The following is a 144,179-nucleotide window of genomic DNA, read 5'->3' as shown; positions in this document are numbered from 1 at the left end:
AAACAAACCACAAAATCTCAGTGGCATAAAGCAAAGAGCATTTATTTTACTCCTGGATCCATTGTTCAAATGGTGCGGCTCTGTTTCCTGTGTCCTTATTCTGGGGTCCAGGCAAAAGAAGCAGCAGCTAACCAAGGGAGGCTCTCCCCATAATAAGAGCAAAAGAGCAGAAATGCAAGAGGGTAAACCTTCCTCCTCAAACACATTCAAGTTCCTGCCTGCCTTACATTTACTCCCATCCCATTGGCCAAAGTAAAGGAGCTGGGAAAGATACTCTGCTTTAGAGAGAGGAAATTGAAGAGCTGCTACTTGTCAGGATGATAGAAATGTGGAAGGAGTGAATAAAGCCTATCTACTCTGAGAAAACAAAGAGGCAACCAGTCCCATTTGCCTTAGAGCCCCGTGAAACCCTAGCAGAGGCAAGGGCAGCCTATAATGTGATGCGGCTGGGGGCACACGGAACATTTGGACCCACAGACTAGACAGAGAGTCTGTGGGAGGATGATAAATATAAAGCTTCTGAATCCATCTACACTTGTCATTTTCAGCTTATTTACAGCGTTTGGCTATGAAAGACAATGATGTGAGGAAAAACCTAAATAACTGAAAAACTGTATACAAAAATGGTTTAGGAAGACAAAATAATTTTCAGTTGAATAGTATGAAAATTTCAGTCTATCATCAATGCATACTCTGAAAGCTCTTTACTGGGGTGAAATATTTTCTAAAATTTGGGGAAAGTACATTTTTGCTCTATAAATCATTTTTGCTCTATAGATCGTTTTTTGAGCGTTCAATGGACCTCACTTTCTCTCTCTTTCCCTTTTTCTTTTGTACACACTCCCCTAAGCATTAGAAAAGGGAAAGGCAGAACTGTTCGTTTCATCCCTCAACAGCATTAATATTTGCTTCTCTTAAGGACCTGCTTCTCTGATCTTCCCATATTTAGTAAAGCAAAGAATAACAGAGTGAGATGCATTAATAACACAGGTTTATGTAGCAAAGCCTGAAGGTGCAAAAGGAAGAAAAATTTGGATACCGTGTAGGCTTTAGAGGACACTTGAAACTTTCTATCTGAAATATTGTGACAGTTTCTTGGAAACATACTCTTGACAGTAGTAAATATTAATTTCCATTGTCTGGGACTTGTGACTTGATCTCTGGTCTGTGTGGCAGGCTTGGGTTTATTCTGGTATCCTCAACTGGCCTAGGATTATGGGGTAAACATTTTTCTTGCCCCTCTCTTGAGCACAGTAGATGGAGGGAGTTGTGCTCTGCTGTATTTCAGTGAAGTACAGGCCTTCCATTTCCCCCTGTCTCAGTAGGAAACCTTGTGGCCATTGTGCTGACACATTGTGCTGTGTCCATCCAGGTGGCTTTCAGAAGCATACTCAAATGAATTTTCCCTACAGTCCAGAGCCAACTCACTCAGCAATATCATTGTAGTGCATATCCAAGCATTTTATATTTTTATCCAGCTTGTCTAGTTGTTCTTAGTAAGAGACCTAGTCTATAATAAAGCACTTTGCTAATACCAGAAGAGGGAACACCATATTATTAATTAACATGTGGAGAAAATATCTTTTTATTTTATTCTTTCAGGAGAAATACATGTTGAATTTTACTGAATTTTGGTTCAGCTTCTAGTGAGATAATTTTAAAATTTTGGCTTTATTGATTGAATTAAGATATGAATAAATTTTCTAATATTAAACCATTCTAGTACTTCTTGATTAGAGTTTATTACTTTTAGCATATGACAGTTCACTTTGCTTAATTTTTATTTAGGGGTTTAAGAATGTATGTTTATAAGGAAATTGCTGCTATAATTTTTAAGTAAAATTACAGTTTAAATAAAATACAGGTTTGATTTCTTCTTGGATGAAAATATGATGAATCCTCTGAGTTTTAAATTTTTAAGTGATTGATTTTTGTTGTTGTTTATACTTTTAGTATTGCATTGGTTTAAATGCATTGTTTTCAATGCATTGTTTTCAGAGAATGTGTCCTATGCCATTTATGTTTTTTGTAATTTGAGCTTCCTTTGTGGCCTGATAAATACTCAATTTTTGTAAATTCTCCATGGTTTTTAAGAAATAAGTTGTCTTGTTTGTAGGGCACAAGTTTAGAAAAATTAATATATTTTATTAATTACATTATCAGATTACCTTCATTATAATTTCTGCCTACTTTATGATGGACTGGAAGCTACATTTATACTGTCTATTACTATTGTGTTTGGGAATTTTTTTTCCCTTCAACTAAGATAGTTTTGATATCATATATTTTGATGTAATATTTTAGTACATATAGATTTCTCAACACACACGTGCGCACGCACACACACATACATACACAGAGTTTCTTGTGAATTTTATTAATATAAAACGACTGGCTTAATTCCACTAAATGCAATTTCCTTGAATTCCTTTCTCCTTGCTAATTGTAATATCACATCTGTTATAAAAATCATATCCATCTATTATATTATTTCTGTTAGGGTGTGTATAAACTTAAACTGATAGCACAATTTTTGCTGGGGAAAGGCTTAATGTATTGACATTTATTGTTATTCCTGAGGTTTTCATTTTATTTAGATTATCTTGTTTTATACTTTCTCATCAGACTTCTTTTCTTTGCTTTCTTTCTTTTACTTTGTTCTCATTCTTTTTATATTTTTCCACAGAATATATTTTCTAAAAATATCCATTCTTTCATAGAACTTTGTTAATATTGCTGTGAAGGAATCAAAACTCCATGTAATTGAAAAACTTTTTTGCCATAATCATTCACACATTATGAAGGATTCAAAATTTGAAAATAACATCATTCACAAATGAGTAGCTGAATCTTTGAAACACCATATCAACCTATTACTTGGCACTTTAGGCTGAAATTTTAGCATCTCATTTTCTATAACACTGAGGCAAATGAAAGCTGATTAGAATAGTCCCATTTTTACTGTCTCCAAATATCATGCCCATATTTCATCAACCAAAATTTAGGATAATTGGGAATATTTAAATATTCCCAGCAAAAGGCTCTGGCAGTTTTACGAAACTTGGGATGAGGAGAGAGCAAGGGGGAAGGGCTAGGAGTGGCAATGTACAGAGTAACTGAGTCAGGCTGGCGGAAAGTGTCTTCAACGCTTCCCCTTCCTACCCCTGATAATGAGGTCCCAGCAGAGGTGCCTGAAGAAGAGCCCACCCAAAGCCTCAGATAAAGAGGCTTGGGAATGAAGGCTTGTGCAGAGAGCACCGCCTGCCAGAGGAGACTGAGTCGTTGACTGCAACCCCCTTCAGAAGCTGCAGAGGGAGGACTGTGTGCCAGATCCGGGGTGGGGAGGGCAGCTGTCTCCAAGCGGCCTTTGGTCAGGCCTGAAACATCACACAGAGTTTTACCCAGGAGCCGGACTCCTCTTATGCTGTAAATCTTCCTCCTGTATTAGGGTTAATTTTCAACTCCTTAAGGGCGTTAAACTTCTTTATTGATTCTTGTCTGTCCCAAAGTCATACAGTGCTCCCTTATCATTCAAAAATCTTATGCTTCTGCTTACCATCTTTAAGACTTTAATTTGATATTGAGTTTTACGTATGGTGTGACTTATAGATATAATTTATTTTCCACGGTTATAACCAATTATTTAACGGCATTTATTGAATTGTCCACATTTTCACTACTGATTAGCAATGCCACTTGTCATATATGAAGTTTGTTTGTGTGTGGTTCTGTTTCTAGGCTTACTGTTTTGTTCCTTTGATCTTTTGTTTGCTTCTGAGCCAACACAGTATTGTCTCAATTATTATTGCTTTGTAATAAGCATTGGTATATAACTAGGCAAATCCTTCTATCCTGTTCTTCTTTTTCAAAACTGTCTGGCCTGTTCATGGCCATTAGCTGATATATCTGCATTTTCAAACCAATTTGTCAAATTGCATAACAAACTTGTGTGGGATTTTGAAAGGAGTTCACATTAAATTTACAGGTTAAGATATGATTATAAACAGCTTTGCTATATAGGAGTCTTTCCTTCAGGTACTTGATTTATCTTTTTAATATCTTCCAGCAAATTGTTCATATTTTCTCCACTAAGGTTATACATTTATATTATTAGGTTTATTCCTCCTTGCTATTTTTTTGTTTTGTTGCTGTTACGAATGCTATCTTTAAAATTATCTTTTCTAGCTGTCTTTTTTTTGGATATATATATATATATATATATCTTCTTATATCCAGCTGCTGTTTTTAATCTTATTAAATCAGATACTTTTCTATACATTTTTTTACAAACACATTTTAAAATAATGACTACTTGATTAGTTTCTCTTTTTTCTTTTCCTTTTCTAACTGTACTGGTCCAGCTTTCTTTATGACATTCAATATGTTGATGATATGAGCATTGTTGTCTCATGTCATTTTAATGTGCATTAACCTGACATTTCACCATCAGGTATAGTAAGTTTCTGCAAGTTTATGATAGGTTCTGTTTATCAGGAAAGAAGTTTTCTTCTATTCCTAATTTCCTATGAATTGTTGTGATAGAAATTATGAATTTTATTATTAATGTTTTTTTCTCCATTTAATGAGATGATCAGATAATTTTTTCCCTTCAATATATTAATGTGATGAACTCTATTAATAGGCTTTCAAATGCTAAAGTATCCTTGCATTCTTGCCTGGGATCAATCCAATTTGATCATGATGTATTATTTTTAAATACACTGTTAATTCAGTTTCCTGATACTACTACAACAGTTTTTGTATCTATGACTTGGGAAAAGACAGATTTTCTTTCTTATTCTGTCCTTCACTGGTTTTCATATTAAATTTTTCTTATTTTAAGCTTTCTGTATATCATGATTTTTAGGTTCTCCTCTTCTTCTGAATTTCTTTTGGGTTACTGGAGTTTTTTAAAAAACTTCTACTGTTGTGATTTTTTTTTTTTTCTCCCACTGACTTGTAAATTCTATTTATCTTGGTTTTTTCTTTGAAAATTATAATAAATATAATATATAGCTCTGATGAACTCTATCTTACTATGTAACTGTCCACTATTTTTTTATATTTTCTTTTTTTGTTCCTGGAGTTAGACATTGATAACATTATTATTTTATTCAGTCCTTTAAGAAAGATTTACCACTTTTTTATTTTTATTTATTTATTTATTTATTTTTTTAAATAAATTTATTTATTTTTTAATTTTTGGCTGCATTAGGTCTTCGTTACTGCACGCGGGCTTTCTGTAGTCGCGGTGAGCAGGGGCTACTCTTTGTCGCAATACACGGACTTCTCATTGCGGTGGCTTCTCTTGTTGCGGAGCACGGGCTCTAGGCACGCAGGCTTTGGTAGTTGTGGCGCACAGGCTTAGTTACTCCGCGGCATGTGGGATCTTCCCGGAACAGGGCTCGAACCCGTGTCCCCTGCATTGGCAGGCAGATTCTCAACCACTGCGCCACCAGGGAAGTCCCCACTTTTTTATTTTTATCAGTTTCTTGATCATCATTCCTTCTCTTATCTGGAATCATTTTCCTTTTTTCTGAAATATAGTTTGGAATTTCCTTTGTTGGAGGAGAATGAACCTATTTTTGGTTGTTGTTCTGAAATGTTTTTATTTTTTCACATTCTTGAATAATAATTCATCTGTGTACATAATTACAGGCTGAAATTAATCTGTATCAGTACTTTGAAACGCTTCTGTTTTCCATTGTTGAGACTGAGAAGTCTGCATTGAGTCTAATTGTTATTTCTTTGTAGGCAATCTTTTTCCTCTGACTGCTTTAAAGATCATCTCTTTGTCTTTGCTGTTCTTTATTTTTACTGTGATAAGTTATGGAAGAATTTTTCTTTATTTATTCTAATTATGTGGATTTGTCTTTCATCAATTATAAAAATTTATTGACTATTATCTCTTCAAATATTGCCCTTTTTTGTCTATTTGTTCCTTTCTTCTGGAACACTATATACATACATATTAAATTTTTTTCTATAACTTCTATTTGTTTACTTTTCACATCTGCCCATAGTTAGAAGCATAATACCTGGTTAATTGCTCAGTTTTCATTTCTTACTACTTCTTCAAGCATTTAAAACACTTTTATATCACCTCACACTAGTAAGAATGGCCATCATTAAAAAATCTACAAACAATAAATGCTGGAGAGGATGTGGAGAAAAGGGAACCCTCTTGCACTGGTGGTGGGAATGTAAATTGATATAGCTACTGTGGAGAACAGTATGGAGATTACTTAAAAAACTAAAAATAGAACTACCATATCACCCAGCAATCCCACTACAGGCATATACCCTGAGAAAACCATAATTCAAAAAGTCACATGTACCGCAACGTTCATTGCAGCACTATTTACAATAGCCAGCACATGAAAACAACCTAAATGTCCAATGACAGATGAATGGATAAAGAAAATGTGGTACATATATATAATGGAATATTACTCAGCCATAAAAAGAAAAGAAACTGAGTTATTTGTAGTGAGGTGGATGGACCTAGAGTCTGTCATACAGAGTGAAGTAAGTCAGAAAGAGAAAAACAAATACTGTATGCTAACACACATATATGGAATCTAGAAAAATGGTACAGATGAACTTATTTGTTGGGCAGGAATAAAGGTGCAGAAGTAGAGAACGGACATGTGGACACAAGGGGGGAAGGGGAAGGTAGGATGAATTGGGAGATTAAGTTTGACATAAATACACTACCATGTGTAAAATAGGCAGCTAGTGGGAACCTGCTGTATGGCACAGGGAACTCAGCTCAGTGTTCTGTGATGACCTAGACGGGTGGGATGGGTGGGGGAGGGCGGTCAAAGAGGGAGGGGATATATGTATACATATAGCTGATTCACTTTATTGTACGGCAGAAACTAAAACAAAATTGTAAAAGCAACTATACCCCAATTTAAAAAAAATTTTTTTAAAAACTGTTTTAACTTTGAGAGTTTTGTAATTATGAGGTGTGAGGTCTTGTTACCCTGACTTTATCTGCTTGACTTTTGAACTTCTGAGAATCCAAGGTTTAATCCACAAATCTGGATTAAATTTATGCCCTTAGGGAGTGTGTTCTGCCAGACACCCAGGGCTCTGCCAACGAGGACCAGTGTGAGTATATTTCTCAGCTTGGCACTTAACCACCCAGGAGGTTTAAAATAAAACCCTAAGACCGCCTGAACCATGCCTGTGTTTACAAATTCTCAAGGGAGATTTCTTTCCTCACTCATAGCTCAAGTGAAGTCAGACACATTTTCTGGTTGTATAGATTTTGCCTCATTTATCATTTTTCAGAAGACACAGCCCTTCAAAGATCACAACCTTGTGCAGGGGTGGGAGGGCAGGACTCAGTTTAACTCTCCACCTGGAATGGTCCCAAGGTCTTATTTCTTCTCCCCCCCCCCTCCTGAATTTAGAACACAATTAGAACACAAACCTCCAGATAACCTAGATCAGAAAATACCCTGAAAGCCACTTTAACTCACCATTGTAAAGCACACAGAACAGTAACCAGCAGATAGAAGGCATTGTATATAAATAGAATTAAGTAAATAAATAGAAAATATCATGTAGGAAATTGCTGATGGTATCAGGAATGTTTAACTTGGAGAAGTTGTGACATTTTGTCAGGATTGGGAAGGAGTAGACAGATCATCTGACAGCTCTCTCTACCTAGTTTCGAATATTTGAAAGGTGAAGAAGTTGAAATAGATTTGTTCTACGTGACTTAAATGAGCAGGATTAAGACTGATCCCTCACTGAATATTACAGCTATTGTTGTCTGGCAGTGGAAAATATAAAGAACTGAAATATTTTCATTTGAGTTACTTTCTTTTTTACAAACTTTAATGGTCACATATGTAAAATTTTACTCATGAAATTGCAAAAAATTAACATTAAATCATAAACCTTTAAAAATAATACTAAGTTTTCAAAACATGGTTATGGGCTCCACAATATTACATAATGTGGAAATGGCATGATTTGTTTAACCATTCCCTTGTTGTAGAGTTAATTTTTGCTCTTAAGAAGAGTACTGTGCAAAACATCATATTCCCTTTTTAAAAGATCACTGACAAATTCCTTAGATAGATTGCTAGAAGTGTTAAAATGTCATGAATAAGTTTTAAAGGCATTTGATATTTGATTCCAATTTGTTTTCTAGAAAGGTTAGACCAATTTACTCTTCCACCAGCAGTGCATGATCATGTTTGTCTCATTTCTGTAATTTCTGGGTGCGTTTACTTCAATTTTAAGAACAGAAACTCATGTTTGCAACCTGTAATACTTAAAGTACAGGTGTTGCTCATAAAATATACACTAGATTTGTGTTGTAACAAGATACTAAGATCGTTGCCAAATTGATGGACATGCATGTGTTATTGTTTTAATAACTTCCCATGTCCTCATTCTGCTGTTTCTGTTGAATTATCCCCTCATTTCTTTTGCCTGGAGGAGACTACTCACAGTTCCAGATGGTATCTGTTTGAAAGCTGTGTGGTTTTTAGATGCCAACTGTAACTGTCTTTTGCAGCAATAGACATAGAATCTAAAAGTAAATCCATTTTAGATTCTTTCTCATATGACATTTTCTCTTCCTAAAATAGCACAAAGTCCTTGATATCTAAGAAATAGTGCTTATTAAAGATCAGAGACTATACTCTTTACAATTGGAATTTTTTTTTTTTTTAAGTTTGAAGGCATTGGGTTACAATTTAAATTTTACTCAAAACACAGATTCTGTTGTTTTGGGTGGTAGGAAAATCTGAAGCTGCATTTGCTAATGTATCTTCAATAAGTTATTTAGAAAAGTAAATAAGTGATCCAGAGTGTTTACTACTATTCCACACTGTACAGAGTATAAAGATATACTATGCAAACTTACCCTGGGCAAAGAGAGCTGTGATATGTGGTCAGATTATCTCATTAGATCAAAAGTGAGTATTCATGAGACTGGCATGACTGAATCAACCTCATTCATTTATATCTTCAAGCAAATGTAAACCAACTCCTTGTATTGCACAGAGTATCTTCACTTAAAAGTCCTCTTTTTAGAGAGAATGAAAAGACATCAGAAGTCAGTCTATAGACAGGGGAGTTGTTTTGAGTGACAGGTACCTTTTCTGTTAACCCTGAAGGAACATTGCCTAGGCAGCCACTGACTCTTCAGACAAGTAAGGGTGGCTTTGACATCATGACCTCTTGACCTCATGGCTAGAACACATTTGGACACACAAGCCATATCCCACTGGAACTCATTTGCTCTTACAGTTGAGTTCAGTAATCAGTATGCTTTTTTCTTTTCTCTACTGCAGTCATCATTTATATTTTAGAAATGCTTCCTTTGAGATCTTTAAAAATTGAATTTCAGGAAAGAAAATATCACAACTGTAAGAAAGCCATACTTGTAGGGAAAAATATCTGTGCCATCTGTCTTTAAATTGATCACCAACTGTTTTTGTTTAGGTGAATGTAGCAATTTATATTTTAAAAGATGGCAAGACAAACAGAAAATACAACTACCACCCACTTTGAAGTTTAATTAATTGAAATATTATCCTTTATGATCTTGCAGAAGTGCCAGCCTAAAGTTTAAGTCCTCTGTTCATCAGCCTCCAAGAATCTATCTCAAGTTACATGGCTGTAGAACTGGGGCTATTACCCACTGTGCTGTGCCCCTGTCCACTCTGCCTCCCCCTTGCCTGGCTTACAATGGCCTGTGATTCCTTGTTCCCTGATATACTTCTCAGAGAGACTACTCTCCTTCTTCTCTCTCCCTTTCATATTCTCTGTTCATCCTGTTCTCCCAACCAGAGAAGTTTCCTATCTTTTTACTATCAATTAAAATGCTTAACTGTCTGACTAATGCCAAGTTACCCATTAACATTTTACGTGATGTGTCCGGAAACATACCTCTCTATTTTGCTTATATCATATAACTTCACCTTTAGAATTATATTCAGGTTGTTTATTTTTGTATACTTTTCATGTTTATTGTTTTGAACTTATCTATTTATTGCTTTATTAAATTTCATAATATCTAGTACAAATATGGATACAATAGGCCTTTAACAAATACTAGTGATCTAGAAATAAATAATTTTAGTTCATTCTAAAATATGTACATTTTGCAATGATCAAACAGTTGAAATGTTATCAAGATAAAAGATTATAGGGCTTCCCTGGTGGCGCAGTGGTTGAGAATCTGCCTGCCAATGCAGGAGACACGGGTTCGAGCCCTGGGCTGGGAAGATCCCACATGCCGCAGAGCAACTAGGCCCGTGAGCCACAATTACTGAGCCTGCACGTCTGGAGCCTGTGCTCCGCAACAAGAGAGGCCACGATAGTGAGAGGCCCGCGCACCGTGATGAAGAGTGGCCCCCACTTGCCGCAACTGGAGAAAGCCCTCGCACAGAAACGAAGACCCAACACAGCCAGAAATATAAAAATAAATAAATAAATAAAAATTAAAAAAAAAAAAAAGAGTTGTAGTCGCTTTTAAAAAAAAAAGATAAAAGATTATAACTGGGATAATAATGACAACAACAAAAAACATAATTTTCTTTCTTGGTTTTTGGCAACATTTGAGGATATTTTTTCAACAAAGACTAAATAAAAGATGGTAATGCACACCCTTTGGGTCTAATTTTTCAAGGGTGGATACATATAAGTGTGGAAGTATAGGTGGGGATGGTAGGTGGTGAAAAGAAGGTTCCTTGCTACCTGTAGTGTTTAATGTATGAGCCTAAGAGAAACACAACAAGCCACACTTCTGTTGGGAAGTAAGTTGACCACATAAGTTGTCTGCAAACTCCTCAAAGACTGAGCCGCTGTTACAGTCAACTAAGGCTGACGATGGCTTCTGAAACCAAAAATAATAATTTTGACTGAACTAAACTGAACTTGCCATTAATGTTGAGGCAATGAATATTTCTCATACCTAGCACATTAATTTGAGTTTTTAAAGATATCTTGCCTGCATTATAAAAAATATTTGAAACTCTTTAAAAGTTAAAGGAAATATAAAAGTAAAAGAATTAAAACAGTGCAAAAAAAAAGACAAAAGCAAATTGATATTTACTACCAGGCATCTGACTATAGATTATTATGGCAGGTAGATATTCTGTTTTACTTTGAGATTTCTGACAGATAAGATACAGAGAAAATCAGATGAGGTGTTATAATTCTAGTGATCTTATAGCAGAAAGCGTGTCCTTTGGGTTATAGTGGCAATCTTTTTCTTATGCTGCATTTAAAGAGAAATTTTCAAGTCAGTTCTTATGTAAGGGAAATTAGGTACTATTTTGATAAATAATTTCATGCTTTGTTCAAATGCTTTTGGAATTTGGAGTTGAGCAATCCTGAATTTGAATCCTGGGTCCTGCTAGTTGTGTAACTGTTACACACATTCTTTAAGTTTGAGTTTTCGCATATGTAAAATAAGAATAATACCAGCACCTATCTTGTAAAATAGTTTTGAATCAATACATAGGATGTAGAAAGTGATAAATAAATGATAGAAATATAACACTCTTATTGTTTCACTGAGGGCTAATTTATAATATAGATGCAGACTAGAGATATTAGAGGATTTGGAAAATGAGCAGGTCCACTACACTTCCTTTGTAATTTCAGATATCCCAAATAATCTTGTGATAAGTGTCGAATCACAGTCAACTTGGGGTCATTTTTATGCTATACTTCAAGTGTTGGTATTTCACATTTCTCATCACAAATACAGCTATGAGAAATCACATTGATATCCTATTGTAAAATTTTAAGAACATAGCTTATTCTTACACAAGATAAGCAAGCAATAAAAGTCTATCAAGAATAAATAATACTTGGAAAACAGAGGTAAGTGAAGTTTTCAGAAGTAAAAAAAATGTATTTGTTAAAATAAAACCAAAATGGATAGTTAAACAGTAAATTAGAAGAGAATTACTTAAATGGAATTTATATCTGAAAAAATATTACAGACTATAGGATAAAGGGAAAACAAATATATTAAAGAGTATTTAAAAGAAATGCATGAAAATGTCTAACTTTCATCTAATTGAAGACCTAGAAAAGATAGATTTGAGAGACTAGAGGAATAACAATGTTCAATGAGGTAATGACTGAAAACATTCCAGAACTATTGAAAAATATGAATCTACAGATCCTGGAAGCAAAAAACAATTAAAGATATACTGTAATTTATAAAAAATAAATGCATACATAGCAAACCATTGTGAAACTGCATAACACCAAAGTGGGAGGGAGTTCTTAAATTAGTTGAAGAGGAAGAACAGATACCTGTGTAAAATCACAGACTCAAACTGTTCAACAGACTCACACAAAACACTGAAGTGTATTCAACATCAATATCCAGGAGACCCCAAACTGTCAGACACCATTTTCAGAATCCCTTTCCCTCACCAGTATGTGGTTGCTTTTAGAGTGTTGAAAACTGAGTATGGGCCAAGTTAGCACAGGAAAGCCACTGTACACACCTTCCATTCTTCAGTTCAATGGCAGTATATAAATTGCAGGTTATTTACAGTGACCAATCTGCATGGAACAGATCCACCATGCTAAAAGCATTCCTAGCTCTGTAATCAGCACATCGAAACCCCTGCATAGCCCTCATGTACTTCTTAGTCAGTAAATTCCACCAGTTAACATTTGCAAGGAGTTCTGCCCAGGGTCAAGCTTGCCTCTGGTGTCCTTGTGGAGCAAGGAATGGCTTCCAGACCCATTGTTATTCTTTCCATTCCAAACTACAGAGGAGTAATAACAATAATAGGGTTACAGCAAACTTTTCAACAGCAACAGTGAAATCTAGAAGAGAGCGGAATAACATCTTCAAATTATTGAGAGAAAATAACTCTCAACTTAGAATTGCATGTTTAGCAAAACCTTTTAGAATGAAAGGAAAATAAAAATATTTACAAGTAAAAAACTGAGTTTACTACCTTCCCAGAGTCCACCATAAAGCAGTATTTAAAGACACACTTCAGAAGAAGTAAGATCATCTTAGATGGTCTGGAATGCAAAAGGCTTGCTGAACTAATAAAATGGTAAGTTTTATTATGTGAAAATTATATAAATTAATATGACATTTTTCAAAAAGCAAAGCAAAGAAAAATGCCTGACAGAAAGATAGACAAAGACTGTTCTAGTATGTTTCCCTTCAAAAAAGTTATATGGAAATATTCACTTGAATCCAGAAGAGGAAAACCCGAGTTTCAGTGGCAGGAAACGGGCATTTTAAAGGAGTTTCAAGACGCTCAGTTAGAGCAGAGCATGGATTATACGGTATGTCGGAAATGAGTATAGAGAGACACAAAGGGGCCCTGTGACTGAGGTCTTGTGGGTTATACCAAGCTGTGTGGATCTTATGCTTTTTATATGCCATCACTGCTTCTAATATCCACTTCCATAATTGTACTTATACCAGATTATGATCATTTACTTACTTATCTTTCCTGCTATAATGTGAAGCCCTCTCTAGAAGTATCTAATTTGCCTTTGTATGATCAAATGCTTAGCGTTCCTGGTAATAATCATTGCTAAAAGCATGCTCATTAAATGACTAAATAGTTAATATTATGTTCCTTTGCCTCCTCACGTAGATTTAAGTACTTTCTTGTTTGTGGCCCCATATAGCCTGTACATACCTCTAATATTACCTGTTATTGTTAAAAAATTTGTCTCTGTTAGACTATTAACCCTTAGAGGGTAGAGTTAGTCTTTTTATCTCCCATTTCTGTCACAAGACACTTCATAAGTGTTAGTTTAGTAAATGAATATAAGTATGCATGTGTCAGTTAACGAAACCAAACACCATAATGGACTGAGGTGTGTGATAAACACCCTCCAAGGAAGAGGATCAGTGGTGTGTTGGAGTTTACCTATACCAGCTCATGAGAATCAACTGATAAATATTCAGGAATTTTGTGAGCTACTTGATATCACACTGGTACCTGGAAATTGGCCATGTTAGAAACAATGTACACCATGGAAATCAGCAAATGCTACAATCACCGCTTTTTTTGTTTATTTTTCCCCCCCAGAAAACCAGTTGTAAAACATTTACCAGCACCCACATTCGGAACCCTAACTCTTAGGTCAGATGTTTATACATGTTATATCCTGGAAGAAAGGAAAATTTTGTAAATAGGCAAGTCAGGATCGAGTTGCTCCACAGCTGTTTTAATCTAGACTCAGATCACTCACCAGACAATAACCTCCCTCACTTCTTTCAGCTAAGCCCAGGATGTGAGGCTTCTGCTTCTAATGTTTTGCAAACTGCATTAGCTTCACTAGATGCCCACCGACCCACCAAGAGATGACTTACTTTCCACTGAACAAGAGGATCAGATGGAGAGGTATCTCTCTTCTTTCTCACATGAATGAATGGATCAGAAAGAATAATCTGTTGGGTCAGCTGTTTGTAGTTCCTTGCAAGTAAATTTTTGTTATTTTTTGGTTAGTCAACACTTCATTTTCATCATTTTTCATGTTTGAAACTCAGTTTCTGAGTAAAGTCATGATCTTACGCTCATGAGTTCAGGATGAACATAGCTCTATAAAACAAAGGAATTGACCTAGGTTTAAGATTTAGTAGAAGAAGAAAACTGTATGCCAGTATAAACGGAAGCCCTGCAATAAATCAAAAGAACATAGTATTAACAATTATATGGTGATAATACAAAATGAACTTAGCCAATTTTGCCAAATGGACCACGGTAAGGATGATAAGGTGTCTAGCTCATTAACTGTTTCACTCAATAATATTGGCACAACTATGAAATGCCAGGCCCTGTGCTAAGTGCATGGGATTCATTAATGTGCAGATCACTAATGTTCCCATCCTTTGTGAAGCTTACAGTCTAGTGGGGAATCTGACAGTGAAACAGACAATCCAAGTATAGTGTGTGGTTAGGTGCTCTGATGGGGCAGCACACAATCACCGGCACAAGATTCCAATGAAAACCAGAGAATGCCAATTCTTCCATGCAATCTCCTAGGAATGTGCCTTTCTTTAACTTCAAGTCATCTCTATTTTAAGAGCATTCATTACATTCTTTTGGTTGGGAGCAGTAGGAACGAATTCTGACTAGCATAAGCAAAAACAGGGAATTTGTTGGAAGATGGACATATCTCACAAAATCAAAAGAAAAATGAAGATGCAAGAAAGGAAGGAAGAAGGTAGATCCAGAAACCCAGTATCAGGAGACTGTAAACATTGTGGTCCAGATTCTCCCTGCCATTTAAAGAACTCAGCTCAACTAACTCCCAGGCTCTCTATTCTTTCTTCTGATTGACCAGTTGTTCTTGTGCCGATCCCAGCCTGTCAATAACCAATGCTGTGGCTGGATCAGCCCTGTGGTTCTTATTATGATTGCAAGATGCCTTTCAGCAATAACCATCAGGAAACTTTGAAAAAAAAAAAAAGGTTTGTTACCCACAGGTCCTGGAAAGCACATGGCACACCTGGGGCCTAATGGTGAGGTTGTTTGGGGGCCGGGGGAGAGAGAGAGAGAGAACAGTCCTGGAGTTCTTCTTTTACTGGAGTCAAGGATGGGGGCCTAGGGTTTCAGGGGTGCACTCTACTCTTTCTTAGTGAATTTAAAGTATAGGAGCTGGAATTTAAAGTTTGGGAAGAGAAAAAACAAGTGGTCCAACTGGTCAGTTATTGAAATCAACAAAAGTCTCTAAAACAAAGGGGTCTCAGTGGGGGAAGGTGACCTGGCTCTTTATCTAGTCCTATGGCTGGCAATGTGTTTATTCTAGAAAGCCATCTTTGAAGTGGGTGCCTCTTTGAAGTGGATGCCTCAGCAATCCAAACTTAACTCAGGCAGTTGTATTAAAAAAAAGGAAAAAAATTAAAAGTCAGGTTTTACAGGGCATTCCAGATGTCTCTGGAATCCATCCTTGGATCAAATAGCTATGGCTATGTTGACAATGATATTTTCCACAGATAAGGGTCCTTAGGAACCCTTACTTCCTGGTGTTAGGGTTGGTTCCCAGAGAAAGGTGGGTTTTATTTAGCCACAGAAGGTGCCAAAAGTACCAATGCTACTAGAAATGCATGTAGCAAAGAGGCAGATAAACCGATAAGCTAGTAGGGGTTGAAGCAGCAGAGTAAAAGTAACGGGCTCCAGGACCAGCACTCTCACTCCTAACTCCCCCAGAAGGATCTATTAATTAGCCACATTCAAGGACTTTGTTACTGAGGCTTTACTTTCTGATGCCATTTTTTTTGGAATCAGGAAGCAGCACAAGCTTGCAGAGTTTACTGTGTCTTCTCCTTAATAGCAGTTGTGTTCTTTAGAACAACTCAGTTCATTCAGTCAATTCTTTTTTTTTTTTTTTTACAGGCTAGTGTAATTCACATCAAAAAAGAATACTTGAAGAGAAGAAAATAATAAAGACAACAACTTTGTGTAAAACACAGGACTCATGTCTGTTAATAGCATTAAACCCAAGTGGACCCTGGGGTGTGAATTCTTTGAATCTGCTGTAAAGACCTTTGCCTGTGCTGTCATTCTAGATAGTGCAGTGGGCGAGCTAGTGACCACTCAGCTAATACCCAGGTCCTTTCCTCTGCATCGTGTTGAGGGTCAGAAAAATTCCTCAGACAATCAGTGGTAGTGTGAAATTTTATCTCTTCTTCCTTTCAGAACTCCTTACTTCCTAATATTCCCTATACTCTTCCAATGGAAGTTGGGTTCTATTCTCCCCATTGTGAAACTGTCCTTACTAATTGCTAAATTTCTTTTGGGTGCAACTCTTCCACAAGGGTCCATTACTAGTTCTCCCCACCTACACCCTGCTCCCTTTTTTTAAATACCATCTCTTTCTAGGCAGTTTTACCTGCAACATTTTATCTTCAACATTTGTAGATTATTTATAAATATTCTCACCTCTGTACTTGTAGTTCAGACATCTCACCTTAGCTCCAAAGAGCCTATTAAATATGCCTTCCTGTTTTTAAGAGCTGCCTTTTGAAGTCATCAGTGGCATAAATTAATAAAAATAAAGAAGAAAACTTCAACCAGTTATTTAAAGATGTTGAAGAAAGAGATATATGGCATCCTAATTTATTTAATATTTCCATTACATAAAAATGTACTAATAACACTTCCCTTAGAATTTAATTCAGCATATCAGACAGATTCTGATATTCTATTCTCTACTAGAACTAATAAAATAAATGAACTCAAAGTACCTTTTGTGAGAAGAGGACAGAGACAAGCCAGAAATTGTGTCTGGATGAGAACACACAGTTTATAAGGCCAAGAAATCTCTGGGCACTTTAACGTGACTGAATAAGACCAGAAGGCACTAACCATAGTGTGGGGTAGAGAGTATCACGCATTTTTGCAATGCTGTAGCTATTTCCATGACTAAGAATACAATGTCTTGGAGTCATCGTGCACTTGGCAGGACAAGTGTGCACTGCATTGCAGTGACTGCCTGATGTAAGCTAAGTGAAAACTTCATAGCAATAGGGTATGTATAAACAATGCAACCAGCTCAGACAACCCATTCACCACCCTGTCTCCCAAAGCTCATAATTTTCTGAGTGGTTCACCTCTGACAAAGCCTGAGGCCACATCTGTGTAATGTCAAGAATGATCTGTGTAGATTTGTAACATTCCATCAAATTATAAGCTATTTTGCCTGTATAACATCAAGCTGAGCGGCATTCATTCATTTTCCCATTCATTTATCACACAAAGATTACTTTTCTTATTTGGATGCTTGATATCATTTAAATATGATCCAGGACTTATTCAGGAATTAAAAACATTCTTTTCTTATACAGCTAAAATGACCAACATGATATTACTGCCCGGCTATAAATAACGGGCATATCAATTATCCTGTTGCCTCCCTCAGGCCAGGTGGATGATAAACTCCTACCCCTTCTCTCCAGTGGAAGCATGTGTTTTGGTATTTACAGTTTATGGTTTATAAAAGACCTAATACACAATGTTCTTCTATTTTTACATCTACAAAAACAGAGCCTAGGAGACCCAGGAGCTATTTAGGATTTTTAGCTCTGCTCGCCACGTGGACTCAAGGACATCTGAGAGGCTAGTCTTCTGTAGGTAAAGCTCAGCACACTGTTGGTGACGCGGCTGCCTACCTAGGCCAGGTGGCTCACTAGGAGGGTGGCTTCTCTCAGCTCAACCACTGCAAAAGTCTCCTTGAGTTATTATGTCACTCTCAACCTCAAAGCCTTCATCCATGGGATGGACTAGTGATTTTCAGCTGGCAACCTACCAGATAACCTGTGTTACTAGTATAACCTGATATTATCATTAGAATCACACAATTTTAGACCTAGAAGGAAGCTTCTGGACTATTAGAGTTCCTCTCCCTTATTTGGATAGGAGGAAGCTGAGGCCAGGCCAGGTGTTGGTGAGTTACAAGGCTATCCCATGAACCAAGGTGAAGTCGTAGGGTTTTATACAGAACAAGGCCATGTAGTTCTTAGGTACATGACTCAGAGTAGTAGACAAAGAATGATAAAGACAGAGCGATGACTTGCACCATAAAAATGCATGAAGACTAAGAATCGTCACAGGCCGAAAGACAGCTCACAGCGATTTGCTGTGCAAGAGGGGTGTCATCTTTGAGCGGAAGGCCTTTCCTGCTCCTGCCCGGACATGATTGGCAGATTTCACCTTGTCGTGAACCAAGACTCTCAGGCCTTTTTTCTGCCATTGCTTTGAGTCATTTCCAAGTTTGATCTAAGGACCCTTCTTTTGGACCCCAGAGAACTTCCATTCAAAAAACTGCAATATACATATGACCAGACACATATGTATATTGATATTCTGTAAATTTCAAATGGCTGAACATTCCTAGCTCTTTATTTCCTAAAAAGTCTTACCTCTTCCCTGCTTCCCCCAGAGATGTTAGCTTTTTAATTTCATGCTGTTGTTATTCATCCATTTGTTTTTTATTTATTCTTACATTCATTCATTCATTCCACATTTATTGAATACTTGCTTTTTATGATGCACATTCCACATCCTGAATGAGATATAAAGATGTATAAGAGATGTTCCTTATTCTGAAGGATTTCATAGTCTCCGGTGTCAGACAGGCCTGTAAACAGATAAATTAAAATACCAGAATACCACAAAAATGATGGAATTGCTACTGGAGCACAGGGGAGGGTGTTGCTTAGTATGCTTGGGGACATTTGAGACAGAACACGAAGGATGAGAAAAGTTGGCCAGACAGAAAGAACAATACTTCCTTGCAAGTAACAGCATGTACAAAAGCACAAAGTTCTAACAGGAACTTGTGATGTTTGGGAAATGATGAACAGTTTCATGTGGGCAGAATAAAGAGATACATCTGCTGTAACCAAGAGGTTTGACTGGATGGATGTTGGAAAAAGAAGCTCCAAGTTTTCTAGCTCAGGAAATAGAATAAATACTGCATATAGTAGAAATGCATTAAACAAGTCTAAGAATATAGCATAGAGTTCAGTTTCGGACATCTGAGACTGTATAAAACCCTGAGGTCACTTGTAGAACAATAATTATTCTGCCTTTCCAGTAGTTAAAAAAAGTTTTCACTAGTATAGATGGTCTTGCTTTGTTCTCAATAATCAGGAAATAAAACAATAGGTAAATATAGTGACAGCTACTAGCTTAAAAAAAAAAAAAGACTTTATTTCCTGCTATTGATAATAATACTGGAAAACTGGACCATATTTCTACGGCACTTATTTAATTAACCCAGGGGGCTTAAATAGAAGTGTGGTCCAGCATTCTGGTATTATCCATTTTTTAATTAATTGAAACAGTAACACAGATAACTTGCAATGCTAGTTACTAAAATAATTGAAATTAGAATGGATACAGATGGATAGGGCCAGAACAAAGTTGTAACGCACATACTGAAAATGAATTAGACTCTCTTGCACTGTTGGTGGGAATGTAAATTGATACAGCCACTATGGAGAACAGTATGGAGGTTCCTTAAAAAACTAAAAATAGAACTACCATATGGCCCAGCAATCCCACTGCTGGGCATATACCCTGAGAAAACCATAATTCAAAGAGTCATGTACCACAATGTTCATTGCAGCACTATTTAGAATAGCCAGGACATGGAAGCAACCTAAGTGTCCATCGACAGATGAATGGATAAAGAAGATGTGGCACATTATACAATGGAATATTAGCCATAAAAAGAAATGGAATCAAGTTATTTGTAGTGAGGTGGATGGACCTAGAGTCTGTCATACAGAGTGAAGTAAGTCATAAAGAGAAAAACAAATACCGTATGCTAACACATATATATGTAATCTAAAAAAAAAAAATGGTTCTGAAGAATCTAGGATCAGGACAGAAATAAAGACAGAGGTAGAGAATGGACTTGAGGACACGGGGAAGGGGAAGGGTAAGCTGGGACGAAGTGAGAGAGTAGCATTGACATATATACACTACCAATGTAAAATAGATAGCTAATGGGAAGCAGCTGCATGGCACAGGGAGCTCAGCTTGGTGCTGTGTGACCACCTAGAGGGGTGGGATAGGGAGGGTGGGAGGGAGATGCAAGAGGGAGGGGATATGGGGATATATGTATACATAAAGCTGATTCACTTTGTTATACAGCAGAAACTAACACACCATTGTAAAGCAATTATACTCCAATAAAGATGTTAAAAAAAATAAATTAGGGCTTCCCTGGTGGCGCAGTGGTTGAGAATCTGCCTGCCAATGCAGGGGACACAGGTTCGAGCCCTGGTCTGGGAAGATCCCACATGCCGCAGAGCAACTGGGCCCATGAGCCACAACTACTGAGCCTGCGCGTCTGGAGCCTGTGCTCCGCAACAAGAGAGGCCACGATAGTGAGAGGTCCGCGCACCGCGATGAAGAGTGGCCCCCACTTGCCACAACTAGAGAAAACCCTCGCACAGAAACGAAGACCCAACACAGCCAAAAATAAATAAACAAATAAATAAAATTATTTTTTAAAAATAAATACATAAATAAATAAATAAATAAATAAATAAATAAATAAATTAGATCATGATGGGGGAGATAAATCCATCATATATATTAAAAAGTTAACTGATTTACATCACCAATTTGGTTTTCTGCTAATTTGGTGTAAATATGTTTGTTTTATGTATGTATCTACATGAAGTAATCTATTATAAAGTACTATGAACTATTGGAATAGAATAATATAACACATTTCTTATATGTTTTCTTTTTTTCCAAACTTTTTATTTTAAAATAGTTTCAAATTATAGGAAAGTTACAAGAAAAATTTGAATAACTTATACTACCACAATATCGCACTCAGTAAGTTTAGCATTGATACAATAGCTTTAACAGATCAACAATTTATATTACCATTTGGACAATTTTCTCATAATGTTTATGTAGTCTTTTTTTTCAGTATAAGACTAGTCTAGGCTCACACATTGCAGGAAGTTGTCACGTTTCTGTATTCTATCATCTGAAATAGTTCACCAGCCTATGAGGTTGATATTTTGGAGACTATGGTCAAGTTATTTCATAGAATATTCCTGAATATTTATTTGTCTGATTTTTTTTCATAGTTAGATACAGGTAGTGCCTTCCTGGCCAGAATGCTACAAAAGTGATGTTGTGTTCTTTTTAGGGTGTCATATCTGGAGTCACATGATATCCACCAACCCCTTCCTGGTGATGTTAATTTTGATCACTGGTCAGTATGTTGCCTGGTTTCTCCACTGTATCCTTACTAACTTCCTCCTTGAAACTGATAAACAGTCTATGGGGTTGAAACAATTCTGCTATTCAACAAACTCATCGAACTTATCCCTAGCCCCTGCCTTCATATCCATCTATTATTCTATATTCTTCATATTCTATCTATTATTCTTGCCCAAATCAATATTTACTATAATGGAGGCAAAATAATTTCACAACTCCAGTGCTCGTTCCACGTGTATTAGTTGTCATTCTACTCTAAGGAAGGGCTTTTACTCTCCTCTATTTATCTGCCTCTAATGTGGACTCATGGATTCCTATTTTATTTGATGATATTACCATCATTATGTATTTGAATAATTAAAATGTCTCAGATTGCCGAAGTGGAGACACTTCAGGCTGTCTTCTGTATTACTTATTTGTGCCCGCATTGTGGGTTTTCTTTGTTTTTTTTTTGTTTTGTTTTGTTTCCTTTCTCATGAGTACTTCCTTAATTTCTGGCACAACAATGGCTTCCAGGCTTATCTTGTACCTTCCTTGCCCCAACTCTGGAATCAGTCATCTTATTTTATCAGCTTTATGGAGCCATTTAAAACATTTTACTTTTTAACATTCAAAACATAAACCAAAGATTTACTCTGGCATTCTGGATCTATTCCTCATTATTGCTTGCTAGGAAAAATATTAAAAATGTTCTCTTTTTAATAAATGTACAGCTCATTTTTAAATATAATCACACTTCTGTGGATTAAAAATATCAACACTAAGAAATCTCTGATAGAACTTGTAAATCAGAGAATATCATGCTGGATTAGAATATTTTCCTTGGCCTCTAGGGCATGTTAACAAGGACTGAGGTGCTAACCACACAATTAAGTATTGCTCAAGTGATGGGAGCAACTGTGGAATCTATGTTTGTCTGCCTGACATCTGTTGCTTGTTTGCTCCGTACATCTATAAGTTCTGGTGATGCAGCGCTTTGCATTCTGCCAAAACTGTCAGCAGTAAAAATTTGCTTTCATGACTAATTTTTAAACAATTTGAAGCACCACCTGTTATTTTTCTTAATATGATCTTTTTATCACGTGATCCAATAATGACTTTCTGCTTCTCAAAATGAAATACTGTATATTCATTGATCAAAAATATCTCAGTTAAGTAACATTAGAATACAAAGATGGGGTAAGTTTGGGAATAGAGTAATAGACCCTGATTCTAAGACAAGTTATTGCACAATGAAATGAAATTGCAATCTGACCCATTTCATTTCTTTAGTGCATTATGCAAGTTATAGAAATCATACTGTAGTACTTTAAGTAATGCAACTTATATAATGTGGGATGCACATCTGAATAAAACCTTACAGCAGACAAAGGAAGAATTTTGAAATTAGTGTTCTTGGGCTTTTCTGTGAGAACTATTTTTCCTTCTAGAAGCTTTTTTATATTTCTGGACCTATGTGAGAGACAGCAAAGACAAAGAATTATCCTATTATTTTTTTTGTTTGTTTTTAGTATTTTAGCCAATATTTCTAAAGGGAAGAATATGGTATGGTATGATATTGTATGATACGATAAATATTTGATAACCTCTGAAGACTTTTTCTAAGATTTTGATGTGGCATCAGCAACTTTGGGGATAGAAGACCCAAAGCTTCTGTTTCATCAGTTGAATTAAAAGTTGAGCAAGGCTTGACTGACTGCATATACAGTGGTTTTCAGCGTTGCCTTCCTGAAGATTACTCCCAACATGTGAGACACTTGTTCTGTGATAGCAGAGGGTATGCCAGCATGCAGTTGTCAGAAAGCATGAGACTGGGAGCCAAATGGGTCTCTATTTGAGTGGTGACCACTTCAAAGTTGTGTGAATTTACAAAGGACACTTATACTGACAGATTTCACTCTACAAATCTATTAAGTGGGTGATGATAATAACCATTTCATAGGAATATGTGAAGTTTAGGCGAGATAAACTAATAAAAGTGTTTTGAATATTTTGAATTGTTCCTTCTTCTTCTTCATGTTAACATTATAGGCTTGTCTTCATCTTCTCTGGATTGTCAATAAATAACTTTGGAAACAATGCACTTGGACAAATACTAAACATATGAAAACCATAATAAAACACCTCTACTGAGAATTTTTATTACATCAAGAACTATCAAAATACTTTTATAAATACTCATTTATTCTTAACAATCCTATAAATTATAACTTACTCCCATTTTGCAAATGAGAAAAATGAAGAATGGAAATGTAAATAATGTGCCATAGGTCTTTAAGTGACAAAGGTGGTGTTTGAACTTAGATCTGCTGGACTTCTGTCTTCAATTTCTGTATTCAATGTTAACTTTGTTATGTGTCTTGCTAATTTTCATTCACAATCAGAAGAAAGATGAGATGTTATAAGAGGAAAGAAATTTCCATGGGCTATAACGAACTGGGAGTGGGACTGGGAGTGCTCATCTGTGAAATTCATTGAAAACAACCAAGAATATCAGCAGAGAACATCACTATTAAAAGTGAAAGGCAAAGGAGAGCCAGAAAGAGAAAATTTGCTTTCTGTTTTTTCAGATGGTAGACTTCATCCAAGAAAGAACTGTGAGAAGAAGTTCTGGAAAATGTTGTTTTTTAAAGATCAACGAGGAAGAGAAGCTTCTTTTTTTTTTTAAATTTTGTAAATTAAAACAAAAGAGACACATCAACCAACAACAAAACCTAGAATCAAACAGGTACGAGTTACTCTGAGAACAAAAGAATCAGAGTACCTGAAATCTAAGGTATGGCTCCTACTAAGGGAATGAATCAAAAAAGGAAATTAAGAGGTTAATTCAGAATTGGCTTAGTTTCACATACTATCTTGTCTTAAAGAACACTTATCGGATCAGACGAGGAAGAGAGACAACATACATGGTCATGGTTGAATTTGCTCGACTTGCTTTTTTCATTTTTATTTCTTATGCTTATAATGTTAATTTACCGATTATATATGTTGGATTTCGCTTCATGGCACACCACACCAAAACTTAACTCCATGAAGCAACAAACATTTATTTGGCTCATGAAATTTTGTTTGGGCTCCACTGGTCTGAGTCTGCAGGTCTTACTCATGTGTCTGCAGTCAGCCCAGGTTGGCTGGCGGTTGGTCTGGGAGGCCTCAGCTGGCATGGCTTGTGTCTTCTCTATGCAGTCTGTCATCCTTGTCTTGACTAGCCATGTGTGCTTGTTCATATGGTCAAGCTCCAATGTGCAACTGCTTGTCAAGCTTCTGCTGCTCGTGTCTCCCTTGCTAATGTCCAAATCAAAGGTGAAAAGATTCCACCTATTTTTTTTTTTTAAACTTTAGTCTTTTTTTTTTAATGTATTTTTTTTAAACACATTGTTTACTTTGTTTATTTATTTATTTATTTTTGGCTGTGTTGGGTCTTCGTCTCTGTGTGAGGGCTTTCTCTAGTTGTGGCAAGCGGGGGCCACTCTTCATCGCGGTGCACCCGCCTCTCACTGTCGCGGCCTCTCTTGTTGCGGAGCACAGGCTCCAGACGCGCAGGCTCAGTAGTTGTGGCGCACGGGCCTAGCTGCTCCGTGGCATGTGGGATCTTCCCAGACCAGGACTCGAACCCGTGTGCCCTGCATTGGCAGGCAGACTCTCAACCACTGTGCCACCAGGGAAGCCCAAGATTCCACCTATTAATGAGAGGACCTGTAAAGTCAAATTGTAAGGACATGGCTTCAGGGAAAGAAAGAGTTTGTGACCATTTTTAGAATTCATCACATTGGTCTACATTTTAATATGAATCATATAAAATTATAAATAAATTATTAATTATAAGTAATTATTCTTTTACATAAATATAGATAATAGTTCCATACTGTTCTAAGTTTTCAGGAACTGAAGCCTCTTTGTACCTATACCTTGTTGTCTATTATAGCATTTAATTAAAGGAAGAGACACTGCATCATGGTAAAGTGAACACAGTTGTTCTGCACTTTCTGTGGGGGATTGGTTCCAGGACCTACCACCCTCCTTCTGCACCCCACCCCCAGTCCACAGATACCAAAATTTGAGGATGCTCAAGTCCCCTATATAAAATGACATAGTATTTGCATATATCTCATGTACATTCTCCTTTACACGTTAAATCATCTCTAGATTACTTATAATACAATGCAAATGCTATTTAAATAGTTGCCAGCATGTGGGCAATTTCAAGTTTTGCTTTTGGAAATTTTCTGGAATTTTTTTTCTGAATATTTTTGATCTGTGTTTGGTTGAATCAAAGGATGTGGAACCTGTGGATATGGAGGGTCAACTGTGTGTTGGTCATCTGTTATTTATTGCAGATGTTCCCTTGTCAGCTGTTCTGGTGCCTGTTAATAGCACCTCACTTTTCCTTTTGGAAGTTGTCCCTCCCTCATCCCAGATTCAAAGGGGTAGAGGGCAAACAATGCATGGATTCCAAACTGTGCTAATTGTCATCTCCTAAAAATCTCAATCTGAAGTGAAGTCACACAAACACAGAAGGCAAGGCCCTAAAAAGACCATCTGAGAGTTTCCATGGCTGAGATCCCCAGAGTTACCCTGGTTCCTATATTTCTTGCAATCTGCATTCAGCATTTCCTTCAAATCTGTGAGTTTGTATCTTTAAAAATGTTCTGCTTTGCATAAATATATATTTAATACATATGTATAATTTACTATATTATATATAAACTATATGTGAAGCAGGACATTTATGAAGATATCAACATATATATCTTAAACAAATATGTATATTTGCTGTATTTTGCCAGAATTTTTTTTTTCAGGCAAAGTAGGCTTAATAATAAATTAATATAACAATTCCAAAACGACTATTATAAATCCTGAATCCCAAAACCTTACTGAGGGCAGTACCTTCTTTCATTTAACAAATATTTACTGAGCACCACCTATGGCGAGGTCCTATTTGATGTGATAGGGATAGATCAGTGAAGACAACAGATAGTAACACCTGTCCTCCTGAAGCTAATGTTCTGACAGGGAATGACAAGGCTGCAATGGCTCTAAGAATTCACAAAATTGTAAATCACTGAGCCCTGAAATCCTCAAAGAAGGCTTCATGGAAGTAAAGGTGAGCTGTGCATTCAATGGTGTGGGATTTAGATAACCAGAAAGAAACACCCAATAGTAATGTATTCTTGGAATTTAATATGCATTTTATGGGTTAAAGTAGTAGTGTTTTAGTTGGTGCTGGTAACAAAAAATCTGAAATCTACATTTAAAAACAATGCAAATAAGGCCAATCGATTTAAATCCTTCAGTGGCTTTCCATTGCTCCCGAAGGATAAGATCACAGGATAAGACCAGGCTCCTCCAAGATCTGGTCCCAGCATATCTATGAAGCTCCTTCTTTACCCTTTCTTCTCCTTGGTCAATAAACTCTAGCCACACTGACCTACTTTCAATTTTCATAGCTTTCAAGTTTCATGCCAGACTTTATGATCACTTTGCCTAAAAGGCCCTTTCCCCATCAGTTCGTTTAACTAACTCCTACTTATCTTCCACTTCTCAATTAACTGACGTTTTCTCAGGGAAGGCTTTTCTAACGCCGTAGTTTAGGTCCCCTGTTATATACTCTCAACATCCTGTATCTTTCCTTCAGATCATTTCATAGAATATAATTAATTAATGATCTGTGTAATTACTGGCTTAATATGTTTCCTCCCTCTTGACTGTAAACATTTTTGAGGACATTCGATATTTGTTAAATAAATTAAGGAATAACATGAAGGTATTGTACCTATTGAGACCCTTTCCTGATCCAGTGACTGTTTACTGCAGGTACTACTCATGTCTGGGAAGAGATGACCCTAGATTTCCTCACAGTTGGATTTGCTAACAATGAACTTTCCAGCAGAGAGTATAACCTCTATTGTCTCCCTTGTCAAGAACAGGTTAGAGACTGAAAGAGAGATTGTTTTTAGGGCACCAGGAGAAAGAGCCAACCTTTGAGAGGAGGAGGGAGTGATGGTGTGATGTAGAGAAAGGTAACACTGTTCTTGCAGAATGATTCCTATTTTTCTTTTCTTTCAGTTAAAAATAAGATAAACTGTTGAAAACAAGGAGGGAATATGAAATAGAGGGTTTTGGGAAAATGTAGGACTGAAATACCCATAAGGCAGTAGGAGAGAGATGGCTTGGGAAAAATAAAAGAGTGGCAGGCACTGAGGCCCTGATAAGCTTGACGGTTGCCCCTTGTGGCGACATACTAACTCTCAGAGGTGTAGGATTTCCTCTAGCTTGCTCAGTAGATGAGAGAAAAAAACCAACAGGTTGATATAAATTGGAGATTTTCCTACGTGAATGTCATGGCTAGGTGCAAGAACCTTCCCTTCCTCCTAATATGTGTTATTTAAATCATAGAAGAAAGTCTAAAATTTAGAAAGCAGAGGAATGAGGGAAGAACACACCTCATCACATGAACACACATACCAGTAGCACTTTAGTATAATTATTTGCGCCCTTCGAATACATGGTTTTATTGTTTATATAACGAAAATCAATAAAAAGGTATATTTTTTTCACATGTAAGATAACCTTTACAATAATAAAACTATGTCTCAGGCATGTGGAAAATTTAGATTTACAATGCTTTAGTGAAAATGATTGGTAGTGCCCCTGATCCCTTGCCTCCTTTTGATAATATGCAGAATGGCCTGTCTTCTTAATCTCATTCCTCTCTTGCAGCCAGTTTGATAATTATCAAGTATGTTTGGCCCAGATATGATCTTGTAAGTAAATGCTTTTAGCACAGTTTTCAAAATTGCTCTGTTGGACTGGGAGAAAAAGCAGAGTAAATATTCTCCATGTTCAAAGCTTACAACGTGCTCATTCAAATATCACCTCTTTGAGAAATGTTTAATTAGAAGAATTATTTTTAAATTATACCGTAAAAAGATAGGAGTCAAAAAATTAGAAAGTTTCCTGTTTTCGTTTTTCACTGTGATCTAACCAGAAGAAAAAGACCAGTGAATATTTGTCGAATAAATAATGAAAAAAGGTAAATATCAACATATATCTACGTATCTGCCGTCCAGAAAGAAGAGTCACAAACAGGCTACCTTTGGTGGTTACAGGCAGTAAAACATACATTTAAAAACATACAAAATTTCAGGGAGGAAGTTTGCCATGCCTTTCTCTAAGTTAACATCCATCTGAGCTCTGATATCAATATTAATGTTTTTGTTACATTTAACCCCAGTTTGGATGAGATTCTTCTGTCCTTCCTGATCTAATCCTTTTCCTCTCACTTGTCTTTCTACCTACCTAAAGCCAGCTACACATCAAATTTAACAGCTCAGGAAGGGGAGACCTGTAGCCCACTTGTTTCTTTGTCCGTACTGTTTCTTTGTCTCGCACCGGGACAAACAACGTTCTCTTATAACAGTTGGTTAGTCACTGATTGTCAACAGGCTCTTTTTTTCTCTCTCTGCCTATCTGCCACGTTTTTGGCTGCTTGGCCTCCTGGCCTGTTGCTCTGCTCCGAGTCACGCCGAGTAGTGGACGCTGGACCTTACTCTCCCGTCCTCCCAGGCTGCCGCATGGGAAGTGCCAACTTCGCGTGGATACCGTAACACCTTTCCCCGCAACTCTCCTCTTCTAGTGGGAAGGAATTTAATTCCCTGCCCCTGTGATCAAACTCCAAGCCCTATCCTATGCCCACACATCCCGAATGTGCCAAATCCCCGGGTTACTTCCACACCAAAAAATCCAGATTAAAAGGGAATGATATAAAAAATTTTAAGCTAGATTTATCTTCTGAATCTGCTTTTATTTAAATTAGCTGGGTACTAATTCATACCAGTGGCATGCTTAAAGATGCAAAACCCATCTGACAGACTATAAGTCACTTACAACTACTTTTCAATTTCAAGGTTATTTCTGGGAACTCCTAAGCCCTTGATTTCACAGACACTCTTTGACTTACATAGAACCTGAAATACAGTTTTACGGGAGGTAGTTTGGATGCTATCCCTTTCCTCCTGTGACTTTAGAAAGAAATTCTTTCCAGGATGTCAAGTTTCGGTGAGGAAGGAGGTTTTTCTGGGTACGGTTTTCTGGGAGCTGCGAGATCATGCTGTCCTCCAGGCGCTGCAGATTCTTCCTGTTTGCAGAGCCAATATTATTCAGTCCTCTCCACCTTCCCTCTGCACTAATAATCAGGCTCATAGTTACTCTCTTGTAACAGGGTATAGCATGGCCGAAGGTGGACTTGGGCTGAGTCAGGTTCTTGAGCTCCAGCCCTTGTTCCTGCCGTGTTCTTCTTATGTCTGTTCAAGGAAAGGATTGAAGGAGCAATGATCGCTATCATCTTCCCTGCCTCAGAAATAAAATGAAAGGGGACTTATCCCAAATTAGCGTTAGACTGCTCAGTGCCTAGTTTTATCTAAAACATGTGAAAGTCAATACGTACTATATATATATATATTTTTAAATTTCAATAGTGTTTTACTTAATCCAATATTTACAAAATATTATATCAATATTTAATCAATACAAAAATTAATGAGATACTTTACATTCTTTTTCTGGGGTAGCAAGTCTTCAAATTCTGTGTGTATTTTATACTTCTAGCACAGCATTAGTGGTTTTCTCAAAATGAAGACAAGAAAAATAAATTTAATAGAATGCATTAAATTATTCATTAATTATGCTTGCCTTTATTTTATTACTCATCACACCACCAGTCTATAAATAGAATCCTGGACATGTGTAACAGTAATTGAATTCAGCCAACTTTGGTGTTTCTCAGATTTTCAAGTTATATGAAAACCGTAGTTTTACAGGTATTTTGCAATTTTGTTGTTATGAAGGTACGTGACACATAGAATATGGGTCTCCATTTTGTACAATTGGCCCAGGCCCCATGAGGGTTAGGGGTGGGACTATTATTTTCTCTCCACCATATGACTAGGTGCAGTGGAGGAGAGCCTCCTTAGGCAGCCATAGACCCCCTCTGTGACAGCACTCATCACTGAGCTTTCTTATTCCTAAATTCTTCCTACATTCCCTCTATTCTCTTCAATCTGTCCCCTTCAATGAAATAAATATTTATTGACTAAATAAATTCATGTGATGTTTTTATTTTGTAATCTATAAGGACTTTCACATATATCATCTAGTTGGCATATAACACACTATGTGAGGCAAATAAGGAAATGGGCTGAGGAAATTTAAGAGACGGGGGTCAAAGTTTAATAGTCACCCAGGCTCCTCATTTTAAGTTTTTGCTCTTTCAACTTCATTTTGTAGCTTCATTTTGGATCAGGAGAAGTGGGAGTTAGGGAAGCTTTTCAGGCAGAGCAAATAACATGAGCAAAGGAGCAGAAAATGGCTGTTTGGTTTGGCTAACGCTCACTGTCTGTGTTCAGAAAAAATAGAAGATGGGAGGAAGAGCAGGGCTGTGGTGATGAGGCCTTGGATGTCAGGTTTGGGATTTTGCATTTTACTCTGAGGATTGAGTGCTGTATATATATTTTCCGAGAAAGTAATTGAAGTAAAGAAACCTTATTTTTATCAGTAAAAATGCTGTTTATTTGCTCTTGAGATTAAGCTGATTTTCATCTTAGTAGGAACAGGAGGAGAGAGAGAAGTCGTTCACTTTGCACTTGCCAATGATAAGCTCCCCAGGCCCACGCCTTCCTTCATTCCCTGTGTGGGAGGAAGCACCTAATCCTGGCCAGCTGGCTCCTCTGTGTGCGCTGGGCAGGAGCGTGACAGGGTTAGACAGGGGGGAGGCATCAGCTCCAACTTTACCACCATTTTTCTGCCAAATGCCCAAACGAAGGAGCCACATCTTTGTACAAAGGACAAAGCATTTCTTTTTTCGATTGATAGATACTACTTCTATGGACTCCTTGTTTTCAAGGCAAAGGAGAATTGTTTGTTTAGATTTTTCTTTTAAATTCTCAACACAGCATCAGAGCCATGCCTTTAAAACATGTGTAAGATCATGTCGTTCCTTTGCTTAAAGCCCTGCCAGGGCTTTCTATTTTGCTTGGAGTGGAAGTGTAAGCCTTTAAAACATCTCAGCCGGCCTTACACAACCTGGCTTCCCATGACCCTTCCAGTCTCTTTTATTTTTCTCTCTCTTGCTCCCTCTTCTCCAGCCACACTGGCCTCTTTACTGGGTCTCTCACTCACCAGACACTCCACTGCCTCAGGACATTTGGTCTTGTTATTCCTTCTACCTAGAACACATTTCCCCCAGATACCTACAGAGTTCACTCCCTCACGTTCTTATGAGCCTGGCTCAAATATCCTCTTCCCAATGAGCCCTCATTAATCACTCTGTTTAAATTGAATCCCCATTCCAGCACATTCTGTCTTCTTTCTAGTTCATTTTCCAACATCCTACTTCCCACCTGGCGTCCAAAATCTTTTCTCTGTATGTTTTTTCTTGGTTTTTCTTCCTTCACTAAACTGTAAGCGCCAAGGGAAGGGATTTTATCAGCTTGTATTCACCCAGACCCACAACAATGCCTAATACGTAAAGGTGCTTGATAAATATTTGTTGAACGAAATAAATGAGATCTTTTATTCTCTGAATATCGTGCATAGCATTTCTTTGGGTCTTTTGGCTTATTAAAATGACCGCTAATCCTCTTATGGATTTCTATGAATCTAGAGGAATTTCTTCATCCCCCTGTGTATTTTGGGTTACAGTGTTAGAAGCTTCATTTTTGTTTTATATTCAGGACTGACAATGTCATCAGGGTTTTAATCAGATGGAACAAAGATGACCTATTTTGTGTAGGTCATAGAATGGGGCTTGGCAAATCCTGGGAACTTGAAAATAAATCTCCATCTGCTGAGTGGGACAGAGGCACCATATGTGGTCAGAAATATTATTACTCAATCTGTCTAGTCTGTCATTTCCACATGTATGCATTTAATTTGTGCTATTACAGTATTGTTTTATGCTTACTGACTGCTAACTTTGGAAATGCTTCAAAGCATGTATGTTTCTCTCTATAAGCATGTTTTAATACTTGAGGGCAAAGGCCCAGGTTACTATGATGTCTAAAATGGTGGTGTGTGCAGAGGCTCAATAAAATATAGGTTAACTCATATTTGTGGTTCAGTGATGACTGTCTTTTAATTCTGAGAGTCAAATAATGCCATAAAAATTATAATCATATTCCACGGGTATCAATTATACCAAGCTCTTCAAGATATACATAAGAACAAATAAATCTTGCATGTTTTTAAAATATCAAGATATGTGGAATCAGAGAATAGAAGAAAAGGAATAAGTGAAAGAATAACTTTCCATTATGTTGCTTCTACGTTTATCTCCAGTTATTTAAACGTTGAGAACATTTTCAGAATGCTAATTAATCTTATCCATCCTGGTGTGTCTTGTTTCCATATAGTGTTATAAAATTAACTGGCATAGTATTCATAAGAACAATTTTAGTGAATCCTTCAGACTCATAGATTCTCCCTATGCTTCACTGACAAAGAGTTTTAGAAGAGGGACAAAGTTGTGTTTGAGAAAGAACCAGTGCTATACACCTTTATTCTATTGCAAGACGGAAGCTAGTCAGCTCTGACCTGGAAAAGAAAGACAAAGAAGCAATGTCCCCTAACCCCAGACTGGAATCTATTGGCTGTCTTAAAGCCTCACCCAGTAGACTCCAAACCCATGTCACTGTTGTGCCATTCACTTCCTCTCTGCCTTGCCTCTTCCCAGTTCCCTGGAATCTCAAGGATTGAGAAAAAACACTGCCTCAGAATATGTTCAAAGTCCCTGAAAACAAAGTCTATTTATTAAGATAACAATGACCTAAGTTTCTTAACCAGAAAAATGGTCCTCAGAATTTTGGGGCATTTCTACAAAGAAACAGTTGACATGAATGGATATCCTTTAGCTACTATCAAATACAATAGGAGCATCTGGGAAGGGATTTTGACAGTTGATACCTATAACATTTTTGCCAAGTTTAGTGGTCTGAAAATATATTCTGCCATAGTATGGCAGTCCTGAGTTCCTAGAAGTAATTTCTTAAAAATATAATGAACGTTTTTGACTCATATACTTTATTGAAGCCTACTGTCATTTTCTTCAAAGATAAAATGTCACTCGCTTGTTTCAAAATTTTCACTAGTACCCATTGGTTTACGTAATCAAGTATAAACATTTTAGCCTTATCATTCCAGTCTCTCCTGAAGCCTCCCCTCCAGGCAACCTGGTCCACTCACTGTTCTCCAAATTCCAATGGAGGCCTCAGGAATTCCTATTTGTCATGCCTTTGCCAACAAAGTTGTCTTTCACTTAACATGGCCTATGTGCCTAGGTCCAGTCAAATCCAGCATCTGTCATAAATGCTCCCCTCCAATTCTGATTTTCTAGACATTTAATTGCCTACAATACTCAGAATCATGAATTTGATGTCAGACTTTATCTCTTACTAGAAGTGAAATCTTGGGCAAGTTCCTGTCTCCCTAAATCCTAATTTCTTCATCCATTGTATGGTGGTAATAATACCAAATTCAGAGTTTTAGTGAAGGCCAAACTTAGTACACTTTAATAAATTATAGAAATATTGAGTATATCATAATTATTGTTTAATACCATGTATTGTTTTAGTTACAATTTTATGTATTGTATTTTATTGTATTTTTTCTCCATCTACATCCTGAATTCTTGAGAATGCTGTATAGTTCTTATACTTTGTCTCCTCAATACGCCTGGCCAAGTACTTTTCTATTCTATATAAACAAAGATATTTGTCAACTAATGGGGTGGATTTGATACAGTGATAAAATGCTTCCAGAGTATCTCACGTTAAATATCTTATTAGTTGGTTAGCAATATGTGAAGATAGCGCTTAATTCTTTGTTGTTGTTAATTACAGGGGACGTGGGGTAATTTAAAACAGAATTGTGACAAAGAGGAGCTAAGTTCTGTATATTAATAAAAAAATTATATATCCCTCCATTTTATCTCTCTGCCTGAAAACCGATGCTGAATTTGATAAAATGTAACCTATTACTCACTGTTTTAGCTTTAAAAGCTAGAACACTGACTTGAATCTCTGACTACGGAATGACTTGTAATTCAACCTATTGGGCTCTGCCTGTGTATCAAAACACAGTGGCTTTAATTAGATCTTTCAAACAGCTGACAAAAGTGGAAAAGCTGGGGATGGGGTAGGGAGAGAGAAAAGATGCTTTGTTTTAGGGACCTATTTTTTTTTTAATCCATTGATCAAAGGACCTCAGTGGCTGCTTCAGAGACTCAAGTCAGTGGAGTCTCCAGGGTTTACTTTAGTCGGTCTCTAGGGTAAACAGGACAGCCTGCAGCAGAGCAAGAAAAATATGTAATGCAGCCAAATAGATTATTTCAAAGTCACCTTTCAGTTATTAATTTGAAGTTGAGCAATCTGTTTTTTCTATATGAGGATACAATTATCACAAGTGTTCATTAAGGCTTCAAAGCATGGTCAAAGGCAACGTGAGATTCATCCAGTATTCCTTCTCCTCTTATCTTTGGTAGCTGCTATTGACTTGTCAGTGATGGCTCACTGTCAAGTGATGGCTTCCAATGAGGGCAAAACTTGTGGGCTTTCCCTAAAAAGAGGGAAAAAAATAAACTTGTTTTTCATGATTCCCAATAGTTCTAAATGCTTTAGAGGATTTAATTGGATTAAGGAGAAGGAATTGTTCAAGTCACTTTAAAAATCAAAGGAACTGTGCAGTTGCTTGAAGAATGAGGGAGAGAAAAACTACTGGATAAAACATGCTGTGTTATTTAGAAAAGTAACTTTTAGCAACTCAGCAACATCTATCAAAAGCTTTAAAAGGTTCATTCTTATTTACTTAGAAATCTTATTCCTGATAATCTTTCTCTTTAAAAAATATTTATTTACTTATTTATTTATTTAGGCTGTGCTGGGTGTTAGTTGTGGCACGCAGGATCTTCGTTGCAGCATGTGGGATCTTTTAGTTGCCGCATGCAGACTTAGTTGGGGCATGCAGACTCTTAGTTGCGGCATGCATGCTGGATCTAGTTCCCTGACCAGGGATCGAACCCGGGCCCCCTGCATTGGGAGTGCAGAGTCTTACCCACTGGACCACCAGGGAAGTTCCTCTGATAATCTTTCAAAAGAAAATAATGTTAAATATGCAGGAATAAAAGCTTTATCCACCAAAATATTAACTGTTGTATAAAATGAACCATAATGCAACAATTAAAATATTACCATTAAAAGCGATATTTGTAATAACATAGGGTAACGTTAAGAGAAAAAAGTCAGACACAAAATTATGTCTATATTGTACAATTAAAGCTATAGAAACAAAGTGACATATAAAATATTATAAAAGAAAATATACCAGAACGCTAAAGGGATTATATCTACGTATAGATAGTATCAAGATACCTCCTTAACTTTTCTTATAATATTTAAGGGAAAATACAATTTAAAAATAAGAGGCTTATTTCTTTTTGTTGAAAATAAGGGAAGAAATCTTCCTCTCTTCCTTTATTCTCAGAGCATTTACTTTAGAAAACTTGTAACTGTAATTTCTCCTCTTTTTGAAATATATGTAAATCCTTTTGGAGACTAGATAGTCCTTTGTCAGCTTTATGAACCAGGAACATTTTCTCTCAAAGATCTGGGGACCGTCTCTTTGAAATGTAAACATCAAACTTTCTGCCCTGTGAGGACACAGTGAGCACAATGAACCTGGAAGTCTATGAACCAGGAAGGGTCCTCACGAGACACCAAACCTGTCCAATCTGTCGGCCGCCTTGATTTTGGACTTCCTAGCCTCCAGAGCTATGAGAAGTAAATGTTTAAGTCTTCCTGCCCCCTCCACCGCCCCCATCACACACAACAGGAAATGTAAACACTGAGGAAGACGGCATCCCTATCTCCCAGTCTCTGTGGATGGGCAGGAGCCTAACTTCAGTGGGCACCTGGCTCCAAGTTGCAAAACTACCTTCTGTCATAAGAACGTGAGAAGTTTGCTTTCCCTCTGGATAGGTCAATTAGCTAACACAGATGGCCACCCCAATTACCAGGTGAATTTAGGATGAACTCTACATGCCAGACGGTGCTGCCCGGTCCTCCCTTTGAGGATTAGTTATTATTACCTTGAAAATAGATGTTCTAGAGTCTGTCATACAGAGTGAAGTAAGTCAGAAAGAGAAAAACAAATACCGTATGCTAACACGTACATATGGAATCTAAAAAAAAAATTGGTTCTGAAGAACCTAGGGGCAGGACAGGAATAAAGACGCAGACGTAGAGAATGGACTTGAGGACACGGGGAGGGGGAAGGGGAAGCTGGGACGAAGTGAGAGAGTGGCATGGACATGTATACACTACCAAATGTAAAATAGATAGCTAGTGGGAAGCAGCCGCATAGCACAGGGAGATCAGCTCGGTGCTTTGTGACGACCTAGAGGGGTGGGATACGGAGGGTGGGAGGCAGACCCAAGAGGGAGGAGATATGGGGATATATGTATATGTATAGCTGATTCACTTTGTTATACAGCAGAAACACACCATTGTAAAGCAATTATACTCCAATAAAGATGTTAAAAAAAAAAGAAAATAGGTGTGCAATGGACTGTATCAGCTTGGCTATATAAGAGGGTAAGACTCCTTTCTGTCTTCGCAATCTCTTAGCCGGTTACCTGTGATGTGCATTATAGTCTGGTTTAACACCTCAAAAATAAAAGTGCTGTCTTTCTCTATTACTTTTTTGGGTTGGGAAAACATAGTGTTTTTAATTATATTTCTCTAAAAATTTCAAATTTTATATAATAAGCATTATTATGAATACAATGGAAAAAATAGTTTATTTTGTAATTAGCTTCTATTTTGTAATTGATTTCTTAATCTTTTTGTTAACAGTTTATAACTACTTTATTAGTTTCTCCTACTCTAAGCTATAAACTCCTTTTAGCTCCAGACTGACTTTTCCAAGTCAAAAGAATTCTTTTGATTGTTCCATGTTCTTCTGAGCTGCATGTTGTAGGGTTTTAAGCTTGAGAAATACATATCTTGCAGCAACTAGGAGCTCCACCGGTCTCCCATGGAGATCAACTTAAAACCTCCTCTGCTTTACAAAGCAACCAGTTTATTGTTAGTCTGGTTAGCCCTTCCCTTGGTCTCTGCTTTCTGGCTTAAAAATATTTCTTTTTTCTTTCTTTCCTCTATTGAGAATCAGAAAACAACAAGAAATGTTTTAGCATGTGTGTCCCAAATATTGTTTTCTATCTACCTATCTATCTATCTATCTATCTGTCTACCTATCTATCTATCTACCTACCATCATCATCCATCATCTATTTATCTATCTTTGTGTTAACAATTGGTTCAGAGTAGAATAAACCAATACGGTGATTATGAACCGATTGTTGTTTACCTGAAGTTCAAATTTAATTGGGCATTCTGTATTTATAATTGTCAAGTATAGCAACCCCACATGTATGGTCATCATAAATATGCTTATTGGAACAGTTTTCCTGAGGATGGTAATTTCTTAACCCAGGTCAGGGTCATTAGCTCAGTATTTTATAGTCTATTATTTAAAATAAGTTAATAGATTAAACACAATTAAGCTAACAGATAATGCTTATATAATTTAAATGAATAGAAAGTGATTTATTTATAAGATAAAAAGATTTTTTCTTATTCTTTAGAGGAAAATTAAGTTAACTTTCTAATTAGGACACTAGAAGATCAAAATCATTTGAAAGACTAAATAAAATAAATCATATTTTGTTTATATCTTTTAAAATTTGTTTTTTCTTTACACATATCTGTTTCTATAAAATTTTGAGTAGAAAATACAAAGGTATTTGCTATATATAAGTGAAATCCCATTACATTTTTCCATTCTACAGTATAACAACATTTGTTCCTACAGTCAAAAGATTAAGTGCCTATTTGCTACTAAGTCCTCTAAACTTCTCTAAATTCTTCTTTCTCTTTCCCTGGCTGCTACCGTTCACAAATATAAGGAGAGACACCTTGAGATGGCTGGTGTCAGTAGCTCATTTCCTCCCCCTTTTGGTAGCTAGCTAGACTCTGGTCTGAGTCAGCCTGATGAAAGAACAAGCTGACAGCAGTGCCTGAGCTCCAGGGCTCCCCCTTTCCAACAAGGCTGTTTTTAATGTCCCATGACATTATTAAAAGAAGCTCCCCTTGTTACACTGTCAACATCAAGTGGCCATTTCCTACCCCTCTTTCTCTATTAGTATGTAGAATAGTAGTATCTGATGAGGTCTTTCTCCTAGAGCCCTTTCTATGATGAGAGAGTCCTGCTCTCCCCTCCTCAGCTTGCCTCTGTGAGCTATGCCGGGCATGCAGGTCAGTGGGATGGAGTGTGCCTTGCTGTTGTTGAGTGTGCCTGACTGTATGTTTCCCCAGGACAACCACTTCACTTTTATACCTCTGGCTGCTAATGTTGTGTGTGTCTGTGCCCCCATTGCATGACATGCACTGCCTGAATTTGGGGGCAGTAACAGTCATGTGATTTAGAACCAGATCTGTCTTTTCATTTAAATAATTATGGAAGTTTTGTTTAATAAGCCATGAACATTTTAGAGTGTAAATTACAGAGTTGGAGAAGAGATACCAGGTGAATGAATATATTTTCAGGTTTTGTAAATTAAATTAGGATGACCTGGGTAAGAGGTGCTTGCTTAGGGCACACAGGCGAAATGCAGTTTAAAGGATGATCTTCACTGATTTATTAATCTTCTCTTTTTTTGAATGGATTAAATACTTTTATGGTATTCAATACCATAAAAGAAGAGCAGACTTATTCCTTGCTCTTCTCCTTCACACAAACAAGTTAATATCCTGAGTACAATTTGGGAAAAAAAACCCCACAAACTTCTTTGTCCTCTTACTAGCAGTTTGAAATTTCTATGTAGTACTCTGTGCCAATTTAAGCCTATAAACCCTCTTTGTCGCTTTTACTGAGATCTATAAGTAAATGATCCTGCTACATATTGGTGCTAATTTCATTTTGCTGTAAAATATTGGGGTAAAAAATAAAGTTTCCCAACAGGTGCCATGTACTATCATTTTTCCTGTTAAGGCATTTTCAATCAAATGTTTAATTTTATAAAAAGTTCTACAGAAGCATTTTGGATCCTCTCACTTGCCTTTGTAGACTCTGCTGTGTATGGTCAGGGCTGGGAGACTACACATCTTAAACTCCTTTGATACTGGCAGGAGATCAGGATGATAAAAGAAAAGAGAAGCTTCTGGCTTCTAGCTCCCACCCAGTGGTAACTGCTGGTGTTGTCGTAATGGTAGTGGAGGTGAGGTGGTTTCAGACTCGACAGTCCAAATGGAAGCTGCACTTTTCTATATGAAATGGTCCTTATTTCACATCCTAGAATCAGCCCTGACAGAGCTTCCAACAGCGCAGCATAAAGTGTGTGCTCCAGGCCAGGAACATTAGCTGCTCCTAATCTCTAGGTATTACATCTTCTTCTTTCTTGCTTCTCTAGTCCCCAACATCAGTTTGTTCTTCCAGAAATGCCAGTACCTTTGTTATCAATTTCCTGTTCTTTTGTGTTTAGATTCCTACCATTGTTTCTGTTTTCCTGACTGGCCCCTGACTGATAAAGTACTGATACGAAGCCACTAGAAATCCTACACTACAAACAGGACATCTGTCTTTGACACCAGAATGAAGAGGCACCTTAAGAATTAGGCTCTTTTTATAGCAAGGTATATGGTTTTACAAAAGAATGATAAAGTACCTTCATGCTTTGGAAATGTAAATAGAAGTGGTTTTAATATTATAAACTCAACGCAGCTTACTGGAATGTATATTTATTTTGAGATTTGTGTTTAAAAAGACAATATTTTCTTCACGCTTAAAAGTTTTGGGCAGAAAATTTTATTACTGAATTCTACCAAACACTTGAAGAAAAATTAATACCAATCCTTCACAAACTCTCCAAAAAATAAAAGGAGGAGGAACACTTCACATCACATTCTATGAGGCCAGTATTACCAATATTACCCTCATACCAAAACAATGTATAAAGATATCACAAAAATTCTGCAGACCGATATCCACTATGAATATAGATACAAAAACCCTCAATGACAAAATACTAGCAAACTGAAGCCAGTAACATATAAAAGGGATTATACACCATGACCAACTAGGACTTATTACAGGACTTCAAGTTTGGTTTAGCATATCAACTCAATCAATGTAGTCCACCATATCAAATGAATAAAAGACAAAAATCACATGATTATTTCAACAGATGCAGAAATAACATTCAGCAAAAGCCAACCCCATTTCATGATAAAAAAAAAAACACTCACCTAACAACAACAAAAAACCCCACTCAACTAAGAAATAAAAGGAAATTTTTTCAAACTGATAATGAAGAACTGTGAAAAGCCTATAGCTAACATCATACTTAATAATGAAAGACTGATGCTTTCCCCCTAAGATTAGAATAAGACAAGGCTGTCCACTCTTGCTGCTTCTATTTAACATTGTTCTGGATATTCTATCCCGGTCAATTGGTGAAGAAAAAGAAATGAAAGACTTCCTGATTAGAATGAAGGAAGTAGAACTATGTCTATTTGCAGATGCTATGATCTTGTATGTAGAAAATCCTAAGGAAACACCCCACCATATACACACAAATATTAGCACTAACAAATGAATTCAGCAAGATTGCCAGACACGGGATCAATATATAAAAATAAATTGTATTTCTATACACTCTTAATGAGCAATCTGAAAATAAAAAGAAACAATTCCATGTACAATAGCATCAGAAAGAATAAAATGATTAAAACTGTAACAAAAAAAGTGCAAAATTCATACACTGGAAACTACAAAACATTATGGAAAGAAATTAAAGAAGATAGAAATAAATGAAAAGATATCACATGTTTGTGGATCAGAAGACTTATAAAGATGGCAGTAGTCTCCATATTGATCTACAGATTGAATATAATCCCTACCCAAAACCCGGCTGCATTCTTCTTTTGCAGAAAGTGATAAGCTGATCCTAAAATTTATATGGGAATGTAAGGAGCCCAGAAACTTACTCTAAAGCTACAGTAATCAAGACAATGTTGTATTTGCATCAAGATAGACACACAGATTAGTGGAATAGAACTGAGAGTCCAGAAATAAATCATTTATTTTTATCAGTTATGCTGGGGAAATTGGGTATCCACATCCATAATAATATAGTTAGAGCCTTGCTTCATATCATATACAAAAATTGACTAAAAATGGATCATAAAACTAAAAGTAAGCTAAAAAGCAACATACTTATAGAAATATAGGAATGAATCTTTATAACCTTGCATTAGGCAATGGTTTTTTAGATATTACACGGAACATGCAAGTGACAAAAGAAAAAACAGATAAATTGGACTTCATTAAAAATTAAGAATTTGTGCTTCAAAGGATGCCATTAAGAAAATTAAAAAAAAAAACCAGAATAATAGAAAATATTTGCAAATCATGTATCTGATAAGGAACTTGTGTCCAGAATATGTAAAAAATTCCTAAAAGTCAACAAGACAACAAAGTTAAACATTGGGAAAGAATTTGAATAGATAGTTCTCCAATGAAGACAAACACATAGCCAATAAGCACACATAAAGATGCTTAACATCAGTCATCATTAGGGAGATGCAAATCAAACACACAGAGATACCACTTCACATTCAGCAGAACAGCTAAAATAAAAAATCCTGACAATATAAAGTGTTACCAAGGGTGTGAAGATACTGGAACCCTCGTACAATGCTAATGAGGTTGTAAACTGGAGAAGCCACTTTGGAAAAATATTTGGTAGCTCCTCAAAATGTTAAACGTAGACTTACCATGTGAGTCAGAAATTCCATACGTAGCTATCTGGTCAAGAGAAATGAAGCATATATTCTCACAAAAACCTGTACCTGAATGTTCTGAGCAGCATTATTTATAATAGCCCACAAACTGAAACAACCCAAAAAGTCTATCAACTAATGAATGGGAAAAAATGTGTTCTAACCATACAGTGGAATATTACTGGGAAACAAAAGAAGTGAAGTACTTACACATGCTACAATGTGAAGGAACCTTGAGCAAATTATGCTAGGTAAAAGAAACCAGTTATAAAAAGCCATATATCATATGATTCCATTTATATGAAATTTCCAGAAAGCCAAATCCATGAAGAAAGTAGATTAGTAGTTGCCATGGGCTTGTGTGGGGTGGGGGAGGGGAAACGGGAGTGTAGGGGGTGAAATGGAGAGTAACTATTATTAGTGCAGGATTTCTTTTTGGGGTGATGAAAATGTCCTACAATCAGATGGTGGTGATGGTTGTATAATTCTGATAATAAACTAAAACCCACTGTATTATGCACATTAAAATCATGAACTTTATGGTTTATGAATTACATCTCAATAAAGCTTTTACAAAAAGCAATTGCTTGGGGAAGACTTCTTGTTCTAGCCAATGTGAAGTAGCCCAATTCTTCCCAGGTCGTTTTTCTTTAAACACACTGGACATAACACAATAAACAAACATCAGAAGTCTCTGAAAGCTGGGATAAAGATGGAAGAGGGACCAGTTACCCCAGGATGTGAGGCATGGCGCGGCATTCAGTTCCTTGGTTTTTCTTTTGGCCTTTCATATAACTCAGACAGGGCACCGGGGAAGCCTGCAACCTGGACCAACAGGCACAGGCAAAACGAACTCCAAGCAAAGCCTATTTGTTCTGGTCAAAGGACCAGAAAAAGGCAGCCTAACAGAACATAAAAGCTTCTTGACAATACCCACTGTACTCCAGCAAAATACCACTACAATACAATACGCTGTCCACCTCACGGACCGCACACCCTCCATGGTTTTGGCAAAGATAAGTGGGGAGCCAAATCTACCTCTTACTCAGTCGAGGAAGGTGGCGACACTCTGGTATTTCTTCCTGGGTAGTAGTGGTAGTGGAGTCCAGCTGGAAGCTGAGCCTCCACCCCACTACGGCATCAATGAAGTAGAATGAGGAGGTGCAAGCTGCGCTAGTCTTTAGTCTGCATACCTGTTGTCTCCAGGGCCAAGTGGAGAGCCAAGTCTCCATCCTTGTCTGGCATCAAGGTGGACAGGTGGTATGCAGTGGGCTGGATGGCACTCTGGTTTCCTCCACTCTGGTGGAGGAAAATGCAAACAAAAACCACAGGGACATGCAAACAAAAACCACAATGAGATATTACTGCCTATTAGAACATTTAAAATAAAAAAATTATAATAATAACAAATATTGGGGAGGGTGAAGAGAAACTGGATTTCGAATACACTGTTTTGGGGAATGTAAAACGGTACATCCACTCTGGAAAATGGTTTTCCGGATTTTACAAAACTAAAAATACACTTAACATACTACCCAGCAATTGTACTCTTTTTGGGCACTTACCCCAGTGAAATGAAAACTTATTTCACACAAAAACCTTTAAATGTTTAGAGCAGTTTATATAGCAAAATACTGAAAACTACTCAATGTCTTTAGGTGGATGTATGGTTGAACGAACTCTGGTACATCCATGCAATGGAATACTACTCAGCAATAAAAAGTAGTGAACTAATGATATACGCAACAAACCAAATGGACCCCCAAGGACATTACGTTTAGTGAAAGAAGTTAATTTCACAACATTTCATTGTATATGATTCCATTCATATAGCATCTTTGAATTGATAAAACTAGAGAGATGGAGAACAGGTTAGTGGTTGCCAGGGCACAAGGATGGGTGTAGTGCAGGAAGGAGAGAGACACAAACACGCAGAGGCAGCAAAGGATGTTCTTTTGTGATGATAGAACAAGCAATTATTTTGATTGTGGTGGTAATTATACAAATTTGTACATGAAAAAAAGTGCATAAAACTACACACTTACACACACACACACAAATGAATGCAGGTTTTAAAACGGTAATATCCTAATGTCAATTTCCTGGTTTTGATTTTATACTAGAGCTTTATAAGATGTCATCATCAGGGGAGGCTGGGTACAAAAGGATGCATGGGGTATTCTTTGTTCTATTTTCTCAACTTCCTATGAGTCTATTATTACTTCAAAATAAAAAGTGTAAAAAACTGTGTTTAGTACATGCCAACTCAATGAAAAGTAGATAATCTGATTTTCTTTGTTGGTGAATATTTTGCTGCTTTTATGTAAGCCTAGAAAGCATAGCCTGCTTAGGCACGATTGTTGATTGGAAAATTTGGTACTCCCTTGCTGAGGGAATAAAGGGCTGACAACATTACCATCCCAAGAAATTAATCTGAACATGCTACTAGGGGAAGAACAGAGTGTGCTAAGGCTGCTCACGGCACTGGCTGCTAGAGCGGAAAAGCTGAAAAGCGAGATTTCGTCACGTGTCTTCAGAGACTTGCACAACCAGTCTTTAGAGAAATTAATTAGTTACTGCGAGAGTCAGTGTTTTCAAACTTTAGATTACATGCCATGTAAAGTCATTGATTCCAAAATGGAGTTTAAGAATTTCTAACAATTACTGTCATTGTGTATTTTGTTTACAAGTGCTTGATTCCTTCTAAGTTCTACTTCCTGCCAATAGCAAATATATATACTAAAAAAATCTGTACTGTGTGTGTTATCATTTTTTCACTTATACATTTAAAGTGTAGTAATTTAAAAATTGTATTCCCTACAGGAAATACACTTTGTGATTTAATACAGGAAGTCTGGATCACAAGCTGAATATTGAGTAAAATAAAACAGATGATTTAAAATTTTTAGTACATCCAGAAATCACCAAAGGTCAGAGAGATGAGTTTTTCCAGTGAAAATGATGGTGAAAAGGTCATAGACCATTCTCTTTACTGCTGAACTAGTACTAGGTAGCTGCCATCTAAAAATAGTAGGATGTACTTAGAGGCATATTTGAAATATGAGCTATAATATCGTGGACCTGCCAAAGGTCTAGTCCTTTATATCTTTCAGTGGATAAAACCCTGAGAATAAATGCATAAACCATCACTGTTCTTGTGGTTAATATTAAAATGAACTGTTCAAACAACCAGAAAATGTCGCACCAACAGAGAAAAAAAATATTAGGTAGGAATGCCCTGTTTGGGGCTTAAAAAGAAACTGACAAGGTGAAAAAGATACAATTATTAAATGATGTTCAATAGTTCTAACACACCAGAAGTATATCCTGGAATGACTGATTGAGACATGAACGTTAACTTTGCTCCTTATTCTAACTGAAAAGCATGGACACTGATAATTTGGCAATTTAATTAATCCTTGCCCATTAATTTTGTATGGATGATTTAGAGTAAAATAACAGTAAAAGTAAATTTTAAACTATATATGAGATTTATTTTTAATGAATGAAAATACACATTGGTGAGTGTATGCAGAGAAACGAATCTATGATGTTGACGTTGATGGGAAGGTCACTTTTTATATCCTGCATGAATCAGCAGCCCTGAAGCAGTGCATCAAAAATACCTCCTTTCAAAGAGTTTGTTTTTTGCTTTTCTTTGTGTATTAGTGGGTTGGAAATAAATGCTGAATTTTGTTGAAAATTAGCAAAAATAATAATTTAGATGCTTATCTTTTAGATACATTTATAAGGAAATGGGAAATGAGTCTGAAAACTTGCTCTTTTACATGTATATGTGCTGGTTTAGACAGAGAAAAATGCTGATCAGATTTTCAATTTAGTAGAATTACTCTTTTTTAAATGGAGAATTAAAAACTTGTAAAAATGGCTAAAATATGGGTTAAAATGATGAATCACTGCTTTGGCTAATGATAAACAGCAGTCCTCAGAGTTGGCTTATTTAGCAAAAACTTGTTAAGATTGAATTCTTTGTGAAAGTGAAATTGTGAAAGCTTTCACTGGGCGTGATAAGACGGCAGCAGAATTAAAGTGTGAGAGTTGTAAAGAGTTGACCTTATCGACAATGAAATGTTGGAAATTTTAATTCTGTGACCTGTGATAAAAGTTAGTCCATATACTGTTATTTTTTTTCCTTCACAAAGGCCCTTCAACTGTTTTTCTCCTAAGACAATAAAAGAGACAGCCTTACAATATTTCATATAACATGTCAACTTTTCAGCTAAAAGATACTTAACAAAATTTCTACCAGCAGTCAATTCAAACACAGAGGAATACTATCTCTTTGGTAGTGATCTTGTATCTTGCCTCAGTGATTATGCTTATAAAGTTTACAAAAGAGTGAAAAAAATGATCTCAATTTGTATGCACATTTTAAGTGCTAAAAATATGGTGACATTATGACAAGAAGAGAAATGACTATACAATGTAAATTCAGGTGGCTCAATTTTAGGAAATAAATAAATTCAGTCCAGTGGTAATTAAATAAGGAAGCAGACAGGAAAACCTATTTTGAAGTTCCTGATAGGAGGTGATTAAAACATTTCATTCTGTTATTGTTAAACACCTAACAAAAATTTTTTGTTAATTTATTCAACAAACATTTTATTGAGCTTACTCTCTGCTGGCACCTTCCTAAGTGCTTGGCAAAGGCAGTGAACAAAGCAAACAAAATTCCTGTTTGTTTAAGGACTGTAAAAATTTTCAAGTTACAACCCCCCCCAAATTAAAGAATTTTAGACAACATCAGAGACCTTTGGGTAGCGATTTCTTTTCTCTGCTCTTAGAGAAAAACTTCCTGGAAATAGTCAAAGAACACCAGTCTAGATGCTGTCTTACTTCTCTCAATATCTAGGTCGTTAATTTGAGAATCAGAAGGGTGCTTGAGTTAGTGTGGAAAAAGTGAGCTGATGGCATTGGGTGACCTTGTGGCACAGATCAGTGTGTGGGAACCTCTTCCTCCCGAGACAGAACCGAATAATCCTGTGGTCAGAAACTTCATGTTCTCAGACCCTGGCCTTTTTTTTTAACTGGACAACAGTGGATCAACACTTGATACTCTTGGTCTCAGATACCTTTTCCTCTGCTCCATGAAATCTACCTCCTTTCCATTCAGACAGAGCTCAGAGAAGTTGATTAAGTTTCACCTTCTTTAGTTATAATAACATTGCATTTCTTTTTCTCTAAGACTGTATTCTATTCTCAGATGAAATCTGGGTGTTACCTATGCTGATCCACTTCATATATACAGTAATTTTCTAAGTTCTTCTAAAAATGGTGTTACTCTTTGATGATGTGCCTATTTTTATTTTTTATTGAAGAAAAATGTCACTTTCAATCTCTGGGGTATCTAGTTTTGCTCTTATGGTCTATTATGTGAAGATACAGATGACTTATTTATGAGATTATCTAGATAAAATTTTAGATTCTGGCAGCAGAGTCACAGGAAAATGACAATAAAAGGACGGTGAAAAGAAGAGAACATCAGTCCATACCTCATCGCCTTCACTTGTCTTTCTTTTTTTTTTTTTTTTTTAAATTAATTAATTTATTTATTTTTGGCTGTGCTGGGTCTTCGTTTCTGTGCGAGGGCTTTCTCTAGTTGTGGCAAGCGGGGGCCACTCTTCATCGCGGTGCGCGGGCCTCTCACTATCGTGGCCTCTCTTGTTGCGGAGCACAGGCTCCAGACGCGCAGGCTCAGTAGTTGTGGCTCACGGGCCCAGTTGCTCCGCGGCATGTGGGATCCTCCCAGACCGGGGCTCGAACCCGTGTGCCCTGCATTGGCAGGCAGACTCTCAACCACTGCGCCACCAGGGAAGCCCCTTCACTTGTCTTTCAAAATCAGAGCTCAAGTTGCACTGATCCTCCATTTATTTTAGTTTCTGGTGGTTACACTCTTAATTCCCTACAAATGGGTCCTTCACTTGCTATGCAAGTCTTCTTGGCTCCCAACTTCGGTAAAGATCTGGTACGCTGGTGAAAACCTCTCCGTTCCTATTTCCAATGGAAATTTCCCTCCCAACCTCTAGTTTTATCTCTTAAATTTCCTACATGCTGGTTCCCAGGACTAGGTTTCTTGATCTAGTATCTTGCTCTTGCTATTTGCCTTCTCTGGACACTTCATTCCTACCCTGGCCCTGGATTCAGTGTCAGGTCTCTGATGCTTTATGAGGAATCTCCATGAAGATGAACACCTGTCTGACTCCTGAGCACATCCACCCTGGAGTCCTTGATATTGTACTTTTCCCAGGCCCTCAGTTTGCCTGGGAAAGCCTAGTGGTTGCTTTTGCTGTGTTGAAAATGTCATGAGTTCATTTAGCTTTGGCTCACTGGGCTACACCACCACCAGTTTCCGTCATTATGAAATGGTGACAAGCCTGGTCTCAGCTCCTCTCTCCTTGCCTGGGATTTCCCAGGAAGAAACTTTATTCTCAATGATTTACCTCCTGAATTTAAACATACAGAGATAGAATATTGTCCCCTTTTACTCCTTTATATAGCTTCCTTTTAAAAATAAGTTTTTCTGGCTTTCATTGCAAATTAACTATTTCACTCTAGGTATCATTAACTCAGAGAATCCTTTACTGGGTTAATTTTAACACAAAAATTTCTTGCAAAGACTGAAATAAAAAATTTTATAGTTCAAGTTGTATAATTTGGTGCTACTCTGAGGCTGAATAGCATTATGTGGAAAAAAATATGCAGATTCCAAATAGCTGGATTAAATTTGTTCAGTGATTTTTATAAAATTACATGAGTAAATAATTTAACTGGAGAATAAAGCCTCAAAAAGAAATTGATGGGACACAACTAATTTTAGAGTGAAATTATAAATTGGAAATAACTGCATGCTCCAAGGGAAATGTGTGCATTTATTCTGGAGTACACATAAGTCATATAGAGTGAATATTTTCTGTGATTCTTTTGAAGATTGAAGAGGTCAGGATTCAATTGCTGCTATAGATGAGAATTGCTTTGGATACTTATTGGGATACTTAATGGTTTTTACCTTTAACATTTTGACTTACATACAAAAGTTATACAATATCAGAGCATAAGCATCAAAAGTTAAATTATTTTCATAAAGTGAGACTTCATGACCTCTTGAATAATATCTCTTGGAAGAACTGAAATCATACATATCATGAATGATGAATTTTGGTTAAGATCACTGGAAGACAAAATTAAGAGAAATTCTCGGTCACCATTAAAATCCAAAAGGAGGGATTTCGGAGAGCTTCCAGATTGGTGACACAGAATGCCTCCACAGGCCACAGAATAAAGGCACAAACATAGAGAATGGACTTGAGGACACGGGGAGGGGGAAGGGTAAGCTGGGACAAAGTGAGAGAGGGGCATGGAAATATATACACTACCAAATATAAAATAGATAGCTAGTGGGAAGCAGCTGCATAGCACAGGGAGGTCAGCTCGGTGCTTTGTGACCATCTAGAGGGGTGGGATAGGGAGGGTGGGAGGGAAACGCAAGAAGGAGGAGATATGGGTATGTATGTATATGTATAGCTGATTCACTTTGTTATAAAGCCGAAACTAACAGACCCTTGTAAAGCAATTATACTCCGATAAAGATGTTAATAAAAAAATTAAGAGAAATTCTCAATGAAAGCAAAATAAACAATTCCATTGTCATGCATAAAACATAATTGAAAAGGAACTATTCACTCTTTGCCTTCCTCTTCTCTTCTTTGGGAAAAGAACCTGAACTAAGAGTCGAAGAGCCACCTATTTATTTCTAAACATTATCTTGGGAAATATTTATTCTATTATCTTGGCTATTTAATTTTTCCTTCTGTAATGAGAAATCACAATGGTTGCCTTGAAGCTTGTTAACAAGTAAACAAGTCAAGGCATATGAATGTGCTTTGCAAACCATCAAGTCCCAGATGCACATGGGTGTACAAGGAGGCAAACCACTGGTGTTTGAATCTGGCTGGGTTCCTGGCCCTATAACCTTGGCAGCCATGCAGACCTCTCCAAGTTTCGGGTTTCTCTCCTCTAGATGAGATTGCTCTGGGTGGTTTCTAAGGTCCTTCCTATTCTAGATTCTTCTCTCATTTCTAGACTCCATCACAGCTTCATATAAGCAGAATATTTTTTTTTCAGAATTTGCCAGTCTTACCTGTTGGATTCATGAGATCATTGTAATGTATGTCAGATTTTAAGTCTTATGATTTTTTTCCCACTGAGACAAAGATTTAAAAATGTTGAGTAGACACTTGTCTTAAAAGTCCTCCCCCAACTTTTTTTTCTTTGCTTTGATTTTTTTGCTTTATGAAGCTCATTTTTTGAAGGAGCATATTTTCTGAGCTATAGTAAAATGAGTAAGTTATGGTTCTAGATTCTGATAAAGGTACCTGTTATTTAAGAAGAAATGTGCAGAATTTGAAGTAAAATCGTACTATATTAGAAATTGTAATATGCCTAAAAATAATTTAACTAATTTAATCATGTAAAAGCAAATTTCAGAGGAGTATTCCTTTTTCAAACAAAACTTAATCGGACTCAATAAGCAGAAAAACGGGCACAAAATGGTGTCAGTACATGAGAAACTAGATGTGTTGGCATACGGCCGGGTGTAGGAATCAGGCAGGCTTGGTCTTTAGACTCTACTATCTAGAGACGTTTTAGGAGAAGCTAGGTTGAACTGTGTACATATTTGAGTTTAGACTTAAAAAAACTCTCAGCTGGAGTTTCACCAGAAAAGGAGGAAAATAAAAATGTTCCTCACGTATACCGATGCCACAGCAAGTGTTTCCCCACCTATTTTACTTGATAGCTTCCAATGACTGAAGAGATTTCATTATCAAGTAGTTGTTTGTCAGCAAGTGTGCCTAAAAATAATTTTAAAAATCTTTGTAGGAAAGCAGATTCTCCTTTTTAGGTCCAGATGTTTTTTCAGGATGACATGGAGTCTGGCTAAATCCTCTATGTAGAGGTAAATCATGTTTTGTGCATGTTAATATCTCGTCATCTTCACTGTCTATGTAAAAATAAATGAAAGTTATGGATAATTTTTGATAAAATGAATTATGCAACATCATTTATATTTGGCTTCGGGCATAAGGGAATATGGAGAACTCGGGCAAGGGTTGTGCACGTGTGTGCACACACGCACACCCACAGAAACTCAAGCACTCTTCTCTGCCTCATTCTTATTCCTTTCTGAGATCAACCTATAATATCAATAACCCTCTATTGAAATAATATAAGATTTCCCCCTCCAAAGTCTGACAGGGAAAACTTCTAATCAAGTGCTTCTGAAATGTTTACAAAGCTCTTAAATCCAGCAATGATGGCATAATAAAGGGTATGTTGTTGGGAAGAAAATGCCCATCCAAAGTAGAAAAACTACTGGTTAAAAATCACGATACATCAAACATGTATTTTCAAGGATAATTTCCATTTAACTCGTAGGTTTTTCCATAAAAATTGTAAAATATTTAAAAAGAGAAAACAAAACATTCAAATAATCTTTGTTTTAGTTTTTCTGTCTTTACAATCAAGGAGTTGGACTAGATGCTAAGTTTTTTTTTTCAGCTCTAATATTCTATGATTTTTGTCAAAATAAGATGTTAAAACGTGTCCCCCTGTTTCATTCAAACGGTTAGAACAAGTGGCATAAAATTGTGATGCCTGACAATATTACCCTTTTAATTTACAGATAACAAAGGCAAGTTCCAGAGAAGTAACATGACTACCCAATGGTGCCCATCCACTGGGGTATGAATCAATGTCACTGCTTACAAATCTCCCTAATCAAATTTTGCTTTGTTTCATTAAGGACTCAAGATTCCCTCCCCACCCTTGGAAATTCTGCTTTAGTAATTATGGGGTGAGGTCAGGAATCTAATTTAAAAAACCATCTTCAATATTCTGACTTGTAATTCAAGTTAGGAACCACAGATCCACATCAGACTACCTGGAATGCAGTGAAGGAGAGGAGCAGCTATGTCACACAGCCCTTGGGCAGGCTCTCCAGTGTTACACAGCAGAATCTTCCTACCAGGTCCATCATTTTATGCCATAGGCTACCACCTCCCCAGTGTTTTCTCCCTTCTAGATGAAAAGCATATTATATGAGTGACATCATTTGATGTCTAGGTTACTTTTCTCTGATAGTCTTCCTATGGAAAAGGATATTCCTGAAAGAAACAAGAATTAAAAGACTGGATCTATAGCCTTTACTTATCATCTGCTCCAACCTCACATTCTAGAAGTTTAATTCTGCTCAACTCCTGGAAGCTCTCCTATTGGTAAGTATGAATCTGTCCATCACCATGCAACAGTCTTGAGCCTTTAAGGCAGTCTGGGATTTGAAAATTAATTACTTTACCTCAAATCATGGTATAATGAAGTGAATTTCTCTAAATTGTTAGAATGTATCACAAGGAGAAGGTTCTTTGAATACTTTTGTCATAAGAATTCCTTAACCTTTTTGCTAGTAAAAGAAAAGCTTAAATAGAATTACTATCTAATAACGTAGCTGGTTTTATATAGAGACAATGGAGAGCAAAGTTGCTTCTAAGATCTTTCACGTAGAATTCCAAGCACCTCAACACTCATATTTCTGTCAGTTCTCAATATAGATACAATATGCTCACTGTTCATGAACTGTGGCCCAAAAAAAGTTTCTGCCCCTTATGCTGCCCATGGATGCCAAAGGTTAGTTTAAGGCTTTTTTAATGTAGTACACTATAAGAAATATAATTCAGCTCTCAATGAAATATCATTCCTGATTTTCTTTGTTAATAAAAAATTGAATTAGTCTCTTATCTACTAATTTTAGGGAAAAGGTTAGAAAAAGGAAAAAGTGAATAACTTACCTCTCAATATGTATGACTCCAAATAAAGTAGCTGAACAAAAATTTACTATAATTTTACCAAAGAGCAGAATTCAGCATAACTGAATTTCTTTTTATATCCTATTTAAGGTATTTTGTTACTGAAGTTGCCAAAATGAATTCATGGTTTAGTCACATCGTTTATAAAGCAGTCTTAGGATGCTGGCTCTGAGGATCAAGTATACAGGGAAAGCTGCAATAGACTGCTGAATGATATATCAAAGCTTCTGTGAACATTTTACATTTGCTTTAGAAGGCTAATCTGTTTAAACCTGTGACACTTTAATTTATTTAAAAGAGTAAACAAGGAGATCAATGGTATTAGTCTATCTTTATATGGGTTAAAGAACTATGAGTTGTCTGTAGAAATCTACTAACATTAGATATATGTATAATTAGTTTTGTATGTAGTTGGGACCAAGGAAGTGGTTAGTTAATATAGGTACCTCAAGAGCCTTAAGTGGATACCTATTAAAAGGTATAAAAAATATAAATAATACTGTATATTTTTAAAAATTTTAAATAAACACAAAGAATATATAGGTATACATGTTATAATTTCAAAGTCAACACTAGCACGTAAGTTTTTCTTATCTAAATACATACTGATACTTCCTATATCAACACATGCACCTACAAAACACACGGCCATGCAAATAACCTTGCTTTCTGCCACTTGCAAGAAAGTTGGAATATACAATATAGTACATTGTTTCAACTTAAATCATATTGGCAAATTAATGAGGATGGCATTAAAAAATTCTGATCTAAAAAATCAAAATACAGGAAGATAATTGTTCCACAGATTAAAAACACTGAAGACTGATGGGAAGTTAAGATTTCAATTGTCCCAGTAATCTTGAAAGACACAGAAGAGACAGAATTGGTTGTAAACACTCAGAATACTCTGTTTGGCAATTGGGATTTTTGTAATCTAGCAATCCAGGCCAGAGACTCAGACCATCGATGCTTCTGATCGCAGAGAAATGGGAAAGTTGTGGACAGTTCTCCGCAAGGCAGGGGGTGCCGATGGAGATCTGGATGCCCACCTGGACGGGAGACGGCGATTTGCTGGTCTAGCAGGTCGGGAAAATCCTTTTCCATGTGAGGATTTCACTGCCATGGATTCCTTAAGACACAAATGAAGACATTCATCTCACTATTCAGGCACAAACAATGAGCTTAATATATTATGGATCCCAACTATAGGATTAATGTATTGTATTACCACGTTTATAAGCAAGAAAAAGCATTGAAAATTTAAGAAGCTATTCCTGGTCTTGAATGTTTTAATCAAAACAATTCACTTTTAATATGAATATGGCATTTGATAATCTTGTAGATCTCCACACTGACAAGTTTTAATACAACTGATTTCTTTTTAGAACTAAATATGAGTTAATGTTATGTTAGAACTCAAAAGTTCATGTTAGATAAAATTGATATGATAGAACTAAAGATTTTTCTTAGTGGAGTGTTAGGATATTTTAGTGTTTTTTTTTTAAAGATAATAATTTAAAGAAGAATTAATTTATGTCCAGTTATTTTATGTCAAGTTATTGACACTTTTAGAGATCATAAGCAAAAGGCACACAAACCACCAAATGATTTGTCTGATGCTATCTTTTCTTTTCCACTAAGAACCACTGTTACTATCTCTACAAAGTTTCAAAATTGTCATTAAAATACTTTAAAATATAACTTCATTCTATTTGCTAAGAAAGAGTTGCGATCTATCTTGGGTATCTTCCGAAGACTGAAAACCTTTCCCTTCTCTTTCTTTCATTTCTTCCTACTTCTCTTTCTTTTTATTTTAATGGAAGAAAAGCATTCTAGGACTCTTGCCATTAAGAAACAGTTAAAAAGTTTTCATGACACATTTTGTACCTTTGATTCTTATTGACCTTTTTAACAAAGCCTGTGCTCTTTCACCTGAGACAGGCAGTAAGGGCAGCCTTTATTTCTATGAGAGTAACCTGCATTTGCTTTTTCTCTCCTTGGAGTCTTATTTTTTTAAACCTGTTCCTGGGGGGGAGGGATGGGGAACTACTCTTAACGATCGACAGCAGAGGACCCTTCCCAAACCTCCAATCAGTACAAAAATGGGAGATATTTAGTAATATTTGTTCATGAGAATTTTGGCTGATTATTGTATATGTGCTTTCATTTCTCATCTGAAGCCACAGGACCTTACAGGTATTTATGGGCTCAACTAAAAAAAACAAAAATAGAAAAGCAGGATAATTATTTGTACTTTGGGCAAACAGGCAAAGTTTCTGATAAACTACATGTAAACTGATACTTTTGTAGGGCTTGAAAGCCTCATAAAAATAATTTCTTACACCAGAAGGAGGCAACCTGCCTCGTTTAAAACAATGGTGCATATACATTGCACTATGTAAAACCAGGATTTTCAAAGCATTGGCTAATTATAACAATATGTCACCTTGTAACTTTTTATAAATTATGCATAAAAGGTGCTGATGGATAGCTCTTCATTGTAAATACAAATCTCCTCAACCTCTTTTTATCCTCTAAGATTATACTCTTTGGCAAGCAAACTGGAATAAAGAAAGGGTAACAGTTTATTTAAATACCCATTTTTTTGGGGGGCGGGCAATTTCCACACAAAGAATTTATACAAATAATAATGATCTTAAAAAAAAAAATAATAATAATGATCTTAAATTTTTTTACGTTATACTATCATTTTTATTTTCATATACTGCCTTTTAGTTCCACAATAAGAGAACTGCACAAGGCACTATTTTAAATGATTTTTTTTCACCCAAACTCATATTCATGTGACTAATCCCCTGAGGAAGAACATGAATCAAATTCTGGGAATGACTGAACCAACCATAGCTAATAACCGAAAAGTGCGAGTTATTTATAAATACTTCCCATATACTTTAAAAAATATAAACACTTTAACAGGATAAGATTCTATAAATGAACAGATGCACATTCAGAATATTTTTTCAAGAAAGAAACACAACAAACATTTGATCTTTTTGAGGTTCTTAAGAATTTAATTTATTACATTGTGTTGTGCCATTTCAGAATTTAAATAAAAGTTATAATGTGCTAAACCCAGACTTAAAAACTATGCTTTTAAAAGTTCATGTTGAGTTACAATTCTAAGGTTTATATTTATTCACAAATGAAGGGTCAAGGAACTAAGAAGATGTCAAAACATGTGCCTACATTCTATTTATATGAATGGGCAACTGACTGAACTCTGAGCCATTGCTAAATATGGATGCAGTTCTACCAAAATATGTTAAATTTCTTTCTCACCTCAGTTACCTCTTTCCGATCTGCTCCTTGCTTCACTTGCTGCGCTCCACACATAGCTGGCTTTTGCTGAAGCTCCTGTTCTATTTGGAACTTTTTAAAATGCTGACTTAATGTGGCTCCACCACTGACATCAGAATTACACTTGGTCCAATTAGCCTGGAAGCATTTAGAATTTTGCAATGTGGACCCCGCTGTTGTCTCATAGGTTTTCAGCAGCTTTTCCACCACACCATAATTTGACCTGGGATCAGCTGACCTTGGTCGGCCAGACAAATTACTTGGTCTCCAGTCATGCTCGTGGAGCATATTCCGGTAACTGCTAGGGCTTATGTGTTCCTGCATTTGTCTGAATAGGCCTGTTGTGGGTTTTTTGGTGGAATTATCATGCACATTTTCCCTGGGAACAGGCATGGGGGCACTGGTTTTCAGAATGTCAGAAACACTGTCACTTTCTGAGATGTTACCTGTGCAAGAAATTAAAGTATCACAGGGCTGAAGATCTTCAGATGGTTCTGAGTAGCTTTGACTTTGCTGTACTGCATGACAATTTCTATTTGTTCTAAATACGATTCTGTTAAATTCATCAGTCTTTGCTGCCAGCTTTTCATTCTTAGTAGTCCTTTCAAAGCCACAACTGAAACTTCTCAGTGGGCCACTGCTCTGTGTCAGCAAGGAGCTACAGACATTGCTTGTGTGAAGATCAGGATGAGATTTAGCAGGGTGATCTGGAATCACCTTTTCATATTTTGGCTTATTGAGAATAGAACAGGTTTTCTGAAACCATGGTGTAGAGGGGCTATTTTTTGCACCAATCCCAGTGTCACATGACCACATGGTAAGTCCAACATTTTCATTACATGAAGGCTTTTTATCTATTTTGGTTTCTGGTGCCAAAGAAGAAAATGTGATACCATCTTTCAAAGTCTTCCCTTCATTTAGACACAGTATAGGCATCTCGTCTTGCCTCCAGAGGAAATGAGGGTTGCAGTTCTTTTCGCCTTGACCTTCTTGGGCCACCCAGCCGTTGTGGTCTGAACTTTCCTTCAAACTTTCATGGGCTTGTGCAGAACATGAGCTGGGAAAATTTCGAGATGTACTTCTTGGAGGAGGAACTGGTGGGGTTTCACTTCTTTGCAGATCAGTTGTATCAATTCCACCTTTTTTCTTAGAATTGTTTTGGAAAACATCAGTACAGCTCAGATTCTTTCTATTTTTCTTTTTCTCTTTTTCTAAATTGGCTGAAGTAATGCACTGGTTGTTGTTGATCATGTGATCTCCATAAGGCATATTAATTACAACTGGTGTTTCCTGGAGAAAAGAATCTGACTTCATCCTAGACAATTATAAAACATGGTATATTAGTGATGACTTTATTTATGATAAGCTCTTAAAAGACACTGGGGCTAAAGCAATGGATTCTGTTATAGGAAAAGGAGTCACAACTTCCTTAAACATTATTTTTATATAAATCCCACAGTACAAAACTTCAAGTCCCTTTTACTGCAGGATGAAGGCCACCTCTCAGTGTTGTATTCAACTCCATATACATAGTCTGACCCAAACTATCTTTTTAACTGTGTCTCTCATTTTTTTCTATTACCTAAAACTTCACCTACACTCAGACTCGACTGTGTGTAGTCTCTTGGGTGCCTGCTATTGGCATTCCCATTTCTATAGGTTTTCTCTTGCCATTTCCTTATATCTGCTTTGCCTACTGAATTCTGATTTATAACATCTTCTGAGCTCAAACTCCTCCCCTTGAATTTGAAATAACATTCTAAGTAGTGTGACAGAAATCTGAATCAAAGCGCAAACAGACATGAGCAATACCAAATGGAAGGTGTTATTTGGGCATGAAAGAAAAGTGATCATCTTTTTCTTTTTTTATGAGTAAAGGACATATAAGCAAAAGAGAGCTGCAGTACAAATAGTGTGGCTATTCAAGGAACAGTGAGTACTTTGGTGTGGATGGAATATAAAAAAGTGGGAAGGATGACGGCAAATAAAAGAGAAATATTAGGTCAAACTGTAATGACTTTGAATTACATACTAAGGATTTTGAGCTTTTCTCGAAAGGCCATAAGTGGCAGTGAGAACTTTATACCAGGTGTGGTTTGTAAAAAAAAATTGGCAAGTAAGAATTATTGAAATAAAAACCTAAATATAGCAAGAATGTGGGTTCACAAATTAACATTAATTAATCATATTGATACATATAATCATATTTATATCTCTTCAACTTTTATTACGAGATAGCTTACAATAAAGGGCAGACAAATACCCATTAGTAGAGAGTAGTAGACAAAAGCTAACTGGAAAAGTGGAAGGCAAAATTATGTAAAAAACATGGCTGGGTAAGAAAATCTATTGTAAGTCAGTACAAAAATTCTCTCTGAGCTTCAAAAAAGCTAAAGAAAAATAAGGGTCCACATTCCTATAGCTTCTAAGAGAAGTATACTGCCCCACTAGGAGATAAATAGTGATCCTAGAACAATCCATCTTTACTTAACTTGTAGAGAATTCCAATTTATTTTTCAATTTGGCTAAAACTTACCCTTATGGTTATAAGGGTGCTTCTGAACTGAAAGAGCATGTTTTACAGCATTGTATAAATATGTATGTGTGTACATATTTACAATATGTTATTCTGAAAATTATGAATGCTTCCATTATATATATAATAAATGTAGAAAAATAAATGGCTCAAAATGTTTCAGTAGAACATCATTATATAATTAAAACACCACATTGTTAAACTTGACATAGTTTAAAGATGTATTTAACTAGATTAACCCAGTATACTCTTCCACTGGCCAAATACTCAAAATAAAAAAGAACTCCATTGGAGTTTACTTGTTAATTTATTATTTATTATAGTTAGTATAACTTCACTAAACACCAAAAAAGTAAAGTACGTCTAAGAGTCAAACTACAAAGAGAACTAGAAGATTTGCTTTAAGAATTAGTGAACAGAGAAACATACAGTTTAAGTTTTTATCTCCTAAGATAACGTATTTTAACAGCATTATTAATTCTCACTAACGAAGTGTTAGATGCTAAAGGAAGTTTGGATTCATTAACTAAAAACAACATTCTTTTTGATTTTCCAACATAAAAATCATCATAGATGTACCAGCCTACCTTCTGTGGTTAGAACGCTTTCGAATTTCCTCTTGAAAGCTGCATAATTCTTCACTAACTTTGGCAAGTTCTTCAAGAGCCTTTATACATATAAACAATAGTATGTTAGCCCTTTGAAATGTAAATATGTCTTTAGAAACAGTCCTAGGCCAATCCTGGCTTACTTACTGTGTTGAGGGCGCCAGAGCAGCTCTTGTTCTCTTCCTCAGAAGTCCTCAGGTCAGGCGGGGTCTCACATTCCTTTTGGTTGTCTGTGGCCATAGAATCCATTAACCCTACTTTTGATTTTTTGATTGTTTTTTGTTCCTTACGCATTTGATTTCTTTCACTGAGTAAGCTCTGCTCTGTTTTACCTTTTTTTCCCAGACCATCCCTGTGATTCATCCCTGTAAATTCACATTGTCTTGAAATGGGACAATTTGGAGAAGATTCCATCATTTCGTCTTGAATGGCCTTTTCACGATCAGGATCAATGATCGCACGTTCACTCATGTTGATTTTCCTCCGAAGCTTTACTTCATGGCAGAGCTGTAAGGAAAACAAAGATAAAGATTTCCCCCTAATCCACTCTCTCAATATTTTTAATACTATGCATACTGTTCTGAGTTTTCTTTGCCATATTACTATATACTACCCCACGGTATTAATGCTTATGCTTCCAAATAACACTTCTGAAGTCTGGATTAGCTGGAACAACTTTGAGGAGCCATAAAGACAACTTTTAGTAGGTCAAAGCATGGATGGTAATTTCTATTCTTCTGAGTAGAAATCAACCCATTCAAAAATGAAACAAACCTGTGTTTATATATAGATAACATGATGATACAGAAGCACTGTTAACAAAATTGGAATGACTCCAATCAATTACTGGCAATGCTCTCTAACTGCTTTCAGAGAGAAGCAAGAGTTTAACTAACATTAAGGTCATATTTTAAAAATATATGATCCTACATGCCAACATTTAACTGTCTAAATAGTTGACAATCTCATATAGTAACTCAGCTAATTGTGTCCCTAAGTAGACATTTTGCAATCAAAATATGTTACTTTTGGAAGTTACATTGGTGAGGGATAGGTAATTCTGAGACTTTTTTTTTTTTTACTTCCAAGGCTACATACATTCAAAAAATGTTTCCTGTCCTAATTAAAACAAATGTGACCCTGTCTTAGGTAATACAATAGAACTCTAAGGCGTTGATCATCTATTAGTCTATGCTAAAGTGGGCCCCAAATTACTTCTTGAGAGTTCAGTTTAACCTGCAGGCTATTACTGGCTTTCTCTTCAGGCTTGTGTTCTGGGAAAGCTTGTCAAATTCCAAAGACAGTCAGAGAACCTATTAAAGCAAATGACTCTACATTTTACAGTCACAACCTATATCTGCACTACATATATTATTCAAAGAATAACAGAGAACTTCTGCTCCCAGATCCTTGCCCCAGCCGTGAGCCCCAGCCGTCCCCCGCCTCTGCAGGAGACCCTCCAGCACTAGCAGCCGAGTGGCTTACAGGGTCTTGGTGCTCTGGCCAGGTGTCAGGCCTGAACCTCTGAGGTGGGAGAGCTGAGTTCAGGGCATTGGTCCACCAGAGACCTCCCGGCTCCACGAAATATCAAACAGCGAAAGCTCTCCCAGAGATCTCCATCTCAACACTAAGACCCAGCTCCACTCAACAACCAGCAAGCTACTGTGCTGGACACTCCATTCCAAACAACTAGCAAGACAGGAACACAACCCCACCCATTAGCAGAGAGGCTGCCTAAAATCATACTAAGTTCACAGACACCCCAAAACACACCACCGGATGTGGTTCTGCCCACCAGAAAGACAAGGTCCAGCATCATCCACCAAAACACAGGCACCAGTCGCCTCCACCAGGAAGCCTACACAACCCACTGAACCAAACTTACCCACTGGGGGCAGACACAATACACAATGCAAACTACGAACCTGCAGCCTGTGAAAAGGAGACTCCAAACACAGTAAATTAAGCAAAATGAGAAGACAGAGAAATACACAGCAGATGAAGGAGCAAGGTAAAAACCCACCACAACAAACAAATGAAGAGGAAAGAGGCAGTCTACCTGAAAAAGAATTCAGAGTAATGATAGTAAAGACGATCCAAAATCTTGGAAATAGAATGGAAAAAATATAAGAAACGTTTAACAAGGGACTAGAAGAAATAAAGAGCAAACAAACAATGATGAACAACACAATAAATGAAATTAAAAATTCTCTATAAGGAACCAATAGCAGAATAACTGAGGCAGAAGAACGGATAAGTGACCTGGAAGGTAAAATAGTGGAGATAATTACCACAGAGCAGAATAAAGAAAAAAGAATGAAAAGAATTGAGGACAGTCTCAGAGACCTCTGAGACAACATTAAACGCACCAACATAAGAATTGTAGAGGCCCCAGAAGAAAAAGAGAAAAAGAAAGGGACTGAGAAAATATTTGAAGAGATTATTTCCTATATTCCTTCCCTAATATAGGAAAGGAAATAGTCAGTCAAGTCCAGGAAGGGCAGAGGGTCCCATACAGGGTAAATCCAAGGAGAAACATGCCAAGACACATATTAATCAAACTATCAAAAAAAATTAAATACAAAGAAAAAATATTAAAAGCAGCAAGGGAAAAACAACAAATAACACACAAGGGAATCCCCATAAGGTTAACAGCTCATCTTTCAGCAGAAACTCTGCAAGCCGGAAGGGAGTGGCAGGACATATTTAAAGTGATAAAAGGGAAAAACCTACAATCAAGATTACCCAGCAACGGGGCTTCCCTGGTGGCACAGTGGTTGAGAATCTGCCTGCCAATGCAGGGGACATGGGTTCGAGCCCTGGTCTGGGAAGATCCCACATGCCACGGAGCAACTGGGCCCATGAGCCACAATTACTGAGCCTGCACGTCTGGAGCCTGTGCTCCGCAACAAGAGAGGCCGCGATGGTGAGAGGCCCACACACCGCGATGAAGAGTGGTCCCCACTTGCCGCAACTAGAGAAAGCCCTCGCACAGAAACGAAGACTCAACACAGTCATAAATAAATAAATAAATAAATAAAAGAACGTGAATTTCTTTAAAAAAAAAAGATTACCCAGCAAGGATGTCATTCAGGTTCCACGGAGAAATTAAAACCTCTACAGACAAGCAAAAGCTAAGAGAATTCAGCACCACCAAACCAGCTTTACAACAAATGCTAAAGGAACTTCTTTAGGCAGGAAACACAAGAGAAGGAAAAGACCTACAATAACAAACCCAAAACAATTAAGAAAATGGTAATAGGAACATACATATCGATAACTACCTTAAATGTAAATGGATTAGATGCTCCCACGAAAAGACATAGAATGGCAGAATGGATACAAAAACAAGACCCGTATATATGCTGTTTACAAGAGACTCACTTTAGACCTAGGGACACATACAGACTGAAAGTGAGGGGATGGAAAAAGATATTCCATGTAAAGGGAAATCAAAAGATAGCTAGAGTGGCAATTCTCATATCAGACAAAATAGACTTTAAAATAAAGACTATTACAAGAGACAAAGAAGGACACTACATAATGATCAAAGGATCAATCCAAGAAGAAGATATAGCAATTGTAAATATTTATGCACCCAAAATAGGAGCACCTCAGTACATAAGGCAAATGTTAACAGCCATAAAAGGGGAAATCGACAGTAACACAATCATAGAAGGGGACTTTAACACCCCACTTTCACCAATGGACAGATCATCCAAAATGAAAATAAATAAGGAAACACAAGCTTTAAATGATACATTAAACAAGATGGACTTAATTGATATTTATAGGACATTCCATCCAAAAACAACAGAATACACTTTCTTCTTAAGTGCTCGAGGAACATTGTCCAGGATAGATCATATCTTGGGTCACAAATCAAGCCTTGGTAAATTCAAGAAAATTGAAATCGTATCAAGTATCTTTTCTGACAACAACACTATGAGCCTAGATATCAATTACAGGAAAAAATTTGGAAAAAATACAAACACAGGGAGGCTAAACAATACACTACTAAATAACCAAGAGATCACTGAAGAAATCAAAGAGAAAATTTTAAAATACCTAGAAACAAATGACAATGAAAACACGATGAAGTTTGTAGCAATACAATCCTACCTCAAGAAACAAGAGAAATCTCAAATAAAAAACCTAACCTTACACCTATAGCAATTAGAGAAAGAAGAACAAAAAAACTCCAAAGTTAGCAGAAGGAAAGAAATCATAAAGGTCAGATCAGAAATAGATGAAAAAGAAATGAAGGAAATGATAGAAAAGATCAATAAAACTAAAAGCTGGTTCTTTGAGAAGACAAACAAAATTGAGAAACCATTAGCCAGACTCATCAAGAAAAAAAGGGGAAGACTCAAATCAATAGAATTAGAAATGAAAAAGGAGAAGTAACAACTGACACTGCAGAAATACAAAGGATCATGAGAGATTACTACAAGCAACTATATGCCAATAAAATGGACAACCTGGAAGAAATGGACAAATTCTTAGAAAAGCACAACCTTCCGAGACTGAACCAGGAAGAAATAGAAAATATAAACAGACCAATCACAAGCACTGAAATTGAAACTGTGATTAAAAATCTTCCAACAAACAAAAGCCCAGGATCAGATGGCTTCACAGGTGAATTCTATCAAACATCTAGAGAAGAGCTAGCACCTATCCTTCTCAAACTCTTCCAAAATATAGCAGAGGGAGGAACACTCCCCAACTCATTCTACGAGGCCACCATCACCCTGATACCAAAACCAGACAAAGATGTCACACAGAAAGAAAACTACAGGTCAATATCACTGATGAAATAGATGCAAAAATCCTCAACAAAATACTAGCAAACAGAATCCAACAGCACATTAAAAGGATCATACACCATGATCAAGTGGGGTTTATCCCAGGAATGCAAGGATTCTTCAATATACACAAATCAATCAATGTGATACATCATATTAACAAACTGAAGAATAAAAGCCATATGATCATCTCAATAGATGTAGAAAAAGCTTTTGACAAAATTCATCACCCATTTATGATAAAAGCCCTGCAGAAAGTAGGCATAGAGGGAACTTTCCTCAACATAATAAAGGCCATATATGACAAACCCACAGCCAACATTGTTCTCAACGGTAAAAAACTGAAACCATTTCCACTAAGATCAGGAACAAAACAAGGTTGCCCACTCTCACTACTATTATTCAACATAGTTTTGGAACTTTTAGCCACAGCAATCAGAGAAGAAAAAAAAAAAAAAAAGGAGTCCAAATCGGAAAAGAAGAGTAAAACTGTCACTGTTTGCAGATGACATGATACTATACATAGGGAGTCCTAAAGATGCTACCAGAAAACTACCAGAGCTAATCAATGAATTTGGTAGTGTAGCTTAATGCACAGAAATCTCTTGCATTCCTACACACTAATGATGAAAAATCTGAAAGAGAAATTAAGGAAACACCCTCATTTACCACTGCAACGAAAAGAATAAAATGCCTAGAAATAAACCTACCTAAGGAGACAAAAGACTTGTATGCAGAAAACTATAAGACACTGATGAAAGAAATTAAAGATGATGCAAATAGATGGAGAGATATACCATGTACTTGGATTGGAACAATCAACATTGTGAAAATGACTATACTACCCAAAGCAATCTACAGATTCAATGCAATCAAACTACTCTCAAACTACCAATGGTATTTTTCACGGAACTAGAACAAAAAATTTCACAATTTGTATGGAAACACAAAAGACCCCGAATAGCCAAAGCAATCTTGAGAAAGAAAAATGGAGCTGGAGGAATCAGGCTCCTGGACTTCACACTATACTACAAAGCTACAGTAATCAAGACAGCATGGCACTGGCACAAAAACAGAAACACAGATCAACGGAACAGGATAGAAAGCCCAGAGGTAAACCCACACACATACGGTCACGTTATGTTTGATAAAGGAGGCAAGAATATACAATGGAGAAAAGACAGCCTCTTCAATAAGTGGTGCTGGGAAAACTGGACAGCTACATGTAAAAGGATGAAATTAGAACACTCCCTAACACCGTACATAAAAATAAACTCAAAATGGATTAAAGACCTAAATGTAAGGCCAGACACTATCAAACTCTTAGAGGAAAACATAGGCAGAACACTCTATGACATAAATCACAGCAAGATCCTTTTTGACCCACCTCCTAGAGAAATGGAAATAAAAACAAAAATAAACAAATGGGACCTAATGAAACTAAAATCTTTTGCACAGCAAAGGAAACCATAAAAGACACGAGAAGACAACCCTCAGAATGGCAGAAAATATTTGCAAACAAAGCAACTAGCAAAGGACTAATCTCCAAAATTTACAAGCAGCTCATGCAGCTCAATATCAAAAAAACAAACAACCCAATCCACAAACGGGCAGAAGACCTAAATAGACATTTCTCCAAAGAAGATACACAGATTGCCAACAAAGACATGAAAGGATGCTCAAAATCACTAATCATTAGAGAAATGCAAATCAAAACTACAATGAGGTTATCACCTCACACCAGTCAGAATGGCCATCATCAAAAAATCTACAAACAATAAATGCTGGAGAGGGTGTGGAGAAAAGGGAACCCTCTTGCACTGTTGGTGGGAATGTAAATTAATTCAGCCACTATGGAGAACAGTATGGAGTCTCCTTAAAAAATTAAAAATAGAAGTATCATACGACCCAGCAATCCCACTACTGCGCATATACCCTGAGAAAACCATAATTCAAAAAGAGTCATGCCCCACAATGTTCATTGCAGCTCTATTTACAATAGCCAGGACATGGAAGCAACCTAAGTGTCCATCAACAGATGAATGGATAAAGAATATGTGGCACATATATACAATGGAATATTACTCAGCCATAAAAGGAAATGAAATTGAGTCTTTTGTAGTGAGGCGGATGGACCAAGAGACTGTCATACAGAGTGAAGTAAGTCAGAAAGAGAAAAACAAATACCGTAGGCTAACAGATATATATGGAATCTAAAAAAAAAAAAAAAATTGTTCTGGAGAACCTAGGGGCAGGACCGGAATAAAGACACAGACGTAGAGAATGGACTTGAGGACACAGGGAGGGGGAAGGGTAAGCTGGGACAAAGTGATAGAGTGGCATGGACATATATACACTACCAAATGTAAAATAGATAGTTAGTGGGAAGCAGCCGCGTAGCATAGGGAGATCAGCTCGGTGCTTTGTGTCCACCTAGAGGGGTGGGATAGGGAGGGTGGGAGGGAGATACAAGAGGGAGGAGATATGGGGATATATGTATACGTATAGCTGATTCACTTTGTTATACAGGAGAAACTAACATACCACTGTGAAGCAATTATACTCCAGTAAAGATGTTAAAAAAAAAAAAAAAGAATAACAGATTTACTGCTGCCCAATATTTACCCAAATCTCAGATGAGTGAAGCACTATAACATAGTTAATGCCTGAAGGATATGCCATGCATTTATGCCCTAAATACTTACAAATCTGTAGTTGGATGAAGTCAGGATAGCATCAAATTGCAGCCATGAATCAACTGTTTTGGCCCCTGTAAAATTATCTGTACTGAACAGTTGTGGCCATTATAATTTTGGCTGACTTTGAGGGACATTATAAGAAGCAACCCTCAAAACACCATGCTAAATCTAAGGATGCTATTGGTAGCACTGTCCTCTTTTAGAGGAGTCATGGGTGGAAACAAAATTGCTTTAGTTGCAAAATCAGGGACGAAAGTACTATTTCTGGGAAATAGGTTTGCTTTTGTTTTCTGAATACTGAGAAATATACATTTGATCATTTTTTGTTACTTACTAGTAAGATAGATTTGCTGCATGCATTTCACAAAGGATCCTTCCTCTTGTCTTCATCTCATCTTTCTCTTCTAGTTTTGGAATACTTTACCTTACATATAATTTTATTTGACATCTTAAATTCTCTGGGGGACTTAGGTGAAGTATGAATAAACAAATATCATTATATTATTGATGGAAAACCATTTATTTTGTAAAAGGAAATCTGTGTTACTTGGTACCCAGCTCTTTTCAATGGTTATCTGATCATTCAAACAAAGGAGACAATCAGGAAAGATGGCAATGTGATAAAAAAAATGGCCAGGCATCTATTAACTCTATTAAGGGTATCTATCTGGATTAGTCCAGGTTTCAAAGATCCAAGTACGTACATCTTCGTTTTGTAATAGCAAATGCAATGATTGTGGATAGTCGCTGAACAAAGAATCATTAGCATCTTAATACCCAACACTGATCCTCTCACTAATGACATTTTTACTTGGAATCACAGAAGTTATATGCATGCACCGGGAAATGTATTATTTTCTAATATATGGCTTAATAAGTTGTGTCTGATTTAATACACAGAGCTTAGTGATAAATATGAAAGAAATACAGTCTATTATGCTTGTGGCATATTACATTTTTTCCAAGCGTTGATTTTTAATTTTAGTTAAAAATACTGTCTTGATTTTCTGTGACATGTGAGGACAATTTCCTCCTGTTTTATACTCCCAGCTTTGTAGCCTCTAAGAAGGTACATTCTTACAGGTACAAAGCTGGGAGTGGGAAAAAATACAAACATACTATGCCATTTTATATAAGGAACTTGAGAGCATCCATGAATTTTGGTATCCACGGGGGCTCCTGGAACCAATCTCCCACGTATACTGAGGGACAACTATATTAGTATGAAAAGGGGAGCATGAATGCTAGTATTCAGTATCATCTCTGGGTGGGTAGTTTGGGTAAGCACATTATCTAAACATATTCCCAGGTATGGTGTTGTATACTGCAGGCAGAATGACATAAATAGCACCACAGCCACTGTCCAAGATAAAGAAAAAATATTCCAGCCCTTCTGTCAGTATTTTTATGGACTATCACCTATGTTTAAAGTATTTTTAATGCCTGCTAATTGATAAGGCTAATATTTTCCATAGATGGAATCTACAGAGCTGTCAGAATAATTATTTGACAATAACAAATTTAACCAGACAGCAGAATATCTTAGCTACATGGCTTAAACAACTGGCTAGACTAATCCTGATTCCCTTAATTATTTTGCTTGGATGCTAGAATTATCTGAGATTGTTACTAACTGGACCTTTCAAACCTTTGGAAGCCAATGAGTTCAGGTTTCGAATTGGAGTGGTGGATTTTGATTTGACCTAGCCATCTCCCTGTTGATCAAATCTGAGCCTCTGGGTGGAGAAGTTAAGAGAGCAAGCAAAACGCATTTTCCAAACTATAGAAGGATGAGAAGTAAATTCTCCTTTCAATCTGTAATCGTATACTACATGCCTGCCTTCTCAGCTCTATTTTAGAATAGTCACATGGTTATTCTTTTTTATTTTTCCTTTTAGCATGCCAATTTGTATTTTATTCATAACCAATTATAGGGTTGTTAATAAGAAAAATATTTGCACTATAAACACACAAAGCACCAGCTTTGATTGTCTGTGAATAAAGGCCAAGGAGTCTGTTAAAATAACTGCCTTGGCAATGTGCACAAAACCATATAAGTCAACAGCAGGGAATGTTACAAGAAAGCAAGATAAGTATAAATAATTTTCAGTTGGAACAAGCTTGAATATACATCAATGCAGATACTTAAAGGAAATATTCTGGGCCAAACAGGGTGAAGGAATAAAATTATTATTTGTATCAGAGTCTCGGCATGTCATTTTTTATAAACTCTTTCCAAATAAATGTGCCAATAAATGGGCCACACCTTGCCAGGATAAATACCATGTCCACCTCCATTTTCTTTTTGATATATGACACTCTTTTTGATTATACTGAATTATCTAATACATAACTGCCTTTAGTAGACATTATTCATAAGTCATCTCAGAAAAGATCTGTATTTTAATGCCCAATTATAATTTTACTAAAATATGTTCCACTAATTATGTTTTTCTTCTGTTTTCATCCTGGGCCTGGAATTTGAAAACTCATGCAAAATACATACCTCACTTTTGATACCACGGCACTCTACTCAGAAAATAATAAATTGATACACTTTAGAAAGACATTTCAAGTTCTAATTTGCATGCAAAGCTATAAAATAAGCATAGTCTCTACGGTACCATTGGGTTAGGTTATGCTATTTTGGGTCTAGTAAATATCACTGAGACATGCATCTTTTAGGCGGAATTGGAAAGTAAAAATAGTTTCCAATACAAAACAAACCAACAGAATTTTCATTCTGAGTTTTAAGTTTCCAGTGCATTCAAAACAAATCAACTTGTACCTCTTCTATCTTCTTCTGCATGATCTTCCATTGACTTTCCCATTCCTTTCTTTCATTGTCAAACTGGTCCAGTAATTCCATCTTTTCCTTGCGCCAGTTAGTCTCTGTGTTCTCCCACTGCTTATGTAGGTCCATGGCAACCGTATGAGTGTTCGTGAAGGGGTGTTTCTGCCCGTCTCTGCCTTCTCTTAACTGTTTCTTGGAAGCTTGGAGTTGTTTTATTTGAAGCAGTCTCACTTGCCTTTAAAATAAAGCCTAATATAAACATAACAAGAGAGAGTTCCAAATCCATGTGCTTTCTGGAAACATTTTATCAGTTTGTCAAGAGCCATTGACATAAACAAACTTTAGGAAAATTGGACTCAAAAGAAGAGATGACAAAAATATCTGCCTAAGGAGAAACTAACACAGTCAAAGAAAAAAGTATCATCCAAACTTTTTTTCTTCCCCTTTCTGAGACCAGACAGTAACATTACAGTGGATAGAATGGTTAAATGCATGTGTGAGATATAAGTATTCCTTTAACTAACCACCTAATCTAAACATAGAATTTTTCATGAATATCTAAGAGTGGAAGTATGAAATTCAACTGTGTGGTCACATCTACACAACTGTGGTAGATTCTGCTGCAATAGAATTACTCCTTCTGTTCTGATGCAACCAGATTATACATTTCTGTGACTTAAAGTCCTGAGACGGTATTGGGCTACAATCTCAATTTTACACTCAGAGTTCAAGCTTGTGGCAAACGTGATTACTGTATCAATAAGACCCCAATGTTGGTAGTAAGTCTGGGACTGATGTATCAGCAAGAAACCAAACTAAAGCATAAAAAAATATTGTCATTATTTTATTTCATCAAGTAAAATGTAAAAGCAGCAAAATTATCCAGAAAGCCATATGTTAAAACTTATCCATGCTCTTTTTTCCTTCTAATAGACTATATATCAGAACCTATGTTCTGATACTGAATACAGAGAAATGAAAAAAATGTTTTCATCAGTTTGCAGGGAAATTCTTGATCATATTAAGGAGTGACTGAAATAAGTAGATTTCTAGCATTTAGGGCATGTGTATTCAGGATCTGAAGATGAACTTTAAAATACCTGATTGGTAACTCTGTTATAAACCACCTAAAATTTCTGAGATTTAGTTTATTTATATTAAAATGGGGGATATCCACAGGGTTATTACGAAGATTAAATGACATACGGACTGCAAATTGGTTTGAGAAATATAAAATTTCCCCTATTTTTTGCTTTAAAAAATCTTGTGCCGACTTCCACTGAGAATATTTTTATTACTAAAGTCAGATACATTTTTTAATGGGTAGAAAAGCACATTTAAAATGTTTGAATCTCCTAAGATAATCACGCCTATAAGAAGTCTTAACTCTTCAGCTTTTAAAAAGCTAAAGAGTTGGCCAAAAAAAAGCTAATTTGGCCATGACCAAAATGCCTTAACTTACCAGGTGGCAGCTGATGCTAATTTTGAGCAAAGTTCTCGAGACTCAGTAGCTGCCTGGGTGCTGGCATTGTCTAATGAAGCCCACATAACCAGGAAGCAAGCCCCATTCTGCAGTCATAGAAGACGGCCGCATATTTTATATCCCAAATATAAGATAAACATTGAAGACATTCGATTTCTGTCAGACTGCTCTGAACATGCATATCCAAGTGGTAAACTGTTCCAAACATGTATTTTTGAGCTGCAATCTATTAATGAATTATAATAGACTAATAAGGATTTTAAAATGTCAGTGCTATATGCAGGGCTCCACCCTCAAAAACACCCTAATAATATTGGGATCTATATAGTTACTCTTCTCTCAAAAATTTTGATCCAGATACTTTGATCATTCTTACCTATTTCTTTGGCACTCACAAAACTATGACTAATTCAGCCAAGAAAAACAAGTAATTTCAGATTTAGCCATTAAAAACACTATCACGTCTCATTTTATCCACTCAGCCATGCCCTTTTTCTAATCTCACTTTCCACCCTCTCTGTCATCCTTCCTTCCTTTTGCTACCCTCCAATCCTGTGAGACAGTGACCACAAGCACCTGCCACAGCAAATGCAAGTTGCCCCAAAATAAATCTGTTGATGGAGACATAACAAAATGAAGATAGTAAAGAATGTATAGAATTTTGTGTTTTGGTGAATCTGTTATTGATCTTGATTACCTATTAATTTCTAGGTTCATCTAATAACTATTCGCAGGAAATGCAGACAGTGCTAATTTTCAGAGACTGCAGACTGCTTTAAACTATATGTAATTAACTGTGAGCTGAAACTATCTTGCTGACTAGCAGGTATTTAACATTGAAACTTCTTAGGAAGAGTGAAGTGGTTTAAGACATCAAGAGGTAGTTGCAGATTTAACCAAGGGTGTTACAGAAAGAGAGCAGACTAATTTCAAGCTACCTGGAGAAGAGGTGCTATGATACTCCATGTTTCATTCCGTCTTTAAACACTGTAAATGTTCAGAAATCATCATGAAGTTTCTCCTACAATTATGTAGCAAATGGCTCCAATTTTTCTTTTTATTTCTAACTCTTCTTGAACCGCTTCCAGGTCAGGGTGAAAGGGCACCAGACCCTTTTCTTTTTTACCTACCTGAAGAAGATCATCCAGGAAAACCCTCAGTCAGGCTTGCTCCTGGTAACAGGACTATACATGAACCCAGGTAATGTTCCCGAAGCAGACAGAATCCTGCACTTAATTGCAAAGAGCCAAATTCATCACTTAATATGGAGAAGGGCCAATCTACAGAGCTTCCCCTTTCCAGGACCAGAGCAATATCTAGTGCCTTAAAATGTAATGGTTATGGATAAAAAACAAGCCTTGGAAAGAAAATTCCTGTAGGGCAATATCTGTGCCAATTTCTGTGGGAGGGTTTATTTCCCCTTCCTAGTATTTATGTCTTGTCATAAATGTCAAATGTAATGCGGCTGACTATACTGCTTTCTCCTCTAAAAATAAAGTGGGGTCCATAGAGTTTTGGGAGAATTAAATGTGCATGAAAGAGAATGCTTAATCAAAGTGACTAACACTGTTTTGGATCATAATGGACGCTCAATAAGTGCCTGTTTCTTGGTTTCTTCCTTCTGTTCTTGTCTCCCTCCCGTTTTGTGTTCCCCTTACCCGCCTTCCTTTTATTTATCTTCCTCTAGAATAAAACTGATTTTGATTTTGATTTAATTAGAAAATTCATAGAAGCAAGTGTAATTGTGTGAACTCATATTTTTAACAGTTTTCCTTTGCCCTCAGTATTTTTCAAGTATTTTAAGAATACAAGGCAGGTTAAATATTTAGGAAATTTTTTTATTGTTAGCAAAAATTTGAATAGACAAATCTTATATGAAACTGCTTTTGTTATAATTCTCCCTAAATGTTAAAAAAAATCCAACTAATAGAGCAATTTTGTAGGGACATAACGTTCTGTAATGAAAAGTTATAGGGTAAAATGGCTCAGCCGATTCAAAAACTCAATTTCAGTGCTTTCTGCTGAGGCAAATATAAAAGTTCTCTTTGTTCCTAGTTGTCACTTGTTTTCGCCCACAGATATTGGTATCTCTGTGGGAGATAAGGAAGAATTTCTGCGATCTGCACCCTTCACTCTCCATTTCATTTCACTCCCTCCAGAATTTCATTCAGAATAAAATTTGATTAGAGCAAATGTAGAAGGACAGAGGGAGCTGCACTACTTAGTCATGCACACGTTCTTCCCCCAACAACTCTAAGCAAGCATTACATAATCCATTTTAACCTACTTCCCCCTCTCCAAGGCCGGAAGCCAGAATTGTGGAAGGGTTGTGAGTGGGTTGCATAAGTATGGTGATGGGAGGAAAATAGTTCTGCTAACCTTACGGCCCTACTAGGAAGCAAAATTTAAGAGTAACACAGCAGTTTCACAAAAAATCATTTCTATTTCCCATGTTATCCTCAAGTAGGTCATGGTAACACTTCTTCGTCTGAGGGGTGCTCCCTTCTTACTACACCTTGGTTGTTACCATTGCAACCTTCATCTCCCCTATTGAAAACTGGACTTTAGCCAAACAAATGAAACAGCGTTAGGGGAGTTGACTCGATTGCAACTTCTCTCTTCTGAGAGTTTTGTTCAGAGTGTTTGTTTCTTGCTCTCTGATTTCCTTTTGATAAACATACTGCTTTTCATATAATTGAAAAATTTTCATTTGTAGGAGGTTACCTATTCCAATAGAAATGCCACACACAGTAGGTACTGTCAATCTTACAATTTCTAGAACCATCATTTGCCTTGGAGATGCTTTGCTTCCTCTTAACTTTGAAGAATTAGGAATTCCCACGTCTATAACCATCAAAGTTATGCACCATTTGCCTCCAAGATTCTCTAGCCCTTTCTCTAGGCTATCATGAATCACTTGCATCATTTCAACTGATTATAAGACCTTATTCCTCCCCTACTGTTCACTGGTGAATGCATTTTTCCAAAGAAAACTATGACTTGATTTTGTTACAAAGCAAAAGGGAATTTTAAAAAATTGCTATTTCTTGCTATTTCAGCATCGTTCCTCATGTTCCAATAGGGTCAAAGGGATACTACCACGTGCAATTCTGAAGAAATCAATTTTGCCTTTTCATTTTATTATCTTCTCCTTGTTTTCTCTCCAGTTATATATTCAAACTAGAAAATATCCAACATACAGGAGCACTGATTTTACTTCTCTTAGCTCATAAAAGCTTTGAAAGACACATTTGGCTTGGATAAACAAACACCTAAACTTAACCAGCTTAAACAGTAGAAGCTGTAGTGGTAAGGTTCCCTCCTAATTGCAGATTAACCCATTATGAATGGCATGCACTTCAACTCAAATCACAGAAACACTTATCATGCAGTGAGCAAACCATCATCTTGGATGAAATTTCACTGATTTATTTTTCACTGCAATTTTCAAATACCAGCAATTTCAATCGTTGTGAACTTTACTCTGCAAATGTTAAAAAGTCTTCATCCTAATGAAAATAGTGTTCTAAAAAATAAATTTAGTGAAATCTTATGGTAGGGAAAGTGGTGTTCAAAGTACTGAGAAGCAGTGTTTCAAAAACACAGTCTCAGAGAGCAGATGGTACCATCAGTCCGGAGTCAGGAAATCCACTCACAGCAGCTGGACCTTCTCTTCCCTGGGAGTCAGTAAAATCCGTTACGCACCCTGCCCCACTGTTTTTAAGCCAAGGCACAGACACTGAATCAGGCAGATGTTGAAATCACCCTCCACTTAAACAGTATCTACAGTTTCAAATATGTCAACAGCGGCCCCTCTATGTTTTACCACAATTAGTCACTTGCTTTCAAACTGCCAGAAAGAAACATACCTTTTTGCTCTGGGGAGAAATCCTATGGATGTCCGACCACTGGTCAATCTAGCAATGGGAGGACAGCCGGTTGTTTTAAAGAGAAAAGTCTCAGCACAGTGAATCTTGCTTCTTTGCACAAAATGGGAATGCAAAATAAGTCCAACCATTCAACAGAGAGATACTGACAAGTCCCTTTGAAACCTCCACCATTTCACAAATCAAAAAGCTGCTCCGCTCATGTCACAGCAGCAGCTGAGGCTAGTGTGACGTCAGTTTCTCGGAGGCGGCCTTCAAGCTATCTCTTCCAACCAGAGCTCTGTAACTTTAGAGCAGCTCCCACTCCGGGTAAACAACTCCAGGTCCAGGACATTTTTAACTTTTATAAGGGAGCCCAGTATTTCCAAACTTGCCAAAAGAGCTGGTGTTAATATCACACAATGACAATGGCCAATTTTACATTCCATTTATTTGGAAAAGTTAACTCCTTTTTTACAGCCAAGAATCATCTCTTTGCCTACCTCTCTCCCCTTTTCAAAATGTACTTTTCGGTGCCTTTGGAAGTTGGTGTCTGGATGTGGCAGAACAATATGTGCAGAAATTTTATGTATATAATCTCAAAAGATTTGTGAAAAGGTATCAAACTTCTGTCTTGAAATAAAGTAGAAATGGCATATATGAAGACCAGCCTTCTAGTTCTTTGTGATCCTATCGCAGCTTGCTGCTTATATCTATAGTGATGGTGATGTCTTTCTGCTAGAGGAAATCAGAGCCCATGGGAAAAGATGATACTTATTGTGGTAAGGAAAAAACCAATGAGATACCCATGTACTTGTTTTCAATGAAGGTGTGCTGCAGCCTAATTCAGCAAATAAGCTACATAAAAGTTTAAATAATAAGGGCTTATCCTCAAGTCTAAAGTCTGTGTGGTCATTAAAGCATTACATAATCCCTCTCACATTATTTTTGCCTGCTTCCAGATTCCAGATAAATATTTCATGGGGAGTTAAAAAGTTTACTAAGAATAACCTACTCATAGTAGGACTTTAGTACATGTAGGACAATTGAATGAAATCGTACTCTGTGTTTTGAAAGCCTGGCATCAAAATCTCAAAAGCCAAAAAAAAAAAAAAAAGCAACCCACCCCCTCCGCCCCCAAATCGCAAAAGCAATAACAACAACAATAATAGTTAGAGTAGTAATAGTGATGACTCATGGAGAGACCGCTCTCTGCAAGGCTCTGTGCTAAGTACTTCTAATATCTAATGTATCTTTATCTTAGCTCACTCTCACAGAAAATGTGTCTGTAGATATTAACCCAAGTTTACTGATAAAACCAAGGTTCAAAGAGGCAGAGTATCTTGCCAAAATTCACAGGAACTTGACCACGCAGAGAAGTAGGTCTTGGAACCGGTTTCTCTAACTGAAGACCCTGGAATTTTGTCACAGAGATATTGGTTTCAAATTACTGCCACTACTTATCTGTGTGAACTTCGAGTTTGTTACTTCTGTAAGGGGATAATTATATTTACTTTGTAAAGATGTTGTACGAGTATGAGGGGGTACTTACAGTGCCAGGCACTTAAGAAATGTTAGTTCATTCTGCCTTTGCCCTTATCAGGGCACTCCGGACCTCTCTTCCACTCCAGACCTCTTAATTTCCACGTGTCATTGGTAAATCAAATTGAGACTGTTTTCTACACCCTATCAGAACTTCAGATAATCTGTAGTTAATTGCAGTAGGAATTATGTTGTGCTATCCTCTATATTATCCCTCAATAGCACCTGTTTCAATGCCCTTTTTCATGGATGTCCCAGTAATTATTTATTGCAGGTGCTTCATCTGCTTCTTGTCATGGTAAATTTGACCTTAAATTATATCAAACATAGAATAAAAAACTAGGGACAAAAAACTTTGACAGAATTTCACCCCAGTCTACCATTAATTGTAGTACTTACCAACCCTTTCTGTTGAATAATTTTTTATGTATATTAGCTAAAACTTCCATGCTATATTTCATACCCCAGAGAAATAAAGCAATGCAATTAGATGACAGCATACAAAGGCAATAAATACTCAGCTCAGGTATTTCTGAACCTTTCCACTAAAAACTTCTAAGAAAGCTTTGTTTTAAGAAAAGTTCCTGCTGTTATGTACATAAAACGAATGGATTTTGAAAACAGATGCTGGTATACCCAGCCCTATAGTGATATTCAGACATCTTGAAGCGCCTGACATTTTCAAGCAGGTGTCAAATGGCTGAAAACCTTATGGAAAAAAATGCAATTTGTTGCACAATCCAGGTCACTTTTAATCCATTTAAATATTTAAACCTTCAAATATGAAAGTGACTCAAATTATTGCTCTATATATTAGAGAGAATTTGGAAGAATCATTCATATCTGATATCATACTAATCCTATTTCAGTGTATAACAAATATGTAAAGAAATGCATGTAACAATTCTTAATGTAAAGTAAATGTAGAAACATGAGCTGCTATCAAGAAACAAAAAAAGAAAATCTTGGAAAGGGTTTGAAAAGATCTATATAAATGATGCTATTAAGCCACAAACTAAAACATTTTGGAAAGGGGGAAAGAGCAATGAGTGCATAAATGTCACTAGCAGGTGTTTCCAGACTTACAGAATTTTAGAGCCAGAAAGAACTCCTGAAATCATCTAGCCAAGCTTCTCATTTTACAGCTGAGGAAAGAGGCCCTGATGTTAAGCCATTTGCTCAAGGTCACAAAGGCACTAACTAGCAATGCCAGGAATAGAATCCAGGTCTTCTAATTCCTGAAGGAGTGCCTTAAAGTTTAAAATTCCAAGGGGCTCAAGGAAGGGAATAGAACCCAGGGATAAGAGTTTGGGGCGTGAGACATTTATTTCTGGCTTTATCAAATCTTAAATTCAGTTCTCTTCTAAGTCCCAAATGAGGGAGCTAATACTTCATCTTCCAAGTATAACATAGGAGTCATATAACAAGAGTATTTATCTTCATGGCTATTTATTTAAAGAGGTTTGTATCCTTCAATAATGTAAATCGTCAGTCAGAATACGAAGACAAAAGAATTTTAACTTAGTGATGGAAGAAAATCTAGGGATAAATGCACCAACTTTGCCTTTAGTATACCACTGCACATTTAATTTACAGTTTTCTGTCTGAAGGATGATCTTGAAGCACCACGAAGCAGTTACTTATTTATCTCTTTATACTGGGTGGCTTCTGATTTCTTGCTTGTATAGTTTTTCAGCCCCTTCTTCTTTTACTCTTTAAACATATTTACCAGTTAAAGGGGTATCATATTTCTATTTTCATTATAAACGATATGGAAAAAATTGGAAAAGAGGTGACTTTGAAAAACTGAACTCATTCTTATTGCATATTATAATTTAGAAGCTAGGGGACTTCGCTGGTGGCGCAGTGGTTAAGAATCGCCTGCCACTGCAGGGGACACGGGTTTGATCCCTGGTCCGGGAAGATCCCACATGCCGCGGAGCAGCTAAGCCCGTGTGCCACAACTACTGAGCCTGCGCTCTAGAGCCCGCGAGCCACAACTACTGAGCCTGCACACCACAACTACTGAAGCCTGCGCGTTCTGGGGCCCGTGCTCCGCAACGAGAAGCCACTGCAGAGAAGCCCGCGCACCGCAACAAAGAGTAGCCCCTGCTCGCTGCAACTAGAGAAAGCCCGTGCAGCAACAAAGACCCAACACAGCCAAAAAAAAGAAGCTATTACCTGTGGCATTTAAAATAAACCTTCCTTCTAGAATAATGTCTGCCCTTTACACTTTTCAAAGAGCTTTACGATACATCTCAGTTGTTTAGCAGAACTCTCTTGAGCATTAAACGATCTTCCATTCTTAGGGAGAGGTCTTGGGCATTCCAATTAACATTCCACTTAACAAATATTTGTGAGCACCAGCTCTGGGCCAGGTGTAGTGTTAGATCCTGAGGACTGGAAGAAAAAGACAAATCTTTGTCCTCAACAAGTTCCACCAACTCTGAAGATCCCTGAAATGTGACCTGCAGCATGACTGTCCACTTCCCGAGTATTCCTTGAAACAAATTTATAAACAAATGCGGAGTACTTCTCCTGGTAGTCTCCATAGCATTGCACCAAGGGGACCACAGTTCTGTGTTGTGTTACTCTCAGGCCTTGCTGCACACTGCAATCACTCAAAGAATTATTTAAAAGTTCCTAAAGCTGGGGCTTCCCTGGTGGCGCAGTGGTTGAGAATCTGCCTGCCAATGCGGGGGACACGGGTTCGAGCCCTGGTCTGGGAAGATCCCACATGCCGCGGAGCAACTAGGCCCGTGAGCCACAGCTACTGAGCCTGCGCGTCTGGAGCTTGTGCTCCGCAACGGGAGAGGCCGCGACAGTGAGAGGCCCGCGCACCGCGATGAAGAGTGGCCCCCGCTTGCCGCAACTAGAGAAAGCCCTTGCACAGAAACCCAACTCGCACAGAAGACCCAACACAGCCAAAAATAAATAAATAAATATTAAAAAAAAAAAAAAAGTTCCTAAAGCTGGAACTTTCCTCCACTTTCTGAACTAGACCATCCAGTGGTGAGGCCCAGTTTTCTTAATTTTTATAAAGTTCTACAGCTGAGTCTGTCAAATTTGGTCCTGTGTTATTTGAGTCCTAGAATGACAGAGTTCGGACTCTGTGTTAGTAAAAGAAATATGTTTACACTTATTAGAATCTGTTTTAGATTATAAAATTAAGAGAGTCACACACAAAGTATTTATTATCCATGGAAGTTACATGCTTAGGTTGTTGTGTTTCAGCTAATGTGCTGTTTTCCCACTGCTGGATGTTTTTCCCTAGAATCATGGGATGCTGGCTGTCTCTTCTATTCTGAGGGATGGTGACATGTCAACAGATTTTTTAGCCAAGCAAATCTGTCATGGGGCTTATGTACAGGCATTTCCAGATGACAGAAATATTCAAAAGAAACAGTTTCAAACTATCTGTTTTATTTTATTTTTTAAAGTACTGGTCTATAGTTTGAAGAAACAAAACAATAAAACATTTTAAAAACGTGAGCTATTTAAGACTAGAGACAGATCCTTCCTATGGTTTTCAAATTTGTTTTTAGCATCTCACTATATTATTTCCAGATTCTTTACTTGGGAGATGTTGATAATGATGACAACAAAAGCTAAGTAATACAGGAACCATTCTAGGGCCACCTCTCATTTCATTCCAGAAAAGGGCCTTGGGAATGCCTGTCCACCACAAGAGGGCCACCCTGAGTCACTTCTGTTAGGAAGTTCTAGCAGGAAAGCAGGGCTAAGAGAGGCCACTTAGGGAGTATAATTTGAAGGACAAAGAAACTGATCTGTATTCTCCCCGTCCTGCCCCATCCCAGGGTGTTGCTACCCCACCTATATCTTCTACCAGAAATGTTAGATTTATCACCTTCAGGAGACAGTGTTATATTTTTAGTAACTGTCTAATCAAATGCCATTGACAAAGGAAGCGATTACTGGCTAGTCACAACTTTGCTCAGAAAAGGAGAGCTGCTACTCCCAACTAAAAGAACAAGAGAAATCCCCTGAAAGAACAAGCAATGAAACAGATCTCTCCAGACTACTAGACCCCTAGTTCAAAAAGGAGGTAATAAAAACGCTAAAGGAGTAAGAAAGATGATTGATAGAAGTGCAGAGCACTGTAACAAGGAACTAGAAACTCTAAAGAGGAACCAATTGAAGTTTAGATAACTCAATTGCTGTGATTACAAACCCATCTAAAAGAAAAAAAGGAACAGCTAACACACAAAAGGGCTGGAAGGAACAGTCAATATAGGTAAGCTTTGATCGGAGCCCGGGGAAAGTAGTCTTTTTCATTCGTGGGCCGTGGAGCAGGGAGAGAGACGGAAGATCAAAAAGAGGAACTGTATGAGTGGTGCTAGATTTTGAGGGGCTAATGTGAGAGGTCTTGGTGCCCAGGTGCAAAGAAATGTGGCATCATGATGTGAGAAGGCTACGGTAAAGGATCTGGAGATGAGGGTCCAGGAAGGGAGGCCCACAGCCACACTTCAGTGTAGTCTTGGGTCCACTCCAATCAGAGGACTTCTGCAGAGACAGCTGGACCCACTCTCTACACCAAGATCTCTTAGTTAAGCCCACAGAGACTCTAACAATGCCTTGACGCCTATGCTTGGCCCTTACACTATATTCTTTTGTTGTCGTTGCCACTGAAATATTTTGCACAGTAAGATTCCTTCATTCTTTCTTTTCCAATTATTTTGCATCTCCCCTACTATTTTTAATCCATCTACTTTCCACAAATATGAGTACTTCAAACAAATAGCTACTTGGGAATAAATCACATTCCCTCGGAAGTGACAAGTGTGACCAGAGGCATGAGTTTCACTTCCTGGAGAGCTTTCTCACTCCAAGATTTGAAGGTCCATTGCTGGGGGATCCTCATTTTCCTTCAACTACCTCCTCCGGCTGCTTTCCTGGGGCTTTTTCCACTACATGGAGTCTCAGCAGGTAGAATAATGCTAAGACCTTCCATACGGTGGTTCTGGTGCCTCTGCAGATACACATTTCCTTTCAGGTAAAGGAGCTCAGGTTCCAAAATCCAGAATAAATTAATTTTGCTGACTCATTATGTTAACTACCATCCCCTCCCCCCTTCAAAGTTCTAAACGACTGATCTAGGCTGACACATAGGATGTCTATTTAAATAGTCTAAGTCTGTTTTATCTGTCCAGGAGTTAATAATACAGAGGGAATGACAAAGGGAATGGATTGTACAAAAATTGCACGTGTTCATGAAAAAGAAAGGGAATTACAAACTAGATGCTAAACTAAGTTTTCTGACATTAACAAATAAAAGACACTATAAGGTATTTTTTTTAAAAAGCTCTTAAATTCTCTTTCCTTACTAAGCCATTTGAGGCAAGTGGACAAACTGATGAGCTTCTCTCTGCCCCTCAGACTCTTTAAATTTTCAAACACATTGGTTAAGGCAGGAACTTTCAACATGAACTCAAAGAGCTGACTTGCTGCCTTCACAGGTACATTATGTTGAACAATCTCAGAAAGGAACAAATGTTTGTCAGCCTTCGATGATCACTTATGCCTCTTGCTTGTTAACACAGATTTTATAAGCAGCTCAACTCAAAACACTCAGAAGAGACTACAGAAAATAAACATGTAAAGCACACTTTTTCAGAATCAATGATTTCCAGAGTTCCATCTTTGGAGTCGGCAGTATAACAAAGCTCCTGAAATAGTCGTATCATTCCTGAATACTTCAGGGTCCCTTCCCATTTTGTGAAATGAGTAACTCTTCTAAACGTTTCTGAAAGGCTCTAGTTTTTCAATTAGTGCAATCCTCCAACATACTGTTTATTTAATATCTATCTTGGTACAAGATAAAACTTTTAAATTATTTACCTAATCTGCCTAAAAATGTTCTGATAATTTAAAAGAAAAAGAATCAAAACAAAAGCAAAATATTATGAACTGAACTTGAAATACCCTAAACAGAAATTTTGGTTTAGACAACATTCAAAGAAGCATTCTCATCCACAAGTCGAAACAGTTACATGAATATTTTTTGAAAGGCTGAAAAACTGCTAACCACCACTGATTATATACTCTTATAGTAAATTTTATGAATTTATAAAATCTTACAATTTTATTTTCAGATGTTGGATTTTCATGGTATTTGATTTAGCTGTAGGAAAACTCAGGTAACTATGAACTAAAAAAACCTTTTATAACTGTAACAATGAAATTGAATAATCAAGAAATGTCAATACATTTAAGCTTAGTAAACATAACCACCTGAGTCATAAGATAAGACGAGGTTCTTTGAGACATCACAGCCTGGTTTGACAGTGGGAAGTGTAAGGTGGAGATTTTTCCTTCTTTTTAACAGGCAAGTGTTGCCTTTGCTGCTCCTATTCTCTGATCAAGCGAGATTATAACAGCACTCTACTTGAAAGTGGTTCCTAAAAGTGCTGTCAACTTTTCCCACTATCTGATATTATCCTCTACCACTTTCTCTTCAATCCTTATATTGAATTAGGGCATCTCACCCAAAGCATGACTCTACCAGAGGAAAGTGGGCTGTGGTTCTATAAGAATATAGCCACCAACACCGCATGAATATGTAGAGTTAAGGCTTAGCTACCAAATTGACATTCCAAACTTCATTGGCAGCTGATGAAATAACCGTATCCCACTCTACCACACAGATTGAAATGAAGGCTGGAGAATGCAAGCCAATACACATTCCAGGCTGAGCATTGAATTTTCCCTTGTTTTATGAGTTTGAGCCTGTTCTGCTTAAAAGTAGCCAATTGAATTCTTTTTTTTCTTAAATCTAGGCCAAATTACCAAAGACACTCCTTCCTACACCCAAGAATGTGCACACAAAGGAATTTTTTGTTTGTTTGAACTTATTTTCAGTGTGATGTTTAAATAGCACAGATACAAAGGTGCAAACATGAGAAGATTCCTTGGCTCAATAATTGGAGGATTTTGTTTTCTTCATGAACAAAGGAGCCTGGGTGTTCCTCTTTTAGGGCTAGCTTTATACAACAAAGACAATGCAAGGAACAGGATCAAAGGGGAGGGGAAGGAGATATTGGGGACTCTCTTTCTGAGGTCTTGGGTGCCATCTTTGTTAAGTTTTCTTCCCATGACTATGCCCTGTGGTGTAAGGGAGAGATGCACCCTAGATCCTTGGTGCTCATAGAACAGCCTGAAGTTCCAGGGAGAAGAAGGCAAGGGATAAGGTCACCTTGTGCCTGCTGGCAGTTTGCTGAGACCACCTTCCATCTACCGGCCCCCAGCAGTCCCCTAAGAGAGATGCAGGTCTGAATTCTCTGACACTAGGTGCATTTCCTATTGCACACCACAGTGTGTAGAGGTGTGTGCATACACACAGGCACAAACTGAGAAGCCGGCTATGCAGTGGGTAGAGCACAGTTGGAAAGAGCCTCCAAGTCTGTCCTGTTTCCCCTCATCATTATCTTACTGGGGTTGCATATATGAAGAACCTGGATGGAGTTCAAAATTGTCATGAAATTCTTCTATAAAGTCAATGCCTTAGGAAGCCATAGGTAAGATTAATACCCTTGCTGCCAGGATGACTTTAATTCCTCACAAGAGATCTGAGGGCAAGGCTGGTGTTTTGGTTACCCCAGCCATCCCTTAGTTAGCATCTCCTTTCTTGTTCAAGTCACAAGATATTGTTGAGGTATATGTACCACCCCTGCATTGATTTATGGTATTATTCCAACCAAGAATGCCTAGGGGTTTTATTGTGTTCTCTTAGGGAAATCTAACATGCTCTCAGGTATGCAATGAACAATAAGTTGCAACCACAAACCTTTTTTTGCACTTCAATAAGAGTACATGTCAGAGTTAGCTGTTTACATGTCTGTCCTGGTCAATCAATCAATTAAAAGCTGTGAAAAAGTAGAAACTGAACCTCAATTTCCTCTATACCTAACATAGGGACACTTCAAAATGTTTGTTAAGTAGACAAAGGATCCATGCTCTATATTTTTGCTCCATTCTCACATCTCTGTGTGTATGCTTTCTCATCTGGGTTTGGAGGGTAGAATCAGTTGGCATCCATCATTCTTGCTGGGACACCATATCCTCTCTGTGGATCACATGGGGAAGCTTTGTGGCAGAGTTGACTGTATAATGACAAAGTGGTGGTTTGTTAGGGTGTGTGTGTGAGATCATCTTGAGGCTTTAATTCAGCATTCACATGTGTCTGTATCTCCAAGTGTGTGTGTGACCCTGCACACACACAATATTGACCTCAGTTCTCCTTTCTGTCATGTATTATTCCTATTCGTCTTCTCTGATATTGTTTGCTTTAAACACCTGTATGAATGAAAGGGGAGTTTTCTAACACTATCATCAGTGTGGAAAGAGAACTGCTTTGTCATTAGAGGACTTGTGGCAAAGGCCGTATGACAAAGGTGGAAATGCCCTAGAGAGGATACAGATATCCACTGAATGCCTGGAACTTTAAGGTCTACTAAAACCTAGACAACTGATGATTCTATACAGCTATTATCACATGGTTTACTATAACCTTGGTATAAGCTGTATCTACATATTTTTGATAATTCAAACATCTGAAGAATTGGTTCTTGGGAGTTTAAAAATATATATATATAAATGCCTGGGCTCACACATTCAGTTTCAATTAGTGTGAAGTAGGGTCTCAACTCTAAAAGCATGCCAGGAATTCTGATGCGTGGCTAAGGTTGAAAACCACTGATCTAGATATTTAGTTCTTGATTCTCCTTGTGGTAAAGAAAGTTTCAATTCTAAAGCCAGTTTCTTAAAGCCACACAGGGTACTGAATATCCACGATCCTTCTGAGGTGAACAAGCGCACTGCATGCCCTGCTTCTCCACAGGGATAATGTTAGGAATCTGGGCCGGACAGTTATTTGAAATTCTGACCCCTTTCCTCTAAATGCCAATGAGCTTCCAGTCATTGTGACTGGAACCGGCAACACCTCCATAAGCTACCAAATGCTCCATAGGTAGCTGAGAGTCATTGCTTAGCTGGCTGTATCGGGCTCCCAAGGTAATAAATATTTCAGATAAATTTCAGCCTCAAACATTTACCTTCAGTTCCACTTCCATTGCCAAAATGGTTCCTCTGAGATGGTGGTCTAGGGGTTGACCAAGGATCTAACAGACAAATTTTGATTTTTAAAGTGGTTGCTTTTCCTGAGATGAAAATTTTTTAAAAGTAACACTTGAATAATTAAGTATAGCATTTATGTTATTTCATTTGTTCTTGTCATGAAGTTCTATCTAGCCATTTGAATCTCTAAGACAAAAAGCCGCAAGTATGTAGTGACAGATTCAAACTGCTGGTCAACCACTCCTCACTCCCAGTCTCTCCTCCCCTCAAAACAAAACCAAATGAAAACCAAAATTAAATTGAAAACCATGGAGATTAAGAGCAGGTATTATAAACTAAATTTTAGACTATTATGTAGTTTTTCTTTTTATTAAATTAATACTCAAAGGGAAACTGACGTGCTGGGGGATGAGGACTCAAAAGACTGTTGCTAGTGCCAAATGTTGTATTAGAGCAAAGATTTTCCATATATTATTTTTTATGCTGAGGGCAAGATACTTCACTTTACTACAGATTTTCATATCCACCAACCAACATGCAAGTATCTCTACATCTGTGATGTCAACGAGTGCTAGTATTTCTGAATCTTGGTGGCAGTAGCGCAGTCCAGCTTTCCACTCTGTAAATTGCCAATGAGGTGGACAGAATAGGACCTTTTGGGTACAGGAAACCTATCCAGGCCACTTTAGGTAGGAGGAGAAAGGGTAATGTTGAGGTTCACCAAAGTAAGTTTGTCTAGAGAGCAACTCCCACTGGAACTATGCTACTGGCTTTGGACTGTGATTTAATGAAATTCTACAGAATGACTATTCTTTTCCCTACTCAAAATATTTAATATACTGTATTTCTAGCATATTTCCTGCTCCAGAAGCAGTTCTGTGTGGTAACCTATTATAGAGGACAGGACTCCAGGCAAAAAACTTGATTAGCAATATATGGCTCCAAGTATAACAGGTAAATGCAGAAATGGTTGGTTTGGTTGGAATGGTTGAAGCTGGTCAAATCTAGTAAGATGAAGATAATTACTTTCTCAATGAACGAAGGCCTAATCCACTCTCATGCTTCCAAACACATCTTTTTAGACAGAACACCATCAGTATCACAATAAATAGTTTAGTTCCCATGATGGTCACATTTCATTTGTTCACCATAATTTTCATTGATATTTACTGGTTATCAAAATTATGTTGTTAGTCTGATGCAACCTAGCAAAAGTACTTTATAAATCTATATATTTTCTAAGATGTGACCAACTTGTGAATGTCCAGCTTTTGAATTATCATAATAGTCAAATACTGAGAAACAATTGAGAGACCTAGGCAATTTTTACAGTCATTCTTACAGTGATTTAAGAAGAGTGCAAATCAAGATGTAAAAGAAAGAAGTAAAAATTAAAATGATTTATAAAAAGAGAAGTCATACTTACTCCCTTACCTGAAACATTTAATGCTCAGGCTTCTTATTGAATTTAGTAGTGGTAAGATGTGTCTTTTTAAAGAAATAAGCAGTCTTCAGTGTTTTTATAGCATTGGTTACTACAGAAATTATACTTCTTTTACTTCTTGTCTTGAAGGGTGAACAAAACAAACAAACTGAAAATACTACAATGAATGGTAAATGATGAAAGATTTACAGTACAAAAAACAGTGTAAAAAGGAAGACAAGTTTAAATATTGTTGTGTAAGAAAGTGATGAAAATAATACAAGAATGAGAATAAGTAAAATGATAGGCTGGAACATCTGGGAAGGTAAATGCAAAGACAAAAAGAAGAATTCATTAATAATAATTTTTAAAACTTAAGTTTATATCAACTAATCTAAGCATTCATTCAACTTACGATAGAGAACCCTCCCTTATATATATTTACAAAGTCTGAAAACCTACTATTATGTACAGTACTTTCTCTCACTCTGATTTCTATCTCTTCACCCTGAGAGTATAATTGAAAAACCACATGCTCAAAGTATTCAAAAATCTGAAACTAGGAAATTAAAAACCAACTATGTGATATAATACATAGAGGGAAAAAATCTTTAACATTTCGAAATTCAACAAGTTTTATTATAAAAGTTTTTTTTTTTTTTTTAAATAGCAAAGCAAAGCAGCATGCAAGATAAATAAGCGATGGGGTTGCAATTTTTCTAGTTGTGACTAACAGGCAGTTAATCTAATATCATGCTTCTGTGTATAAACTGATTTTTAAGTTTAACCCTCTTGCGTGTCTTAAAAGCCATGCATGCTGTTGTTCTTCCGTGGGTTCTCCAAGGGATACAAGATACCAGCCTTGCTAGAGGAGTAGCACTGCCTGTTAAACTCTCTTCCGTGCTTAACCCTGACAAAATGCATCAGTCTTTGGCCACCATACCTGGCTAGAGCAGATCAGTCCAACTCATCGGGTGTGCCTCTACAATTAGGATGAAGGAAAAATGCTGGTTTTCCCTGTTCGGGAATAGTTATTACTATTTCTCTGAATTAGTGTTGCCTTAAAGCTAAGGTATAACACTCCTTCCCCAGTCCTGAGATTCTCCGTTATAGAGCAGACAGTGATTTTCTCTAGAAATAAAGATCATGTTACTTCGATGTGTGGCAGGTACATCAGCGGCTCCTATTTGCTCCTCTTGGCAGGGATCCAGACACAATACCATCTCTCTTTACCTCTGCTTTCTACATTCTTTCCAGGAGTTATGCATCAATCCTGGTCATTTAGTGATGTGAAAATATTTTAAGCTTAATTTGAATCTCGGCTCGAAAACCACCGATCAGCAATTGAAGATTTCTATTCGGAATGTTCTTGCAGCTCAATCTATTAGAATCAGTAGAGTAATACTGAAAATGTCGACCTTCAATAATAATATATTTTAGAAATCCTTTCATCTTTACACAAAAACTGGGGGTGGGGGGATGGGGAGGCGGGTAAATTTCCCTTTTAAGCAAAACAGAGGGAGAATAGTTACTAAGCGATTGGATTACGAAAAACCTCAGGCCTGAAGAAGGACAGTGTGAAAGAACAAGTGCGCCATGGGGCTTCCAAGCCCAGAGAGGCTCTGAGCTGGGACTTCCCTAAAGCGGGGCTTGGAGGTCGGTGCGCGGAGTCGCCCCTCCAGGGACCGCGGCTCCGCGGACCAGCCTCGCCATCGCCGTGGCTCGCAATAGGCAGAACTGTACCTGACTCACGGATATGGGCTCCTCGGCGCCGGCGTCGTCCGCTGACTTGGGCACCTCGAGGCGGTCGATGAAGGTCTGCAGCTCCTTGCGGAAGGCCTTCATCTGCGCGTTGATGCGGTACAGCAGCTCGTGCTCGCGGATGCGGCTGCCATCGTCCTCCTCGTCCATCAGTCCGAACAGGTCCCCGTTGGCCACGTAGATGCGCGCCTCGGTGATGATGGTGCTGGTGTCGGCGATGAGCCGGTCGATGGTCTTGCCCAGGCGCTCGGCCTCCGAGCGGATGTCCTTCATCTGCTGCCGGTCAGAGAAGCTCTTGGGCCACGGCCCGGGCGCCGGGTAGAAGGAGCGGGTGGGCGTGAGGCAGCGGATGTTGCGCACCTCCTCCGAGTCGCTCTCGCCGCCGATGGGCCCTTCGCGCTTGCGGTGCGGCGGCCGCGAGTCGTCGTCGCTCTCCTTCTTGCCCGCATCGCTCTCGGCGTCGCTGTCGCGGGGGCTGCCGCGGATGCCCAGGTGCGAGGCCAGGTCGTAGCGCTGCATGTTGGACATGAGCACGCGGTTCTCGTACTGCAGCTGCATGACCTTGCCGCTGAGCTCGTTGATCTGCAGGCGAGCCGCCTTCAGCTCCTCCTGCAGGGCCTCGGTCTTGGCGCTGTCGTGGTGCCGCGCGCTCTCGTGGCCGCCCGACTTGTACTTGTACTTGTTGAGCTCCGCCGTGATGCGCTTGTTCTGCTCCTCCAGGTCGGCCACGTTCCTCCGCAGCAGCTCCGTCTCGTCTTCCACCAGCTGCAGGTGCTGCCGCAGTTCCGACAGGGATTCGCTCTGCTCCCTCAGGAGGGGGTTGGCCGAGCCGTTAAAGTCGTCGCCCTTCAGGTCGTCCAGTTCCGCCTTCAGGCCTCTGTTCTCCACCTCCAGTTCGACGATTTTTCTGCCCAGGATGTTGGCTTCTTCCTCCACCAGCCTCAGCCGCAGCTTGAGCTCAGCCTCTCTGGTGCTGGGAGGCCCCCCGGCTTCTCCTTTAGGCAGAGGACTGTCCAGATCCCCATAAAAGGATCTGTACTTCTGGAGCTCGTGTTCGAATCTGTCCTTTTCCTTATCAATCTTGGCCATTTTCTTTCTCATCAAAGCAGCTTCTTCCTTCACGAACTGCAGCTGGCATTTCAGATCTTCTTTGTCCTCCTCATTTGGGGAAAAAAAAAGGGAAGCGGACAGGAGATCATTTTTATGTAAATAAGACCACCAAAAAGGGACACCTGCAAAAATAACCCCTTTTTCTTGTAAATAAGATTTAATGAGACAGAGAGACAGAGAAGTAGATGCTGTACAATTTTTCCAAATCATTTACATTCTTTGGCAGAGAAAAGATTAGGACAATATTACATCCTGGAAACAAAAAGGGAAGGGAATATAAAAAGAGAAAAACTGTGGTCATCACTATTCAGAGAATTATACGTTCTCACTGCAGACAACTGTTTGGCTGTCATTTTCAACAATGTTCATTTTGTTTGTTTTGTTTTTCTCATGCTTTGAGTTCCCCTGACTGTAGTAAATATGAAACCTCTTCCCTGGAAGGAGCATGTGCTTAATATGTACTCACTGCCATTTATTGAGCTCTGACTCTCAGCCAGATACTGTAAAGTTCTTCACATGTATGACCTAATTTAACGTGCAGAGTAAGCTTATGAGTAGGTATTAAAATTCCTGGTTTAAAGATGTTCAATAGCTTGTTCAAGGTTACATAGCTCATAAGTGGCAAAGGACAAAGATGAAATTGGAATTCGGTTCTGACACTAAAGCTTAGTTTGGTACATGATCACTCGGCCATACAGCAAGTAATCTGTCCTCCATCTTTATTCAAGGGAGAATTGTTCTGAAAGGGCTTTAAAGTAGGGAAAGTTTAACACTGGAATGGTCCATCCAAGAAGAAATTGGTAAGTGTTCCATCTAGATCACTTTTAAAATTGGATTTATTTCCATCAGTCTGAAATGGATAGAACTAGTTCTGCCTGGTAAAAGGATGATGGAGTAGACCCTGTAGAAGTTCTTCTCACACATTCTTAGGACAACCTTCAAACCCTAATCATTAACTAAATGGAAAACTGCAAACAGAAAAATGGAAATCAACTCTTTCTCAGAGAGCTAATATAAAAACACATTATTATGTCCAAGGACATATTTCCCAAGGACAATTTCCCAAAACTCTCTTTTAAGTATGCACTTTGGGCATACCACGTAACTTCTGTGGACTTTGGCTTCCTCATTTTAAAAAATGGGAAGGAGTAAAAATGCCTTTTCCAGAACTGAGTCAGCTGTGTTTGAGATGAATTTTGGTAAAAAAGTAGCAACCACTGATGGTGAAGGTGAGGTGAATAATGAGCTCCTGTCAGAGATGCTCAATAAATATGGCCCAGAGCTTTTGTGAGAGAAGAGATGGAGAGCAGGGCACTGGGCTCCTATTGCTCCCATCCACTAATAAGAATTAGTATGAGAGTTGCTGAGTGTGCAGAGCCTGAATAACACATTCCTTATATCATTATATCCTCACATCAGCCCCGCGAGGAAGATGATATACTATGTCTATTTTGCAGATAAGGCAGCTACATGGTAGAGCGCAAATTGATGTGACAGAGCACATCTGTATTCAGACTGATTCCAAAAATAATATTTTTTCCACTGCACATGTTGCGTCTAGAAAAGATGCATGAGAGGAAAAAAGTAGGGCAATGAGGTAAAATAACAAAATCAGATGTGCTGGCTTGTATGCTTCCCTTTAGAAGGGGTTTAGAAGAAAAGAGAGAAGCACAGAGAACTGAGAGAACTCCAGGAGCATAGTGAAAAAGAAGGATAAGAATATAAGTCACAGAAAGATTCGATGTGAGAATCCATTTCACAAGGGAAGAAAGAAGCTGCCCTGCAAGAGACTATGTGTTCGGGCCCCTGAACTAATTCAGTGAGGATGAAACCAAGGACATATTACAATGTCTAACATCACATCAGCAGAAGAGTCAAAGATAACCCCAATGTTTTGAGCTTGGGTGCCTTGGTGGACCATGTTGCCAATAATAGGGACAGAGACTGAACAAAGAGGATCAAGTTTTATGGGAAGAATATGGATTTAAGTACATTAAAATGCTGCCTTTGAGGTGTGTCGGTGGAGGGATATCCAGTGGAAACATCTATCAACAGGCATGTGGAATCTCAGGCCCCAGATTACCAAGATTACAGCGCCGGACCTAGAGGACAGCTCAGGCCCAGAGGGGAGGACATGAGGATGAGATGCATAGAGGTGATGGTTGAAGTTATTGCAATGGCTTCAGAGGCAATCAAAGAGGAGAAAAAAAGAAAGGGAGACTGAGAAGAAATGATTAAAAGTTGGAGCAGGGAGCAGGAGAGTCAAAGGTCATTAAAGCCAGAATTAGAAATAATGTTTGAAAAGGTGACCAACAATATGTATATCAAACATGCTTTTATCTAGACTAGGCTCTGTTGGGAAGTAGAGCAGGTGAGATTGGGAAGCTAGCTGGGCTGCATGTTGTATCAAAGTCCTTGATTGCAAGGCAAGGCCTTTATTTGCTAGTAAGAAAAAAAAATGTTATAATACTGCACTTTGAATCTAACCAAAACAGCAATGGATGTGATATAAATCACAGACTGGAACAGAATAACACTTCGCTGGACTATGTAAAGCAAATATAAAAGAGGAGGATATTTGATTTGTGTACGTGTAAGCTCTCCTGCCCAAAGGGATGAAAACATGAAAAGTATTTTAAGAGTTGGACATATATTGCATGTAACAAAGTCATGATGAAGGAAGGGGAATGATGGGCATGATGATTATTTTATTTATTTTAAGAGAAGTCTTTTCAAGATACCAAGTATGGTAGTTTCTACAATGACAAAAGTTTAAGAATCCTGTATGCCAATGTGCCTTGCATCCTCATCCTATAACCTAACTATTGTAGGCTCTGTTTGGAACTGGGCAGGGAAATCCCATATATAAATGTGAAATCATTAAAATCAGAGATTGTATGGAAAGTGCCTGGTTGAAATGTAACTGATCAGAAACACTTGCTCCTGTTTTTCACAGTGAATGCCAGTCAAGAAACATTACAATGCTTTAAGATGTGAAGCAAGCTGTCTCTTATTTTTGTGTATGTTAAAGACTCAGTCTTAAGAAGATACAGATGACATAAGAGGAAGGGGAACATAAAGATGATGAGGGCCCAAAGAAGTGAACTGAGCTTGGCTTTAACCTAGCCACTACTGGAAGCTAAGTTGCACTCTGATAAATTACATATATTAACTCATTTAATCTGTACAACTCTCCATTATGACCCCATTTTAAGGATGAGGAAACAACTTGTCTAAGGCCATGTAGCTGGTATGTGGCAGAGATTTCCATGTAGGCAACCTGACTCTAAAGTTACTGTTTTTAACTGCTATGCAATACCATTTCTCAGTATATAAAGTCACTGTGCTGCTGGAGGAACATGTGAGGAATACATAGAAGAAACTGAACAAAATGAAATAAAAAGCTATATAAATAATAGCAGGTTGAACCATATGAAATTGCCATTTGTGTAGGTCAGAACCAGCAGCATGTTGGCAATTTCATATGGCTCATCTAGAAAAGGGGGACATGGGAGTATTCAAAAGCGCATATTGATCCCGCTGCAGAGTGCCAGACACTAGACACTGATGAGTGCAAGCTGAATAAGATAGCCCCTGCCTACAATATGCCCTGGCTAAGTACGGGAGATGAATATGTAAATATGAATTACAACAATATGGGATGCTTGCCCTAACATAAGTATGTGACTCAATGGTCCTCAACCTTGACTGAGCAATAGAATCATCTATGGACTATTTTATAATTGAGATCTCCCATCTGAGACAGTCCGATCAATCTCCTGGGGTGGGTTTTTGAAAAACGACAGGTAATAACCTCTGAAAGTAAATGAATTGGAAATGATAGCAGGGACTTCAAAGGCCATAATAGCGTCCTTGTAAATTTCCCAGGACATTTATGTGCATGAAATAAAAACTGGTGGATTGCAACATGTCTTGACTGTTGTAAGGTCCCAGGTCCCACTGAGAAGTTGATGAAAGCTGCGTATGTCTTTTGCAGAAAAGTGCCCCTGTGCACACGGAGTGGGGGTCCACAGAGCCAGGAACAAACAGTTAAGAATTCCTGGATTAGAGAATGTTGTTGAAAAAAATAAATAAGCTTTACCATGGGAAGTATAAGAATAGGACAAACATGAGTTAAAAAAAATAAACTGTTGATTAAAGCTGACTTAAGAGTTTTAGAACGGGGAGCATATAGCACCTTTCCCTCAGTGAGGTGGGGAAGAGAACTGATGCATAAAATTATGGCAAAGACACAGTGGGAGAGTTGCGGTGACAGAGCATATATGAACTTATTAAGGGGATGATGAGAAAGGTGCAAAAAGGAGATGATTTTGGTTGGAGACTCTGGGATTCTAGAACTGCTATAAATGTTCATGTCCAGCACCAGGGGAAAAATTAACCAAGGACAGAGCAGGGAGAGTGAGGAAGAGGAAAATTAACAATTAATTAATATGTTATGCTTTTAAAAAAGTGAGATCAACTTTTTCAAATTTTGAATATTTAAGTATTGCTTTAGTTAAAATTATTATCTAATGAGAAAACCCCTTGTAAGAATAAAAAAAAGTACATATGCTACAGGCCTATAGATTCCAACTTACACATTTAAAAATCAATATCTAGCCAAGTATTTTTAACGAGCCATAATATCATAGCTGTCCCTAAATATTTCCTCTTCTGTTTTAAAATCTCCTTTATTACATCCACCAGCACCTCTGCTCACCCTAAAAGTAGACCTAGTCTTTACTGTGGCTGTGTTTCTAAGATTCTTAAGTCCACGTTGAAGACATGTTTTAAGTTTTATTTTTATTCCTTAATTTCCTTTATTTTGCTTCCCCAGTCATTGGTAGAGAGAACTACTTCATTCTAGGACTCTCCATAGCCATCAGGAGTCTCTCTCTCCACTCTGCCACCCTTCCTACAACATTCCTTTCTTTACTCTCTCCTGATACTATAGGAATAGCTATTCTATTGTCCTTATTAATTATGAGTGAACAAGATTAGCACCATGGGTACAGTTCTTAAATGTAGCAACACATAAAGTACTAATGACATTCTGCTGTGTGCTTACAATGCAAAAGCAATAATAACAGGGATGTTAGTGCTAGCTTTTAAAGAAAAGATACTGAATGCTTTATATTGTCTCCTGCATCTACAGCTACATAATTGATATGCCTAATTTAACTCTGTTTTACATGAGTGTATCTGGTTACTATGTCTACTTATAGATGTAGCTTATTATTATATACATTTAGAGATGTTTGATGTACTAGCTGAAATTTTATTTCCACATACCTCTGTGGGAGTCTGTTGAGCCTTCTTTTCAGATTTTGGCAAATCTTTGCTTCCTCTTCTCTTTAAAGATAGCTGAAATAAAGCATGAATAGATTTAGTGTGGTAAACTACAATTTTAATTCAATTTTATATTTTTAAGTGTCCTAATTTCCTATGATAAAACCAAGCCAAATGAAAAGTGTTAGTTTAATAGCCATAAGGGAGGGAAAAAAACCCAAACCAGATAGATTTAGATATATTTTACTCTGGATGGGGATATATATCACAATGGAAGAGTAGCTGGCAATTATCAAGTTGATTTGAGAAATATAGGAAACCTACTATAAAAATGCAGAAAAGCAATTTGGAGAAAATTTAGATTGATAACTCAATGTATTATATTATTCAAATGAAAAATCCTTGTTAGCATTCTACATCATTAAAGAAAAAAAAAGGAGTATGGTATTATTTGCAGTTGGACTTAGGTTGTTATAAGCATATAAAGACAAACTTTCAGTGGATTTATGTAGAATTTGAAGAATTTCATTCTTTCCTCACCACACATGCATGTAGACAAACATAATACACATGTTCATATACAGTCTTCCACACACATGTAATACAGTAGGGAATAGTAGGGGTTATAGTAAAATGGAGATGGCATGCTCCATCTAAAGGAGCCGGCTGAGAGGGAATTAGGAATGTAGGCTTCTTCAAAAGAAGCAGGAGATCTGGATTGTTATGTAAAATCTCCCCCATTTTATTGGCTGGCTCTAATTGAAATTCAAACAAATAACACTTTGTAGGTCAAAAAATACACATCTAGTGTCAAATCCTTTCATGGACCAGCAGTATTGATCTCTGGTGCTCAGTTCCATTTCTCACCACCATTAAAATAAAGTTCCTCTGTATGAATAGTAACTGTATGCATGAATATCTACCATGTACCAAATACTGAGCTGGATACACAATTAAATAACGTACCTACCATTAGTAAGCTCACAATTTAGCGTGGGAGACAGGGATGCAAACAAAGTACAAGTTGGCAAATGCCATGCTTTAGGTTCTGTAAAGAAGCGACTTTGTCCTAGTGTGGCATCACCACCATGAGAATAATAGTTGCCACACAGCAGATGTTGAAAAAAATATTTGCTGAACTAAGGAGTGAATATGAAATATGAGATTCTGAGGTCAAAGAGGAGGATGGTGGTACCGGCTGACAGTAAAAGGAGGCACGGTTTCTCTCAAGAGCAGGCTTCATGAATTTGCCAAGAACTGCAAATTAAATTCTTCACATGTTAATTTCTAACCCAGTTCCAGTGTTAAATGCTGGCATACGTTTATGCTGCAACTGCTTTCATTCAGTATAAAAAGGAAACTACCGAGCCAAATGAATAGTCTACGTGGTTATTTCTAGTTCACAGACATTCTCCATGTTGCTTGTATAATTTTCTTAGAAACAGAAGCTGTGGGGACTGATTCACCATAACCAAAAGTGATTTAGGAACCAAGCAGCAAAAACAGTCTCAAGAAAACCAAGAATATAGTGAGCTGAACTAGGGAATCCTGGAACGTTCTGTAGAGGGGCTACCTACAAAGAACCACCTGAGTTTATTTTGTTAAATATTTATGGAATGCTCTTACTTTGAATTTACTCCAATATATGTTTATTTAGCACTTACTAATGCACTTCATAAGGTACCATAATAAAAACAGCACAGTCTCTGCTCATTATGAGGTTCTTGATTTACTTGGCAAATGGTCAGTTCAGTCTGCAATTTAATACAGTGCGATGAAAGCAATGATAATGCAGAAGCAATATTAACTGGCATTGACTGAGGACTAATTCATGTCAAACACTTTATATCCATTACCCCAACTAATTCTTAAAACACCCCTTTAGTCTCATTTTGCAGATGGTAACACTAAAGCTTAGAGAGGTTAACTAGATTATTTAAAGCAGTGGTTCTCAAAGTACGATCCCCAGAACAACATCATCAGTGTCACTTGGTAACTTGTGATAAATGCAAATTCTCGGGACCCATCCCAGAACTACTGAATCAGAAACTCTGGAGATGGGGCCCAGTGAGCCACAATTTAACCAGCTCTCCAGGTGATTCTGATGCATGATAAACTGTGAGAAGCACTGGTCTAAAGTCACTGCTTGGTAAGTAGCAAAATCAGATCTTGACCCAAGTCCTTCTGATCTTTATTATTTACTAGAAAACAAAGAAGAAAGGCTTAATCCAGTCTAGGACTGGAGACGGTATGGGGAACTAGAGATGATTTCCAGAAAGAAGTAACAGCTTATCTTGAATCTGGTAGATGAGGACTAACACAGCTGAAGATGGAGAGGAGGGCGAAGGGAAGAACAAAGCATTCCATGGAGAAAGACCATTTCTGGAACACAAAGATATTTGGGGTGGCTGTAACAAAGTGTGAGGAGAGGGTGACATGGGATTTACTATCAGATCTTGAAGGACATTGAATAAAGTTTGGATTTTACCTCATCAAGTCAAATTATTGTCCTAAGGTCAATTAGAAGTATTAAGAGGTTTAATTACTAAATTATTAATTTACTAAATTTAATTATCCAATTAATCAGAATAAATAATTAAATCATAATGATTAAATTACATAATTAGATTAGTTAAATTTAATCATTAAAGGAGTATCTATAATCATATTGTCATAGAAGAAATACAAAGACACAAAGGTGGCAGTCCAAATGACCATGAGGTAAAGGGATGACATGCAAGTGAAATGAGGGAAAGTATGCTCTGGTTCTGAGAACTTTTTGGGAGGTTTTTGTTTTTCATTCACTCCATATATATTTGTTGGGTTCTGGCATATATACGGTACAGTATGGTTATACAAATATGAGAAATATTTTACTCTCCTCCCAAAGAGCTAACTGTTTATGATGGTAAAAAGAATGCAGATAATTAGCTAAAACAGTAGACAGAATTAACTGCATTTATGAATAAAGAACAAACAAACGATTGAGAGAGCAAAGAAACAGCTCTGATTCCAGATGTGGAGAAATCAGAGAAAATCATCCAAGAGCGCTGACCTTTGAAGGATGTGCAACATTTCAACAGAAATAAAACCAAGTAAACAGCAAGGGCAAAGGTGTGGAGGAATAAGCGTGCCTTACAGATGAATGGAGACAGAGACACTATAGAGATGGGGTAGAAGAAGACGCTTCAGGGACTGAGGTCAGCTTGCGGAGATGAGAAATTTAGATTTTATCCTGTGGGCAATGTTAAAATGAGCCCTCTAAGTTAATACAGGAGAAATGCTGAAACTAGGCCATCCTTTCTTAAGAGGCATTTTCTATTTTACTTTTATTTAAACATCACTCAAGTGGTGTGTCAAACTCAAATAAAGCTCTGAGAGAAGGTTTCCCCCTAAATAAAAATATATTGCCTTTAAGGAACCCCCAGGACTACATGTACTTTTAAGTATCACATTTAAATTTTCAATAAATATTTAATCATCCTTTCATATTCCTGTAAGTTTTTATTAACTTTCTGACTCCAATTAAACAAAGATGAGAGATTCATTTGGGAAGAGAAAGCTGGAGAAATAAGGTAAGTCTAAACAGTCTCTTTCCCATGAGGATAAAATTTTGTCACCTCCCCCCAATCATCCCATCCCACATTCACGCACTAAATCTAGGAACCTCTATAAGGGGACCAGTTTAGGAGGCTAGAGCTAAATCTCACATTTTCATATTTGTTCTCAAAGTAGGCACTTCAGGTGGCTCTCTAAATAAATATGTTGAAAACATGACTTGTCCACATCTTAATCCTTTGCATTCCCATCCTCAGCTATCCAAACGAGACTGCTGTTCTTTTTATCCAAGTGAAGGCCAGGAATTAGAGTTTTACCAAAAATTGTTTGCACAGCAATTATATAAATTGGATTTGTGTTCTAAAATGTTTTGAGACTGACTTTCTTCCTCGATTAAAATTTGGTACACTTCTTAATATGTGATCTCTTTGTGTTTTTAGCAATTAAACAACAGAGACGAACCTGTCTAAAATGTTTTTATACATATTATTTGTACAAAAATCTCCTATGTTTTTGTTTTTCGTTTTTCAATATATCTATTTATTTATTTATTATGGCTGTGTTGGGTCTTAGTTTCTGTGCGAGGGCTTTCTCCAGTTGCGGCAAGCGGGGGCCACTCTTCATCGCGGTGCGCGGGCCCCTCACTATCGCGGCCTCTCTTGTTGCGGGGCACAGGCTCCAGACGCGCAGGCTCAGTAGCTGTGGCTCACGGGCCCAGTCGCTCCGCGGCATGTGGGATCTTCCCAGCCCAGGGCTCGAACCCGTGTCCCCTGCATTGGCAGGCAGATTTTCAACCACTGCACCACCAGGGAAGCCCCTCTCCTATGTTTTTAATAAAATTAAAGAGGGATCCATTTGTACAGTGATTAAATCAAGAAGGAAACTGTAACTGTATTAATATAGGATTTATGGAGCACTAAATGTGTGCCATGTACTTCCCTAAGTACTTAATATGTATCCATTCATTTAATCTTACCAGTCTTAGGAGTTTGCCACCATTATCCAAAGCACACAAAGGATAAACCACTTAGCTAGCAAGTGTTAGAGCCAGGATGTAAGTTATCCAGCTTCACAGCTTTTGCTCTGAACAATTACATCCCACTGCTACTCCAAAAGAAGTAAAGTAGAGGGTTATATTATTTCTGGGCATATCCTTCTGTATGCTATTACATCATAGCTGCATGGGTTTGAGGCACTAGTTTACATATATTACACATGAGCAATGTATTTTTCTACTGTCAACACAGAAGTCAGCAGAAGTGACATATACACTCACTGGTTCTCACAGTCATCCTGTGAATGCTTGTGACTTCAGGGTGACATTGGAAGTGAGGCATGGGGATTTCTGACTGAAGGCTGGAGGTAAACTGAAAGAGCCAGGAACTCTGGCTCTGCTACCGTATGAATGTTTGTGTCTCCTCAAAATTCATATGTTGAAATCCTAATGCCTAAGATGGTGGTAACAGGAGGTAGGACCTTTGGGAGGTGCTTAGATCATGAGAGTGGAGCCCTTAAGAATGGGATTAGCGCCCTTTTAAAAGGACAAATCTAGGTAATTTAGGTAATCTAGAGGCTCTCGAGCCTCTTCCGCCATATGAGTATACAAGTTTGTGACCTGGAAGAGGGCTCTCACTTGGCCATGCTGGCACACTGAGCTGGGACTTCACAAACTGTGAGAAATAAATTTCTGTTGTTTATAAGCCAACCAGTCGGTGGGATTTTGTTATAGCAACCCATTTTGAAAGGGAACAGGAGAGGCTCTTCTCCCTAGAAGTCCTCCTCCTTGCCTTGTGTTACATCCTTGACACCTGGCAGAGGAGGGGCAGGTAAGAGCACCCAGAGATCTTGCCCATGACCACATTCTCCACCCTCTCCCCTAAACGTATGAGGCAGGGCCCCAAGCTTTATACAAGACATGATCTTGAGGAGCAAAGGGAACGTGGGTGAAGGAGGCATGCTAGGATGATCAGGTCTTGTTACTCTTCTCTGGCAAACCTTCCAGTGGTTTTCCATCTCGCTCAGTCAGAGCCATGCTTTACTAAGGCACAGGAGACCTTGACTACACACTGGATTTGTCCTGGTAACATTTTAAAAAGACATGACCAGGCTTCAACCCAGACAAATTTCAATAGATTCTGGGGTTGGGCTCAGGAATTTTTTCCAAGCTCCCACAGTGGGTAAAATGTACAGCTGGCTCTGAACCACAAGCCTGCTCTATGTGGTCAGCCCTGCCCCCCACCCCAAACAAGCTCTCCAACCTCATCCCCACCTCACTCCTCCTCTGCTTTCCCGGCTCCAGTGTCACCAACATCCTTGTGGTTCCTCAAACATGCCAAGCATGCTCCAGATGGGGCCTTTCCTCTGCCTGCAACACTCTTCCTTCATACACTCTCACCACCCACTCCCACAGCTCATTCAGGGTCCCTAATTAGAGAGACCTTCCCAGACCACTCTGTATAAAAAAACAGGTAAAAGTCCCTACAAAATACCTCCTCTACTCTCTTGCTCCACACACTCCTTGTCTTCCTAACCCCGCTTTACTTTTCTCCAGACCTCCTCTCACCCTCTGACTTGTGTATCTGTTTCATGTCTGTCTCATTCTGGAATGTGAGCTCCACCCATGCAGGACCTTTGTAACGTTCTGTGATAGCTCTGGCTCTTAGAAATATACCTGGCACAAAGTAGTTACTCTGACAATGTCAGTTGGATGAGAAAATAGCTACTTCAACCTTATTTTTTACCTAGATTTGTTTTTGAAGCATCCTAATCCAAGAAATTGGTAGGTTAAGACAAACAAGTCCATTTTAAAAGTTCCATTTAAAGCTTAGAAAAACAAAGTGTCTCAACCTTTTCAACAAAAAGACTAAAGAGTAAAAAATGTATGAGCTGAAAAGTATTTAAAATGGGACATATGATACACCTTTGTTCTGTTCTAATACTTTTTTTGATTTTTACCAATTCACCTTCCCAGTGTGATAAATTAAGATTCTAGGTCTCAAAACCATTTTGTAAAGGATATTTGGTACCAACACTCTTTGATGGCCTATCTGCCTTTGTGGCTTCTTCGCATCAGCACCTCTCCAACAGTTTCTCTTCTGTCCCTGGCCCTGGAAGTCTACAGAGTCTCTGCTTCTCTTCCTGCCCTCAAGCCCGGATCAAGACACTCTTCTCCAAAGTGCATTCTTAAGTGACCTCTTCTTAGCTCTCAGTCGTGGAAGGAACCAAGTCAATGACTCTCCATGCTCTTTCACTTTCCCTAGCCTTGGGGAAACATCAATGTGATAATTCTTATGTGAACTAAGTTACTTTCCATGTAATATAATTCACCAAGGATCTACAAAACATAATCTGGAAATTATGGGCATAAAGGAACCTAACCTTTGGGTTCCTACCAGTGTCTCTTATACATTAGACTTAAGACTTTATTAGTGATAAAGGCTTTCCACAGTGAAACCGTTTACAAAACTGGCTGTATTTTTCCCCTCCCAGTAAATAGTCCATTTACAATGTGCCCCATTAAGAGGCAGAGTCTTTTTCTGCACCTCTTCAAACTGGGCTGGCCTTGTGACCCACTTTGACCAATAAAATACAGTAGGAGTAAAATGTGGTAGGAAAGATGACATGCTAGTTCTGACTCTACCCTCAAGAGATCGTGCACATTTCTGCTCATTCTCTCTTGGAAACATGCTCCCCCCCCCACCATGTGACAAGTCTGGGATAGCCTGCTGGATGAAAAGAGTCACATGGCCTAGTTATTCCCATTGTCCTAGCCAACAGCCAGCCAACTCCCAGAAGTAGAGCCTCCCAACTGACTGTCAGCTAACCACAAATATATTTGGGGACCCAAATGAGACCAGAATAATCCATACAGAGGGCAAAAGAATTAGGCAAATAAATGACTGTTTAATGCCACTAAGTTTTGTGATAGTTTGTTGCACATAAAAAGCTATTACATTTACCAAATATTTTTCATCATTGAGTTTGAAAAATATTCAGTTGATATTTATTAAAAAGAATCCTTTATTCAAATCCCAGAAAAGCAAAAGACATACATAAAAGGCCAGGAAAAAGAGCTGAAGGGAGGATCAAAAAACATAGGAAAAAAAGAAAGTCAATGTACTTTCTTTGTTTTTATTTTTCCCCTATTTTTGTCAATATTTTGATTCCATAAAATATTTTTTTAATAAAACTGAGCTTTAAATAAGTTATCATAAAAGCTTACCTTTCAGTTCTAAAATGCAGATGCTTCTCTTAAGATGCTTCTTTTAATAGAAGAAGGTGTTTAATTAGCACTGAAGGCGTGATACAAGTTAAATGCTAATAAAGTTCATCCTAACAGTCAAGCTTAATACAGGGTCTGGCTCAGCACATTTTTGAAGTACTTCTTCTATTTGAACTTAGCTTTTATCCTTCCTTTTTCAGAAGAAGTGATGTACACATCTTTACAGTGCTTCCCTCAATCTAGGTTTCTAATTTATATCTGTCAATTTTATTTGTCCTTTTGTTTCTATAGTTTTCTTAGGCAAGGGAAGAAAAATAATTTTACAAAACTTCCCAATTAAGTCAATTTACAGAGTTGAAACATAAAAAAATCAAAGAAAGCTGTATTGAGAAAATTCTCAATTGCATTTTAAGGACTAGATTTCCCAAACTCCTACTTAGTTTAAAAGGCCAGAATTTAGAAAAGAATAGAATAGAGAAGAGAGGAAAAGAAAGTTGTCATTAATAAATCTATTCCAAGAAACAACTTTGGAAGATTTGGGGAAGAAAATTAATCAACAGTTTAAATCTGGGATTTGTTCCCAGAAAATACTAATAAATAAAAACTGAATTTTTCATTCTTGGGTAAGATGAATATTATCTTCTGAATATTATCACAGAGGTACATGTCACACATGGAGAGGTGTATCTGGCATACAGAAGTGTGTGTCATGGAGGTGGAGACCCACATCTGCAAGAATAAATCAACCGTCTTCTGCCAGAAGGTTATCTTTTCCTTCTGTCCCATAAGCCCAGGCCCCTTCTGAGTTATGAGGCTTCAAAACTTATTTTTTCTTACCTACAGTGAATGCCTAAGTAAACACTTTTAAAAGCTGGAAAAGCTAGTTTTCTGCTCTACTTCGAACCAATGCCAAATTGAAATAGCTGGGATCATGTTCTTTGTTATTTAAAGGGTTTTTTTAAAATAAAAGAATCCAATGAATTTTCCTTTTCTTGGCTCCATCATCCTTCTCCCTTTGTGCTGATGTAGATATCCACAGCAGAGGTCAGACTGACTATAGAGTTGTATAAATTCTTTATTGCTAAAGAATATTAATGCATGAATTTTGTAGAGCATGCTATCAAACCAAGCCACCAATGAAAGAGAAAACATTAGAACTTTTGCCTATGTGGGAGTCAGGATTATCTCCTCAGGGCCACATGGCTTTGAATGGCTCTAGAGTTGCATAGTGTCTTTCCTTTTTAAAAGTCATTCTTTGGTGCCAATCATTATTTTAGATCTCTTCTGCTCTCTTCCTAGAATGTTGCTTGTTACTAGTGCTTAAATGTTGTTAGATTGGAACTCACTTTCCATAATTAGTACAGTGAAATTTAGGTAAGCCAGAAACTTGAAAAGCAAAATATTGAACTTAACTCCAGAAAATCCAAAAGGTCTGAAGGACCGTTGATGTCAGAAGGGAAAAAAATGAAGGTTTCTCTCATTAATGGGATGTGGTTGCTATAGAACTAGAGGAGATGAAATTGGGAGGAAACTGGAGATAATACTATAGTAGTTGGGGCTTATAAAATCTTTGTAAAAAACAGCCCTTTTAAAAGTTAGGTTTGGACCCAATAATTGCCTGCCTTCCATTGTGTGCCTTATACTATATGACCAAACACCTCCGGTTCCTTAGACAGAATTAGTCTCTGTATTCTCTAAGCTACTTGAAGATATTCAAAGGGTTCAAGGCTACTGGTGAGAGAGTTTCTGATACTAGAATCTCTTACATCATTTTAGAAATCCTCTATTGGAGTAGGGTGTAGGTTGTTAGAAGGTCTTCCAAATTATCAATAATAAACTGATCCCCAAACAAGACCACCTTGCTTTAAAAAAGCAAAGGCAACATGATAAGAGTGCTTCTCTGATATTCATATCACATATTACACTTGGATAGGTATATCCTGAAAAGGCCTCAGAAAGTCCCGCACAAATGAATAGATACAGGACTGGAAGCTTTCTCATTTGAGACTATTTTTTTTAAACCCGAGAGCCTGGTTAATGACTTTTGAAGTAATAATCACTAAAAAATTACTTTATGTCTTAGATACTTGCTCCACAGTAAATGTATGCTTACTAAGTGATGAATGTCATCAGCAAATGTGGAGATTTATATTCCCTTCTAATTTGCTCTAGTTAATGAATTGAGTTCTAAGCACCACTGCATTTAGTAATTAAAGTGCATTTAGAAAATTATGGCTGGGCAGTGAAAGCAGTTTCTTATGGCTTTTCTCTATAATAAGGCAAAGAAAAAAAATCGCGGCCAGCATTTGTACGTTAAAATAATGATTTGTCCAGTTTTTATATTGTGTATCGACCAGCTTCTACTTAATTAATGCAGTGATATTAACATCATTTTTGTATCAACTTTAGAATCTTGTAAGAAATATGTTTGAAGTGCCATTAAAGATGACAGGATGCTAAGGGGTGGGTATTACACAGGTGCTTTAAAATTATTCTTTACACAATCACACATTTAGATATTTAGTGATAAAATTTCAAAGGTCAGAGTATTCAGTAATTCCCAAAATGCACTTTGGAGGCGGGGGAGTAGAAGCAAGTTTCTGGGATAATTCCTAAACTAAGTTAAAAAGTGATAGCCCATAATTGTGCTTTAAAATTTTTGGAATTAGTTGCTAAATTTTAAAATGTGGACAGTTTACATTTTAAAAATTAAGATTTCTAGTTTCAGTTGAAAAATTGGAAGACCTGGTAAAGTTGGGTCCTGATTATGGCGTGGCAACCTTGGATTGGAACTGACTACTGAGACATACATACAGTATCCATTTAGCCCCATCACTCAACACAGGTAGGTTCACTCATTCATATAACCTGTTTGACCCCCGAGTGACAGCAGAATGATCAAACTCTGCTCTGGACTGCTAAGGTCACATGTGTGGAAGGAGCCCAAGAAACTCAATCTTCCATTCAGTACCTTACAAGAATGCTTTCTATACCACCTAGACCCTGCCTGTGCTCTTCCAGGAGCTTGCTTCAATAGGAGGCAGGCAATACAATCCCTTTACAAATGGCTCTAATGGATAAAATGTCTTTATTTTCATCTCAAATCCACTTAAAGTAGAAATCACTTAAAGTGATTCAAAGAATAAATCTACTTTATCTTCTATATTAAATCCTTTCATTTAGAAGGGAGTGATCACATCTCAAGTATTTTCTTCTCCAGTCTGTATATAATCCCCAGTACTTTTAAGCATTCATCATATGACATGGTTTCATGTCTAGCTTATAGTCAACTTAACTCCCTAAGCCTTTTTTGTGTAAATGGCTATGAATATATTTCTCTCCTTTTTGTATTGGTGTAAATTTTAAAAAATCAAACTGTAAGATATCACATTTATTCATATTAAATTTCGTTATTAATTTGGGTTTACTGGTCTAGTACACTAACAATCTTTTTTGTTCTGTCCTTGCCTGTATTTTTCTTGATTGCTACAAAAGAGGATTCTGCCTACATATTCTTTTATTAGAGTATAATAGGTATGTACTAGACATGTAGTTGAAATAACATGAAAACATTTATAAATACAGCATGCCAATCACAATCTCTGTAACCTCAATCCATGCATCAAGTAAAAATCATAAATAAAGTATAATCATAGGATATTTTCTCTACAAGTCTTAAATGGATTGGAAAAAAATCTTGTTTCCATGGTTTAATTCAATGATAATCAACTTATTCCTGGGAAATTGGCCTTTTACCATTTTTAAAGATAGAGAAAGTAGAGGCAGAAGTAATTGGTTTTAAAAAAATTCACAGAGCGTATTTAAAAGCAAAGAACCAAATCCAAACTTTTAAAAGCAAATAATACATCCACAGACTGTGTTTTGTTTGCATGTATACATGCACATTCATAGAGCAAGTGAGTAGGAGTGTGGGTGTATGTCTATGTGCATATATGCACATGTAAATATGTGTGTGTATGCATCGGACCATGTGAGAGTATGTGCACGTGTACACATGTATGTGTTTTAGGTCCTGGAAAGAATTTCAGCACATCTTAAAAATTGCTCAGTGAATTCTAAAACACAAAGATAGAATCTCTGTAACCTCTATCCATATACCAAACACATAGTTTGAAATCTATTAGAGATATGAGAACACATGCTCACTGAAATAAGTTATAATCTTATTTTACTTTATATTAAGGGATATCTTGATATCCTTTGGAAGTGTACTGTTTTTGATCAAATCAGCTCATTTCAAAGTTACTTTGGAATAAATGGAAAATCACTAAATTTCTGAAATTTTAATTTGAACAAAAACAAGTACCACATTTTAGGCTAAATAAATTTACTTAATTCCTTAATACAATGTTAAAGAATGCACACATATTCACACACATCTTCTTTAGACATGAGAGCAACTTAACAGCTACACATACATTAGTCCCTTTATAAATAATAAATAAGTACCTGGAAGATACATGCATGAACATAGAGCATGAGCTATCACTGGAATAGGAATAAAATATTCCATATATTAAGGAAGTTATGGAAAGTAATCACAGATGAACCAGATTCATTTCCTAACGTATTATTTTTTAAAGAAAATTTACCCTGTTCACATTGTTACTTTAATTAAAAGAATTTGGGATAACATGACATGAAGCTATCTCTTTCTTCCTATTAAAATATACTTGAAGGCAAAGATTAAAATGTACATGCAGTAAGACTGGAAACTAAGATTAATGGTCAAGCATTTGTCAGAATCTGAGAAAATTTTCCTTCAACGATAGCATCAGTAGAATTCAACAAAGAAGTACTGTATCTTATATGTAGCCTCTGAAACAAAAGAACTGGAGCTGCAAATCAATCAGGACTAGACATCCCTGTTGCTTAAAAGTTAAACACAAATTTGCCATATGACTCAGCAATTCCACTCTTAAGTATATACCCAAGAAAAATGAAAACTTATATTCACCAAGGACTTGCACAAGAATATTGTTAAGCATTATTCATAATAGCTCAAATGGGAACAACCTAAATGTCCACCTACTGATGAGTAGATACATAAAGTGTAGTATCCATGTAATAGAATACTATTCAGCAATAAAAAATGAACTACTGATACATGATATGACACAGATGAGCCTCAAAAACATTATGTTAAGTGAAAGAAGCCAGGCAGAAATCATACATTGTATGATTTCGTTTAGATGAATGTCTAGAAAAGGGAAGTCAATAGATATAGGAAGTAGATTAGCAGTTGGGGATTAACAGTAAATGGGCATGAGGGATCTTACAGAGGTGATAAAACTGTTCTAACACCGATTTATTGTAATAATTGTACAACTTGGAAAATTTGCTGAAGAAAAAAACATTGAATCGTACAGCTGGAATGGGTTAACTATATCAGGGGTCCCCAATCCCCGGGCCACAGACTGATACAGGTCTGTAGCCTGTTAGGAACCGGGCTGCACAGCAGGAGGTGAGCAGCGGACGAGTGAGCGAAGCTTCATCTGTATTTACAGCCGCTCCCCCATCGCTCACATTACCGCCTGAGCTCCACCTCCTGTCAGATCAGTGGCGGCATTAGATTCTCATAGGAGCGTGAACCCTACTGTGAACTGTGCATGCGAGGGATCTAGGTTGCACGCTCCTTATGAGACTCTAATGCCTGATGATCTGAGGTGGAGCTGAGGCAGTGATGCTAGCGCTGGGGAGCAGATGCAAATACAGGTTATCATTAGCAGAGAGGTTTCACTGCACAGAGACCATAATAAATCAGTTGTTTGCAGACTCATATCAAAGCCCTAACAGTGAGTGGCAAGTGACAATTAAGCTGCATCTTACGGAGTAGACTGGACATAAGCAACACACTTCGGGTGTCACTGTCTCCCATCACCCCCAGACGGGACCATCTAGTTGCAGGAAAACAAGCTCAGGGTTCCCACTGATTCTGCATTATGATGAGTTATATAATTATTTCATTATATATTACAAGGTAATAATAATAGAAATAAAGTGCACAATAAATGTAATGTGCTTGAATCATCCCAAAACCATACCCGCCTACCCTGGTCCATGGAAAAATTGTCCTCCACGAAACCAGTCCCTGGTGCCAAAAAGGTTGGGGACTGCTGAACTATATGATATATAAAACATACCTCAATAAAGTTATTAAAAAAAAAACCAAACAACTAGGCAGCCAACACTTCTACATCCCTACTTTCCCCAATACATGCAAAAATATTGCACAAGCTCTACTTTACCATGTATCTGGAGAAATGGCCTGGCCCCTTTGCGATCAGCAGCTCTCTGGTTATTAAAACTCCAAAACAAGTAGGAACCAAGTAGGGAAGGAGCTAGATAATTAATTGTGCAATGAATCAAGAGAATCATGGGTAGAAGCATAGACAGAAAAGCCTTGGGGGCACCTATATTGGGGTTTATTGTTTTTCTTACACTAAAGTAGGCAAAGAACAACTACAAGCTACTTCAAATGTTTCTAAGATTCAAATTTTCCTCATAGTCAGTGTGCCTGAGTGCTGCAGTAGTAGACTTTCCTATGTTCTTTCAGAATAGGCCAAAAAGATGAATGTCTACTAGCCAACAGAAATTGGGCTGGAGTTGTGCATATCAAGTTGCACCGCAGCTTTGGATCTGAGAACCGGCACTGAGGGGGACTAAGAAAAAGTTACACAGTGAGTGTCTTGAGCCAAGATTGAATTTAAAAAGAAAATCTGACATTCAGTGATAACAGTTTCTAAAAAGAAACAAAAATTAGAAAAAGAGACGAAAGTGCATTGGACAAAGACACTTCAATAGGGAAAGGATAGTCTTTTTCACAAATGGTGCTGGGGCAACTGGAACTCCACATGCAAAAAGATGAATTTAGAAACCTAACTCACACCATACACATAAGTTAATTCAAAACTGATCATAGACCTGAGTGTAATTTCTAAAACTAGGAAACTCTTAGAAAAAAAAACCAAACAACAGAATGATTTTCCTGTGGGTTAGGTGAAGATGTCTTAGATGTGACACCAAAAGCACAAGTGATAAAAGAAAAAACATTTATAAATCGGACTTCATCAAAATTTAAAACTTTTGCATTTTAAAAAGCACCATTAAAAAAGTGAAGACAAGCCACAGAAGAAAACATTGCAAATCATACATCTGATAAAAGGCTTGTATCCAGAATATATAAAGAGCTTAAGTTTGAACTCAAGAATACGTAGACTAATAATCCAATTCAAAATAAACAGAAAACTGAAAAGACATTGCACAAAAGATATATGAATGGAAAATAAGCACATGAAAAGATGTTCAGTATCATTGGGGAAACACAAACTTAAACCACAAAGGTATCCCACTTAACGTTCAATAAAATAGCTATAATAAAAAAGGTAGGTAATAAGTGCTGACAAGGATGTTGATAAATTGGAACCCTCCTCCACTGCTGGTGAGAATGTAAAGTGGTTGGTACAGCCATTTTGAAAAGAAGTTTGGCAGTTTCTTTAAAAAGTTAAACATAAATACATCATACGACCCATAAATTCTACTCTTAGGTATCTATTTAAAGATATTGAAACACAGGCCCACACAAAAACTTATATGTGAAGGCTCATAGCAGCATTATTAATAAAAATGGAAAAAAATCCAATGTCCATCAACTAATGAATGGGTAAACAATGTGATGTATACATACATACATATATATATATATATATATATATATACACACACACACACACAATGGAGTATTATTTGGAAATAAAAAGGAATGAAGTATTGATACACGCTACAACAAGAATCAAGCTCAAAAACATTAGGCTAATTTGCAGCAACATGGATGGACCTAGAGATTAGCATACTATGTGAAGTAAGTCAGAAAGACAAAGACAAATGCCGTATGATATCACATATGTGGAATATAAAATATGACACAAATGAACTATTTAAGAAACAGAAACAGACTTAGGGTTACCAAAGAGAAAAGGGGTGGGGGAGGGATAAATTAGGAGTTTGGGATTAGCAGATACAAACTACTATAGATAAACAACAAGGTCCTACTGTATAGCACAGGGAACTATATTCAATATCCTGTAATAAACCAGAATGGAAAAGAATATGTATATATATGTATAACTGAATCACTTTGCTGTACAGCAGAAACTAACACATTGTAAATAAACTATACTTTAATAAAAAATAAAACAAAACAAATCAAAACATTAGGCTAAGTGAAAGGAGCCAGTTGCAAAGGCCATATATGGTATGATTACAATTATATGAAATATTCAGAAAATACAAAGCTATAGATGTAGAAAACCTATTAGTGCTCGACTGAGGTCAGGGGTGAGAACAGAAGGTGACTGCAAATGGCCACTAGGAATCTCTGTGCAGTAACAGAAATGTTCAAAAATTGATTATGGAGATGGTTGCACAATTCTGCACATTTACTAAAAATCATTAAATTGTACACGTAAAACAAGCGAATTTATGATATGTAAATTACACCTTAATAAAGCTGTTAAAATAAAATGTATTGGGTCAATTTTAAACAACTATTCAGGGAATTCCCTGGTGGTCCAGTGGGTAAGACTCAGTGCTTTCACTGCTGTGGGCCTGGGTTCCATCCCTGGTGGGGAACTAAGATCCTGGAAGCCATGCGGCACGGCCAAAAATAAAGAAAGAAAGAAAGAAAGAAAGAAAGAAAGAAAGAAAGAAAGAAAGAAAAGAAAAGAAAAAGTTCAGATAAAAAGAAAGGAAAAAACAAAAAAAAGTCTGAATATTATTTTGAAATAATTTTCAAAGTACAGAAAGCAGCTTTGAAAACTGCTTAATATGATAATAAATTCTTAATAATCTTACTCTTAATAAGATAATAAATATAGCCCCTATGAACTAAAAATAGAACGTCTAGAAGAGATTAATCTCTGAAATAGGGAGCTGTTGGGAATAAGAAAATTCACAAAGGACACTAAAATTCAATGCAAAAATTAAATTTTGCGCTGGAATCTTTAAAGAGCGTGACAGACACAGCAATTAACTCAGTGATATTAAGAACAAACTTGAGAAATCGTCCAACACAGGTGAAAAGGATAAAAAAGGTGAAAGGATGAGAAAAATAGGTATAAGAAGTACAAAGTGAAGAAAATCCTAGGGAAAAAATAGAGCATATGTGATTATCAAGCCTAGACTACAAGAAAGTTCCTCTGAGATAATTAATAAATAGATGTTAATTTTCCAATTAAAGGGTCTATACATTTTGGGTATATTACAAAGACCATCACCTAGATATGCCCTGGCAGTGTTTTTAAACTGGTTATTCTCCTTCAGCTGTCCAGGTTCATTCTTGCCCCTTCTCTGCCCTGCTCTGTACTTTGAGAAGTTGACCTTTGCAGACCGTTTTATCCAGGCTCCCTCCCCTATCAATTACCTTCTACTTGGGTTTGGCCAATTGAAGGCACTGGCAGAAATGCTGAGGGATAGAGGGCAGGAAGAGAGAGAGTTCAGGGGGATTCTCCTTGCTCCCTCACTTTTTTCAACACCACATCTTAGTAGTAGCTAAGACCCCTCCAGATGACAGCTCCCACTAGGTGGATCCTCTCCACAGTTCCAGCTTTCACTGGCCCCTGTAACACGATTTCCTCAGCAATGTCCTCGTCTCTAGAGGTATTGATGGCTTCCAAGTGTTGTTGCTAGTCTTCTCTGAATGCCTCACCAGCTCAAATTAAGAGTTTGTTTCCTTAATCCTACCTACACCACTGTGAGCAATCCTATTCATTTCAGCCATCTAGGGTGAATTTTATTTCCTACTAAAGGACACTGATTTATACAAAGGGTAAAGAAAAATATCCATAAACATGCAGAGAGAAAATAATTTGATATACAAAGGAATCAAAGTCAGACCAATCACACGCTTCTCTACTGCAAAACAAATGCCAGAAGCTAATGGAAAAAAATATATAATATGAGAAGAAAAAATTTTGACTCAAAAATTTCATTCTGCATTCCTATGGGAAGTCAACCAAATGCTAACTGGTTGTATTAAAGCTGTTTGCTATATATTAAAAAAAACAAAACAAAACTCAAAGTTAACACTAGTAGAATTAAAAATATCTTTAAAATATCTTTAGAACTTTTTAAAAATTTATCTTCTGAATCACTGTAGAACATAATTATTCTAATTTAGCCATATCTCTAAGTAAATGAATTTGATAATTGCATTTTATCCTTGAAGGACAATACTTTCCATATAACAGATCCTCCTAAATACAAACAGATGGCTACCGTTTCATAAAGTTCTATGAAAACCCTTTCTTCCATGTGCAAGGAGGCAGTGGATATAATCACACACCAACATATTAGTCACTCATTATGCACTTGAATGCAATAATCAGTTGGGCTGTCTAATTATTTCTACTATTATTCAAGGCTCTTGGCCAATGTAAGAATGCTTACTTTGTGAAGGAAAGAAAAAATCATGTACTTAATTTTATTTACCACTATGATTGATTGGCTAGACAAATTAGAAATAACTGAGCTAGCCAGAAGATGAATATAGAACACTTTGAATTTTAATTTTAAGCGCTTCTGAGTTGTCATGTTGAATATAGATGGCTCCATTAAGTAAAATATGTAAGTATAAAATGGAAAATGTCAGGAGAGTAGCTAAATGACATCTTTAAATGTCATCTTCAAATGTCATTTATCATCTGGATAAAGATCACTTTAACTGACCCTGAAATGTAAAAATGGAATCAGAACAGACATCAAATAAGTGACTGTATTTCCATTAAAATGCAATCAAGTATAAAATATTCAATATATGACTGAATTTTAAATTTGGAAAATACTTCCTAATGTACAGTGAAATTGCATGTTATATTTACTCAAACGTAATACAAGTATTGGAAAACAGAGGAACCAATTAAATTCTAATTTTAGGAGCTAAAGCTGGGCTCCTCTGACAGCAATCATGTCTTCTTAAACACTGCTTCTCTTGCCTGTGCATTTACTGATAGTTTTTGTATGTATTAACGGTGTGTGTGTGTGAATTAAATGAAATATGGTTCTTAAATTCAGAGAGCATAGAATTTAGCTGTGGAGTCAACAAAAGCTACAAAACAATCTAAAGTATCTTGTGCTTGAATACAAGAGCCCTCTTCTCCCTGCTAAGATGTTTCTTTTTAAGAAGCATGTTTATAGGGCAGCAAAGGTAGGAGAGAAACATTTATCCAGACAAATTAGCGCTGTTAGCGCTGTTGATGGATGCAGGGGCAGACAGTGCAGCCTCGTTGTAAGCACGTCCCCAAAACCATTGCAAATGTGAGCTAATGGATGGTGAAGCAGCAAGGACTAAGGACATGCCCCATGCCTCATGCCTCAGGACAGACAGAAGTTAGAATGGTTCCACAGTGAAGCTAGGTGTAAGGGCGAACTTCAGAAAGTAGCAGACATTCATGGGAAAAGAGAAAGCAAAAGTGTTTCAAAGGCCTGTATAAAAGAACAAGTGCCCTAAATAGATCTAAAGTTTCAATCTCATGGACTTAACATTTCTTTCTAGGAGTTGTCTTAATCAGCTAATCTAGAGCTATGTGATAATAATAATATTATCACATACTATATTATTATACTAACAACAACAAAATCTGATGTCTATGTCATACCTTACAGTTTTTCAAGCACTTTTACCCATGTTACCTCCTGTTATCCTTGTGAATAGACTGGATAGGGAAAATATTTATTTTCCTTTAAGAGGTGATTAAATTGAGAATCAGCCATTAAATAACCTATCTGAAGTAACACAGGTATTAAATCTGTAAAACGAAGAGCCAGGATCAACAGACCTGAAAACCTTTTTCTAGCTTTAAGTTCTTAGTTGTTTTTTTTTCCTCCAAAGAGTCCCTTTTTGTGAGAAAAAATAGATTTTTCCTGTAGACACACCTTGGAAGTATTCTCTCAAAGCCTGCCCAGAGCAGTCCCTAAATGTGTGCTAGAGGTATAGAACTTAAAGATTCTAGGAGTACTGAGGTCCCTACCGAGGGCAGGTCATGTGTGGGTCAGGAAGAAGACGGAAGGGGAAGCCTGAGTCCCTGCAGTGAGGCCAAGCTGGCTAGTGGAGACCGTGGGCTTGGAGGCAGATGGACTAGGGTGGACCTGGCCTGCTTTCTGAGCACTGAGTGTTCATCTCTAAGATGAAACTATTAACAACACAATGATACATAAAGTGACTGGCTTATAATTAGTACTCAACACTGGTAGCTATTGAACAACTGCAGCCCTGGGGTAATTTTCCACATCTCCCCAGCCAAATTAACTGCTGAATTGACTGTCCCAAACATTGAAAATTTAAAGCAAATTTAGATAGTTTTGGGGAGTGAAAGGATCTGCAGCCTTCTCCCATTCTCTAAACATGCAGTTCACACTTTCTCACCAAAGAACACAGAAGTTAAACTGCAGAACTGATACCCAGGATATCAGAGTTGTCCTCTTGTTTTTGAACTCCCGTCCTCATTCCCCCTCCCAAGAAGCCTATGAGATCTTGTTTCAGGGAAGAGTTGCTGCTTCTGGAGAATAACTGGGGTTTGCGAGAAGCAAGGTAAAAGCCTGGAAATTTCTAGGAGGTAGTAAAATCTCAAGAGACCTCTAATTCTGGAAGTGGGGTGAGGCTGGAGTTAGTCATCTGCTTCCTTCTCATCTTATTTGTATAGCCTCAGCACCATGGAAAGAGCCCTGATTCTGAGTCACGTTTTTTGTTCTCCCTGCAAAATAGGGCCTGAAACACCTCTCCTAATTTCCATTCACTCTGTCATTCAAAATTATTTATTGTTTGTCAAATTTTGTCAGCAACTTCCGGCTGTTGTGGATACAATGATGAATAAGACAGACTTAGTCCTTAACCTCAGGGAATTTACACTCTAGTGCAGGAAAAAGTTCTAGACAAATTAAATATGAAACAGAAGTTGTTATAATATTACAGAATATATGGTCTAACTGACTACAAGCCAGGCACTGAACTGGATGCTGAAGGTGCCACAGTGATCAAAATAGGTAGGGCCCTGTCTTCATAGTGTTCACCACACTGAGACAATGAACATCAAGGTATTCAGTACAGTAATGCAAATACTTTGCTGTCAAATACAACCTCTACAAGGTTGTCTTTTCTATCAGAAAGCAATTAACTTTCTGATAGGAAAGACTACTACTCTCATGGCGACATTAACTGTTATTCCCTTATACACACTCTACACATACTCAGTAAATGTTTGTTTAAAAATATTTGCTAAATTAAAGTCAGATCAAAGTCTTGGGATTTTAGCCTCATGGAAAAGGCTGAGACAGACAGTAGATGCTATTTTCTGCCACTGCTAGAGGCAGGGTCGTTCTCAGGCAGCCAAGGGTGGCCATGGGTAGAGGGCAGTGGTAGAGAACAGTGTTGATAATTACTGCCCCAAAGCCTAAAAGCACCACAGGGACAAGTTAGGTCACAACTACACCCCTGAGTAAGGAAGGGACTAGGTTGTTTAACGGGGGCTGGTTCTACACGAGGTTTTTGTCTGTCACACACACAACAAAGGCCAAAGGACCTCAAAAAGATTCTTATTATGCTCTTGGAAACATAAAGACTTTCACCTTCAGAAAACATCAGAGGGGGCTTCCCTGGTGGCACAGTGGTTGAGAATCTGCCTGCCAATGCAGGGGACACAGGTTCGAGCCCTGGTCTGGGAAGATCCCACATGCCGCGGAGCAACTAAGCCCGTGTGCCACAACTACTGAGCCTGCGCTCCGCAACAAAAGAGGCCGCGATAGTGAGAGGCCCGCACACCGCGATGAAGAGTGGCCCCCACTTGCCGCAACTAGAGAAAGCCCTCGCACAGAAACGAAGACCCAACACAGACAAAATTAAATAAATAAATAAAGTGAAATTCTAAAAAAAAAATCAGAGAAGTCTCACATTATTTTAATAATAGCTAAAGACAAATGTGTGGATGTTTAACTGATGACCAGCACTCATTAACTTGTGCCACACACCATAGGGTGAGAACCTGGCAGCCTTCTGGGGGTAGATTTCACTGCAGAGAATTATACGTTTAAAGAACTCACCTCAGAGACTTTCCGCACAACTTAGAATGTCTAGGTACCACCATTCAATACTCTGGTTTATTTCTTATTGGAAAAGATGGTGAATTCTTTGGTTACCATGATGTCTTATTGGCCTCCTGGGTTGGAGATCTAAGACTACATACAAAGCGGAGCTCAGAGTATTCAGAAAGCTTCACTTATTCTCAGCCCTGCACATGGGTCTTCAGTTCTGATTTCTACACTAAACCAGGTCCTTGAATGCTGAATAGTAGCAGCAACCAGAGAGAGTGTTGTAGGTCTTGGTCTCTGTGGTTGAAAACCCTTCAGCAGAGCCCTCAGTGAGTGCAAACTCTCAGTTTAATGCAATATTCTGATATCTGTGTGTGTGTGTGTGTGTGTGTGTGTGTGTGTACACTGCCCAGTGTATATATTCTGCCCAGTGTATATATTCCACTGCAGTGGAAGCGCAGAGTCTTAACCACTGGACCACCACCGAAGTCCCCTGATATCTGTGTATTTGTAGCCTCCATGGTATCCAAATGGCCACATTCTAGCAGATAATACATTACTGTTCAATAAATACCTGTTGATTGAATGTACAAAAAATTACAGTAATAAAATAATAGTAGTGATATGAAGTGGCATCCTGACTATGAAAAGAACTTTCAGGAAGCACAGAGATGGATAACTGATAATGTCGAAAATGACATTTTTATAGAGACCTCTGAGAGCATTTAGTTTCATTTCTGCATTTATGGATAAACAAACTGAGGCCTAAAAATTTCAAATTATTTGCTCAACATAACAGGGAATGAGAGGTGAGACTTCAAAGCCAGTTTCTAGACTCCATGACCTATGTGATTTTTAATAAGTCACCCTCAAATTCACAGCTAATGACAAAATGTCTTAACTTTATCTTCTGCAAAATTTAAATCCCTAATTTATTAAGTGTATAGGTGAGAACTGACAATTTTTACAAAGGCTCATCCATCCATTGGTTGCCACCCATCATCACATAAAGTCTGTTTATAATTGTCAACATTCTGCTTTCCTATAATTGATTTTCTTCATGGTTATTCTGGAGACCTCTCATGAAACCTGGTGTTACCTCCACCTTAGGTCACAGCTAGGTAAGAATTTCATTCAATATTTCTCTCCCTGACTTGACTGCTACTAAACTTAAGATGTACAGTGTACATCCCCTGGACTAAGTTTTCCTTCATGTTCCCAGAATTCTTCTGTGACCAAAGTTTTAAACCCTTATTTCAATGGTTATGATTTACCAAGAACCATTTCAAACCCCTTTTTAAAGTAGGTTGGATAGAGAAGTCAGAGAAGTAAACAACTCTTCAATAACTACGTGGTAACATGCTTCCATGAAGATACCGAAACACAGGTCAGCTGCTCAGTTTTCAGGGGCAGATCACTCAAAGTTCAGCCTAAAGCCCCAGGTCCTCTGTTAAACTGGCAGAGTCCAGGGTGAGAGACTTAGCTCCCATGGATATGGTTTATCAGCAAGTGCAACAACCATTTCAACATACATTTATCATTTATTAAACAATTTCTATGAAGCCATGGGAACTGCATGTGTACTCAGTGGGAGGTGCTTAGTCCATTATTGTAAGAATTCATCATTTGTACAGTGCCTTACTGTTTCACGAATATAAAGTTTGAAATTCCAGCCAAGAAAAGAAGTGAAATCTGATCCATTGTACAGGGTGTGTAACGCTGATGTGTACTTTTATGTAAAAAAAACCCCAGAAATTTGAGGTTTATAATAAAAAATCAGTATTTTTCACAAAATAAGCCACCAACAGGGATTTTCTGATCTGTGTACTACTTCACTTTTACTGGGAACTTGGCATCAGGGTAAAAGAAAAGTGCCATTTACTCAAATGAGTCTTGGGAATCACTTCAGAGTGCATATAATTGCATATGTAATTTCGTTTAAAAAATCCAATAAGGTTTATAATTCCGAAATCAATATATCTTTAAAAATCCAACAATTGGTAACCTGGAAGACAAGCTTTTCTATGCTTACCTGGCACATTATTCTTTGCTTTTAATTTAGTTTCTTTTATTCCTGCCTATGTTATTCAACAAACTACTGCCTCTGAGAAGATGTGACTAAAGTCATAGTGTTTAATTGATGCATTTCAAAATATTTATGGTAATTTCATCAAAAATATCAATGATTACTGTTCCATTTTTCAAATTATAAGTTAACTACCAGAACTAGGGGAAAATACTTGAATGCCAAAGAAATTCCCCATTTAAACTGTCTTTTGGGCTGCTTCTTTGCTGATTTATCACGCAGTATTTCTTTTTGCACTTTATAACTTAAACATGCCCTATCAAAACCAAGTATGGTTACAATCAGTTCTTTATTTTATATAAGAAAATAAGTAGGTAGTTGTAAACAGTCAGGACAAGCATTTGTTTATTAAAGTGTTCTGCCTGTACAGAGAGTCTGAGGAAACAGATATATTCTCTATGTACTCCATAAAATTTTTTTAAAAAAACAGAGGCACTACTGTTGAAATTTATAGTACTAATTATTTTTGTGCTCTAGAATGAAAGTTCATTGTAATAGATAGGCTATATTAACCAAGTGCACAGAAAATAGAAGTCCCAAGATAGATGGTGCTATTGCAGTAGGCCAGTTAACAGCCCCCTAGAGCAAAGGCCAGTAAAAGCTAAGAAAATTATTTTCTTTTAAGATTCTTGGGTCGGGGTGAGGGATGAGACAACACAAAGAGATTCTGAACTGAAAAAGATCTAACAAACAGTTCTCATCATCATCATCTCAGTTACTGTTACTCTTTTTTCCTTTTCCATCTTTAAAGATCCTCTGTTGGTTCATTCTTTTCTCAAATATCTGTCAGCAGTGCTTCTCCAAGTACCAGACTTTAAAGGTGACATGAGAAGACGCCTTCCTCCTGAAGAGCACAGGGCTTTCAAAGCTTTGAAAATGAAGGTTGTTCCCACAGCAGTAGGACTTCAGAAAGGGCAGTGATCCTCAATTAACTGTAGCAGAGACTCACCCCTCATAGAACCTCCTCCATACTGTAGATAGCCTACTCTATATTCTCACTATGTGTGCATTAACCTATCCTGGCATTCAAAGAGCTAGTTGTAGTTTCCATAAAATAACTTTTACAAAAACCTCTGTCTCACTGATTGTTTGTGATGCTGAAAGATAGAAAAGCATTTTTCCTAGGTTACATAAAGGTAAAGGCATTTTTCTACTGCAAGAAAGCATTAATGCCAGTAGTAATCAATGTTTTATGAGTGGGATGAGAATGTCATTAAGATTCTAAGGCAGCATCCTAAGAGATCCCTCTTGTTTACAGGTAGCAGAACATCAACTGTTTCAACACAAGCAATGAGTAGCAGTAGAGTCAACTAATTACCTCCATCCTGCCTCTACTCAACTCTTCTTCCCTCCAGTACCGACTCCCTACTCTCAGGGGGAGAAGATAAGCAGATGGATGTGAGCAGGTGCACAGGACCTTGTGCAGCCACCAGCCCTGAGAGCAACTGGTCAACACCCTTGAAGCCAGTTAAACTCTTAGAAAATGGTTTCCAAACTCCAGCAGATGGCCTACTGGTCCCAGTTGTGCTGTTCTACATCTATATGACTCCACATAAGAAACTAAAATCTGCGAGTTGGAGGATTGCTTCTCTCTAGTATATTCTATTGGGCATTTTATGATTTTACTCCATAACTAGTGCATTTTCTTCAAAATGGAAAGCTTGGCCTGGTTCTGTTTTCTCCACTGGTAGAACGCCTCAAAGTGATAAAAGTTGTGTGGTTAACACTCACCAAGGACTTGAATATGTTTTCATTTTACAAACAAGAAAGCAGATGATTAGCTGAAATTGTTGCAGTTAGATGGGGACAAGTCAGGCTTCAAACTCACAACCTCTACCGCACAAAGTAAGCCAGTTATGATTGCAATTCAGTTTTTATATTTATTTTTTTGGAGGATAACAAAATCACCATTACAAAAATCTTAATTTTAATGAAGCATTTCTGATTTCTAAGCTGTTTTTAAACTACTTTTTCTATTTCTGACACTTCTGAACACTATGAAGGTCAACCTCTAGTAAATGATTATGGAACTTTTCTGCCAGAATATATTTCATTTTCTCTTTATTGCACCATTTAGAATCCTTCAGATATTTAACTTCTGCTTTCTTTCCCTTCTTCTCTATTTCCATTTCTTTTCCCTATCACCACTCACCTACTCAAACTGTGAATGCTATTTTAGAGCCCATTTTAAAAATAAAAGGTTACTTTAAAAGCCTATGTCCTGCATACCTGCTCCTAAATTTTTTACACTTTTATTGTTGTAGTCTCTAATTAGGGATTGGAGTTTGGCTTTTATAAGTCCAAGGAGGATGAGAATTTCTTCTTTGGTATGAACATATACCCACACTGCCTAATGCAGCATGAGTATTTTCCTAATTCAGAGTTAGAACCCTGATGGAGGAAACAGTTATAAGAAAAAGTGTGGCGAACAAAAGGAAATGCATTTTTACAATGATTCTCCTGAGGACATCCCCAGATTCCAGTCATTTTTTTCTGGTAGCCAGATTATCTTGGCTTTTATTTTAAGATGGGAAAAGTCTCATCTCTCTGGCTAATGGACAGCCAGTCTACAGGAATTTCCCCCTTTCCTGGACACAGGATGAAAATCAGAAAGCTCTTATGCCATTCTTAAATCCAACTTTCCAGATAGCCACTTGAAAAACATTGATATAATGCCAAATCACAAGGCATTTCTTTTTTATCCCTTATGATCAGTGAAGTTTGTTTTGACTTGAATATTTTTAATTGGATAAACAAAGAGTATGGAAGAAGGCAAATGAGGTCTGAATATGGAATGGAGCCTTATGGAACTGACAATGAGCTTTCTTTTTGCTTGTCCATAAGAAGGTATTTAAGAGCTATTCTTAAAGGTTGAATTGTGCCCCTGCCCCAATTTACATGTTGAAGTCCTAACACCAAGCAAGTACCTCAGAATGTGACCTTATTTGGAGATGGGGTCTTTACTGAGACAATCAAGCTACAATAAAGCTATTACAGCGGGTCCTAATCTAATATGACTGGTGTCTTATAAGAAGGGGAAATTTGGTCATAGACAGCTACAGTGAGAATGCCATGTGAGTGTGAAGATGCATATATATATAAGCCAAGGAGAGAGGCCTGGAACAGATTCTTCCTTCACAGCCCTCAGAAGAAACCAACCCTGCCAACAGCTTGATTTTGGACTTTTAGCCTCCAGAACTGTGAGAAAATAAACTTCTATTGTTTAAGCCACTCAGTTTGTACTACTTTCTCATGACAGCCCCACCAAATAACAGCTACCTACTTAATTTTTTCAATTTTTCACAAACTTCAACTGTACATTATTATCAAAGAAACCTATCCTTATATTTATATTAATTTAATATTTGATCTCTCAATTTTAGAAAAAAATCTATGCTGTTCTTTAATGGTAATGTCCTGGACTTCACGATAAGAGTCATGATAGCTGCAAGAGGTGCGGAGATTCACTGAAAATAACATTTTATGACTGAATACACTGAGGCAAGCAGAAGTTAGAGGACTTTTAAGTCACCCGATTAGTTACTGGTGAAGATGGTCCCAAGGCTCCCAGTCGCCATGTTTTTCTGCTGTAGCACACAGCCACCCTGAGGTATTAGCTAAGAATCACATATCAGTACAATGATTTTGCCCTAATTTGTCATGTTAAAAATGTTTACATTCAGGATAATATAAGAATAAGTAGAAACTTAGATCACAAAACAGTTTACCCCACTGAAACAGTGTTCTACAAATTCCTGCCACACATTCTTAATTGACAACTGGTATTTTCACTGTTACATGGTAGTTATATTTTTATACCATTTCGAGAAAAACACAGCAGTGGAATGTGCCAATATCTCAGTTAGTCTATGGGAAGATTAGGATTTTCATTTAAATTCTGCATATTTAAGCAGAGGAAATGTTCAGAGGACCACGTGTGTATTTGCTAATTCTCAATAATGGTTTTCACAAGTTGCACTGTACATTTTCAGGCAGTTTTCAAGGAAGAATATTATTTTAATTCAAACTGTTACTTATCACAAAGCTATTTTTTTTAAACATCTTTATTGGAGTATAATTGCTCTACAATGGTGTGTTAGTTCTAATCATTCCTTGATACATCTGTTTCTTTTATTCTCGTTATTTTCTTTAATACTGATTTTGCTCTTTGAGAAGATTCAGGGGAAACATGGTAGGAATCTTCTAATAGCTGATGTGGAAGAGAACTCTGACTCTTGTACCCGAAAGGGTAGGACTGAGATGAATTTATTAAGGTTACAAGTAGATAGATTGCAACTGAAAACAAAGAAAACCTTAAACAGAGCTATGCTGTGATAAAATTGGCTGCTGGAGACGATCTTAAGGGCTAGTCACTGGTGAAGTTCTAAGTATTAGACCATTTGGGGGCTTTGTTATAAGGAGGAATCAAGCAATGATTAGATTAGACTGAATGGCCTCTATGGTCTTTTTCATCCTAAAAGTCTGTGGTTCTATGAACTCAGTAGTAATCTCACAGGATTAGTGCTTCCCCTCAACTAACAGAAAGCTTATTCCTTCATACTCTTGATATCCTTTGTGTTTGGTATAGCTGTGTAATTTATTTAATTAACATCCATTTAGATGTCACACACGAAGCATCTGTCACAGCTCATATATGTCAAGTCAGAGGTAGGGTGGAGGTCAGAATTTCTTCTTTGCTACTTATTTATTAGTATGAAATCATGTATTTGTTACTATATTGGGTGAGAAAAACAAACTGTCCTATAATCATAAAAAATGGAATTATTTTAACAGTCATATTAGTCTTTGGTACTCTCTATGAAGAGCTAAATATATATAGCACACCGTGAGATAATCGATTACTAACCTCCTTCATTTTTTCCAGTTCATTCTGCAGAGCTTGCTTTGCTATCTCAACTTCTATAAGCTGTTGCCTCAGTTTCTCATTTTCATCTTCTGTTGTTGTTCGCTTTTCTTCCACATTTTCCAATTCATGGTGAAGTCTCACAGATACATCCTTTGCTACCTAAATTAAAGTGTTTTTAACACTAAAATGTAATTAAAGACAATACAGTAAATGGGCTAAAGTTATATTAAAAGTACCAGAACCAATATGTATATAGTGTCTACCATATGCCAGGCATCATTCCAGATGCATTACATATAAGCCATTTCACATACATAAACCATTTAACTCTCTCAACAATCCCATGAAATAGATCCTATTATTATTCCTGTTTTATAGATGAGGAAAACTGAGTCTCATGGAGGTGAAATAATATGCTCAAGGTGACACAGCTAACAAGTGGCCAGGTAGTCTGGCTCTCCACTCTGTTCCCTTAATGTCTACGTGACATCATGGTTATAAATGTTCAGCTGTGTTTTATCATGTGTAGAGATTTCACAAATCTCTAATTCCACAACAAAACTATGAGGTAGATGCCTCCATTATCACTTATTTTAAAGACTAGAAAATAAAATATTCCCAGGTAGGGTCTGAGGCTTGAATTTTGATCCTATCATTCCAGGTGCTTAGTTTTAAGAAATATTTTAGTCTTTGAGACTTTGTTTGTTTGTTTAAATTGGTGTGTGCATTTTTGCCTCCTGTTTTAAGATTGCCTCAGAAATTTTAGGGTTTGGAAGAAAAGTGGGGCAGTGTGGTGCTGTAGCTCAGGACACAGGCTGTGGTTTTGGACTGAGTGGGGAGCCAGCCTGAACAATTACTAGCCAAGTTCCAGGGCTAGGGGCTGGGCACTTAACTTCCATAAAAGGTTCATCGTGGGCACCTGTAAAATGATGCTATTCATAATCCCTTCCTTACAGGCTTGTTTCCTTGAGAACTAAATGAAATAATAATATGAGTAACAATGGTTGCCACAGTGCCTGTTGCCTAGTCAACACTCGACAAATGTCAGAAAAAGGAAAAAAAGAGAAATGATACAACGGCTTTCATAAAATGTTTTCCCATGGCTTCCTTTTAAAGAAAATACAAGATAATTACACTCGGCTTTTAAATCTTCATGAAATTGATACAATTAAAATTATATTTCGTTTGTTGTCCCAGACCATGAAGATAACATCTGATTTGCGTTGTCAGTGAATCTGCCTCCAGTGAAACCGAACGAACAGACCACACCTATCTAAAAAACGCACTTCAAAGTTGAAATTTATCCACTGGGTGAGAGTCTGAAGAAGCAACCTCACTAGGAACATGGTTCTTTCATTTAGCGCACTCTCCCTTTACTTTTCCAAAAGGGACCACAAGCTGGACAGTTTTCCTTTCTGGGAGTTATCTAAGTGGTAATTACAGAAAGGAAGGAGTTCGGGAAGAAGGCGTTGGGGACGGGGGCGGCTTTCAGAGAGAAATCTTAACTCTAATATCTTCCCAGTGCTGTTCCTATTCTGGGCTCCAACTCCACTAAAGGGGTCTTCACCGCGCTGCTCCTGAGTGCCCGACTCCATCTGGCCTGCGCTTGGAGGACAGTCTCTGGAAGTCAGATCAAGGACTGCGCTCTGCCACGCCCTTGTTTCCGCCGCGGAAGGAGGCGCCCTCCTCCCACCACCTCTGTAATCCACCTCTCCTCTCCCAGGAGAGCCCACAGAGCTCGCTCTCTGCAAGACCCTCCCCCCCCCACCTCACGATTCTTCAGACCCACCTGTCTGTTCTTCCTCTTCCCCTTTCGGGACCTTGATATTCTGTGATTGGCGCTGTGAAACTCCGTGTCCCTAGAGCTCTTTGCCAATCACCACTGAAGGCCTTTCAACGCAAAGCGCCCTTGACCGGAGTCCCCACCCACCGCCCCTGCCGCGCGCCCCCCGAGCCCCGGCGCCGCACACCTTGAGGTCCTGCTCCAGGCTGCGCAACAGCTCCCCGTCGATTTCCCCGGTCTGCGCGTAGCGGAGCCGTTTGCGCTCGGCTTTGCGGAGGCGGTACTGCAGGATCCGGCAGTTTTTGTTGGCTCTCTCCAACTCGTGGCGCATTTCCTGCAGTTGACAGGCATCCTCCTCGAAGAAAGTGTCCCTCATCTCGTCCATCTCGGTCCTCAGTTCATCGATCTCGTTCTGAGGCGGTGACAGGCCGCGGGTCAAAATTAGCTTCGCCTCCCACCCCTCGGACATACACCGTCTACAACCCATCCCAGCTCCAAATTCTCAGCTTTACTGCTCCCTCTCCATGAGACAGGAAGGACCCGGAGCTGAATGAACGAGAAGAAACTAGAAAAAAATGGGCCCTCTTTAGGCCTTCCCTCGCTCTCCTACTCCAGCTCTGTCCGTGAAAAAGTGACCCAAACCATAATGATCGGAGAAACGAAGGCCCAGATTTGGATCTAAATAAAAACCTAACGCTGCTGATCGCAAGCCCTTTTAGATCCGGAAAGGGCCTAGGGACCCACTCCCCTCATTTCCTGTTCCCCTCCCTCTTGAAGGTTCCCTAACAGGTTAGCAGCCTCTCACTCCCGCCAGGACACGCCCTAATGCTCCGAGGCCCACACCTCCCCTCCTCCAACCGGTCCCCCCCCGCCACCTCCTCACCTTGAGAGTCTCGTTTTCCTCCCTCAGCTTCTCCATCTCCTCCTGCATTTCCTCCTGCTCCTGGAGCTGCTGCGGGTGCGGCTGCGACGAAGGGGGCGCCGCTGCCTGCATGCCGCCGCCGCCGCTCGCGCTGCCCTCTGCGCCCTGTTGGGGGCCCTCTGCTGCCGCCGCCATTGGGGAGGTGGGAGGGACTGCGAGGGGCTCAAAAATGGCAGGGGCGCCAGCGACCGGAGAGCTGCGGTTGCTGCCGCCGCCGCCGTTCTTAGTGTGCATCTGAGCCGCGGCCGCCGCCGCCGCCGCCCGCTCTTTCTTGAGATGGAACTGGATGAGCTCAGACTGCAGACATCCTTCCTTCCAGTAGCTCCCTCCGCCACCGCTGCCAGGCCCCACAACGCCAATCCCGGAGTTTCTGCTGCCGGAGCCTGGGGTTTTGCCCGCAGAGGAGGTGGATGGCGAGGTGGAGGCCCCCTCCGCGCCACTGCCGCCCCTCGGCTGAGCGCGTACGCTTTTCCCTCGCCAGCCCCTGGGCGGCGGCGGCGGCGGCGGCGGCGGCGGCTGCGGAGCGCCCCCCTCCCTTTCCCCAGAGCCGCTGCCGGCTCCTCCTCCTTCCCCACCCCCTCCTCCTCCTTCTCCGAGCGGAGGGGGTTCCCCGAGTTTAGAGGACGCGGGCTCTAGCTCCCGGGGCGGCTCCGCCGACGCGCCAGGCCTCCTGACACCCACCGGGGCCAGGGTCGCCACGGGGGCCGCTTCAGCACCAGCCAAGGACTGGACAGCTCCCGGCGCGGCCCCCTTGGGCGCCAGGGGCGCGGCCTTCTCCGCCCCTCCTCCGCTTCCTCGGGCGCTGGCCGGAGGCGCCGTGCGGCTCCCGGTCTTGCTGCCCTGCTGCTGCTGCTGCAGCTGCTGCTGTCGAATAGAATTGAGTTTAGTGCCAGCCCCTACCGGGGACCGGGTGGCCGCGGTGGTCTGTCGCACCGAATTGTCCCTCAGTCTAGCGGGTGACTGAGCACGCTGCTGCTTTCTGCTGCTGCCCTCCGGGTGCAGGCGAGCCTCAGTGGCAGCTGTGGCGGCAGAAGCTGCGGCTGTGGCAGGGGCAGCGCCCCCCGTCGGTGGCTGACTCATTGCGGTCTAGGAAGAATCTATCAGAGGCGATTTACAATAGTCCATCACCAGATCACTCTCTTCCCTCCTCACTGCCAGCAACCTTCCTTTCTAATCTGGGGCAGAAACAAAAGAAGGAAAGCACACAGCGTGTCTGCATTGTTACAGAGCAAAGAGTGATTTTCCGTAACAAGAGAAGCCCTAGAAAATGAGATTTGGATGGCGCTTAATAGAAGACCAGACTTTATAACTAGGATGTAGAAGTGTCAATTCTCATTTTGCCCAGGGAGGCGCTATCTCCATCTCACGCCACCTCAGTAAAATGAAGATCTGAAAGCTGCTGAACCTCCCATTCTCACGGTAGCAGGTTATGGCAAGGATGGAGTCAGAAAGGAATTGATGGGAAGGGAGTTTGTTTGTTTGTTTGTTTCAGAAGATAAGGTCAAGAAGCTTCAGAAGGAAAAGAAGTCCATATGCTAGAACTGTCAATACCCTGATTTTTCAGCTTTGGTTTCCTCACTATCACATCTGCGTTTCAAAGCCTAATTTCATGGAGAAAGTTTTAATTGATATTCCCAAGTGTCAATTAGATGAAAAGGGTTATGAAAGGGTTTTTCTTAGAGAACACTTATTATGGATAAATGATACTCTTCTCAAACAGCTCTAACCCTTAATGTTGCACTTTGTGAGAGAAACACACCCAATTTCCTTTAGACTAGAACTAAAAGAAAATATAAATAATGAATGACTTTAAGTCGACTTCAGTTTCAAGAAAATATGGCATTAAAAATCATCTATGTGGTTTAGTCATTAGCAGCGCTGAAGGGATTTTTCTTTTTCTTTTAATTTATTTATTTTTTAGTTTTGAGAAATAAATTAAAAATCATTTGGAAAAACTTATTGGTGGCTCTGCACAATTTCTTAAATTACAGGTGATAACTTTTTCTACACTTATCTAAATTTCATTGTTCTTGTGAATTGCTTTAGTTTTAAGTGTAATTGCTAAACAGAAAGTATTTTCATTATTTAAGCATCTTCTCAGATGGTACATAACAGGCAAAGGTGTACTTTTAAAGTGCCCAGCCCTTTCCATGAAGCCAAATTCTAAGACAGAATGACCCTGCACCTAAGAAGGCTGGTGCATCCTCACTCATGGTGGTAAGATCAACTTCTGTTTTGTATTTTTTCCATGATAAATCCATCATTGGCTTTTAAAATCTGGAAAATAGCAACTCAAAACCCACTGCCTCCTGGTTTCTTCTCCCTAGTGATCCAGCTGCTTAGTCAGCTACTCAGTTAGGTGCCTTTTCCTTAGAAATATAATTTCTCTCTAAAGCACTGAAAAGGGCATGACTAGGCAGAAAGTTCTGCTTAAAAAAAAATCCTCCTATTAGGGGAGGAGATACTTGCTAGTTACTTTACTAGCATTATTCCTGTTATTGTCTAAGTATCATAGCTTAGTCAATGTGTAGTAATCCCTCATTTTATAAAGAAATATTACTGGAAGACTCCGCCACCTCCCTTTCTCTTTCTGGGATCTTCTTCCAACTCAATTTGGAAAACAATAGTGAACAAAGAAGACATGGGGAGGGGGAGGGAGGAGTCATCCATCAACTTATTTTCTACATGTTCTCCCAGAGTAACATGTTCCTAGAATATCTGGTCTAGTTCATTGGCAGGTCACACTAACCAGGATCACCCAAATAAGTTATATTGCCAATGCAAACTTATTTTTGTTTTGAATTAAGCAGAACCACTCTGAAGCTGAGAGCCACCAGAGAACGCTTAATTCGGCCCCCATACAGCTCTATCGCAGGAGAAAGCTCGAGTTCCAGGAACTCGGTTCCCACAATCAAAGGTACCTGCCTGCTGTCACGTGGTTCTCACAAAGTGCCAGGATGCTGTGTCTCTTTGAGGCTTCTCCTATGAAATTCGCCAACCAAGCAACCCCAGCACGGCCTAAACCAACACTTTTAATCTCAAGTTTTATCTGCCCACTCACCCTCCCCATCCCTTTAGAAAATCCAGAACTGCTCACTTCTTGGCAGAGGCGATGTTTTGAAGCTGAAGCAAATCAACAGCGCTTTCCTTCTGATCTTCCGGGGACCTCAGGGTTCTTACTGTGTCTTTTCGGAGACGAGGAAAGTTTAACTTCGTAGTATTATATATGCGACTATCTGGCTGAGCACTTTTGACTTTGGACCAGTTCGCCCCAGTTCCACACCCACTCTGTTTCTCCAGACAATGGCGTTAACGTGGAGGCTCAGCGGCCGGGAGAGCGCATTACTCTTTGGCGGCCCGCGGCTGGGCTGGAGCTGCGGCTCTGAGCAGGCGAACGCGCGAGGTACGAAGCCGTGCCAGACGCTCCCCGGGAAGTGCACTGATATTCGTGAGCTGGCCTCACCGGACTGGGCAGGGGAGGGGGCGGGATTGCAAGGGAGGACGGCGTAGAAGTAACCAAAGAGAGGCTACTTTCAAAAGGGAAGAGAAGAAGGCGGAGTGCGGAGGCGGAGGGGCGGGTGGCAAGAAGACAAAAAGGCCAGAGCCACGCCCGCGATGGAAGACCCGTAGCCAAGCTCACAGTCCTCGCGGCACTCCCAGACCCCTTACTCGGCAGAAGATTCCCAAACCGCTCGAAATCGGATGCACTGGCTTTCCTCAAAGCTTTGTCCTGGACCGCATCAATCGCCATCAATTATTTACTTGAGCTTTTCTCAGGGAGGCGGATTCCAACAGCCTTCCGGGCTTGACTGACGTCTCCTGATGCAGCGGCAAGGCGCTAGCGGGCGGCTGCTGGGAGTTCTCTTTGTTCGCTCCCTTTAACTCTCAGTCGAGCTCTCCACGCGGTGCGCCTTCCCCACCCCCAGCACGGGCGGAGTCTTCAGACGTCTTTTCCACGGATAGATAATGGTTGCCAGACCAACGGTCCCACAGACAAAGGGTTCTTGTCATGCCACGACTAATTTAGTACAAACTGAATAAATACCCGTTTACAGCGATCCTTCACAGATGGGTTTGCCTTCGGTACATTTTCTCTCCTTTATTAAGTTCCAGTTTCCACTGTGAATACAAGGAGCAATTACTAGGATCCATAATCTTTATAGTAGTGCATGCGGGTAACAGGAATCATCTAATGTATTTATTACAAGATAGGCATTTAAAGGAAATTCAGGGGAAAAAAGGGAAATCAGAATATTTGCCTTTACGATGTACAATAATCCATACTGCTTCACAGTAATACTATTTTGAAATGACCGGAAAATTCTCTTTTCCCTTCTAGTTTTGTTTATTTTTAGTTTTTGGTGGTGATGGGAGGGGGAGTGGTGTGGAGGGAAGTATGAAGTTCTCCTTACCTTTAAGAATTCCTTGGTGAACCTGAAGATAAGAATGAAAATAAACACTGCTTTAGAAAGGGTATTTTATTTATTTTAAATTTCTCTTACGTTAATATTGTGGTTTTGTATGTAAAATGAGGTCAATATCTTGAATAATTTTTATATTAATATGAATTTTAGTGTAACAGATTTTATTTTCCAAGTGTAATACCTTGCATTAAAAATGAAATAACACAATTTAGGAGTGTTTTGCATACAAACAATATCATTACAGCAAAATAAAAAGATGTTCAAGCCCTGGTGATTAGTATCTCCAGCAATATATAAGACAAATATAGCAGCAGGACAAAATCATTCATGTACTCATCTGCTCCAAAACAGATAAATGCCTAGTTTATGCCTGGCACTGTCCAAGGTCCTGGGTGTGCAAAGATAAGAAATAGTTCCTGTCTGGGAAGGCTTAAGCATATTGATGAGAATTGGGATAATTTCTATATAATCCTTTAAATACTTTTGGAAGGTGGAAATGTGATGTCTGTGACATCTATAATGAATAGCTCAGACTTTGACTAGCATACCAAAAATACAGAGAAAAAGGCAAAGTAAAATGTAATCACAGTTTACTTGGAATTTATGCTAAATAATAAATTGTCATTATGTACTCAAATTTGAGTTGCAATTTCCTTAAGAAATACTAAGATTCATTTAACCAAAATGGATAAAATATTTTTCAGGTTAATCTTTACAAATCAAATAATATTATAAACGTAGTCTGTGGACAGAAAACCTACCTGGTCCTGCTTCTTTAAGAACTTGTACTCTGTTCAGGCATCTATGTTTCAGTTTTTCCTAAGGCAGTATTATTTATTTCAATGCAATTAGTAACTTTAAGTATAATAAAAATCAAGAATTCGTTACCATGCATCTTAAATCAAACAGTCAATGTGCTTAAGTGTGTCATTTTATAATATAGTATTATGCAATTTCAAGGTTGAAAACTTTTTAATAAAAAGATTAAGTATGAGCAATATTTAGGATGCTTCTTTACTCATGTAAATTGCCATAACAAGAACTTTTGAATTGGAAATTTATCTGATTTATTTTATTTGCTAGTTAAAATTATATTTCTCCAATTAAGCAAGCACCAAAGATGATTATTCAAAGATTTTGTCAGAATTTAGAAAGGCTTAGGTATTATTTTTACTGTGTTTCAAAAGCAGACTGGCCAACTGACCTTTTAATGTGTGTAATAATAAATCATCCACTCTATAGCACAGTAATGTGGATCTTTGATCAGGGGAAGGCTAAGGTCTCAACTTCAAAGCCCTTAAGAAAGAAATACATAGCTTAAGATATCTACCCTTTGATTCTCATGACTTTAACTGTATAACAGCTCTTTACCTACATAGCTTTACAGTTTGCAAGGGCCTTTCACTTTGTATGCTCAAAATACTGTGAAGTAAATACTATTTTCTCCATTTAAAACATGGAGTAACTGAGTTTCAGTGATGTTAAGTGACTTACTCAAGTTCAGTTTCACAATCAGACTTGAACTTAGGTCCTCTTTTCCGTTTAGTCTCCTTTTTCATATTTTTCCCCACATGTTTTTCATACCATAACTTAAAAATCTTAATCTCTAAGCCTGATTTTTCACCAGTATCCTAGTCTGATCTTTTCACATATGCACAGGCTCTCTACATGTGGAAATAATACTATCACCTCAAATGCCATGTGAATTTTTCCTCTTTCCTCTAACTAGCATCTATTTCTATTCTATTTTTCTTTTAGTTGAGAAAAACTGTATTCTACATCTTTTTTTCTTTTAGTGAAATCTTCATTTTATATACTTTCCCACTAAACACTGGGTTCTTCATTGCTTAATACTTTTCCTTTGCTTCTATATCCATTTTTTTTCTTTCAAAATATTTCCTAGGCTTATCTTTTTAAAAAAATTTCCTGTGCAATCACTATCAAAACCCAGATCCTAAACTACTGCAAATACTTTCTATATTAGATAGATTCTTTCTGCTAAATCCACACTGTCCAATGCTGCCAGTTTACACCTTTATTAAACAAAAATTTCCTCATGTCACTCTTACAGTCACTGCATCATGTTCAAACTCTTCTTCCTAGACTTTAAGGAGCTGCACTGTCCCCATCCTATGCCAAAATGTATTCCCTAATACATATTCTCTGTCTTCTTAGACTTACTGTCTCTTTTCCCCATAAGTATGTGGTCTTGTTTTGCTTGTGTACTTTTCCTCTTGTCATTTTCCATACTTGGTACGTCTGTCTTCCTTTCCTGTCCAAAAGCTACCCATATTTTAAGGTTTAGTTTAAGTTTCAAATCCTTCTGTCACATGAATTTAGGCAAGTTATTTAAAATTTCTGAACCTCAGCTTTTTTCACACTAACGCATTCATTCATCTATTTATAAATTTAACATATATTATTGAATTTATGTTAACAGTACCTAATTTATGTGATAATTATTATACAATGGTGAAAGTAATTCATATTGCAGTGCATGAAACATGCACTAATTATAACTAATGATCAGTGATAATTACTATGTGCCTGGCACTGTAAGCTATCAATAAATGTTAGCTATTATTGTCAATTAATACTTTAGGAATATAATTATATTACACCAAATTCTACTATTCTTGAATTTCCACAGAACTAATAAACAATGTGACACTGTTAGAAACGCTTGGTTAATCTTGGATTATTTTATAATTGTCCACTCAGATAGTAAATATCTTAAAATAATACTCTTGTTTCCCTCATTGTCTTCAGCAGAGAGCTGGGCACATTGAGGCCGGTAAGTATAGAGACTGGATTGGTTGGTAAATTGGTTGGTTAGTGACAGAGAAAAGCTGATATTTTCAGATCCAACCTCTGTTTCTGGAGAGTAATTTAGCTTGGATATGTGCCATTGTCTTGACTTTTACTGACATAGGTATGCAGTCACCTACCACATTTGTTATCTGGATTACATTTTAGATAATAATTTAAGAATCATAGACTCTTTGGGTTGTAAACACCATGATTTATCTTTTTATCTCTAAGCAGGCTACCCAAACCATATAATACTTTGGGTTTACCCTAATTTCAGCCCTCTCAATAAAGTCTATTATACAATCTCTTGGACTAAATGTACACATATTTTAATTTAACATTAGGACCAAAACCCTATGGTTTAATTCATATACTGGATTAAGATTGCTACTTGTGAATGGCAGAAATTGCTACTCTACCACAGATGTTTTATTCACTCTTGCTTTTGCTGTTGTGGAAGTTTGCAATTGGGTATTGCGTATCCAAACTTCTGTTGCATTACTTCTATAAATGTTCATGAATATCAACCCTTGATAATTCAATTTAATGTCTAGCCACTCATTATAGCCAAAATATTATCAGGCATCTGATTTCAATCCCATTCCATATTCAATCTTAATCTTAGTGGAGATTTTTAATGAGTCTAGTAGTTATTATGTAAATGTTATACACATTTAAGTTTGTTATTAAATTTCCCCTAATTCTACTAGTTTAATAGCTCAGAATTTGTCAAATTTCATATAGCAGTGCTTTAATAATTTTTTATCTTCTTACCCTAAATCCTCCTTCATCAATAATTAAATTTCCCTAGTATGAGTATCGTAGGCATCCTAAGTTACTCCATACTTCACTGGGAAATCGTAGTACAACTTTTTCTATTTTCTATTTGTAAATATTGCCTGCAGAATGTCTTTTGCCTTTTGACTTTATGGTGTTTTGCACAAAATTTTTAATTAATATGTGGATACATTTTTCAATCATTATATTTATAGCTGTTAGTCTTTCTTTTTTTTTTAAATTAATTTATTTATTTGGCTGTGTTGGGTCTTCGTTTCTGTGCGAGGGCTTTCTCCAGTTGTGGCAAGTGGGGGCCACTCTTCATTGCGGTGCGCGGGCCTCTCACTATCGTGGCCTCTCTTGTTGCGGAGCACAGGCTCCAGACGCGCAGGCTCAGTAGTTTTGGCTCACGGGCCCAGTTGCTCCGCGGCATGTAGGATCTTCCCAGACCAGGGCTCGAACCCGTGTCCCCTGCATTAGCAGGCAGATTCTCAACCACTGCGCCACCAGGGAAGCCCAGCTGTCAGTCTTTATATCTAGCTTAGAAAGGTCTTCCCATTACAAAATTATAATTATATTTTCATGCATAGCTTTAATTCAGATATAATTTTTAAAATTTAAAAATTAGTTGTTTCAAATAAATCTGGAAATTATTTTTGTGAATGATGTGATATAGTAATTTAAGTCTGGTTTAAGTAAATGAATAATCAGTTATCCTTTCTCCTCTGATAATCGTAGTAGTTGTTGTTGTTCTTTGTCTTACTGTGATGATGAATGTTATAAATAACATCATTTGATTGCTGATGAAGGTAGTCCAACCTTTCAAGTATTTTATATGATTTATAAATTTAATCCTAAAAATAGGTAGGTACTGTTACTACCCCCATTTTATACATTAGGATATCAAGGTTCAGTGAGATTAAATACTTTTCCCAAGGTGACAGTTTAGTGTCAGACTCAGACTTGAAACGAGCCATGCTAGCTCCAGAATGCATGCTGTTAATTATCATACTATTTTTATAATATTCTATATTCCGATAATAATGTTGTCTTTTCTGCATACCCAGTCTGTTCACTGATCTATTCCTATGCTGATATATGCTACTTTAATTATAATAAATTCATAAACCATGTCGCTTTCTGGTAGGGCTTGTCCCCTCGTATTCGTTTAAATCTTTTCTTGTTTCCTTATTTCCATTTTCTCTCTCATTTGAACTTTAGAATTAGCTTATCAAGTTTTATGGAAATTCTGCTGTGATTATCTAGCTTTATACATTTACTTGGGAAAATTCATGTCTTTATAATATTAGAGTATTTTTGCTAGGAACATAATCTACCTGTTGATTTTGATTATTTTAAATGGTCCTTAATAATGTTTCTTTTTTGTCATCGCTATAGTCTTGCACTTATGTTTTGGCCTTATTTTCAGGTATTTCAAAATATCTGTTTCAATTGTAAACAGCATATTTCTCAACTATATTTTCCAATTATTTGTTGCTATGTATGAAAACTATAATTAGTTGATTTTTGTCTCTGCCATGTAGCTGAATGATGTTGTAAATTTTGTTTTTCATTCACTATTTTAAATTTTTTGTAGAAATGAAGAATATGAAAACCTTTTGAATTGCCTTTAGAAATGAAGAATATAAAATCGTTACACAAACGAATAAACATTCCCTGAATCTACCCACTAAAAGTCAGTAAATTTTATGGATTTTGAGCTAGTTGATGTGTGTGTGAACAAATTTTCTTCACTTGAATGATTTTTCCTTTGCTGTCTTTTTTTTCACTTTTTCTTTTTCTTTTGCATAAAGAAGTCTAAGAAAAAATGATATGCCTGTTTACATTATTATGATAACCTCAAATCTTACTTAACCAACTACAGAGTGCCTGACAAAGTGAAAGGATCAGTATTGTGCAGTGATTTTTTTCACTACGTTTTGTCAATCTCAGCACTTTTAAAAGGCAAAAACTTCATACTATGAATGTCATTGATGGTCTGAGACAACCTGAAGAATATTTTGTTTAAAGAACACACACACACACACACCACATAAAAGTATACAACTCTGAAGTGTAAAAAAATCATCAACGCAACAAACTAGTGTCAACCATTCTAGATGAAACTCCCCATTTTGACCAAAAGCATCTTGCCAGGGATGGACAGAACTAGCATAAGAGCAGGTTTTAGTAGTTTAGAAAAATATGCTACCTTTACAGAATGCTTCAAACTCTATAGTGTTTCCATACATTATTTCTTTTAATCTTTATCACAAAGTAATAGTGCTTTAAATCAGAAATATTTCAGAGGAGGTTAAAATAACGTGCAATGCCTGATGAAAGGAACCTTTAAATCACACATCTCATGATTGATAGCAATTGTACAGAATATGTGGAAATAGTACAGTTGCTTGATTTAAAGTCTAAGAACTAAAATTAGGGAACAAGCATTGTACTAAGTCTTTCAACATTTAGTGGATTCCTGTTTGGGATGAGATATATACATATATATATATCTCATATATATATATGTATATATAGACAAATATATATATATACTCAAAAGGTGGAAGTTTTCTGGACTTTTGGGAAGACTCTCCTACCCTTCCACACTCCTTTTCCAAAAGCATTTTAAAGCAATATAAGACATTTTATAATATTCAGGTATATTTTGTAATGTTTTTACAATATTTAGTGTTTACAAAGTTCAAAGGAAACTAAATAAGATAAAGTTCCTGCTTTCATGTTTACATTCTAGAGTATAACTTATGGATACTTCTAAGAAAATATAAACCTAAGCGAAAATCAGATGAGTGCTGATTTTATGTAGGTGTTAAGGAAACTTACTGGAGAGACATTTAGTTAGGGAAAACCTCATGGAAGGATAAAACTCAAGCTGGCCTTGAGAGAACTGCAGGTTTGACCCATTTATTGAATTCCCCTGGCTGACAGTGATCTATTTCTGCCTTAATTCTGTTTCATTCTTTCCATATTTTTCATTGAACTTTCACTGAACTTTCAGCATATGTTATAAGCTTCTTGAGAACAGGGGCCATGTCTTGCTCATAGTTACATCCCTATTGCATATGTACCTATTCACTGTTCTTTGCTCACAAAAATTTATTTATCCATAAAAATGTGCATATTTGAATTATATTGCTGTATTATCACAAATGCATGTAATATTCCTCTCATATAGATTGGGATGTGTGAGGCCACATCTTACATATTTTATATCCTTCCCAGCTTTTAGAACAGGGTTTTGCCAATTATGAGTGCTTCATAAATATTCTCAATTGAATGGGAATATTGCGAAAGGGAAGAGGAACCTAAGCAAAGGAAATGAAAGATATAGACTAAGGCAAGGAAGGAGGCCAAGGTGAAAGATGTAGAATCTTTCTGTTAATGACTACTCGGGTATCTTCAGCAGTTTTCCAACATCCGTAATAACTCCACCTTTCCAGTTATTTAATTCAAAATTCTTGACTCCTTTCTTCTTCCCTACACACCCCCTTAGCAATCAGGTAGTCTCGTCAGCTGTAAATACAAAATAATTTCCATATAGACTCATTTCTCACTACTCTCACTGCTACCACCGGGGTCCAAAGGAAAATGATCATTTCCCTGAGAGCATCTCCCTGCTTCTACACTTGCTCTCTTTCCTATGTGAGTAATGTCCACAGGGTGACCAGAGTGATATTTTCAACTGCAAGTCAGAACATGTTGCTCTCCTGCTCAAACCTTAAAACGGCTTGCCATCTCTCCCAGGGCAAAACCCACGGTACACGGATGGCTCACGGAGGCCAGGGGGTCTGGCTCCCTCACTCTCTCTGCCCTGCTCCTGTCCCACTCTCCCCTTTCACACTGGACTCCTTGCTTTTTCCTCAAACACTACACGCACACTCATGACTCAGGATTTTTGAAGCATTGTTTCCCTTCTGTTAAGAATGCTTTTCTCTAGAATAGTCACTTGCCTCACCTCCACACCTCCTCTGGTCTTTTTTCAAATGTCACCTTCTCTGACTGTCCCAATATCTTAATTTCTTTGTACAAACTTGTGCCCATTCAGCAATCTCTATCCTCCTTACCATGCTTTTTCCCCCTTCATAGCACTTATCTCCATTTAACATACTCATTTAACATATTTAACATAGTAATTGATTTTTCCTGTCTAAAATGGGAGCTACAAGATGGTAGAGCTTTGGGTTTTTTCACTGCTCTATCTCTAGGGCCCAAAACACAGGACCTTAGTAAGCACTCAAAAATGTTTTTATTTATTTGAACAAATGAACGAATAAATACAAAGTCAGTGCATAAGTAAATAAGAATTCATGGAGGTTTCAAATGTCAAAACAGAGTTTTGCTTTGATATACAAAGAAACAGAGATATACTATGGATACTAGAAGAAAAGATTAAAGATTACTTGCAGTCAGAGAGAGAATAAATCTCAGGAAGACAAAGAGAGTAAGGAAGAGATTACTGTAATCCAATCTGAGATCACCGGAATCTGGTTTAGGAATGGTTATAGAACTGGAGCAAAAGTAATGAATTCAAAAGGGACAAAAAGTGAATTGGCTGAAATAACTACAGTGGGTGGAGGGAAGTGGCATTTCACAGATATTCTTAATAATACTGTGATCTTCAAGAGCTGGAAACTGTTGGGCCACTTTCAACAAGAAAGAAGGTGGGAAGGTTTGGAAGAATGACACTGCTGTTACGGAGGAAGAGTGATGGTTTATTGAGTTTTTTGGGTTTTTTTAAATCGTTTTGAACCCACAGTGTTCTTTATTGCAATGATGTAGAGGATGAATGAAAACAAACTTTTTACAGTCATAAAACACTTTTTTAAAGCATGTTTTTACTTTTTATGTTTTATATCCCTCCTCCACACATCAGACGGCTGTATTTGACCTGCATACTAATCAACAGAGGAGCGATTCTGTACTGCTCCAAGTTAATTTAGGGTATGTTCCTGCTGGGTCTGAAAAAGTCATGAAACAATAGATGAGTCCCCAGGTTCTTTCTGATCCTGTCCCCCAGCAGTGTCCTCATCTTAAGACTCTGCTTTCAAAGGCATTAATAGATCACAAGATACTACATTTTTCTGCTGAGACAGAGAGAGCTGGAGAAAAAGGGAGAGGGAGAGGAAAGAGAGAGAGAGAAAGAGAGAGAGATCTACACTGGTTTATTGCTTTGAGGTTCTGCACCAGAACCCTAGTATCTTCTACTATTTCCTTTAGTCTTGAATTTCTGAGAATGTAAGTACTGTGAAATATATATTAATCCCATTAGTTTTTAAGAGTAGAATCAGGACCACTCTAAGTTAACAGAATAAAGTTATGCCACTTACCTACCCTCCAAAACTGTTGATCTTCCCAGTAGCAGAATATTTGGGAAAGCTGAGCCATCCAGACTTTTAGGACTGAAGTGATGGTTGTAAGAGGTAACATCCATTTGCAAAGTGCTTGGCATTTCTGGGGAGGCGCTTCCTTTCAAGGTTCTACTCATATCTAATGGGTCACAAGTTTGGAACTTATTCTCCTTATTTTGCCTTTTGCCATCTTTGCACTTTTTCTCTTTTGGTATTATTAAATACGATTGGAGTTAAGACTTGAACAGATTATGGGGTAAGGACTTAAACTTCTCGCTATACTTTTGAATGAACAGAATGAGTGACCACCTGGATTAGTAAGAATTCCTCTGGCTAAAGTGATGATAATCCAAATCAAACTGGGGCAAAAAGGGATATTTATTGGAGGGACACCCTGTTTTCAAATGTGATAAAACAAGTGTGACTAATCAACCCTTGGGACCTGAACACTGCTAGGACTCTCTTGGCCTCTTGTCTCTGTGTCTCTACTTTTCAGCTTCATTTTTTTCTACTCAAGGCCAGTTCCTGCCCTGCTTCCCCAGCACCTGCATCCCACATCTTGGTGATCCCACTTCCAAGGAGGCACTGGTTGGCTTTTCCTAATTCTAGTTTGAAAAAAACCAAGGGAAGGATTCTGAGTCACTCTTTTTAGGTCATAGGCTCACCCTTGGTGTATTCTGCCAAGACCAAGAGGCCATGACGTGGGGTCCTGCATGAAGAAAGACTCTTCTGCTCATTTCATGGATGAGGAAACTGAGGCACAGGGAGGATAACTGACTTGTCCAAGGTCATTCAACTAGTACAGTGCCATTTGATCACTACCTATAGAAGTCGTTAAATAAATATTAGTTAAAATTGGACTTGCAATCATTAAAAAGCCATCTGGAAAGAGCCTGAAACAGAGGGCGGTGAAAACAAGGTGGTAGGCTATATTTAATAGGTTATATAGCACCATCTAGTGGTTATCTACAGAATTTCATTATTCATATTTCACTGTAATAACTGAGGAAGTTTTGTTTACTGTCAGCTTTAAAAAGGGATCATAAATTAGAAATATATTTATGTTCACAAATTTACATATTTTATGGGCCTAGTCATAAAACAGTGCACATTTAAAGGATCATTCCAATTAATATTTAAGAAACCAGTCTTGTAAGGCTGATGTTAACAATAACTTTGAATTGAAAAAAAAATTAGAATGAATTCTCTTGCAGAAAATAGTCATTTGTTATCAAATGCGGTATAAAATGAGTCAGATTTCAAGGTTGGCAACCAGCAGTCTAGTAAAACAGATAGTCTTCTTTCTGGGAAACAAACAGTTGCTACTACGAATGAAGTTAAAAATTAAGTGCTAGAGGCCTTTCCGGAGATGTGCTTGCTTATCCTAGAGGCGAGCACTGGCCCTGCTCTGCAGTTTGCTGCTAGGATAGGAGAGAAGGAGCTGCAGGGTGCAGAGATGGCCAATCAGCCTGGTTCTGAATCCACGTATCCACTCTGGTGCTACCAAATGTGTGATTTACAACAGCAGGATTCTAGCATTTATCATTTCTACATAGTACAGCACAATTTTTAGGTAAGGGAAAAGTGATTTCCTTACACAAAAATACTGACCACTTGACTATTTTTAAGGTTATATTTAATTCAACATCATTTGATAATTTTTTAGTGTAAACTTACATTTCTATTACAGAAATGATATTTCATAGTGTTGCCGAAATACTGGCTTCCCTGTGCACCAAGACCGAACAGAAATACGGAGACAGGGGTTTTGGAGGGAGAGAGAGATGGCTTTATTTTTCTGCCTGGCAGAAGGGAAGACACAGCAGGCTAGCACCTCAAGAACTGTGCCCTCCCATCTTGGGAATCAGGGAAGATTTTACATGTGGGGATCGCAATCCGGGTGGGGTATATGATAATGATCAAAGCAGTGAAGGTCTTGCATTCTTCCTTTCCTTTGCATTATTTCAAAACAGTCATCGCTGGCGTCAGGCCACCCGGTAATTGGGGTCCGGCAGTCTGGTTAATTGCATCCGTTTGCCTCTGGTTTATCGGCTGGTGACCTTGTTTCTGAAATGCAAAAACTATAGGGGGTGATTTCTTACGAGGGGCTTATAGAATGTAAGTGCAGGGACATAATAAGGTTAGGGAGTGAGAGACACGGGATGTAACTCACACAGAATTAGGGGTGATAGGTGCCGAATGTAAATTACATAGTGTCAGGGAGTGTGGTTAGCTTTGTAAAGGACAAATCTAGTTACTACAAATTAGTGACAGTTAAGGTAAAACAAGGAGTCATTAACTCTTTCAGGCCAGGTTATGTTTCTTCTCTAGCCTGTTTGCTGTTTCCTTTGTTTTCCTTGCTCTCAGGAGAAGAAAGAAAACTCTCACTTCTATTTACATTGCAACATGATTAACTTTTTCAGGCCAGGTTACGTTTCTTCTCTAGCCTGTTCACTGTTCCCTTTATTTTCCTTGTTCTCAGGGGAGGGAAAACTTCATTTCTATTTTTGCTGCAACAAGAGTACATGTGATCAATAAATTTGTTCCTGGAGCACTAGATGTGTAATAAGAGATTTTATATATCTTTAGAGGATTCACCATATCATGCTCTATAAGACTGGAATCAGGCTAATATTTATAATCCTCCAGTTATTTGATGAGGTCATTCAAATTATGATATGATCCACAAAGGGAAAAGAAAAAATCATGAGTAAGAGGTAACTTGAACGTGATATTTTCTTCCCTTGAGGCAACTAGATTTCATGATGTGTGGAAATATCATTCCATCCTTCCCTTAGGTAAAACAAGAGCTGCTATTCCAGCTTGTTAATTAGTCTAATTTTCAATTTCTGTATCTACTGCCATCATGGGAGCAGTTTCCAGGGCCCTGGTATACTAAGGTTCGGGCAAATGCAAGGAATTGAGTAAGATATAAAACTAGATACATTTTGCATATAGATCTCTTTTATGTGGAAGCAAAGTTGTCTTTCCTTTTTAATGGAGTCTTACAGTAATAAAATATATATCTGTAGTCATTACTATATTTTATTTGGAATTAATGAGTGGGTAATATATTTTACTAAGTATATCTGGAATATTTATTGAAACCATCTGGATTCCTAGTAGTTATTTTAAGTGTCATGTTAACCACAATTTAAAAAATGTTTTACAAGGCTATAGAAAGCAGCATGTCCCGCAGTATCTCCCCCTCTACCTCATTCCTTCCTTGTAGAAAAATTTGGAGGTGACATAGGAATTGCCTGGGATTCCTCCAGAATCAACACTGGTATACACACTCAGGGCTCAGAATCTCGGGGATCGGCATTCGGTCATGTTCCCCAGACTGGGAAAGTGTACTGGAGAGCACTTCTGTATCCAAGCAGGATGCAGGATTCCTGGCCATCCTCTAGGCATGGTCCACAGCCTTG

At 37.8% G+C, this 144,179-nt stretch overlaps 2 protein-coding genes and 1 non-coding gene across 5 annotated transcripts; all 3 read right to left on the bottom strand.

Moving 5' to 3' along the window:
• Nucleotides 1–35,782: 35,782 nt before the first annotated feature.
• On the bottom strand, nt 35,783–35,855 carry TRNAG-CCC. Its single transcript has one exon. It is a non-coding gene; the product is annotated as a tRNA-Gly (tRNA).
• Nucleotides 35,856–54,006: 18,151 nt separating this feature from the next.
• KIAA0408 (KIAA0408 ortholog) lies at nt 54,007–89,550 on the bottom strand. Of its 3 annotated transcripts, none has more exons than XM_036871431.1 (6): nt 89,413–89,550; nt 70,257–70,511; nt 60,112–60,471; nt 59,944–60,023; nt 56,803–58,135; nt 54,007–54,631 (listed from the first exon to the last, which is right to left on the bottom strand). In XM_036871431.1, the coding sequence occupies exons 2-6, from the start codon at nt 70,389–70,391 to the stop codon at nt 54,458–54,460; spliced, it is 2,082 nt and encodes a 693-aa protein (XP_036727326.1). In that variant the 5' UTR covers nt 70,392–70,511; nt 89,413–89,550; the 3' UTR covers nt 54,007–54,457. The 3 variants fall into 3 exon arrangements, with proteins under 3 accessions (XP_036727326.1, XP_036727325.1, XP_036727324.1); XM_036871430.1 differs by lacking the exon at nt 89,413–89,550 and adding an exon at nt 75,615–76,718; XM_036871429.1 differs by lacking the exon at nt 89,413–89,550 and adding an exon at nt 75,615–76,718 and having other exon boundaries at nt 70,257–70,497.
• On the bottom strand, nt 70,500–130,878 carry SOGA3 (SOGA family member 3). Its single transcript, XM_036871427.1, has 8 exons — nt 130,465–130,878; nt 127,329–128,542; nt 126,633–126,857; nt 124,663–124,821; nt 95,833–95,904; nt 89,413–90,588; nt 87,681–87,986; nt 70,500–70,511 (listed from the first exon to the last, which is right to left on the bottom strand). The coding sequence occupies exons 2-7, from the start codon at nt 128,445–128,447 to the stop codon at nt 87,876–87,878; spliced, it is 2,862 nt and encodes a 953-aa protein (XP_036727322.1). The 5' UTR covers nt 128,448–128,542; nt 130,465–130,878; the 3' UTR covers nt 70,500–70,511; nt 87,681–87,875.
• Between the last annotated feature and the right edge of the window lie 13,301 nt (nt 130,879–144,179).

The sequence above is a fragment of the Balaenoptera musculus genome, chromosome 12 (genome assembly GCF_009873245.2).
Source record: "Balaenoptera musculus isolate JJ_BM4_2016_0621 chromosome 12, mBalMus1.pri.v3, whole genome shotgun sequence".
In the NCBI taxonomy this organism is placed as follows: domain Eukaryota; kingdom Metazoa; phylum Chordata; class Mammalia; order Artiodactyla; family Balaenopteridae; genus Balaenoptera; species Balaenoptera musculus.
The sequence above is the reverse complement of the archived record's forward strand: the minus strand, read 5'-3'. Positions and strand labels throughout refer to the sequence as shown.

What these genes read in the sequence shown, in the direction of transcription:
- KIAA0408 (XM_036871429.1), bottom strand. Translation starts at nt 75,763, where the DNA reads ATGGTTGGACTTATTTTGCATTCCCATTTTGTGCAAAGAAGCAAGATT. An exon ending in TGCAGAAGAAGATAGAAGAG is followed by an intron (nt 60,472 to 70,256) that starts GTACAAGTTGAT and finishes TTTTCCTTACAG; the next exon opens with CTCTGCCATGAAGTAAAGCT. An exon ending in AAGCGTTCTAACCACAGAAG is followed by an intron (nt 58,136 to 59,943) that starts GTAGGCTGGTAC and finishes ATAATTGTCTAG; the next exon opens with GATGAAGTCAGATTCTTTTC.
- SOGA3 (XM_036871427.1), bottom strand. Translation starts at nt 128,447, where the DNA reads ATGAGTCAGCCACCGACGGGGGGCGCTGCCCCTGCCACAGCCGCAGCT. An exon ending in GCCTGGAGCAGGACCTCAAG is followed by an intron (nt 124,822 to 126,632) that starts GTGTGCGGCGCC and finishes ACTTTAATTTAG; the next exon opens with GTAGCAAAGGATGTATCTGT. An exon ending in AACTGGAAAAAATGAAGGAG is followed by an intron (nt 95,905 to 124,662) that starts GTTAGTAATCGA and finishes GCTTTATTTCAG; the next exon opens with CTATCTTTAAAGAGAAGAGG.